Raw genomic sequence first — 138,483 nt, 5'->3', positions numbered from 1 at the left:
AACTAAACTGATATTGGATTAGATAACAATAGTAAAAAAAAAAAAAAGAATTAGAGAAAAAATTTTCCGCACCGTTTTTGTTATTTTGAGCGTGCGCGCGCGAGAAAAAAATTGGTCAAATCCGGCCCGCCAAGCAAAATGAGTTTGACACCCCTGGTCTAGACTTACAGCAAAGATTTTGAAACCAGTTCCATGCATTGAGCTGCTGTGGATTTCTTTGTGATGTATAGATCATGTGAAATCAGTCCTAATGTGTAAACATCACTTCTTCACACCTTATACCTCTGGTGTTTTCTTACGGTTCATCATTTTCTTCAGTGATCAGAGTGATTTAAATCAGAGAATGTTGTTTCAGTGCATCGGCTGACAGGACACTGAACATCACATCTAACGAGCAAATAACTGCACAGAAGTCTCAGTCTGGAAGCAGAAGTCCTAAAAAAGCTAAATTCCTATGCTGACATTTAGTAATTATTGTAAATGGTCTTCATTATTATATTCAGGCCCATATTTGCAGACGTTTTGGTGAAAGTTTAGGTTGTTAAATTTGAACATCCTGGCTTTCCTCTCTGCCTTCACCGACCGCTACACAGCCTTGTCTGTGCTCAAATATGTACATTAGTAGGGAGGAACATTGTTCCCGTTATAAGATGAGAAACGGTAACACAAAGTGTATCTGGAGGCAGAGAGAGCGGAAAACAAGAGTGGTCATTACGCTTTATAGCTTATTTGATGCAAAATTCATTAAAAATGGAAATGAGTGCTGGAAATAGTGTACTGTCAATATTTTAGAGCATCCAAACATCCACAAAATGTGTTTTCAGGGAGCGTATATCTTATTTAGAGGAAGAGCATCCTCGTGAGTGTACATGGTAATGTCACGGTGGAAGGATGGTCTGTTGTGCTCACTTTGAGCGCACAATCACATCATGCAGGTAACTTGTACGCTGTGTGCTCTCTGTCTAATAAAACACGCCCCCATGTGAGGTCATATATGACCTCTATGCACACTGGTACTTTAATAATTTCTGTAACGGTTCTGGTCTGGACCTTCACCGTAACCGGTGGAGTGAGGAGCCTTCGGTGTCTTGAACATCCACGTTGGAAGAAAAACTGGTTGTAAAAAAAGAAGTCCTTGTTCCAGACGAGTCAGCAAGTAAAGAGCATTTCCTTATGCACAGTGTGGAACAGAACTTAAGGTGCTAAACTGTACTAAACAGTTGTGTACATGAATCAATGAGGCTAAATGGGGGGGAAAAAAGGCTTAAGGTATCTAAAGCTCAAACTGGTAGCGATGGAAAAAGGTCATGTGGTTCAATGAGCCCAGTTTTATCCTGTTCCACAGTGATGAGTGATGAAGAGTTATGGAAGAAGTGATTCACTTATGCCTAGTCCCTGCAAGCCTGTGGGGGCTGTGTTATGATCTGGAGCAGCTTCAATGAAGACCCAAAAAAGAAGTGTGGAGGTGAAAGAAGCATGGGACATCATTTTCATACAAAGTTTTGGGATGTACAGGAGAAAACTCAAGAAAAGCAGTCCACTATCCCATCATCATCACAAAATCTTGCAGATTTGGCTGGATTTTAACATGAAATTGCGTAAAAAATTCCACAGAGGACAGTTTCTGTATTCAAAGCTAAAGGTGGTCGTTTCGTTTGACTTTGGCCATTCAATTTACATTTTCAAAAAACGACACATGCTCTTAAACGGGCAGTGCAACTAATTTATTGTCCCCTTTTGTGTTACTGAAAAATGAGCACACCAAGACTTTATCTATAAATGATCATCTCTACTTTCGCCACCTCTCTGCTCTACATGTGCAGACTGGCAGAGCCGTGACTGCATTACATAACGTCCTTAACAGGGAAAATGTCACTGGTCTTTGCACAGGATTGGAAGTTGCGAGCCTTTGTGCTATAAACAAAGGTAAGCAATCACACACAACCTTAATTCTGCTGTCAGGAAAATGATGCAGTGTCCCCCAAATGGATTACTATATAGGACATGAAGCCCTGCCGCTATAAATCTAAAGGAATGTTAGTGGGCAGCCGCCCCATCCATCAGTAATCTCATCTTAAAGCCCCTCTGCACTGCAGGAGCCGTCAGCGCAGGGTGTCAGCAGGGGCCGGCTTGCATTCAACCAACCTTGTGTTTTGTTCCACACTTACATTACAACGCTGTGTCTCTTAACTCCTCAATGACTGGAATATGCTCAAAAACCCCACCAGGGTGAACACACAACACATACAGGACTGTCTCAGAAAATTAGAATATTGTGATAAAGTTCTTTATTTTCTGTAATGCAATTTAAAAAAGAAAAAAAAATGTCATACATTCTGGATTCATTACAAATCAACTGAAATATTGCAAGCCTTTTAATATTTTAATATTGATGATTATGGCTTACAGTTTAAGATTGAGATTCGCAGAATATTCTAATTTTTTGAGATAGGATATTTGAGTTTTCTTAAACTGTAAGCCATGATCAGCAATATTAAAATAATAAAAGGCTTGGAATATTTCAGTTGATTTGTAATGAATCCAGAATGTATGACATTTTTGTTTTTGTAATTGCATTAAATCACAATATTCTAATTTTCTGAGACAGTCCTGTATGCATCATGGGTTTGTGGGGCAGGTAAGGGGGGTGTGTACCGTGTTGTATCCTTGCACATCAGGAACAGCAGACTGAGCAGAGCTTCAATCAATAATTATGTAAAAATAATACATGTACACATCCTCTAATCAATACTTTAATCAATAATGGATGACATGACAACGTGTATATGATTAAAAAAAAGAAAAGAATACTGACAATTATCACTGAGCACTGCAGTTATTTCTTATCTCTACGGAATAATTTAGTGCAATTTCTTTCTGCTTATTTTTGGCAAATATGATATTTTTTAATTGAATCTTGTCCACGATCCTCATCCTTGTTCCCAGCAGCAGGCAACTGCTGAGAGAAAATGCTCCCATCAAAGCTTTCACATTACCTCTCCAGTACCAGCCTCTTCAGGCCAAGACATAATTGGGAATATGTTGAACTCCAGTTTTTAAAGTGCAGACACAATTTTAATTTGAGGGTATTCATATCCAAATGATTTCTCTTTAGGAACTCTTTAATTTACAAACCAATACCCTTTTTTTCTTACAAACTTAATAAATCAAGTATAACATTTACTGAAAAAACTGGAACTGGAAAAGCAGGAAACAAAACTAACGTAGGTACAAAATAACCCCCCCCAAAATATTGCAAAATTACACAAGCAGCATATATGCAAGACTCAAAACCATGACAGCATTTGTTTGCTGAAGATAAGATTAAAAAACAGAGACTCACAAGCAAGCAGCAGCTGAAGACAGCTGCAGTAACTGCCTGACAGAGCATTACAAAGGAGGAGACACAATCTTTGATGAAGCTCACGCATTAATGACTTCAGGTAGTCGCTGCCTGCAAGGCATTCTTCACAAGATGATAGAAAATAAACATTTTAGTTGAGAGTGACTTCTTTCCACTTATATTGGGCACATATAAAGACATTTTTGCATTTTAAAGGGTTGTTTCCCAGCACCGTCCACTGATGTGAATGCGAATACCCTCAAATTCAAAATGAGACTGCGACCGTATGCAGCATATGGCTGTAAGTTGAAAAGGATTGGGATAAAAGCTAAGATTGTCTCAGTGACCAAATACTGCCAAGTGTAACCAGTACTCGAGTTGTAAAAAAAAAAATCAGGGGGGATAGTGGATTTTATCATATTGGGACAGATAATTTGTGCTGATTACAAATAATATAATATATTACAAATAATAGCAGTGACCAAAACACCTGCAGAAATACTGCAGGAATGACATAGCAGCAGTTAAATGCAGCCTTCTGTAAGCTTTAAATATCCACTGGGCTTACATCAAATACATCAAAACACAACAATAAAAAACAGTTTTCTGAACTTATCAATATGACTCTGTCCTTCACAGGATAAGTAAAATGGATCACTGCAAAAACTCAAAATCTTAACAAGAATATTTGTCTTATTTCTAGTTAAAATGTCTCATTTTAGTAAAAAAAACAAGACTCATCACTGGAAAAAACAACAATTTTCACCTGTTTCAAGTAGATTTTCACTTGAAATAAGTAGAAAAATCTGCCAGTGGAACAAGATTTTTTTGCTTGTAATAAGAAGATAAATCTTGTCCCACTGGCAGATTTTCCTACTTATTTCAAGTGAAAATGTACTTGAAACGGGTGAAAATTGTCAAATAAGTTATTTTTCTGGTGTTATTTTTCTGGTGATGACTCTAAATGTTGAAATAGCAGTAAAACCATATTCATTGATGAAATGACAAGGGATGGAAAGGAGGGATGGCAGTTTTACTGGGGGGATGATTTGGACCGTTTTTATTTCAGGGGGGATGCCATCCCCCCTCATCCCCCCTCAACTCGAGTACTGGGTGTAACTATATTTTAGATGTTGTGCTTACATCCCTCGGGCCATGGTAAGAAATGCCAAGATTTATATTTTGGCCATATTCATTGACCCTATTAATTAACTTACAAGTGATGTAGAAGATTAGCTGTGTCAGTTAAGGATATAGCCAAATTATTAATGGCTGTTCAAATTACTCCCGAAATGTTACTATAAAAAAAGGAAAATGCATGCTTTAAATGACACTTATTTGTTTTCCCTTCTTTGGCTTACAGACCAGCGGATGGTCCTTTTGTGAGTGTTTGGCAGCGAACCCTTGCAGCAACAGCTTGAACCTGCAGTAATGAAGCATACAAAGTGACTCTCGTGATGACAAATCATTCTCCTCGAACCCTGACAGCAGGGGTGAGAATGAGAGCAGTTGTGTCCTCTCCCCCTGACAGTGAACTGACACAATTCATTGCTGTGAGCTGAGATACGGAACGCAGAAGCAATCAGCTAATGCAGCTCAGCGGAATAATCACAGCAAGTCACAAAGTCTGTGGCAGAGCCTTATCAATATGAGAAAGATGCAACAATTGCTGGCAAGACTCATCCCTCCACCCTGAGTAATCTTTTCATCTTCATGCTCTACAGTACACACTGAATGTATCCAATTTTTTGATGCAGTAGAATGAAAAGTGTTAATCACTGTGATTTTTTCTTTAGCCATGCTGCTCTTTTATAGTGCTCCTCCTTTGAAGTCTGATATTTCTCAGCATGCATGCTGGCAGGTTTCAGGCGGAATATTGATTTAAATTAGGCATACTATGAAGAAAGAAAAAAAATGTTTGTTGCTCTATAGTTTCCAATTCCAGATTGAGATCCAAGTCCATATAAAAAGAAAAGAGAAAAGCAATAAGTCAGTAAGTTCGGTGGAAGCAGCTAATGACTTTGCCCCGCAGTGCTACCAGGGAAAGTAGCTTATACAAGAGTATTAATTTTGCAATCATTTTGCAGAAATGTTTTTTCTTCTTTTCTCTTTTTCAAATGTCAGCAGAAGTGATGGAGAAGGATGGGTGGGGCCTGGCACTCACCAGCGAGCTCACGTCCCATGCAAAGATAATCTCCAACATTGACATAAAAAAAGACCCTGCGGGATAAGGACACCCTGAAAAGTGGCCTCATTAATTCTAAATTAGGCTATAGACAATAATTAGGGTATTCCCAAAGCAATTTAAATTAAAACGGTCCCTTTCTCTGTATTTTTTCTCTAAGACGACATTGTTTGTGCTTCAAAAGATAAAAGGATGTAATTTACAACTGTACTGATCTCAAATGTATCTTACTTCCTAGTCACTTCTGCCTTCATCCATTCCTAGCAATGGATTCCTATTCATTTTTCATCACCATCGAGTACCAGTCATTGACCTCCATTTATTCATAGCAACTGACCTTCATTCATTCTCGGTCACTATTCACTCCTAACCATATTCTCCATCTCTGTTCACCCCCATTCATTCCTAATGATTAACATCCGTCACTGCCTTGCCACTGAGCTTTATTCATTCCTGTTGTTAACTACTGACCATTGACCTCCATCAGCTTTCCGTCATTGACCTTCATCTATTACAAAACATTGACCTTTACTCAGTCGGACGCTCTCATCTACAGCGATTCCTGGCCACTGATGTATGACAACAATTCATTCTTAACCTTGACCTCCATTCATTTGCAGGAATTTACATCCATCTATTCCAATCTACTAACATCTGCCCCCCCCACCCCATTTTCTTGGCACTGACACATATCGGTTCTTAACATTGTACATTCCTCTTGTTCATTCTGAGCCATGAGCTTTTGTTCATCCCTGACAAGTAGAAACCATTGTCAACTAGTATGACCAACTTACCTCAGTCCTTTATGCACTGAGCTCATACCATTAATTCAAATCTAACAGCTATTCAGCTATTCATTCAGTCCTCGCTGGATGCCATCCATCTCTTGTCTCTCACTGACAAAAAGACAGCTTTTAATTTTTCATCTCCTGGCAAGAGATACTTCCCAATGTAGAATAAATAAATGAGGACTCCACCTTTCACAGAGAGAAGAGTCTCAAGCAAATCAGATGAAGAGCTGTTCATTCTATGGCAGGTCAAATTGTAATTATTGTTGAGCTTGATAATTAAGTGATGCACCTGATATAAACTGCATCAATGCCATTTTACAAGATTAAAGAACATTTATCGTGTCATTAATTGTTTTCTCGTGAACAAAACATATGTAATCCTCCCAATTCTAATATTTATGTTGATCTGGAGGACAAAGTATGTTTAAATGTAGAATGAATTAGCCATCATTCCTTGACTTTCTTCCAGTTTCCCTGCAGGGAAAAAGGATTTAATTTTGTTGCACTTATGCCAGTGAGATAAAATAGATAGGCAGCATGTCGGTGCTTCTTCCAGGGCTGGCTTTTTGCCAAAGATTGCTTCATATTTTTTGGCCCGTTTTTGTTGAGGACAATTAGGAACACAGTGTCCTGGCACTTCTCCAACATACTGACAGATGCAGACTTGCTTCCTCTGACCCACCGATAGGACATGATGTGGCTTCATTACAGGGAGATGTTGAGTTTGGGAAAGGGACATCTGACCTTCATGCCAGTAAATCACTCGAGGGGCCTGAACAGGTGACTTTGCTTGGAATACAGTGGCCTGATTTTGTATTCTGCAGACATAGTTTCCACCACATGTGAGTGGTTTGAGGCTCCTGCGTGAGTATCCTTGAGAAGATCATTTTCACTCTGAAAGAGGGTTGGCAGACGTCACAACTAGCTCTTCTGGCATCTGCATATTATCAAATATCACCCATTTAGTACTGTATTGGCTTAGCGCTGAATGTTTCTACTTCTGCCAATTCAATAAGTCAATTTACTTGAGCTGCAGCAAGGATGTTGACACAAACAAATGGTTAACAAAGCAATTAGGTAATATGCATTTATTTATAAACTTCAAATATTACATATTTCCTTTGATAAGGCAGGTTATATGAACTCCAGAAAGATGATGTTACTGCAAAACATTCCAGCTCGCATAATGGCATACATTTACAATGAATTTATATAATAAATGAGACATAATTTCTATTAGGCCCACTATACAATATGTAAGGGTCAAAAAGATTGGCCTCTGTTGGAAGAATTCTCAGTTTATTACATGTCAGAGAATACATTATAAATATACTCAAAAAGGAAAATACTGTATAAGCACTAAAACTTACTATCTGACACTTTAAGGAAAGGAGGTTTGTGTGCATAACTACAGCAAAAAGGTTTTGCATCCTGTCAAGCTATCTAGGGCTACCTACAGATGTCTAACGAGACATTGGAGGACAGTACTTTATGCAGATATGCTAAGTCACTTAATTGAAGGAAAAATACTACGCAAACGAATAAGCTGTTTTCTATAGCGTATATGCAGCTTTGCGCTGCCTAACAGCACCACAACATCCATTATAGTTTAACTACATATTGGTAGTGTGTCAGAGGACATGCCAAGGAAGATCAGCGAGCCATTAAGATCTGAGTTGTGTCGCCAGCTCTTAATAATTGAACACAAGCATGTGCCACATCCCGAGGAGGATTTAAAGTTTAAACATCGTTGAGGTTTAAACACGGCGGGGGGGAAGAGGAAAAGGAAGAGGTCCAAAGCAGGCAAATACTTTACACAGTCCCATAAGGAATAACCAGTGTTGTGCCAAAAAGTGATTGCCTGCCAAAATCTGATTTGTGGCCGCGGGAGCGCGCACAGCAGCCCGTTGAGCGATAGGGCTAAAACGTCAGATTTTCAGATTATGAAGCTCAAGAATGAGATCAAGTCATATTTAGGCAGAAACGACTTTTCATTGACTGTATTTGGCCTTCAATCAATTTTTGGCAGGTGAAAATGCCTATTTTGTGTTGTAATGGTCCTTTAAAAGAGTTAAAAGCAATCCTGTGAGCTCTAGTGTTTATATTAGGAAGCTCAAGAATGAGATCAAGTCATATTTAGGCAGAAACAACTTTTCATTAACTGTATTTGGCCTTCAATCAATTTTTGGCGGGTGAAAATGCCTATTTTGTGTTGTAATGGTCCTTTAAAAGAGTTAAAAGCAATCCTGTGAGCTCTAGTGTTTATATTATGAAGCTCAAGAATGAGATCCAGTTTTTTAGTCAGAAACAACTTTTCCTTAACTGTATTTGGCCTTCAATCAATTTTTGACAGGTTAAAAGACCCATTTTGGGAGAAATCAGATTCTGGCAGGCAATCACTTTTTGGCACGACACCGGCAGGCTAAATACTAATTTTAAGGTGTGTGGGCACACAGCTAACCTGCGTACTTCTAGTGTTACCTCTAGGCCTAATGTTCTGCTCAGTATTCTGCTTTTTTTTGTTTCTAAGTCATCTACAAGCAGGGGGGGATGGGTGTGGGAGATCTTTGTGCCTAAAGGCCCTGACACACCAAGCCGACTGTCGGCCGTCGGGCCGTCGATGAGCGTCGGTGCGCGTCTGTCGAGCTAGTTTCCCCGGTGTCGCCACAGGTCGGCCGCCCGTCGGCAGCTTTTCAGCCGAATCGACATGTCGAATGTGATTAGCGAATGTGATCTGTGATTGGCTGTTCAGGTAGCGTGGAACTGAACAGGGAAAAGCCGAGCGAAATTTTTGAAATCGTTGGTTTCATTCATCTCCAGCTCTCGACACAGGTTTGGGTAAGCTCTTTGAGCCCGTCGCTGTTGTATCCATGATTTCACCCATGTAGTGCGGTTTCTTCTTATTTTTCGCCTCCGCCTCCTCTTTTCTTCTTCCACAAGCTGAAGGCCGAGGGCTGACAACGCCAGTGCCAATTCTTTATTCTTACGCATTGTGGTGGCGAGAGTGGTGTGGAAATGTGGTGTGAATATGAAGCCTATTTGTTTTGTTTACGGCTTCCCAGAGCTTCCGGTTTTCCCTTGTTTTTGAGGGAATACAGAGTACCGTTGGGTGTCGTCTTTGCGGTGTGTCCAAGTGCTTCTTTTTGAGCCCGACCCAGCCCGACACAGGCGACGCGAGGCGACACAGCAGTCGGCCGACAGCGGGCGAGTTGGTGTGTCCTCGGCTTTACCTCTAGGCCTACTGTTTTACTCAATATTCTGCTTTTTTTTTCCTACGCTTTCTAAGTCATCTACAAGCAGGAGGGGAGATGGGTGTGGGAGATCTTTGTGCCTTAAGCTTGAGTTATGGTTCTGCGTCAAAACGACGCCGTGCCTACGACGTGTGGTTTGCGTCGACGCAGACCACACGCCGTCACTGACGCGCACCTCCCGAAAATTGTAACTACGCGTCGAGGCGACGCAGACCACACGCAAACGGAGAGGGCTGTGATTGGTTCGCTTGGTAGCAACGCATTTCCGGTTTCCGGTTTGAAGCAGTCGTGAACTTTCAGCGCTCTTTTCCAGTTGTCCTTATCTCTTTGATTCACTGTGACCGGAAAATGTCGGATAAACCATTCAGGAAAAGATCACAAATTAGCGGTCACGGGGAGTACTGCACCGCGACGAAATGGAGTGATGGAGAAGTCCGAAGGGTTCACGACAGCGTCACAGTGACGGCGTGTGCTCTGCGTTGGTTTGACGCAAAACCATAATTCAGGCTTAACCTGCGTACTTCTAGTGTTACCTCTAGGCCTAATGTTCTGCTCAGTATTCTGCTTTTTTTTGTTTCTAAAAGCTGAAATATGGTTCTGCGTCAAAACGACGCCGTGCCTACGGCGTGTGGTTTGCGTCGACGCAGACCACACGCCGTCACTGACGCCGTCACTGACGCCGTCACTGACGCCGTCACTGACGTGCACCTACCGAAAATTGTAACTACGCGTCGAGGCGACGCAGACCACACGCAGGCCGAGAGGGCTGTGATTGGTTCGCTTGGTAGCAACGCATTTCCGGTTTCCGGTTTGAAGCAGTCGTGAACTTTCAGCGCTCTTTTCTTCGTGTATGTGTGATTTTTTTTTGCACAATAGTTGTCCTTATCTCTTTGATTCAATGTGACCGGAAAAAGTCGGATAAACCATTCAGGAAAAGATCACGCGTTAGCGGTCACAGGGAGTACTGCACCGCGACGAAATGGAGTGACGGAGAAGTCCAAAGGGCTCACGGCGGCGGCGTCACGGTGGCGGAGTCACGGTGGCGGCATGTGCTCTGCGTTGGGTTGACGCAGAACCATAATTCAGGCTTAACCTGCGTACTTCTAGTGTTACCTCTAGGCCTAATGTTCTGCTCAGTATTCTGCTTTTTTTTTTGTTTCTAATTCATCTACAAGCAGGGGGGGGGATGGGTGTGGGAGATCTTTGTGCCTTATTGCTTTTCCTGTTTTATTCCACAGTCTCATTCCCTGAAGTTGACACTCAAGTTAACAGTCCAGAGGAGCCGTCTGCGCCTGCGCGTCCTCCGCCTCCACGTCTCCGCTCTCCGCGCTGGGGCTCGGCCGCTCCGCACGCTCCTCACGCCGCACGGGCCGCGCGATGACGCTCGGCCTCGCCGGCCCCGCGCTCCTGGCCGCGGCGCGTCCGTCGCGACTGTCGCGCTCGTACTCCTCCTGCGCGCGCAGGATCTTCCTGTTCCGGAGCTTCCTCTTGTGGAAGTGGAAGGTTGCCAGGGAGACGAGGACGACCCCGGCCAGCACCGCCACCAGCACCAGCAGCGCCAGCGCGGAGGAGAAGGGCGGCAGGAGGCGCAGCTGCTCCGCGCAGGTGCCGTTGTTGCCGCCGTGCATGCAGCGGAGCGGCGGCTCCGGCGGCTCCTGCAGCTCCGGCAGCCCCGGCGCCTCGGCGCTCCTGGTCGTCATCCCGTCCGCCGTCCCCCCGGTCTCTTGTCTCTCTGACCCCGTTACCCTTCCTGTCCTCCGGGCTCAGCGCGGTGACACCGGCCCGCGCATGTGGTTACCTGCACCGGAGAGAATAAGAGACATGACACCAGCTCAGAAACCCTCTCTCCAACTCCTAATAACCAGTACTGGAGTTGAGGGGGGATGAGGGGGGATGTCATCCCCCCCTGAAATAAAAACGGTCAAAACCATCCCCCCTGTAAAACTGCCATCCCCCCTTTCCATCCCTTATGTCATTTCATCAATGGATGTGGTTTTACTGCTATTTCAACATTTAGAGTCATCACCAGAAAAATAACACCAGAAAAATAACTTATTTGACAATTTTCACCTGTTTCAAGTACATTTTCACTTGAAATAAGTAGAAAAATCTGCCAGAGGGACAAGATTTATCTTCTTATTACAAGCAAAATAATCTTGTTCCACTGGCAGATTTTTCTACTTATTTCAAGTGAAAATCTACTTGAAACATGTGAAAATTGTTGTTTTTTCCAGTGATGAGTCTTGTTTTCAGTGTAATGAGATTTTTTTTTTACTAAAATGAGACATTTTAACTAGAAATAAGACAAATATTCTTGTTAAGATTAGAGTTTAAGAGTTTTTGCAGTGATCCATTTTACTTATCCTGTGAAGGACAGAGTCATATTGATAAGTTCAGAAAACTGTTTTTTATTGTTGTGTTTTGATGTATTGGATGTAAGCCCAGTGGATATTTAAAGCTTACAGAAGGCTGCATTTAACTGCTGCTATGTCATTCCTGCAGTATTTCTGCAGGTGTTTTGGTCAGTGCTATTATTTGTAATATATTATTTTATTTGTAATCAGCACAAATTATCTGTCCCCATATGATAAAATCCACCATCCCCCCTGATTTTTTTTTACAACTCGAATACTGCTAATAACACCAATAAGGGGGGGGATTAAATAATAAATGTATATACTGTATTGGAAAATACATACTGGAAAATAATGTGCAATATCATTCACTACAACGTGCAATTATGTAAATATCTGTCTGTTATCTTATTTGTATACCAGTATTTTTTATTATTATTATCATTATTATTGTATATATCAGTACTGTTTATAGCAGGGGTATTCAACTAGATTCGGCCGGGGGGCACATCTGCAAAAGGACTGTATGGAGAGGATTTTATTAATAGATCCATGGGAGAGGGCCGCACAATTTGAAAATGTGGGGGTTTTCAAAATGTATTTTGCACTCAAAGACGAAGACTTATGTAAATATAATACATTTGTATTATACATTTGAATATATCTAGTTTACATATGATTTATGTATTAATAGTCTCCAGATTTAGTAATTGTGAATGTTAAATATAATATTCAGATAAAGAAATATTATTTTGAATGCAAGTTCATTTTGAAACCATTGTGCAAACTTAATGAAATTGATATTGACCTACTTTTAATAAAACACGCCATAATGACAAAGCACCACTTTCCACCAAGATTTCCTTATTTGAATATTATATTAAGCATTGAGCACAACCATTTTAGTCCATAGTAGCCAGTTATAAAAATATTATAAAAAAAAAAAAAATAATAATTTTATTTTTTTCACCAAACACCCCCTTTTTTTAAATATGGGGCCAGGGGCCACATAAAAGCTCCTGGCGGGCCGCATGTGGCCCGCGGGCCGCCAATTGAATATCCCTGGTTTATAGTGTGTCATACTCTGTTATTATTATTGTATTATTATTATTATTTCTATTTCTATTGATGACTCTTGTTTTGCACTATCCCCTTTGCTGCTGTACACTGCGAATTTCCCCGCTGTGGGACTAATAAAGGAATATCTTATTTTATCTTATCTTATTAAAGGCTGATTTATGGTTCCGCGTTACACCAACGCAGAGCTTACGGCGTAGGGTACGCCGTCGATTTAACGCGGAACCATAAATCAGGCTTAAACCTGAATTATGGTCTGCGTTAACGCCGTGTAACGCAGACCATAAATCAGTTTTTTTAGGCTGAGATTAAAAACCAAAGCTTTGATACATTCACTTTATAATTTAACATATGTATTTAATACAAAGTGATACATTCAGCTATTGGATTAAGTATTTTGTTTCTTAATATTGATTTGTCTAATAGTCCCGATCCCTTGAAGTGTTTTTAAACAGACGTTTAAAGACGTGATTTCATATCTGTGTGCGGCTCTGAGCCCTGGACTAGTCGTGCGCTTTAATGAATTAAGTCTTAATTGTGGTTCTGCTTTAAATCGACGCAGAGCCTACGCCGTAGGGTACGGTGTAAGCTCTGCGTTGGTGTAACGCGGGACCATAAATCAGCCTTTATTGTAGGCGGTGCGCGCCAATTGACTCCACTGTCATCCCCATAATAAAAGCGTGGCATCCCGCAGTAGAGAAAACCTATAAGCGCACTCGTGTGGATGCAGAGCTGAAGTCAAACACAATACAGCATCTATTGTAATGAGCCAGGCCTGCTCAATTCTGACTAACACAAGCAAATCTTTGCTGCACGCAGCAGTGTCTCGGGAGGAGAAAAGCCAAGCTTTACGCATAGGATGCTCTGTCTGTGGGTTAATGCTTCCACCTCACCTCAGAATCGATACACGACAAGAAAATGAGAGGAAAACGGCAGATTCTTACCTGATGAAACAGTCGGTAAAGGAAACAGTCCGTGAGTGGAGAGCTGATATGTGTAAACTGGATCTCGGTGACGCATTTCATACAATGAGATGCTGCTGCTGAGCTCCGATCATTCAGGATGCTTCTCTTGCCGCAATCCACTCAGTCTGGATCCAGGACGGCGCTTTCCCACTTAAACGTGAAATAACGACAGAGGGGGAAATCCCTCACCATGCATTCAAGTGTTTTTTGTCAAAGAAGTAAATTAAATAAATAGATGAAACGAGATGTGCATGGGCTGTGTCTGGTTTTCCCTGAAAAGCCTTCCCTCGTCTGGTCATCTGCTGCTCCACTCAGCATCTGAATGAAGAGCTGCAGATGCATTAAAGGTCCCGTATCGCCTACCAGTCAGCTGGCAGGGCTTTTTTCATCCTCTCTGCTAGATGTAGTCTGTGTAAAACCCTCAGGGGCTTTTGCTATGCATATTACAGGTCACACTCAAATCAGATAACCACATGGGTATATAGTGCCTTCATTTATAGACCTTAAATCTATAAGGCTGGCATTTCTGAGGGTGTGGCCAGTAAAATGCTGCAAACCTGCACGATTTGAAGGTTTAAGTCTCATTATAAGGGATTCAAGATAGTAAGTAGACTATCACTTTATAAGAAAGGTTGAGGCAGCCCTACATAGAAGACAGTTGTTTAATTTAAGATGCATGATTATGGTGTTATTATGTGGGCAACCATCCATCAGTTTAGGTTTAACAAAGATCTGCTAAAAATGTTGAAACATGTAATAAAACTAGCTTGTTAATTTGGCTTCCCCTTAACTAAACACCCTTGTGTTAATCTATCTCAAGGGACCCTGTTTTCATATAAAGTTAAGTTCGTTAAAGTCAGACAAAAGCTGCCATAAATGTTAATTTCTTAATATTTTTGCAATGGATTTTTTCCACTCAGATTTTTTTGCAGGACAGAAATGAGATTTCCTGGCCCGAAGACTGATAAACTCTGCTGCACTACCTCTAATTCTTAACATAAACCTTTACCCTTACTTGAATAACTATTAATCTTCATTGATCTGAAGTCAAAGAGGTTTCATGGAGTCAAAGAAATAATTCAAGGACAAAGAGTGAGGACGCAGAGCCGTCTTATTGGAACATTCAGTCAACTTGTATACATTAATTACAACTACTGTGATGTAAATAAATAAATAAATTAAAACAAAAAGCAGTAAATACTTCTCTCGGATATTGTTTGCCTTTTATGACACATTTGTAAGCAATAAACTTAAAACCTTAGTCCTCAGATAACAAGGTGACCTTAAGCAAAACATGCCTTTTTCATTAATTTTGAACTAAATACCATGAGGTAATACAGACTTCTCCTTCACTTTCTGTTTATTTTCTGTTGCAAAAATGCTTCAAAATTCTACTCCTTACTTCAAATCCCTCCACATTCAAATTTAGATGCTGACATTATCAACCCTCCGATTCCTCTTCACACTGCTCACTGGTGGATTATCTTTTTATAAGCTCCAAATCCAATCAAATGAAGCTTTCAGACAGATTGCTCTTCAAGCCCTCTCTGTTATACTTCAAAATGACAGCAAGGGAGTCGGTCTCTGAGACATGAAGCAGTCCCAAACCATAACGTTTCCACCACCGTGCTTCACAGCTGGTAGGCTCCTCTAAAAAGATGTTTATGTTGAGAAACAGTTTACTGTGTTTGTGAACCTTTCATTTATTATGGCCTTAGTCGCTCTTGTTTATTAGACACCAGTAGTGGCTGGGTTGGCTAGTAAAGACTAATTTCCCATTGCATTCCCCCAACATGAAACACTTTTAATTAAATAGTTTCATTAGATAGTTCATCGGTATTCAAGTATTCAAATTCAATTCAGTTAAAAAATACTTTATTGCTTTATTAATACTTTTTATTTAATCCCCAAAGGGAAATACATTATTGCAGCAGTTTTCATAATTTCAGCCTCTTCAAAGATTTATTGTTGAAATTCATTGGTGTGGGCAATGTGTGTAATCCAAGGGCGTAGGTTTACATAGGGACGGTAGGGACATAACACTACCAACTTTTCAGGAGGCTCAAATTGTCCCCACCAACTTTTAAGCAACCTTATTTGCATTATATAATGAGTTCAGATATATAGGTCATTTAGATTGTCTTCCCAAATGTTGTAAGGATAGAATTAACCCTACCATTATTAAGTGAATTATTTTCATTATGTTCAGACTTACATTTACCCCTTTTCACTTGCTGAATTTGCAGGCCCATTTTTTTCCTCAAACGCACGTTTGATTGGCTGACGACTTGAATCAAACCGTGTATCAGGTGAACCAATACACATGAAAGTTAGTATAAGTCAATACAGATTTATTTTGCATTGATCATCTAGCCTATCAATTAATTAGGTTCATATTCGTGACAAATGTAGCCCTGACCCCGTTCATCCAATCTGTTTGGTCTTATTAATGTCCCGTCCCCAGCAAAAAGTGTACATGCAGGTTATGCTGGGGCGGCAGTAGCTCAGGTGGTAGAGCGGGTCGTCCAATGATCAGAAGGTCGGCGGTTCGAATCCCGCTCTGTCCCAGTTTGCTGTCGTAGTGTCCTTGGGCAAGACACCTTACCCACCTTGCCCCGTGTGAATGTGTATGAATGTTGGTGGTGGTCAGAGGGGCCGTTTGGCGCGATATGGCAGCCACGTCAGTCCGTCCCAGGGCAGCTGTGGCTACAAAATGTAGCTTAGTGAGAATGTGTATGAATGAATAATGATCTCTGTAAAGCACTCTGGGTGCCTTGAAGGGCGCTATATAAATCTAAGTCATTATTATTATGCTGTTATATCGTCCCTACCAATGTTGAGACCAACGTACGCCCTTGGTGTAATCTGTGTTGAAACATCTGGAGCAACAACAGAGCTATGCCAGGATGCTCTTTGTTATGCTCTTAAAGTTTGGCATTGAACACCATAATCCCTGACATCTTAATTACCAAACTGGGCGCCCTGGGCCTCACCTGGATCAACAATATTTTGACCAACCGATCCCAGACTGTGAGACTTGGCCCCACCTTTCCTCCACCCACACGCCGAGCACCGGGTCAACACAGAGCTGCATGCTGAGCCCCCTCCTGTACTGTCGCTACACCCATGACTGCAGCCCAGGCTACAAAAAGAAGATCTTCATCAAATTTGCTGATGACACCACTGTGGTTGGACTGATTTCCAAGGGAGATGAGTCAGCCTGTAGAGACGAGGTGCAGAAGCTCTTAACCTGGTGACACTGAACACAGCAAAAACAAAGGAGATCATCATAAAATTCAGGAACAGAACCGTCCCACTCCCCCTCTTCATCAACGACCAGAGGTGTCAAAAGTATTCACATTCATTACTCAGGTAGAAGTATAGATACTAGAGTTTAAAAATACTCCTGTAGAAGTTGAAGTATCAACTCAAGTTTTTTACTCAAGTAAAAGTATAAAAGTACTGGTTTCAAAACTACTTAAAGTATAAAAGTAAAAGTAATGTAAGGGGGAAAAAGCCATTAAGGACAAAAGCCATTGAAAATGAATGCATCTTAGTATAATGCAAATATATTAAAGAACCATATATGTGTACTATTGAGCATTAACATGTGTTTCAGAGAGCAGGAGATATAATGACTAGTTGCCTATAAGTATTGTAATGGTGCAAAAAGTCAAACTTCAGAGACATGTTATCATTTATCCTAACCTTTATTGGAATGTACATCCAAGTTTAGTTGCAGGAATCTGAGGGAACGGATGTAAGAACAAAACTGGACAAGAACATCTGAAACAACCACAACCAAATTCACTCTATCCGGATGGAGCAATTTAACTGGATAGTTTTTTTTTAAAGGCCGAAATGAAATAGAGTAACAAGGCTGTTTTTAAAATGTAAGGAGTAAAAAGTACAGATAATTGTGTGAAAATGTAAGGAGTAAAAGTAAAAAGTCGTCTGAAAAATAATTACTCCAGTGAAGTATAGATAACCACAATTTCTACTTAAGTAAGGTAACGAAGTATTTGTACTTTGTTACGTGTGACGAGAGTCCACAGGTTCAGGTTCCTGGGAGTCCAGATCTCTGATTCCTCTCCTGGACACACAACACCACATCTGTCATAAAGAAGGCTCAGCAGTGTCTACACTTCCTGAGACTCCTCAAGAAGAACAATCTGGACAATAAGCTGCTGCTGGCCTTCTACCGCTGGTCCATTGAGGGCCTGCACAAGTACCGTTTCTCCACCTGGTACGAGAGCGAGCTGCACTGAGGCAGACAGAGTTAGGGTTCAGAGGACAGTCAAAACAGCACAGAGGATCATTGGCTGTGTTCTCCCCTCCCTGATGGGCATCTACTCCACCCTGCTTCAGCTGAGCTCGGAACATCACCAAGGATAGGTCACATCCAGAGCTGGGTAGAGTAGCCAAAAATTGTACTCAAGTAAAAGTACTGTTACTTCAGAATAATATGACTCAAGTAGAAGTAAAAAGTAGTCGTCCAAATAATTACTTGAGTAAAAGTAAAAAAGTACTTGGTGAAAAAACTACTCAAGTACTGAGTAACTGTTGAGTAACGTCTGATTTATTTTTTTAACACAACCATTCAAACAGAAAAAAGTACAAAATAATCATCTTCAGGCAAATTAAATCAATAAAATAATAAAATAAATTAAAATTAATAAAAAATAGAAAATAGCTAAATTAAAACAATCTTAAAGTAAATTGAAGTACTTTAATAAATACTAAAATAAATTAATTAATAACAGAATCAAAAAATAAATTAAGCACAAGTAGCACAAAATTTCAAGCCTTTGTACTTTTCTTTTTTAACCAGGCAGAACTAGAACAAGCCCATGAACTCATAGAAACTCTGTGTATTTGAGTCTGTGTATATGTGACAAAACATGCAAAAACAAACATTTTTCCCAAAGAATCACTCAGTGATGTCATGAGATTGACGCGTACGCGGATAAAAGGGATAAAAGAAAAGTAACAGCTCAACGTAGCCTAATGTAGCGGAGTAAGAGGAACAGTTTCTCCTTCACAAATCTACTCAAGTAAAAGTAAAGAGTACAGTGATTCAAAACTACTCCTAAAAGTACAAAATTTCCCAAAACTTACTCAAGTAAATGTAACGGAGTAAATGTAACTCGTTACTACCCAACTCTGGTCACATCCCAGTTCTCAGGTGTTTGAGCTGTTGCCGTCTGGCAGGCACTACAGAAACTTAAAAGCAAGGACAAACAGACTGAAGAAAAGTTTCTTTCCAAATGCCACCAACATCATATCTTCTCTTTAATTGTTGTCTTTTACATGTACAAAATAAAAATCAAATCAAACATCCTGAACAAATACAAGATACAAGATGTACCATACGTACTGTATGTATAAGGGTGTCCTGTCTCCTGTAGCTGTGTGCTCAGCAGATCTGAAGAAGCTTCTGATTGAAGACACTGTTGCTGAATCCCTGTGTTGTGAAGATAATGCTCAAGGTTGTCAATAATGTTCCTGTCATGTGATGCACGCTCCAGTTTTTTGTGGATATTTGAAATGTTAAAAAAAAAACTCAGTAGGCATTACAGTTCCTTGATGACAAAGACCCGTGCTGTTCTTTCTTAAGTCCACACCTTTTCAGGAAGTAGGCTGACAGGATCTTTTATTGTCTTCCAAGAGTTGGAGAATTCAGTTAAAAAAGAATTCACCATTATGATGAACCAAATTGTACCTATGTGAAACTGCAGCTGCTTTAAAAAAGTTTTATTTGTGCCACTCCCCAAGTGACCAGACTTTAGGACAAGATGTTCTTCGATACGTGGCATCGACATTTCCCTATTTTACCACACACATCTTTGCTGGGCGTTCCACCAGTAGATTCATACGTTGCCACTATAAAGGGGCAGCAGACCTGGCTACTCTAGCTGGCAAAAGAGTTGCTGTTCAAAACTAGAAATCAATAACCATTCCTCCATCTGGAAAGCAGACAAGGGATCTTCTTTGTCTTCAAGGCTTGGAGTAATTCTTTTTTTAGGGGTTGTTTTAACCTTTTTGCTTAGACATGGGACCCTCATGAAAGTTACTGAGAATGGTAGAATAGAAAAATGAGGTGGTACAAGATGGAGAGAGAGAGAGAGAGAGAGAGAGAGAGAGAGAGAGAGAGAGAGAGAGAGAGAGAGAGAGAGAGAGAGAGAGAGAGATTACTGCTAGAAGTTTGACAGAGGCTTTAAAGCATTCTAAAGACAGGCTGGGAGGAATAAGTTTATTGTTTAATTTTGAATGTGCTGCTGATGGAGACGTTTCAATGATGCTATGCTAAAAGGAAGTGGAGGCCACAGGCAGTAAAAATAAATAAATAAATTAATTAAAAATTAAATCGTGACTATTTGTGGAGCTTTGTAAATGCTATGCCCCCACTTTCATCAGTCCTTCCAGTTTAGTCAGTCATCTACCTTTGGCATTACATCTGTTCCTGATTGTCTGTTTCTGTTATTGTAAACCTGTAATTTTGTTTGCTTATTTGTTTATGTATTTGAGCCAATTGAGTCCATGATCATCATGTGAAATGTGCTTTATAAATAAATTTGCCTTGCTTTGCTTTGCCTTGATGGGAGATTATTTACCTATATATATATATATATATTTTTATTTTTTTATTTTATTTTATTTATTTTATTTTTGTACATGTAAAAAAAAAAAAAGAAACAATTCTTCATGAGAAGTTTAAGAAAACAAAACAACAAAACAAAGAATTTCATCCTTTAAAACTTGCTATCTTGATTTACGTACATGTGCCAAAAAAGGAGTAGGAAGAAGTGTAAACTTTAATTTTAATTTAATTAATTGTAATTGTATTGATCTATTTTTTCTTTTCTCAAGTTTTTCTATACATTAACATTACGTTTTTTAATGAAGCCCATGAAGAGTCATATTTTTGATCTTGTGAACACATAATTTCTTTATGCATGTTAAAATATTTTGCATCAAGTACTTACTACTTGGGACGTACAATAATAGCTTTCTTGCAGAGTTCACTTGCCTGTCTCCATCTCACATGTTCATCTCTTTTCAGTGATTTTGTACTTGAGGAGTTTACACCTCTGTGACATCTCCATCAGAGGTGTGTACACCTCCAACCCCCCGGACACAGGAAACCTCCCTGATGTTGATTCCTGTTGATCCTGTTGGTGTCAGCTGCTCTCAGTCTGCTGCCACAGCACATCACGGTGTAAAACAACACACTGGCCATGAGCAAATGATCAATCAAATGATCAATATTGACATTCAAGAGGAATGTCAATATTTAACGATTCTGTAAAAAAAAAAAAAAAAAAAATTACCGTCAATTTGTTTTTAAATCTAGCATTAACATTTTAATAATCCTCACATTGTTCAATACTTGCATGAGTCAACTGTGGCATGGTTAAAGCTGGGGAATAATAGCGTAGAGTATTATTGAAGACAGTGGAAACAAGTTGTGAACGGTTTTATTATAACTTTTTATGTTAAAATGGCTCCCATAGTTGTAAAAGTTATCTGTTAACACACCTAACAAATACAAGATACCATGATTTGTTTTCAGTCAAGTCTCTGACCTTTGGTGTCATATTCATTTCAGAAGCCAAACACATGTAAGATAGAAGAGGGGAAAAAACAACTGAACATGTCAGTGTTTTTGAAGGCGAGCAATAACATATGAAATCAAAGAGAAACCTTTCATTAGATAAATGTCACTGCACTTTTTAGTATTCAAACCATAAAACATTGGGGCTTTCACAGTAATTTCCTGGTTCTACTTGTGGACATGCTCCATCAACAGCGGGGCTCCATGAAAAATGAATGGCTATAGAGGGAGTGAGGCTCCCTGGATGATGAACTCGCTGTGGATGAGTGCATACTGAAAGATTTATGCAGCTATTCATGCACAGTTTAAAGCATGGCATATGTTTGAGGACTGTTAAATGGAGAGCGATTATAGCACTTATTCTAATATTCATACAGGTTCGCTCAGCTGTCTAGGTCAAAATGACCCAAACTAATAAAGAAACCCTGAAGGAGAAATAGAGAAAAGAGTCTGGCTCTCAAGGTCTTTTCAGATAAATTAAGACCTCCAATCACATCCAAGGCAAAAGTATTTTTAGCGGCTCACTTTGAGGTGCCACTTTTGGCTTCTTCTTAAAAGTGCATCCTGCTTCCTCCCCAATCCCTGCTGAAGACTTCAGTGTCTTCTCTGGATCTTTGTATTCTTGATGTGATGACTCATGTGGAGATAAGGGTGCATGTATTCACACAGTATCTCTTTGAAGACTTTCACAGTGTTTCTGACAAAAAAGTTGTTGTGTGGAGAATGAAAAGAGAGCAGGAGAGACAAGTTTAAAACCCTGTCCAATTTCACACCTCTGCACCCTGTATGCTGTCTGCCCAGCACCGAACAGCAGCCACTTTAACAATGTTTTTTTTTTTCTCTCTTTTTTTTCAGACTGCCTACTGAGGCTAGAAATGAGGTTGATGGAGAACTGCGTTAAAAAAGTGAGGTTGTGGTTTGTCACACCATGAGCATGAGCTGAAGAAAGTTGAGACATTTGGTAGCTGAGGTACTGCCAAGAGGAGAAGCTGTTTCAACCTCCTCTTTTAAATCTGATTTTTCTTTTGGCACCAGGCACACGACTGCTTCCAGAACCATATGGTCAAACGTTTAGATACCGAACACACTAAATTGGGATATTTAGTCAGATTTGGAGAGTGCCACTGAATTTTAAAGAACCCCATGACAACTGTGTTCGTATAGGAATATATGGACACATTAATGAAAACTTGTGACATCTTATCAAAATTACCGCATTTTCTGGACTATAAGCCGCACATGCATATAAGCCGCAGCCGCTCTATTTTTTAAAAAATAATTTAAAAAAGATATACAAGCCGCATCCGCTCTATTAAAAAAAAAAAAGATATGGAAGCCGCAGATATTTATGTTATATATGATTAGATATTTACTACATGTACAGAACGATTTTGAACTGTAAATGATGTACATGTTTGTACCTAAATAGATCCTTTCCTAACAGTGTCTTTTAACACGGCAGCAACTTTGCTGATTAAAACGGGACAGAACCAAGAGAAAATAACCAGTATTTATTTATCTATTTATCTGTTTGAAATCTGCTTCTACCTACTTCTATCTGCTAAAGAAGAAGTAGCGTATTCTTCTTTGCTTTTATTTTGTCTTATTTTTGATTTTAATTCCGGTTAGAGCGCCCCGAGCGGTGGAAGAAAAATCCACAGAATAGCCGCACCTTTGTATAAGCCACATGGTTCAAAATATGAAAAAGAAGCGGCTTATAGTCCAGAAAATAAGGTAGAATGAAAACAAAACCAAGGTCATGCTTTTTCGACCCAGCTGATGCCACGCAAACAGAGCTGGACCCCCCTGCCGTTATATTTCCTGCCTCTGTTGACTAACTGGAAACCCACTTGATGTAGTCTTGTAACTTTTACACAACTGGATAGCAAATATCCACATCAAGAAATCCTGTTCCAGTTCCATGCACTAAAAGTGCATCCTGCTTTCTCCCCGGTCCCTGCAGAAGAATTCAGTTTCTTCTGTGGATCTTTGTATTCTTGATGTGATGGTGCATGGATTTAACAAAGCTAAAAAAAATCTGAGTGCCTATGTAACCTTCCTGGTAGAACTTGTGCACAATGAGCCATGTCCTTACCTGAGGTCGTTCAAAAAGAAAAAGGAAAAGAAATGCACAATTTGACCACAAGGACTGATGTCAAAACCCCATTTTTACATTTCACTTCTTTACACACCAGGCTTAAACACGATTGAATAGGTTGCCATGGTAATTGTGCCGTGCTGAAGTGCTTGTCACCCTCCCTGCTGTTCATATCTAGATTGCTCTGTGGGTTCAACACTGTGAGTGACACCTTTTATTTGATTTTTTCTTATAATCAGGTAAAGAAAACTTGAAAACACATGTTTCCTTGGCTTCACCCAGGATAAAAAAATGTTGACTTTAATTTTCATTTTTATAAATCTTATAAATCTCCTCTTTTTTTTTTTAAAGACCTCACTGCTGTTGAGAATAAATGAAATATATGAATCAAAACAGTGGAATTAAAAGAAAAACCTAGCAACAAACTGGCATGCAGGGTGATGTGAGCAGAGAAAGTAAAAGAAAAACGATGAAAGTTAAGGATTGTGAAAGAACGAGAACCAATACCCTGTGAAAAGGAGCACCACGCTTCTGTGATTCTCTGTTCGGGCTCACAGGACCACGTGCAATTTTCAAATGACATATTAGACCAGTTGTTACTTTGGCATTGTGAAATGTGACAGTTCTTCATGGAAAACATCGCTACAAGTACAAAAGGCCTGGCTGAAACCCTGAAAAAGACCCCTGCTTGCTTTACTGTAAAAAAAAACAATGTATATATTGTAACATGAATCTCTCCATTTGTTGATTCAATCTACTGAACCTTTAAAAAAAAAAAGTTGTAAATCTCAATTTATTATTATCATAGTTCTTCTATTTTCTTTAACGTGACTGAACGAACTTCACTGTGTTTATGTAGTACCTCGTGGAATAATGTATTTTTAATCCTCCAAAACATTGCAATTGTCTGAAACTACTTAATTTTTACCTTCCTTATTAACACTGTACCTCATTTTCCAGCCTATTACTAAACCTTATTATTCCCATTCTATGCAGCAGGTGTTAATCACGACTGCTAACCGTAATGAGAAAGGTTTGTGGGCCCTAAATGCTAAGCTGATATTGATGTTCCCACTGCTGTCCAGTTAGTGCCTTTACGTGTGTGTGTGTGTGTGTGTGTGTGTGTGTGTGTGTGTGTGTGTGTGTGTGTGTGTGTGTGTGTGTGTGTGTGTGTGTGTGTGTGTGTGTGTGTGTGTGTGTGTGTGTGTGTGTGTTTAGGTGTGTGTGTGTGAAGTTATGCATCTTCATGTGAATGAGCTGATTCCTTTAAAGCTGCAGGCCATCTACAAGCAGTCTTCTTGATATTCCTGCCACGCAGCCACAACTGCTTTCCCTGCAAGTCTCTGTCAGCAGAATTTGTAATGAACTGCACAAAAGCCGGTTTACCATGCATTCACTCATGTTTGCACACATACCCAAACAGACACAAACCAACTTTACCTCTGTGCACAACCGAAATGGCTTTGGGAAAGAATGAATGGGTCTCTCTCGCATGCAGAGGAAATGTCGTCCGTGAACTGATTTTTCTACGTTCTAAATGATGACACTGTAAACAAGCATTACTGTGTGACAAACTGGGCATATTGTATATGATGATTTTGCAATTTTGCATTCCACAGCAGGACTTTTCCTGAAGACTCGTAGATCAGTTAGATTTGTCTTTTGCACTTTTCTTTCTTTTTGTCGGTAACATTCTGCTCGGACATTAGCAATAAACATGGAGATGGCAAAATCATTAGAAAGTGATTAAATGAAAAGATTCCAATAAGTAAAAGTTCACTTTAAATGGAATAGTTTAGGTCAATTTGAAACTTTAGTTGCTAAAGCAATTTAATAGTTTCTTTAAATCTCATGAACACCTGAAAAAGCTTCTTTTTTTTTTTTAAATAAGCCATTATTGATCGGGATTTATGATCATCACACTACAAGATTTGTAACCTGTGCACAACCTTTAATTATAGTGTATTGTCTTAAATCAATGCAAGATAGAAAAAAATCTATACATATGCAGGATCAAAGTGTCATGTGATTTTACATTACGATTTGTATAGATTGGTTTTGCACGGTTAGTTTTGGTATCATGATTGACTGCAGCTCTTTTCTATGCCAGGATAGAAAGAAAAAAGTGGTTGAATAAAAAGAAGGTTATTCCAACAAATATATTATATCATCAACCATTTCAGCTTCATCCCTCTGAGCAGAGGGGTTGCTCCAGCAGATCATAGTCCGCACATCGATTTGGCCCAATTTTACGCCGATTGCCCTTGCTGACGCAAACCCACAAGCACGGGGAGAAAACATTTATCTTATATATTTCTGTTCAAGTGGGCAGTCAATGCAATAAGTACTTCTTCGACAGTATTCATTGGATTCATCAGCACAGAGTTAAAGGAGCAATGTGTAATGTGTGAAGCCAAAGATTAAATTCATACGCCACACTTCAATTGAAATGGGAGCCGTATCGCTGTGCAAAGTGAGTTTATCTACTCTTGCCTAAGAAATGAGAAACCAGAAAATCCTCCATGTCAGTTTTATGGTGTTAGTTCAATGCCAAATGTATTGCAAATCAAAACCCAACATGCAGCAGATGAGGCCAAAGCTGCTGTTGGGGAGACTTGTCCTTGTGGAAAGGAAGAGTCCGTTCCCTCATCAGTTGATAAATGGTTCTACTGTGAGAGGAAGTGATCCAGGAGCTGACCAGACTGGAGCAGAAGGAAAGGCTCACCTGTGACATGAATACTTGAAGAAGACATTAAACTAAAAATCACTGCTTAGATTGAGCACTTGTGTGGAGGTCAGTTGTTGTCTTGTAGATGAAAAAGTAGTGGGTAAATACTTTGGAAACAGAGAACAGTCAAAGTGCAACAATGTGACAACTAGGAATGGGTGATATTTTACCGTTCACGATATACCGTCAAAAAAATTCCCCACGGTAAGAATTTGTCATCTTGCGGTAAAAACAATAAATTCCCCTTGATGACGTTTTTGTGTAAAGCTGATTTATGCTTCTGCGTTAAATCATGCACAACGTACGTGAAGGAAGGAAGGAATGAAGGAAGTAAGGAAGGAAGGAAGGAAGGAAGGAAGGAAGGAAGGAAGGAAGGAAGGAAGGAAGGAAGGAAGGAAGGAAGGAAGGAAGGAAGGAAGGAAGGAAGGAAGGAAGGAAGGAAGGAAGGAAGGAAAGAAAGAGGAAGGGGGAAAAGAGGAAGGGGAAATGGAGGAAAGAAGGAAGGGAGGAAAGAAGGAAGGAAGGGAGAAAAGAAAGATGGAAGGAATGAAGGAAGGAAGGGAGAAAAGAAAGAAGGGAGGAAGGAAGGAAGGAAGGAAGGAAGGAAGGAAGGAAATAAGGAAGAAAAGAAGGAAGGAAGGAAGGAAGGAAGGAAGGAAGGAAGGAAGGAAATAAGGAAGAAAAGAAGGAAGGAAGGAAGGAAGGAAGGAAGGAAGGAAGGAAGGAAGGAAGGAAGGAAGGAAGGAAGGAAGGAAGGAAGGAAGGAAGGAAGGAAGGAAGGAAGGAAGGAAGGAAGGAAGGAAAGAAAGAGGAAGGGGGAATGGAGGAAAGAAGGAAGGGAGGAAAGATGGAAGGAAGGAATGAAGGAAGGAAATAAGGGAGAAAAGAAGGAAGGGAGGAAGGAAGGAAAGAAGGAAGGAAGGAAGGAAGGAAGGAAATAAGGAAGAAAAGAAGGATGGAAGGAAGGAAGGAAGGAAGGAAGGAAGGAAGGAAGGAAGGAAGGAAGGAAGGAAGGAAGGAAGGAAGGAAGGAAGGAAGGAAGGAAGGAAGGAAGGAGGGAAGGAAGGAAGGATGGGAGAAAATAAGGAAGGGAGGAAGGAAGGAAGGAAGGAAATGAGCCAGAATGAAAGAAAGAAAGAAAGAAAGAAAGAAAGAAAGAAAGAAAGAAAGAAAGAAAGAAAGAAAGAAAGAAAGAAAGAAAGAAAGAAAGATAAATTCCTGTTGATAATTGATAATTCCTGTTTGTGTAACAAACATGGCGGATCTGAGTCAAAGCAGTGTTTTGGGGGCTCCAAAGACTGAATGTGGTGATAGATTTATAGTTACAAAGGTGGAGTTGAATTGGTATTTTTTTTTTCCTCATTTTTATCATTATCGGGATAAATGCCAGAAATTATCGTGATACATTTTTTAGTCCATACCGCCCATCCCTAGTGACAACTAGTAATGCATCATTTATTTAACAGATTTCTTGGTAGCTGTACTGACATAAACAAAGTACATGTGCTGTGCCTTGAAGATAAATGTACATTGTATGGTGCTGAATTGGTTTAATAAAGGTTCTCTGGCTAGATTAAAAAAAAAACATCTGAGAAATCAAAATACAGAATCTATAACCAAGAAATCAAAATCTGAGTTTTTTTCTCAGTTACACCTACTGTATCTTTTCTGACCTTCACTTTCACTTCCCACCTTTCTCAGTTGCACTATTTAGGGCCCGAGCACTTGCAGTGCGAAGGCCCTATTGTATCTGTAGGAATTATTATGGGCATGCCAAGTAGTGGCATGACCATATTGCAATCGTCCAGAATGGCCCAAAGGGCAATGCTGCTAGCATGCTAAAGTCGCAAAAGTCCCACTGCGCACCAGCGGGTGTACAGCATGACCCCGCACTGATGTGGAAAAAAAAAATCCCCAAAAAGTAAAACACGGCCGAAAAAATGAGGAAAAACATGAAAATGAAGGCGTAAATTAGTACCCAGAAAAGGTTTCCCTTTTCTTATTTTTATTAGTGCCACGGCTGCGCCACGTGGCACTCCTCCTCCATTGAGATGCGCAAGCTCAATGGAGGAGGAGTGCCTCGTGCGCAGCACGAGGCACTCATACTATTGCTCAGGCTTATTATTATTATTATATATTCTTCCGTAAAAACTTTGTCCGGTAACTAGTCCCACAGCTTTGAGAAAACGCGAAAAGTAAAAACGTAGAAACGTGCGCCTTAATCGGGAATCGATGGGTATGACTTTTATTAGCGATTGGCGTGCACGTTTTTGCGCAACGTGCACAAACGTGCGCTTTTCGCCCCATCCGGAACGCATTGCGTGAACTTTGGGGCCTCACCACTCGCACACCGTTACTCGAAAAATTATGAACCGATTTAGAAAGTTGTAGGCCCTGAATTTAACTACAGTCCCGTGGATTTTCAGAACGATGGCACGAATAGTTTTTGCACGAAGTGCAAAAACATTTCCAAATTTCCAAACTAATGGGGAAGATTTTCCCATGTATTTGTATGGGGCAGCATTTCACACTGTGGGTGTGAAATGTCCGGTGAAGGTTAAAAAAAAAAAAAAAAATCACCTTTTTTCTGAGTCACCTATCTTTCTCATACTTGCACGTAGAAACGTCATTCAAACTTCAAAACGGAGGAAAACTTCTCTTCTCTCTCTAAACCCCGGACTGTTTTTTCCTAAAATGTACACTTTTCAAGATATGAGCCTTCAAGCGAGGACTAAAAAACCCCCTTTTTCAAATCTAGAGTGGAGGTTTTAATTGATCAGAGTGAGCAGAACCCTGAAAAAATGACCATAATTTTTATTTGTAACTCGACCTCACGGCCGAACCGTAAAAGCTGGACAGATAATTTTTGGTCAGAATGTAGACATACATTTTGGTATTCTTAAAATGTGACTTTGACAGGCGTGGTGTGCACAAAATTTAAACGGGGAGACTAAGAGCCATGCCAATTCCTGTCTCTCTCTCCATTCACTGCAATGTTAAAAAAAAATTTCTTCAAAAAATCTCATTTTTGTTTTCGAATTGCCGTTACTAACACATTTTAAGGAATATCTGAATAAAATTAAGATTGTCAGAATCTTCCGGGTTCTGTCTCTCTCACGATGTCTTTGTTTTTCTGCTAGGAGCTACAGTTTGATTACAAGGTGAAGTTATTTGAGGCTTGTCAAATCCGAAGAACTAGCTGAGTCATTCCAATACAATATACACTACCATACTTCCGGGTCATGTGACCCAGAACTAGTCACATGACCCACTCAATGCAGACTTCATAATACTTTACCTTGGATAATGGAGGAATCTGAACCCTGACCTTTTGACCTTACATGATCCCCAGTCCTGCTGGGGACAGGTTCATGGGATATATATGTATATTATTATTATTATACATATAAATATTTACATTTGTATATTATATATACATATTAGCCCCGCCCCTTCTTCTGATTGGCCGATACGTTATAGTCCAATATCTTTTGAATGGTTTGACATAGAGACTCACGGGTGGTATCAAATGACTAAGTATCGAGCCCCTGACCCTCATTGGTGCAAATTAGCCCCGCCCCTTCTTCTGATTGGCTGATACGTTAAAGTCCAATATCTTTTGAATGGTTTGACATACAGAGACATGGGTGGTGTCAAATGACTAAGTATCGAGTCCCTGACCCTCATTGGTGCAAATTAGCCCCGCCCCTTCTTCTGATTGGCTGATACGTTAAAGTCCAATATCTTTTGAATGGTTTGACATACAGAGACATGGGTGGTGTCAAATGACTAAGTATCGAGTCCCTGACCCTCATTGGTGCAAATTAGCCCCGCCCCTTCTTCTGATTGGCTGATACGTTAAAGTCCAATATCTTTTGAATGGTTTGACATACAGAGACATGGGTGGTGTCAAATGACTAAGTATGGAGTCCCTGACCCTCATTGGTGCAAATTAGCCACGCCCCTTCTTCTGATTGGCTGATACGTTAAAGTCCAATATCTTTTGAATGGTTTGACATACAGAGACATGGGTGGTGTCAAATGACTAAGTATGGAGTCCCTGACCCTCATTGGTGCAAATTAGCCCCGCCCCTTCTTCTGATTGGCTGATACGTTAAAGTCCAATATCTTTTGAATGGTTTGACATACAGAGACATGGGTGATGTCAAATGACTAAGTATGGAGTCCCTGACCCTCATTGGTGCAAATTAGCCACGCCCCTTCTTCTGATTGGCTGATACGTTAAAGTCCAATATCTTTTGAATGGTTTGACATACAGAGACATGGGTGGTGTCAAATGACTAAGTATGGAGTCCCTGACCCTCATTGGTGCAAATTAGCCCCGCCCCTTCTTCTGATTGGCTGATACGTTAAAGTCCAATATCTTTTGAATGATTTGACATACAGAGACATGGGTGGTGTCAAATGACTAAGTATCGAGTCCCTGACCTTCATGGGTGCATCCCGCGATCATCCGGCAGTAGTCCGTGGCACTTCAAAATTTCCCGGGAATTTTGGTCTAGTTATTATTATTATTATTATTATTATTCCGCACTTTTTTTCGTCCGTTAATACGGCCCGAACCGCAACGTGCACCGATGCATGGCATACATCGTTGGATGCGTCTCCATCGTGATTCGATGGGCATTACTTTTCTCCGTAATAGGGGTTACCGTGGCAACGCTAGTTGCCAAAAAGCAAAAAAAAAGGCGAAAATTCCCACGCTTATTGCTCGGCCGAACTTTATCGTAGAGACATCGTTCAAACTTTCAAACACTCGGCCCGATAGTCACTAAAGGGCCATAAAACTTCATCATGCTACTTATTACGGTTTTTGCGATATTTAACTTTCAATTTAAAAAAAAAATCTATTTTATTTTGGACGCTTGTTGCTAGGCAACGGTTTATCGTACAGACATCATTACAACATTGACAAACCCGGGACGCTTTGTACTGCAACATATTTTAGTCTCGTCATGCTTGCTATTACGGTTTTTGAGATATTCCACATTGTTCATTTTGATGCTAACGGAACTTCGGATGCTTGTTGCGCGGCAACGCGGTATCGCAGAGACTTTGTTCCAACGTTAAAAGACTCAGGTTGATGTGGACTACAACATACTGAGGTCTCATTACGCTGTCGTTTACAGCTTTTGAGATATTAAAGCCAAATTGTCCCATTCTATCCTATGGGGCTTGTTACCATGGCAACAAAAACCTATGCATTTGTATGGGAGAGCATGTGAATAAACAATCTGTTAATACTGCTCGGACCGCAATGTGCACCCATGCATGGCATATATCGTTGGATGCGTCTCCATCGTGCCTCGATGGGCATTACTTTTTTCAGTCAAAAGTGCTACCCTGGCAACGCTAGATGCCAAAAAGCCAAAAAAAAGGCGAAAATTCAGACGCTTATTGCTCGGCCGGACTTTATCGTAGAGACATAGTTCAAACTTTCAAACACTCGGCCCGATTGGCACTAACGGAGCCTAGAACCTCATTATGCCATTTTTTTAAGTTTTTGTGATATTGACCTTTCATTTTTTTTTTAATTTCCGTTTGACTTTGGACGCTTGTTGCTAGGCAACAGATTATCGTAGAGACATCATACAAATGTTCCCTGACTCGGCACGCTGTGACCTTCAACGTATTAAAATTTCATGAAGCTGTGATTTAAGGAAAGTTTAATGTAAAATCCATGCCAAATGGCCCCATTCATTCGGATGGGTTTTTTAAAACCATGGTGGAAAAAAAAACTATCCGTTAACGTAGCCTGAACCGGAACGTGCACCCATGCATGGCATACATCGTTGGATGCGTCTCCATCGTGCCTCGATGGCCATTGCTTTTCTCAGTCAAAAGCGTTACCGTGGGGACGCTAGACGGCAAAAAGCGCGCCCCATTAATAGCTATTGGGAGCACAGGAATGAATGAAATACAACCGTAAACACCTCAAACTGACATAAAACCGCCCCGAACACAAACACTGCAGCCCCAAACCAAAGCAGCGAGAGGGCTCGAATGGGCGGTAGGGCATGCCCATATCAAAATTTCCAGAAATTTTCTAGTTAGGGCCCGAGCACCTTCAGAGCGAAGGCCCTATTGTATTTGCAGGAATTTTTATTAGGGCCCGAGCACTTGCAGTGCGAAGGCCCTATTGTATTTGCAGGAATTTTTATTATTATTATTATTATTTTTCTTCTGACAAAGTGATGGCCTTTTTGCCCCCCTTAACATGCCCAAAAAGTCACCAAATTTTGCACCTAAGTCAGGCCTGGCGAAAAATTTGATATTTAATGGTTTGCATTAATGGGCGTGGCAAAATGGCTCAACAGCGCCCCCTTGAAAACTTTGTGCCTCAAGCCCCACGATACGGTTTGACGTACATGCACGAAAATCGGTACACACCTGTATCATGGGACAACTTAAACAAAAGTCTCTTGGGGTCATGCCCGAAACCGAACAGGATGTCGGCCATTTTGAATTAGTCGTGTCATTTTGGCGAAATTTATGCCATTCCTTCGAAAGTTAATTCAGCCCGAACCGTAACGTGCCCCCAAGTGTGTTATACATCAAAATGTGCGTCTCCCTCCTGCGACCACACGCATTACTTTTCTCTTTCAGAAGCGTTACCGTGGCGACGCTAGACGCCAAAAAGCGCGCCCACCCTTCATCTCGTTGCTTCAGACAGAAAAAACTTTGCGCCTCAAGCCCCATAATACGGTTTGACGTACATGAACGAAAATCGGTACACTCCTGTATCATGTCGCAACTAAAAGAAAAGTCTCTTGGCGCCATGGCCGAAACCGAACAGGAAGTCGGCCATTTTGAACATTCTGAATTAATTGCGTAATTTTGGAGCAATATATGCCATTCTTCGAGAGTTAATTCAGCCCGAACCGTATCGTGAACCCAGATGTGTTATACATCAAAATGTGCGTCTCCATCCTGCGACTACACGCATTACTTTTCTCTTTCGAAAGTGTTACCGTGGCGACGCTAGACGCCAACAAGCGCACCCCCCCTTCATCTGATTGGTCCATATTTGATAGTTCCCCAAAAGGCACCAAATTTGGCATGCAAGCCAGGCCTGGTGATAAATTTGATATTTCATGGTTTGCATTAATGGGCGTGGCACAATGGCTCAACAGCGCCCCCCGGAAAACTTTGTGCCTCAAGCCCCACAATACGGTTTGATGTACATGCACGAAAATCGCTACACACCTGTATCATGGCACAACTTAAAGAAAAGTCTCTTGGAGCCATGGCCAAAACCGAACAGGATGTCGGCCATTTTGAATAAATTGTGTCATTTTGGCGAAATTTATGCCATTCCTTCGGCAGTTAATTCAGCCCGAACCGTAACATGCACCCAGGTGTGTTATACATCAACATGTGCGTCTACATCCTGCGACACCACGCATTACTTTTCTCTTTCAAAAGTATTACCGTGGCGACGCTAGACGCCAAAAGGCGCGCCCCCCCCTTGCAATGAGTCCTTGAGCTTCTTTGGCCTGAATTAGCCCCGCCCCTTCTTCTGATTGGTTGTCCCTTTTTTATAATAAAATCGCCACGAGCCGCCAGTCGCTCTCGCGCTGACTCCCGCTTCCTGATTCAAACGTCTGCCGGCCCCGCCCCCCGACCAATCGGTGGCGAGTAGGGTGATGACGGCCCCGCCTCCCGACCAATCAGTGGCGCGGAGGGTGATGACGGCCCTGCCCCCCGACCAATCAGTGGCGAGTAGGGTGATGACGGCCCCGCCCCCCGACCAATCAGCTCCCTGTAATGTGGTGACGTCAGAAATATTCCCAGCTCAGCCCGGTTACAACCTTGGCAGAATGGTTACAGAAAAAGTAATAATTAAAATAGTAGGGTTTTACTAATATTTATAACTTACAAATATTTAAAAAAATTAGAAAAAACAGCTCCAGACTTACATTACTAAATATCGATATGTTGGTCTCTCCTAAGTCCGTAGGTCAATTAGAAATGAGAAGCTGAGTCTTAGCTCAGCCAGAGCGTTCCCGTCTTTGGAGTCAGAGATCAGAGTTCGATTCCTGCAGTATCCAGACTTTTTTGTCAGCAACTTTTTTTTTTTTCTATATCAATATGTGCGTCCCTGTCCTGCAACGACGCACATTACTTTTCTCATTTAAAAGCGTTACCGCGGCAACGCTAGACACCAAAAAGTGCGCCCACCCTTCATCTGATTGGTTCAGAGGGAAAAAACTTTGAGCCTCAAGCCCCATAATACGGTTTGACGTACATGAACGAAAATCGGTACACACCTGTATCATGTCGCAACTTAAAGAAAAGTCTCTTGGCGCCATGGCCGAAATTGAACAGGAAGTCGGCCATTTTGAACATTCTGAATTAATTGCGTAATTTTGGAGCAATATATGCCATTCCTTCGAGAGTTAATTCAGCCCGAACCGTATCGTGAACCCAGATGTGTTATACATCAAAAAGTGCGTAAACATCCTGCGACTACACGCATTACTTTTCTCTTTCAAAAGTGTTACCGTGGCGACGCTAGACGCCAACAAGCGCACCCCCCTTCATCTGATTGGTCCATATTTGATAGTTCCCCAAAAGGCACCAAATTTGGCATGCAAGCCAGGCCTGGCGATAAATTTGATATTTCATGGTTTGCATTAATGGGCGTGGCAAAATGGCTCAACAGCGCCCCCTAGAAAACTTTGTGCCTCAAGCCCCACAATACGGTTTGATGTACATGCACGAAAATCGCTACACACCTGTATCATGGCACAACTTAAAGAAAAGTCTCTTGGAGCCATGGCCGAAACCGAACAGGATGTCGGCCATTTTGAATACATTGTGTCATTTTGGCGAAATTTATGCCATTCCTTCGGCAGTTAATTCAGCCCGAACCGTAACGTGCCCCCAGGTGTGTTATACATCAAAATGTGCGTCTACATCCTGCGACACCACGCATTACTTTTCTCTTTCAAAAGTGTTACCGTGGCGACGCTAGACGCCAAAAGGCGCGCCCCCCCCCCCCTTCATGTGATTGGTCCATTTTTGATAGTTCTCCAAAAGTCACCAAATTTTGCATGCAAGCCAGACTTGGCGATACATTTGATATTTCATGGTTTGCATTAATGGGCGTGGCCTAACGGCTCAACAGCGCCCCCTAGAATACTTTTCTCTGCCATAACTTTTGAATGGTTTGACATAGAGTTGTGGGTGGTGTCATGGGACTCTGTAATGAGTCCTTAAGCTTCGTTGGCCTTAATTAGCCCCGCCCCTTCTTCTGATTGGTTGTCCCTTTTTTCTGTTATAACTTTTGAATGGTTTGACATAGGAAGTTGTGGGTGGTATCATGGGACTCTGTAATGAGTTCTTAAGCTTCGTTGGCCTTAATTAGCCCCGCCCCTTCTTCTGATTGGTTGTCCCGATTTTCTGCTATAACTTTGGAATGGTTTGACATAGAGAGTCCTGGGTGGTGTCATAAGATTCTGTATGGAGTCCTTGACCTTCATTGGCCTGAATTAGCCCCGCCCCTTCTTGTCATTGGTTGTCCCTTTTTTCTGCTATAACATTTTAATTGTTTAACATAGAGAGTCGTGGGTGGTGTCATGGGACTCTGTAATGAGTCCTCAAGCTTCGTTGGCCTTAATTAGCCCCGCCCCTTCTTCTGATTGGTTGTCCCTTTTTTCTGCTATAACTTTTGAATGGTTTGACATAGGAAGTCGTGGGTGGTGTCATGCGACTTTGTAATGAGTCCTTAAGCTTAGTTGGCCTTAATTAGCCCCGCCCCTTCTTCTGATTGGTTGTCCCGATTTTCTGCTATAACTTTGGAATGGTTTGACATAGAGAGTCGTGGGTGGTGTCATCAGATTCTTTATGGAGCCCTTGACCTTCATTGGCTTAAATTAGCCCCGCCCCTTCTTCTGATTGGTTGTCCCTTTTTTCTGCTATAACTTTTGAATGGTTTGACATAGGAAGTCGTGGGTGGTGTCATGGGACTCTGTAATGACTCCTTAAGCTTCGTTGGCCTTAATTAGCCCCGCCCCTTCTTCTGATTGGTTGTCCCGATTTTCTGGTATAACTTTGGAATGGTTTGACATAGAGAGTCGTGGGTGGTGTCATCAGATTCTGTATGGAGTCCTTGACTTTCATTGGCTTGAATTAGCCCCGCCCCTTCTTCTGATTGGTTGTCCCTTTTTTCTGCTATAACTTTTCAATGGTTTGACATAGGAAGTCGTGGGTGGTGTCATTTCTGATACTTATGGGGGGCGGTGGCCGTGAGTGCGAGGGCCCGTTCATTGCTGCTTGCAGCTTTAATTATGGGCATGCCAAGTAGTGGCATGACCATATTGCAATCGTCCAGAATGGCCCAAAAAGCAATGTTGCTAGCGTTTCGCTAACATGCTAAAGTCGCAAAGGTCCCACTGCGCACCAGCGGGTGTAAAGCATGACCCCGCTCTGTTGTGGAAAGAAAAAATCCCCAAAAAATGAAACACGGCCGAGAAAACCTGAAAAATGAAGGCGTTAAATTAGTATCTAGAAAGGTTTCCCTTTTCTTATTATTATGGGCATGCCAAGTAGTGGCATGACCATATTGCAATCGTCCAGAATGGCCCAAAGGGCAATGCTGCTAGCATGCTAAAGTCGCAAAAGTCCCACTGCGCACCAGCGGGTGTACAGCATGACCCCGCACTGATGTGGAAAAAAAAAATCCCCAAAAAGTAAAACACGGCCGAAAAAATGAGGAAAAACATGAAAATGAAGGCGTAAATTAGTACCCAGAAAAGGTTTCCCTTTTCTTATTTTTATTATTATTATTATTATTATTCTTATTCCGCACTTTTTTTCGTCCGTTAATACGGCCCGAACCGCAACGTGCACCCATGCATGGCATACATCGTTGGATGCGTCTCCATCGTGATTCGATGGGCATTACTTTTCTCCGTAATAGGGGTTACCGTGGCAACGCTAGTTGCCAAAAAGCAAAAAAAAAGGCGAAAATTCCCACGCTTATTGCTCGGCCGAACTTTATCGTAGAGACATCGTTCAAACTTTCAAACACTCGGCCCGATAGTCACTAAACGACCATAAAACTTCATCATGCTACTTATTACGGTTTTTGCGATATTTAACTTTCAATTTAAAAAAAAAATCTATTTTATTTTGGACGCTTGTTGCTAGGCAACGGTTTATCGTACAGACATCATTACAACATTGACAAACCCGGGACGCTTTTTACTGCAACATATTTTAGTCTCGTCATGCTTGCTATTACGGTTTTTGAGATATTCCACATTGTTCATTTTGATGCTAACGGAACTTCGGATGCTTGTTGCGCGGCAACGCGGTATCGCAGAGACTTTGTTCCAACGTTAAAAGACTCAGGTTGATGTGGACTACACCATACTGAGGTCTCATTACGCTCTCGTTTACAGCTTTTGAGATATTAAAGCCAAATTGTCCCATTCTATCCTATGGGGCTTGTTACCATGGCAACAAAAACCTATGCATTTGTATGGGAGAGCATGTGAATAAACAATCTGTTAATACAGCTCGGACCGCAATGTGCACCCATGCATGGCATATATCGTTGGATGCGTCTCCATCGTGCCTCTATGGGCATTACTTTTTTCAGTCAAAAGTGCTACCATGGCAACGCTAGATGCCAAAAAGCCAAAAAAAAGGCGAAAATTCAGACGCTTATTGCTCGGCCGGACTTTATCGTAGAGACATAGTTCAAACTTTCAAACACTCGGCCCGATTGGCACTAACGGAGCCTAGAACCTCATTATGCCATTTTTTAAAGTTTTTGTGATATTGACCTTTCATTTTTTTTTTAATTTCCGTTTGACTTTGGACGCTTGTTGCTAGGCAACAGATTATCGTAGAGACATCATACAAATGTTCCCTGACTCGGCACGCTGTGACCTTCAACGTATTAAAATTTCATGAAGCTGTGATTTAAGGAAAGTTTAATGTAAAATCCATGCCAAATGGCCCCATTCATTCGGATGGGTTTTTTTAAACCATGGTGGAAAAAAAACCTATCCGTTAACGTAGCCTGAACCGGAACGTGCACCCATGCATGGCATACATCGTTGGATGCGTCTCTATCGTGCCTCGATGGGCATTGCTTTTCTCAGTCAAAAGCGTTACCGTGGGGACGCTAGACGGCAAAAAGCGCGCCCCATTAATAGCTATTGGGAGCACAGGAATGAATGAAATACAACCGTAAACACCTCAAACTGACATAAAACCGCCCCGAACACAAACACTGCAGCCCCAAACCAGAGCAGCAAGAGGGCTCGAATGGGCGGTAGGGCATGCCCATATCAAAATTTCATGAAATTTTCTAGTTATGGGCATGCCAAGTAATGGCATGACCATATTGCAATCGTCCAGAATGGCCCAAAGGGCAATGTTGCTAGCATTTTGCTAACAAGCTAAAGTCGCAAAAGTCCCACTGCGCACCAGCGGGTGTACAGCATGACCCCGCTCTGATGTGGAAAAAAAAAATCCCCAAAAACTAAAACACGGCCGGAAAAACGAGGAAAAACATGAAAATGAAGGCGATATATTAGTATCTAGAAAAGGTTTCCCTTTTCTTTTTATTATTATTCTTATTCCGCACTTTTTTTCGTCCGTTAATGCGGCCCGAACCGGAATGTGCACCCATGCATGGCATACATCGTTGGATGCGTCTCCATCATGCCTCGATGGGCATTACTTTTCTCCGTAATAGGGGTTACCGGGGCAACGCTAGTTGCCAAAAAGCAAAAAAAAAGGCGAAAATTCCCACGCTTATTGCTCGGCCGAACTTTGTCGTAGAGACATCGTTCAAACTTTCAAACACTCGGCCTGATTGTCCCTAAAGGTACGTACAAGCTCATTATGCCAAGTATTACAGTTTTTGTGATATTGACCTTTCTTTTTTTTTTTTTTTTCCATTTGACTTTGGACGCTTGTTGCTAGGCAACAAGTTATCGTAGAGACATGGTACAAATGTTTCCCGACTCGGCACGCTGTGGACTTCAACATACTCAAATTTCATGAAGCTGGGATTTAAGGAAATTTTATGTCAAAATCCAGGCCACATGGCCCCATTCATTCGGATGGAGTTTTTTACCATGGTGAAAAATAAACCTATCCGTTAACATAGCCTGAACCGGAACATGCACCCATACATGGCATACATCGTTGGATGCGTCTCCATGGTTCCTCGATGGGCATTACTTTTCTCAGTAAAAAGTGTTACCGTGGCAACGCTAGATGCCAAAAAGCAAAAAAAAAGGCGAAAATTCGGACGCTTATTGCTCGGCCGAACTTTATCGTAGAGACATGGTTGAAACTTTCAAACACTCGGCCCGATTGGCAGTAACGGCCCCTACAACCTCATTATGCTAATTACTACAGTTTTCGCGATATTGACCTTTCATTTTTTTTTTTATTTCTGTTTGAATTTGGACGCTTGTTGCTAGGCAACAGGTTATCGTAGAGACATTGTACAAATGTCCCCTGACTCGGCACGCTGTGGAATTCAACATACTCAAATTTCATGAAGCTGGGAATTAAGGAAATTTTATGTCAAAATCCAGGCCAAATGGCCCCATTCATTCGGATGGGGTTTTGTACCATGGTGAAAAAAAAAACCTATCCGTTAACGTAGCCTGAACCGGAACGTGCACCCATGCACGGCATACATCGTTAGATGCGTCTCCATCTTGCCTCGATGGGCATTACTTTTCTCAGTCAAAAGCGTTACCGTGGCAACGCTAGATGCCAAAAAGCGCGCCCCATTAATAACTATTGGGAGCACAGGAATGAATGAAATACAAGCGTAAAAACACCTCAAACTGACATAGAACCACCCCGAACACAACCACTACAGCCCCAAACCAAAGCAGCAAGAGGGGACGAATGGGCAGTAGGGCATGCCCATATCAAAATTTCCAGAAATTTTCTAGTTATTTTTATTATTATTATTCTTATTCCGCACTTTTTTTCGTCCGTTAATGCGGCCCGAACCGCAACGTGCACCCATGCATGGCATACATCGTTGGATGCGTCTCCATCTTGCCTCGATGGGCATTACTTTTCTCCGTAATAGGGGTTACCGTGGCAACGCTAGTTGCCAAAAAGCAAAAAAAAAGGCGAAAATTCCCACGCTTATTGCTCGGCCGAACTTTATCGTAGAGACATCGTTCAAACTTTGAAACACTCGGCCCGATAGTCTTTAAAGGACCATACAACTTCATCATGCTAGTTATTACGGTTTTTGCGATATTTAACTTTCAATTTAAAAAAAAAATCACTTTTATTTTGGACGCTTGTTGCTAGGCAACGGTTTATCGTACAGACATCATTACAACATTGACCAACCCGGGACGCTTTGTACTGCAACATATTTTAGTCTCGTCATGCTTGCTATTACGGTTTTTGAGATATTCCACATTGTTCATTTTGATGCTAACGGAACTTCGGATGCTTGTTGCGCGGCAACGCGGTATCGCAGAGACTTGGTTCCAACGTTAAAAGACTCAGCTTCATGTGGACTACAACATACTGAGGTCACATTACGCTGTCGTTTACAGCTTTTGAGATATTAAAGCCAAATTGTCCCATTCTATCCTATGGGGCTTGTTACCATGGCAACAAAAACCAATGCATTTGTATGGGGGACCATGTGAATAAACAATCTGTTAATGCTGCCCGAACCGGAACGTGCACCCATGCATGGCATACATTGTCTGATGCGTCTCCATCGTGCCTCGATGGGCATTACTTTTCTCAGTCAAAAGTGTTACCGTGGCAACGCTAGATGCCAAAAAGCAAAAAAAAAGGCAAAAATTCAGACGCTTATTGCTCGGTCGAACTTTATCGTAGAGACATCGTTCAAACTTTCAAACACTCGGCCCGATTGTCCCTAACACTACGTACAACCTCATTATGCTAATTATTACAGTTTTTGCGATATTGGCCTTTCATTTTTTTTTTAATTTCTGTTTGAATTTGGACGCTTGTTGCTAGGCAACAGGTTATCGTAGAGACATCGTACAAATGTCCCCTGACTCGGCACGCTGTGGACTTCAACATACTCAAATTTCATGAAGCTGGCATTTAAGGAAATGTTATGTCAAAATCCAGGCCAAATGGCCCCATTCATTCGGATGGGGTTTTGTACCATGGTGAAAAAAAAAACCTATCCGTTAACGTAGCCTGAACCGGAACATGCACCCATGCAAGGCATACATCGTTAGATGCGTCTCCATCTTGCCTCGAAGGGCATTACTATTCTCAGTCAAAAGCGTTACCGTGGCAACGCTAGATGCCAAAAAGCGCGCCCCATTAATAACTATTGGGAGCACAGGAATGAATGAAATACAAGTGTAAAAACACCTCAAACTGACATAGAACCACCCTAAACACAACCACTACAGCCCAAAACCAAAGCAGCGAGAGGGGACGAATGGGCGGTAGGGCATGCCCATATCAAAATTTCCAGAAATTTTCTAGTTCTTCTTCTTCTTCTTCTTCTTCTTCTTCTTCTTATTGTTCTGACAAAAGGAAGGCCTTTTTGCCCCCCTAAACGTGCCCAAAAAGTCACCAAATTTCGCACGCAAACCAGGCCTGGCGAAAAATTTGATATTTTATGGTTTGCATTAATGGGCGTGGCAAAATGGCTCAACAGCGCCCCCCGGAAAACTTTGTGCCTCAAGCCCCACAATACGGTTTGACGTACATGCACGAAAATCAGTACACACCTGTATCATGGCACAACTTAAAGAAAAGTCTCTTGGAGTCATGCCCGAAACCGAACAGGATGTCGGCCATTTTGAATTAATCGTGTCATTTTGGCGAAATTCATGCCATTCCTTCGGCAGTTAATACGGCCCGAACCGTAATGAGCACCCAGGTGTGTTATACATCAAAATGTGCGTCTCCATCCTCCGACACCACGCATTACTTTTCTCTTTCAAAAGCGTTACCGTGGCGACGCTAGACGCCAAAACGCGCGCCCACCCTTCATCTGATTGGTTCAGGCAGAAAAAACTTTGCGCCTCAAGCCCCATAATACGCTTTGACGTACATGAACGAAAATCGGTACACACCTGTATCATGTCGCAACTTAAAGAAAAGTCTCTTGGTGCCATGGCCGAAACCGAACAGGAAGTCGGCCATTTTGAACATTCTGAATTAATCACGTAATTTTGGAGCAATATATGCCATTCCTTCGAGAATTAATACGGCCCGAACCGTAACGTGCACCCAGGTGTGTTATACATCAAAATATGCGTCTCCATCCTGCGACTACGCGCATTACTTTTCTCTTTCAAAAGTGTTACCGTGGCGACGCTAGACGCCAACAAACGCACCCCCCCTTCATCTGATTTGTCCATATTTGATAGTTCCCCAAAAGGCACCAAATTTTGCATGCAAGCCAGGCCTGGCGATAAATTTGATATTTCATGGTTTGCATTAATGGGCGTGGCCTAATGGCTCAACAGCGCCCCCTAGAATACTTTTCTCTGCCATAACTTTTGAATGGTTTGACATAAAGAGTCGTGGGTGGTGTCATGGGACTCGGTATTGAGTCCTTGACCATAATTGGTGAAAATTAGCCCCGCCCCTTCTTCGGATTGGTTGTCCCGATTTTCTGCTATAACTTTTGAATGGTTTGACATAGAGAGTCGTGGGTGGTGTCATCAGATTCTGTATGGAGTCCTTGACCTTCATTGGCCTGAATTAGCCCCGCCCCTTCTTCTGATTGGTTGTCCCTTTTTTCTGCTATATCTTTTGAATGGTTTGACATAGGAAGTCGTGGGTGGTGTCATTTCTGATATGCTTATGGGGGCGGTGGCCATGAGTGCGAGGGCCCGTTCATCGCTGCTTGCAGCTTTAATTATTTTTGTGTTTGCAGTTCTGAAATGAGTTAAATCAGATGGGACATATTTTAGGACAACTAGCGTTAAATTAACACCACAGTAACTTGACTAACTCTGCCGTCAAAGATGTTCGGTTGTGGTGGTGGCGGCAAGGTTTCAGTTATCGTTGCTGTTTCTGTTAACACATCCTAAAATGGTAACTTGGGGACGGTACCTATGACTGGCAACCATAGACTGTATAGACAAGTTCATGAGCCGTTTCCGCTCTACTTCCTGAAGTCCTCCCGTCGATGCAATCCTCTTCCGTTCTGGCGGACTAGTGTTGTGCCGAGTGCCAACATTGCACTGACAAAGAGGAACTAAATGGATATTTCAAAGAAGAAAAGTGGTTCAGGAACGACGTGTGCGGTGGTTGGTTGTAAGAACTGGAGAAAGCACCTGAACGAGTGGTTAGATAGAGAGTGCTGCGACCACAAACCAGCTATGAAGAGGCAACGTCCATGCGCTCTATGCGTCCATGCAGAGCCGCCTGGGAGATTTGCGAGGCCCTGAGCGAAATGGCTGGGGGGGCCCGTGAAATTTTGGGGGTTTTTCGGGTCGGATCGGGTGTCTATATGCGCAATTTTAACTCTCCAATTAGCAAAATACTGGATACCTTCCCCTGCCTCATCATCATCTGGGCTTGCCTCGATGCGGGGCCCCACGGCTGCTTGAGACCCGGTTGGATCTGTGATTTTTGTAACAAATCTATCAAACGAGCCTTTCAGAGAGGCATTAAACTCTTCCATTTTCTTTAGTTTTTTTTTCTTTTTTCATCCCCTGATGGAAATTTCCTGAACCTGTCTCGTTCTCTCGACATTGTGTGACAGTTTGTTCCAACTCCACCCGTCTGGATCAGAGCAGCTTGTGTCTGCGCTTGGTCTGATCAGTTGTGTTGAACAACAGACACGCGCATCATTGCACATATATTTATTGATATGCACAGACTAGTACACATTTAGGTTTGTAATGGAACGTTACTGTTGATATTTATAAGGGAAAAAACGAAAAAAAATTGAAAAAAAAATTGAAAAAAAAAAAAAAAAAAAAACGGCCCATAGCGCGAGGCCCATTGGGGCGCGAGGCCCTGTGCGGTCGCACGGTTCGCACACCCCTTGCGGCGGCCCTGCGTCCATGCCTGATACCGACTCAGAATCAAGGACCTGGCTGAAGGCATTGAATCTAAAAAAAAACACCCCGCAACATTTTTGTCTGTTCGCATCCCTTTGTTGACAAACAACCAACAAAGGATAATCCTTTCCCTGAGTTGTGGTTGGGTTATAATCTCCCCAGCCAAAGAGGCGTAAAGAGTTTGGCTCACTTATTTATTCACTGTCGTAAATTACAAGCCTTCTGGAGTGGCATTTTTGATTTCATGTCTAAAGCATTTCGGAGAGATTTCCCCCCTGAACCGCTGACGGCGCTGTTTGGCGTTGTGGAACGGGGCTGGGCACGGAACAAGTTTGAACGCCAGGCAGTTAACCTTGCTACTCTAGTGGCCAGGAAGTTAATACTCCAATTCTGGAAATCGGAGAGCCCTCCCACTGTTGAAATGTGGATAAAGGAGCTAGGGAATGTTATTCATCTAGAAAGTATCAGATTTGTTCTCTCCGACAGGGTGCCACAGTTTGAGAAAATATGGGCCCCTTTACTTTCTATGATCGCAGGGTTGAAATAGTGTATCTCTCTACTCTTCTCCGCTGGCTCGGCTGTTATATGATTTGACTTGTACAATTGTGGGCTGCGTCCGCTCCTGGTGCCGTCCGTCTGACCTAGGTGGGTACATGCTCCCTCCAGCCAGTTGTCTATGTTTTTGTCTCTGTCTTCGGCTTTGTCCTTGTCTTCGTCTTTGTCAATATCTTCGTCTTTGTCTCTGTCTTTGTCTTAGTGAGCGTGTCTTTGTCTCTGTCCTGGTCTGATTGTGGTCTAACGTGTATGTATGTTAGGTGTGTTTCTTTCTTTTATTTTAATCTGTTTGAATACCACTACTGTAACCACTCCTGAACGTTTCTCTTTTATTGTTGACATATGACTTGTATTTTCCACTTTTTCAATTGCAAAAATTTTTGAAAAATTTAATAAAGACTTAAAAAAAAAAAAAGAGGCGTAAAGAGGCGTCAACTCCCCCCAGAGAAACAAACACTTGAATCTGAGGTAAGTTCAGCAACTTTAGCTATGAAGCTGACAATACTGTTAATTATGAAGAAGTTGTCATACACTAACATTGCTACTGATATTTTGCTAAGGCAGTTGATGGTTTCGGAGATGGGACAAACAATGCCCACCATAGCTACATTAATTGTGTGTGTGTGTGTGTGTGCCTGTGTGTGTTAGTCTACATTTATGGGTGAGTTTTCTTCATTGTGAATACGAATCTGAAAGCGCCACACAACGCGGTTTCAGATTGTTCCATTGTTTCCATATTTAACTTTTTAATACCCGTTAGGATTAAGCATGTGAATTTTCTTGTTGAAGCCATTTGTTTAGTTTCCTCAAAACAATTAATTCATCCATTATTAATGTGCAGTATGAGCTTACTATGAATGATAAACTGTGTTAAAAGAAATTGTAGCACTCTAAGGAAGATAAGGCCTATCATTCATGATCGTAGTTCAGTGCAATAATGAAATTAAATTAAATGAAGTTTCATCAAACTTTATTTTCACAGTACAAACGTCTGTTGGCTCCTAAATAAGGCTGTTCATTTTGATTTTAAAATGCTGAGATATTTACTGCAGAACTGTAACCTTCTGTGAGGAACCAGAGCGGCCTCCCCACGTACAAGGGGACAAGGCAAAAACTGGACCTGGGTGATGAGGTGTAAAAAAACCTCGCAGAGCGTTGAATGCCAAAAAATACGCTTTTTATTTTGTGTAAAAAACAGACATACAGGCGGAAGGCAAAATCTGTATTCTGGAAAAAGACACAATGGGGCATAGCCTTGCAACAAGCTTCCTCCATTCAGCAGCCCCCTTTCTGGTATACAGCTGCAGTTTATAAACCCAGGCAGGGTGGAGAGGTTGATTGGACACAGGTGTACCACAATCAGTAGAACCAGGCACACCTGTGTGCTGCTCCCCCGCAGACCACGCCCAATCCTCCACTCTGCCACACACATTAAAAAAATGTCCGGTGATGGTGAGAAGGGGAGGGGTTGCTCACTTTCTCACACCTTCCCTCAACAAAATCATCATAAATTTTTAGGAGCATGTGTGAAAAGTTGGTTCGGGGATGGTGGAGGCATCACCATTAAAGCAGAGCTGCAGGAGGGCACATGAAAAGTTCTGCTATTGTTGAGGCAAGTGCGTTGTTCCTCCACTCTTCATGAGTCCTAAAGAGTTTCACCTCCTGTGCCGGTTCTGGAGTGGTAGAAGATGGCTGTGAAGTTGGCGGCGGCTGGTAAAGATCCTTCCTGTTGTGCCTTTTTGAAGCGCACATATTTTCATCTTCCTCTGACCAGCATTTCTTTTAGACACAGCATTCCACTGGTTCTGTCAGTGCAGGCAAGCCCGGTTTTCCCGTCTCACAGCATTTTCTACCTAGAGAGATATAGTAGAAAAAAAAAAAAAAAGTGCATAGATATTATAATTATAATGGGTTCACCGCAAACATGTTATGGGGTAAGGGAACTGTCAATTGAATTTGTGCACATAAATCAAATGTGTGCATATTATTCTACAGTTGTGCATAAATAAATAAAAATGTAAACATTTGTTTAAGTCAAATCATACATATAATATGTAGTGTGTATTTTCTATGTGCGAATACCACTGAAAGTTACAACTTTACAAGATTATGAATACAGATAGCAGTTTTATGGGTGAGTTTTCTTCATTGTGAATGAGATAATATGATATGATATAATACATTGTACACATAGCCTACAATAAATATATAGAACATATAATATATATAATATAATATATTTAAGCGTCTTTGAGTGCCCTGAAAAGCGCTATATAAATAAAATGTATTATTATTATTATTATTATTATTATTAAAAGAGAAAATAAAAATAACATTGGGCTTGCAGAAATCCACTTTATGAAGAAAATGCGTTATTATTATTATTATTATCATCATTGCACACACACACTTTGCACTCTAGCCAAGTAGACTATGATGTAGTTCGGATACCAAAAATAAAGACATATAGGTCAAATAATCCTGTTACCTTCCATAGGATCGTAGCTGAATGGGAACACGAACTCCAGGTCCAGCAACACATGAACTCCAGCTTCAGTTAGCAGCACCCAAGCTTTATGCCACGCATTGTTCAAACATTGGCTAGGCTCGACATTTGCTTTCAGATAAACAAAACAATCATGTTTGTATGACATGACACAACCGACTTTGTCTCTGTGCAGATATTGATAAGCCTCAGAGGCTTTCAGATTGTCCATTGCGGATTGCACGAAGTAGGAGCAAATCTTACTGTCCGTTCTGCTGTTCCTCCCAGTTCTGCACTGAATTCGGGTGGGGAGAGTAACGCCATCTCTAGTCAAAGCAGTAGAACCGTGTTCCCATTGCAAAGATATAGTTGTTGACATTAAAAGCTCATGAGCAGCGAGTCTTTGCTTTAGGTTAGTATCCACGCCGCTGTGTTTACAGCGGTAGAGGCTGCGCAAATCACCTTCTGCGGAAATGAAATGCATTTGTGTAGGGTAATGGCAGCGCCCAGGGTTTGGCGCGTAAAACTGTCTATAAAACAACCGACGAAGCATTAGGTCACGTGACCCATTGGTTTCTGGAGACCGGTTTTGAAGCCCGTTTTTCTTTGTGCGGGGATGCAGCCATGTTGCTCGGGAAGCCAATGAAAACACGCCCACCGTATGCCAATCAAAGTTAGCTTTGCTTGTAGCTACTTCAGCTGAACCCCACCAAAATATCTGCAGAGCTGCACTCAGACATATACAGCAGATTATAATATATTATGATCTAATGTTGCTTTTAACTGAAGGCTAGGTAAATACATGGGTGGTTGCTTCACTGAGCAAGGTAGCATGACGATTATGGATGAGGAAGTGATACTATAGCAGCTAGCCATAGGCTGAGCTGACTGTCAATCAATCAATCCCATTAGGAATGAAATTAATTCTTTATATAAACTCTCCTGGTGCAGTACGAAAATATTTACCACCCTCAAAGTTGTCATGGGTGTGAAATCAAATGATTGAGACCAAAATGTATTTTTTATCCAGACTGTAAATATGTTTATTTCTGCTCTAAAATTGGACCTTTTAACATGGGAGTCAGTGGAGATTGACTGGCTTTTGGAGCCGGCCTCCAGCACTCAGTCTTGGAACTGCAACGAATCCCATATGAGCCTCAACGCAGAAGTAAGTTGGTTAGCAGTTGGTTGGCACGTTGTACTGAGGCCACTATGCTGCTCGCTACTGCCACACATGGAAGAAACTGGTATTAAAAGAGTGTGCAGACCCAAGCTATTTATTTAGCACACCAACTTGGTAGGCATGTACGGAAGAGTATTAGGGCCAGGCAGGAGAAAAGATATTTGAGAGGGGAAGATTTTTTTTTATTGTGCTCTTCGAGAGAAATGTCGAAATGTCGAGAAAAAAAGTCGAAATTCGAGATTAATGTTGAACAACAATTTAGAGAAAAAAGTCGATATGTCGAGAATAATGTTGAAATACAATTTCAAGAATAAAGTCAAAATTTCGCCTTTTTTCTCAACATTATTCACAAAATTTTGACTTTTTTCTCAACATTTCGACTTTTTTCTCTAAATTGTACTTCAACATTATTCTCAACATTTTGATTTTTTTCTCGAAATTGTGCTTCAACATTAATCTCGACATTTCGACTTTTTTCTCATCATTTCGACTTTTTTCTCAACATTTCGACTTTTTTCTCGAAATTGTATTTCAACATTAATCTCGACATTTCGACTTTTTTCTCGAAGTGCACAATAAAAAAAAATCTTCCCCTCTCCTCTTTTTTCTCCTGCATGGCCCTAATATTCTTCCGTAGACATGTCAGCAGCCAATAGTTGTCATTTTTGTTACAAGACTGCATTTATTTCCTTTCATTCTCTGTCTGTTTCTGGGTTTTTTGGGGGATATTTTAACCTGCAATCTTATACATTGCTCCTATAAGGAAGGTGTAGCCTCCTCATTCAGAAGATTCATACTGTCCTCCTGTTGTGAAAGAACTTGGATGGTCATAAACCACCAAAAGACTTCATTGGAACACCAGTGTCACTTTCTACATTCAATCAAACATCTCATTAAATAGGAAAGCCCATAATTCAGAACCGACCCCTTCAAGGTCAACTAAACTTTATAGCTTTGCATGGTGAAAGACAAAATAACCCTCTTGAGGAGGGTTTTGTGGGCAGTGAAACAACATTTTATCAATACAATTAATCACTTTCTGGTTGACTTTAGAAAACAGTATTTGTTTAAGGTTACCAAACAGTCATATTTCTTAAAATGCCACCTTCTCATGAATGCATGCAGTTTTACTGGGTTTTGTGTTACGTGTAAATGCTTTTGTCGTTGTGTTTAGGACATTAAACTACATGGTTAAGCCTGGTAACAACGCCACGCTCAGGGCAACATTCTTTCAAGTATCCCGCTATCATTTTAATGGATACCATTTTCACACTTCATATGCTGTTGTTCTCACATTTACTACGGGGCATATTTTTTAATTATAGGTCATTATTCTTACATTGGGGAGGACAGTCTCTCTAGCCCTGTACAGTATATGATTGTTAAGCACAACACAATGAGTTATTCCTGAGGCATTCATATTTCTTTCTTAATAGCCGCTGTAAAAGATGGGTTGGAATCATCTTTTTCCTGGGGAAAATTGCATACATTTTCCAAGTATGTTTGTTTGTGATTGAGTGCTCCCGTCTTTGGGTTTTGAGGCGTACTGTTTCATTTTGAATTGAGTCAGTGTCACAATTCAATGCCTCTGATTTCCAATAACGGTTTTCTCTCCTAAATTGTGTTCAGGTGTTCAATCAGCAATCACTCACCTGGTTGGTGGCTTTTTCACCCCAGTTTTTGACTTTTGTGCAGTTAAGATCTGTGCCCTCTTGCTGTCTACCCTGCATCCTGTGTGATTCCTTATTCATGACCTCAGCTTTGTGCCTTAAACTGTAGCTTGGGGAGTTTTGAGCTCTTCTCACATCCGCTGCTTGTTTTCTTTCCTTCAGTGATCCATCATTGTTTCATGTGCCTCATTACCACCATTGTCTTCTATTGAATATTGTTTGTCTCCATTCCCGCTTGATTTCCTGTGTACCACAGTCCTCTAGCTCAAGAATTATGTTTTGTTTTTATGTCTTTTCTAAGTTGTCCGTTCAAGTTGACCGCCAGACAGTTAAGCAAGTTAGAAGAAAAATAATGCTGTTTCCCCACACATGGTAAAATTGTTGAGACTTGAGAGGAATTCAGTTGCTGCTTGACATCAATTTGTCATGTTGTTATTTTCATAATTGCAGGAGAAAATTGTCTGCAATTCTGGATCTCTCATCTCTTCTTGAAGGCTTATTATGGTGTTACATAAGCACTGTAAGTGATGGCCTGATATGAGGTTAGTTCAAATACTTTCTTTTTTACCATTCTAACTCTGTGTGAAGTGATTTTAAGTTGATGCGTGCCACAGAGCCGTAATTATCGTCATTGATTAACACAGATTTGCTTCTTGCAATCTACAGCAATTTCTCCATTAATTTATTTGAATTATGTAGTGAAATAGTGGGGTAAGTAAAGCTTATTAAAAATATAAACTTCAAGAAAGGATTAATCACTAAAAAAATGTGCCCATACTGTATGTCTCAAAGATCAAAAATATTGATTATAATCCACTAACAAATCCATGATGAATGTAGTTCTCAATGCAAAATGTCTGAATGAGAAATCTAACAGTCTTTAGTATACATGTTAGATCATTTAATCCATATGCCCGTTAACCAGTAACCACAATAACAAGCATATACAGGACTGTCTCAGAAAATTAGAATATTGTGATAAAGTCCTTTATTTTCTGTAATGCAAAAATGTCATACATTCTGGATTCATTACAAATCAACTGAAATATTGCAAGCCTTTTATTATTTTAATATTGCTGATCATGGCTTACAGCTTAAGAAAACTCAAATATCCTATCTCAAAAAAATAGAATATTCTGGGAATCTTAATCTTAAACTGTAAGCCATAATCAGTAATATTAAAATAATAAAAGGCTTGCAATATTTCAGTTTATTTGTAATGAATACAGAATGTATGGCATTTTTGTTTTTTTAATTGCATTACAGAAAATAAAGAACTTTATCACAATATTCTAATTTTCTGAGACAGTCCTGTATTTTTCTCTAATTGCTTTTACTAGGAGCACCACTCAGATTTTACGTGAGTTGTAAAGATGCTAAATCAGTGGCGTTTGTTGGAGATGGTTGGAAAATGAAATGAAACAAAACTCCCAACACAACAGTCCTTCGTTTGTGACTCCCAGTTTCTTACTCCCCTTTTTTCGTTTACAGCAGCTTTAAAATCTTAATGTCATTACATAACGCACTTAACGCAGTGCGTTGAAAGTGCTTCGGTCAAGTCAAGAGTAACTCATTATTGAGCATGTCATTATATTAAAGGTTCATTTTCCAAGTGGAACACATTAAATTCAGTAAACAGGTGGGTTTTGTATACATTTTTATGTTTAACAAAACCCTTCGGTTCATAGCAGGGTCTTCAGTTTTTTTTCCCCAGCTTTGTAGCAAACCTTTCCTCAGTTTGTGCAGGGTACATCTTTAAAGGTTCACCTTTTCCACCCACCCCCAGGCACCGTGAACATTACCAGAGCCCTGTCTCTTATGCATTCATATGAATAAAACCCACACCTTGCTCCGATGTGATCACACCCACAGTTGATGAACAATGCTGTTCCTAAGCAACTGTTTCCCTCTGTGTGGGGTTTGCATGTTCTCTGCGTGTCTGCGTGGGATTTCTCCAGGCACTTTCCACCTACAATCCACAGACAGGCGGCTCAGTTGGAGTGAAAAATTTAAATGACTCCTTCATGTGAATAAGTATTTGGAGGTGGGCTGATGGAAGGGGTGTTTGAGGTTTCCCTGCGTGGGTATAAATGTGCGCTATAGCATCCTAACCACTTGTGACAACGATCAATATACAGAGTCAGAGGTCTTGTAATATTGTTTCAGCAAAACCTTCAGTTTTCACTCCGCGTATGTATATCAGGGACCAGAGTTTATGAATTCAGTAGTCTGAAGCCATATTAGTGGGTCCTGAAAATGATATTCTCTATTTTACTTGTAAATACAAATATTTTTATCTCAGCTTTTAAATCCGTTGGTTGTTCAAACTTATTTAGCCTCATTGTGTATTATTTTTGTGTTTATAGCTGATTGATATCAGTTGTGATGCTTGGTGTCAGTGGTGATGGCAAAAGTCCACTTTTGAACCAGTTATGTTAATTGCCTGACATCCAACTAAATATGCAGCCATTCATGATGTTTCTGCTAAAAAATTAATTCAGTTCCCTTTTTGCATTAAAAGAAATAATAAAATAAAATAAATAGATTTTTTTTTTAAATAAAGAATAAGAGTAGATAAACCAGTACACCAATGTTGTACTGTTCTGTGACTCTTAATTTAGTTGTTTAACACATGTAAATACCTGGTGTCACTTTTGTAGCTTCTTCTATATTATCTTGGATTGTTTCATAAGGCAACAACAGTTCACTATTGACATGATGATGATTTTTGACTGATCTGTAGACATGACACCTTAATGTTTTGTTTTGTTACCAGAAAAACAGTCTGATCATATGAAACCATAAACTATCTGATATGCTAGAATCATAAGATGTTTTAAGGCTAATTAATACTGAGAAAAAAAGATGAAAAGACAAAAAAGAAGGAATGAAAAAACTAATAAATTTCATATATATATATATATATATATATATAATACATTATTTTGTCTTGTTTTATTTTGAAAGTGTGTTAGTAGATTTCTTCCTATGCTGATATACTCTCTCAATAGTCTCCACCTGTGTCTTGACAGTTTGCACATGTGCTTGTGTGTGTGTGTAGTCTTGTGTTTCCTGCTTCTCTTGTCTGTTTGTTGTGTTTCATCCTCTGTTCCTGAGTTAAATGATCCTTTTATGCAGCATTTCTGTTTTTTTAATAGAGAGCTCTGTCTGCTATTTCTGCCTCTTTCTTGATTTGTTGCACTTTGGCTCCAACACCCTACTACCCTGTCCATCCGAAAACATCATGAGTGAGCAATGGTGATTGAAATCAATCAATCAAACCTTATTTATAAAGCACTTTTCATACATTATATGTATCACTAGGTGCTTTACATGTTAATACATTTTACAATTTAAAAAGTTAAAACAAGGCCCATACACCCCCATCTCTCACACAAACTCCCCTCCCCCACATACACACAACATCATAATAAAAAAAAAGGAGTAGCACGGAGGGACCAGAGAGGAAACTCCACCTTACGGAGCCAACTGCATCGGGAAGGGGACGCCCGATGCAGAGGGCTCCCACTAAGGAAATAACACCGATTAAGACAAATCTTAACCAGAAGACACTGATTTTACAAATGTAATAAAAGTCTGGAAAAAAAACACCAGCTTTGATCTCTGTGTTTTGATTGTGGTTCCACTTAAAGCAGCTCAAAGGGACTTCTTGCTTTTCTGCTTTGATATGCTTTTTGCTTTCTTTTATGATGCTGTCAAAAATTACTCCTGTTTGATCTCTTACTCAGGCTCTTTTTAATTTTCTCTTCACTTCCTTGTCTTCATCACCTCGGTCATGATGCTCACTGTAGCTCTGTGAGATGGTGTCATGATGTCAGGTGATGGTTGGCAAGTGGAGTTATGCACTTATTTTCACAGATGACCAGAACAGAAAGACAAAATTATCTTTGCTGTTTTTTACAAAATAAATCAAAGGGGGAAAAAAAGTTAAAAAAAAACATTTAATTTAATTAGTGATTCGATTAGATTTTTTAAGGATGAAGGTAACATTCAGACTGCACCTTTATTTTTAATTTTTTTTTTTATTTCTTGAGGAAATGTTGTTATCCCCATGGAGGCAATTTGTTTTCCTGTCAGTCTTTTCTCTTACTTCTTGCTTTCATTTCATTACTTTAATTAATCTTTTTGAGGGTAGGCAAATAATAAGCTTTGCTTCAGCCTACACCTTTTTCGGTCTAGATAGAAGATGGTATTTGTATATTGGAAATTTTTTGTAATGTTTTCTTTGGACAGTGTATTAGTTTTCTTGTTGTCATTTTTATTCTTTTTTTTTTAGTGATGTCATGACCGAAATAAACAAAACTAAACTAAAAAACTAAACTAAACTAAAAAAAAAAACATGCAAAGGAAGCTGTAAGTCAGTAACAGTGAGAAGTTGTGAGCAAGTCTGCGCCTCACCTTGTTCCCTGACAAATACGCTGGAAAATGAGAGGGCCGGCTCTCTCTGAGCGAGCACAAATTGGTAATGATATGGTTTAACATGGGAAACTTTCTCTATGACTCCTGCTATGACTTGTTATAGGCAATCATTGGGAAGAGACTCCCATACTTTATTGACCATTAATGACGCATGTCCATGCTGTCGCTCTTCATTTGAATGTAGGAGTGACGGCTGATTAAAGTTAGGACTTTGGTTCATTATGTGAGATACTTCACGGAGGATGTAGTTGGTGACTGAGAAAAGGACTGTGTATAGACTTGAACCTATTCACACAAGCACAAGTATTATTTGCAAAAATCCCTCTGAAACCAGACAGCTTTCTAAAAAAAATGACAGTTGTCAAATCTGTATCAAGAAATTATAAATATAAAATAAAGACTTTGAGAGCTTGCATCAGGAATGGTACCAGCAGACAGTCTTCAGGTTCCAAGAGGAAGACAGTTGTTGCTGTGTGATCTTTGAAGGTTTTCTTTCAGATTTGTAAATCAATTGCAAAAAATTCCTATGTTTCCATGCTACAAGGGGGGGAGAAACCAAAATGTATCTTTAAAATACGACTTGGTGTGAATAATATGCTTAATTCTCTTGCTTTTGTGTGACTGGGAAATTTGGTTATGTAACCCCAGATTCAATGATTATCAGCATCTGTCATCTAATATCACTCTGCTTCCTCAAAAGACAAAGGACCAAAACCTTGAACGTCTTCACTGTTTTGTCTATGCTCTTGTTGTTGTTGCTGATATATTTTCATAAATAACACTTTGAAATTAACGTACTTTTGTGCCTCAATTAATTGCGATAACACCCAGGATGTGTCTGTTGATGTTAACCACATGAGACGAGACCCTGCTCATTAAAATATCTGTACACGGCGCTGCTGTCTGGTCAGCGGGAGGGGATTTGGTGCTCTTGACCCTAATGGAAAAAAGAAAAAGGGACCATCGACATCCTCATCTTTGTTTCTACTGGGACAGAGAGAAGGCGGACAAACGCATTGTGGATGTTTTTATCCTCTGACCGTCTGCCCTGATTCCTCGTTTTAATGGACATTGGAGTGGGGACAGTCCTGTTTGTTCTGTCCTGACATTCCTCTCTCTTTGTCTTGAGCCCTGGAGGCTTTGGAGTCTGTTAAGCTGCAGAGCATCCCTCCCACTCTCCTTCTCTCCACTATCAATTATATTAACAGCAGCCTGAAGCTTCCTCCAAAGCATGTTGCTCCATTTTGTGACAGGAAACCTTTCCTCTGTTGCTTTATGGCTTCATGATGCATTATTGCACCACAGTGGTAATAGAGCTTACTCTCTATTCTGCTCCAAGCTTTGCCCTGCAATCCGGTTTGTCTTTTCTGAGAGAAGACATTTTCTGGTGGCATTAATCGCCATGCTGATATTATCACATTTCTGTTTTCCTCCTCGGGTCCCAGGGCACCATTTACAGGAAAATGAATTATGTAACATGATAGAAGGGGCGCATGCATCGGAGTCAGATTGAGTTAAAGTTGCCCACCTGACTTGGTTTATATCTCCAACTAACCATGCTAAAAAATGATCAGCAGCATCCTTTTGCTTTTATTGTTTCTTTTTCCCCTCTCACTCATGTTAATTATAAATTACCACAAAGTAGCTGGTGGAGTTACACAGCATGTCAAGTACATGGCTGGCTGGAAAAAGGGCCAAAAATAGCTCATCAGGCATCTCTGCTCTAATTGCTTGTCATATTCAAGCCAACATGCTTTGTATAACTGTACATATTAACTGGGAAGTCATAGCCTGAAATCCCTCAGTAATTTCAGTGAACAGTTCAGGCATAAATACAGCAAACATTCAGACAGCCCTAAGCGTTCAGTTTCCCCAAATTATTTTTAGGAGTGATGTGTTGCACTCTTCTCTAGGCAGGGAATTTAGGACATTTCTGTGGATGAATCAGTAAAATTAGTTTTGGAGTATATTTCAATCAATCACCAAGCAGTAGCTGCATATCCATATGTATATCAACCTAAATGGTTATTGATTCCTGTAGTTATCTTTTCTGTAAGGCTGCATCATTGATGAGACTCCAGTGTAAGCAATGAGATGAATCCAGCACCCATTTGAGTAAAACCACATCAATAAAGTTCCGCAGAAGGAAACTGGATGTGTCCGATTTCCAGGTCAAATTGATTTGGTACCTTTACAAGTTGCAAACATGGTATGAAATTCATTACATTTCCTTGTGACATGTGCTTGTTGAGCCGGTTATTGGATAAGAAATGTAACAACAAGTTTATAATTGCTGTCTTTAAGTCGAGATCATTTAACGACTATCACAGAGGTTTATATTCTGACACTTCACAGTCCTTAAGTTTGTCTACATTAGAAAAAGCCCACTCAAATTATATCAAATGGCCCATTCCCCCCAAAGTCAAGGAAACTCATTTTAAATTGATTAATAAAATGTATCCAACCGCTGAATTCTTGAGACATAGATTTAAATTTGAAGTTGACTCCTGTGTTTTTTGCAATGAATCGAAAGAATCATTTGATCACATGTTTTTATTGTGTCCTGTCTCAAAAATTTTTTGGCATGAAATTAGAAATGGGCTATCTTTAAAAATGAATGACATTCCAAATTTAGAAATCGTTAACATTATTTTTTATATAGATACTATTGACATATCAGTGTCCTTCTTGGTTAATGTCATTCTCTTACTGGCTAAATACCACATACATTGTTGTAAGTGGAGAAAAATGAAGCCTTCTTTCCATTTTTTTATAAATGATTTCAAAAGTTTTTTTGTTTCTTTAAAAAATTTTAAGTCAAATAACTCTGCAAAAAAATGATTAACCGATATATCGAAGTATCTTTTATTTTAAGTCTCTTTCTGAAATGTCGCTGCTATTTGCTTTAAAATGCCTTACTGTTCCTTTGTATAAACTTTACTTGTCTACCTTATTTTTGTTTATATGTCTCTTGTTCATAAAACCTCCAAGATGTTCTTTTTTCTTATTATATTTCCTCTACTAGCAAAAAAAGTACAGCCACATTTTAGGAATTAACATAAGCACAAAATCCTTGTCTCAATATATATATTATTAGACAGACCAGTGAGAAAAAATGATTACCCTTCATGGTTATAAATGTTTAAAAAGATGTCAGAAAACATTTAGTACATATCTTATTCTGAAGAACTGATGAGCTTAATTTAAGCTTTTATTTTGAAGAGACGCCTCTACCGGCGGAAGTGACGTCTTGTTGCTCGCAGGTGTAAATCAGTGACAGTAGTTTCAGTTTGTCCTAAAACATTGCATTAATGGCGACGTTTTTTGGAGAGGTGTTGTCGGTATATTCTCGGGCTGTGGAGGAAGACGAGGAGGAACTTCAGGAAAACGAGGAAGATGAAGAAATCCGCAGAGAAGTGGAGGAAAAGAGGTAAATTACGTTAGCCATGTAGCACGGGGCAGCCCGGAAGTTAAGACAAGTCATAAGTGTTAGATTAATGTTAGTAAAGTTAATGAATCGGGAGAAACGCTGTAGAAAAGTTAAATAAATACGTGGATCAAAATCTCAGATTGTTTCCCTACTTGATGGGTATTTTGTGGCGGCTTCAGCTAAGTGAGCTACATGACACATGTGGTTTTGCTTTAACAACTCTCAGCTAATAAACATCTTTAAACCTTCAAACACGTCCATTATTCAGTAGTGGAGGGCGTGATTGGTATAAAAACCCGTATAAACTTTAATAGCATTTTAAAAGTGGGCGTTGTCATGTATTCAAGAAGTTGAAACAAAAAACTGTTTTGATCTGTGACTATGTAATTATCAATGGATTAGGCAAGGCAAGTTTACTTGTATAGCACAATTCAACACAAGGTGATTCAAAGTGGTTTACATCAACATTAAAAGCAGCAAGACATAATTGTAAATAGCAAATAAAATGAAATAAAATTATGAGAAAAGGTAAAATAATAATGATAAAAGCACAGGTTGCTAATTTAAGAGTACGCTTAAATAACGAATAAATGAAATAAAATGATAAGAAAAGAAGTAAAATAATAAAAAGCACAAGCTGTTAAAAATAGGGGCAGTAGAGTACAGCAGGTAAGTATTTAATTTAAGAGTACGCTTGAGTAAACAGTAATGTTTTTAGCCCTGATTTAAAGGATCTACAGTTGGAGCAGACCTCAGGTCTACAGGAAGTTTGTTCCACCGGTGAGGAGCAGAATAACTGAACGCTGCCTCACCTTGCTTGGTTCTGGTTCTTGGGAACCACAACAAACCAGATCCAGATGAACCTCGGGGGTCTGGGAGCTTCATAGGAACTAACAGATCAACCATGTATTCTGGTCAAAGACCATTCAGGTCTTTGTAGACCAGCAGTAAGATTTTAAACTCTATCCTTTAACTCACTGGAAGCCAGTGTAGTGATTTCATGACCGGTGTAATATGGTCCAGAAAAAGGGAAATCCAAACCATTTCTCTCTTTTTGTCAGCTTTTATTTATTGATTTTATTTTCTAGGCATATTTTAATTTTGTTGTTTTATTTAGATCAATTGTATTAGGCAGCTGCAACTATTAAAGTAAGACAGTGTGAGTTCTGCTGGGGGACAGTGTTTACAGGACTGTCTCAGAAAATTAGAATATTTTCTGAGACTAATATAATTAGAACTCTTGACTTGACCGAGGCACTTTCAACGCACTGCGTTAAGTGCGTTATGTAATGACATTAAGATTTTAAAGCTGCTGTAAACGAAAAGGGGAGTAAGAACCTGGGAGTCACAAAGAAGGACTGTTGTGTTGGGAGTTTTGTTTCATTTCATTTTCCAACCATCTCTCAACAAACGCCACTGATTTAGCATCTTTACAACTCACGTAAGATCTGAGTGGTGCTCCTAGTAAAAGCAATTAGAGAAAAATACAGGACTGTCTCAGAAAATTAGAATATTGTCATAAAGTTCTTTATTTTCTGTAATGCAATTCAAAAAAAAAAAAAAAAAATAATAATAATAATAATGTCATACATTCTGGATTCATTACAAATCAACTGAAATATTGCAAGCCTTTTATTATTTTAATATTGCTGATCATGGCTTACAGTTTAAGATTAAGATTCCCAGAATATTCAAATTTTTTGAGATAGGATATTTGAGTTTTCTTAAGCTGTAAGCCATGATCAGCAATATTAAAATAATAAAAGGCTTGCAATATTTCAGTTGATTTGTAATGAATCCAGAATGTATGACGTTTTTGTAATTGCATTAAAGAAAATCACAATATTCTAATTTTCTGAGAACGTCCTGTATATGGATATTGGCAGTCTTACCTGCAGAGGTGTGACTGGAGATATCAGGTCTGTACCTTTTGTGTTGTTCAACCTCTTTGCAAGCCAAAATGTGTCCATAACTAACATCACATTAAAACATATGGATGTCCTGCATAATTGTATTGCACCAGGACATCCTAAGCTGCAGTTTGATTGACATAATCAAACTAGTTAGTTGGGAATTCCTGACGGAGACACCAGCTAGAAAGATCTGTAACTCCTACCTCTGACGGAGCTTCATCTGGATCTGTTTTTGTAATTGCATTACAGAAAATCACAATATTCTAATTTTCGGAGACAATCCTGTACTTATTGGATGGTCTAAATCCCACCAGCATATCTACCACAGAGGAAGCTGTGTTTGTGGACTCTGGGATGCGTTTTCCCATCTACCAGCAGGCAGGTTATTAACCACCACACTGGCAAGGCTCTATGGGTGGATGATGAGGTCTACTCCGAGTTATTTGATGTCATGGATGTTGTATGGGCTGTCTTGATTGGCACACCTCTGCAACATCACATGGAAATCTTTCTGGATTGGTTGACAGGGTGGTTGTATTCCCTTCTTTTGGGGGGGAGGAGGGGGTTCTGGAGAAGGTCTTCCAGTCCTAAAGGAATCATACTCCTAAGCATCCCTGGCAGTACAGTAGTTTGCCCAAATGATCAGAGATGATTTTACATAATGCTTGCTATTGTTGTTCTTCGCCTTTTTAAAAACCAACCAGCCAACCAACCAAAAAAAATAAAAATTAAAAGCAAAACAAACTTTTAGCATTTAATAAAGCAGGCAGACAGTTGATTGACTTTCAGTGATGTTCATGGACACAATCTTTTAGTTATTGCAGCCTTAAATTTAAATACACTAATCATATTAATGGAGAAAGAGATAGTTATTTGTTATTTATGAGCAAGACTTGATGATAGGTTGAAAATGTGGTTACTTTGATTAATACGGTACTGAATGCTTGTTATCTTTTCCTCATCTTAATTGAATAAATAAACTCTATGTTTCTTTATCCTCCATTATTCATCAGGGAAGTGAAGTTGCACTGGTGCCCAGAAGTCTCAGAGTCTCTGATGTCTGGAAACAAGTTGCAGTGTTCAGATTTCATCGTCGCTGTGGGACAAAATGCTGCCAGTAAGTAACAGCCAACCGCAGGTAGTAGCAGGTAGCTGTATCTGTGGCACCTCCGTCTTACCTCACACTCATTATTACAGTTTAGATTAATCCTTAGTGATTGCTCTCTAGATTTTTAAATCCAGTAGCAATCTCTCTGCTCAAAAGCAGCAGCAGATTTCCAAGATTCCCTTGGGCCAGACTTCCCTTGGAAAAGAGGTAATTGTGTCTCAACGGGATCGACCTGGTTTAATAAAGGCAATAATAAAAAATGATAAAGATGGTTTGTACTTTTAAAGATAATGAGCTACACAGGAAATATAATTTGTAGGGTTATAAAAAAAAAAATAATAATAATTTAAGGTGTTGCTGCAGTGCAGACAGTTTATAAATACTGCAGATCTCCCAATAATTATTTCCATTATTATTGAATAATAAGTACATTATTAATTTTTTTGAAGCAACAAAATCACTATCTATTAATAATAACACACATTAGTTGATAATCACATTGCACAAAGCAGAGGTAAAAATCACAATATTGCCAGCGTAACAAACAATTAATCATCTATTAAAAATAATTTCATGTAATGCAACATTCAGCTGTAAATTGCAATCTGTGTTTATTCTGAGAAATGTTCTGTATTTGAGTCTTTCCCTGGTATCATATTTATTGTTCTGTATTTGAGTCTTTCCCTGGTATCATATTTATTGCATGTTCTCCTTGGATCGCCACCTTGTCGTGGTGGAGAACCTTGCGTGTTCCAATGAACCTGAGAGCGATGCCGTCTGGAGCTCAGGCTTCTGGTAGGTCCAACCATGGCGGTAAGGTTGAAGGGGAGGTTCCAGACCAAGGGCGATCCAACCACTGTGCTCGGGGGCACACATAGGCAGACTCTGGGTAACAGAGACACTGGCAGCCCCCTGCAACCTCACTCACCTGAAGGTCGTCTCGAGTCCTTACTCTTGCCACTGGAACCGGGTGGGTGTGGCCAAGCTTGTGGGGGAAGGGACCGCGCGCCCCATCTGTCACACTAAATCAATTAGCAGCGCAGGCTTCGGCTTCCACCATAGAAGTCCTCGATAGGCGATAGGATAGAGTGACGGGGGCAGGTCAAGGATGTGACTGGAAGCTTCTAGCTTGAATCCTGCACAGAGGCGGCACGGGCCTGATGGTCGTCACGAGGATGGGACTGGAACAACATCTTCCTTCGGCAGCATCCCGTGCGTCTGAGCAGCCCTATTTAGGGTCCACACTGCTCACCCCTTAAAGGGGAAGGGTCTAGAAAAGGTGACTCAAAAATTGTTTGTTCCGTTTATACCTGGGTGGCCTACCGCAGCCACCAAGGCATCCCTTTTCTGCGGTCGAAAGAACCACAATAAACCAAAGTCTATGACTATGAAGCTGGCTACCTGGAATGTCCGCACCCTCCTTGATGCTCAAGACGTGACGGAGAGACCTCGAAGACGGACTGCTCTCATTGCACATGAACTCAGGAGGTATAACATAGACATTGCGGCACTGAGTGAGACTCGGTTTTCTGGTGAAGACTCACTCACAGAAGTCGGTGAAGGCTACACCTTCTTTTGGAAGGGTCTCCCAGAGGGCGAACGTAGACTCCGCGGAGTTGGCTTTGCCGTAAAAAGCAAGCTACTCAGTAACATCCCTGAGTCCCCTCAAGGCATCAGCGAACGGCTTATGACCTGGCGTATCCCCCTAGTGAAAGGTCGCTTTGCTTCCTTAATCAGTGCCTATGCCCCCACATTGGATGCTGACGAAAACACCAAAGATGCCTTCTATGAGTCGCTTGATGCCACACTGTCTAAAATCCCTGGCTCCGACAAACTTGTCCTAATGGGCGATTTCAATGCCCGTGTAGGCACTGACGACAAATTGTGGAAACAAGTTATCGGAAGACATGGGACGGGGAAAATAAATAGCAATGGTCTCCGACTCCTTTCTCTGTGCTCTGAGCATCAGCTGATCCTAACCAACACCATATTTCAGCTGAAACAGAAGTACATCACATCATGGATGCACCCCCGGTCAAAACATTGGCACTTACTGGATTACATCATCACTCGGCAACAGGACCAGAATGATGTCTGTATAACTCGGGCCATGCGTGGGGCTGAATGCTGGACTGATCACCGGCTGATTAGATCCAGTCTAAAGCTGAAAATTCGACCACCACACAAAAAACAGCAGCCCCGAAAGCGTCTCGACTGCGGGGCTCTCGACTCTCCACAGTGCGTTGATCGCTACCGCAGTAAGCTGGCAGAGAGGCTCGCCACCCTGGAGGAGGATGACAGTGTCCTTGATATTGAAAGCGAGTGGGCAAAACTGAAGTCAGCAATACATCAAGCTGCCTCAGAGACCATCGGTTTCACGCAAAAACCACATCAAGACTGGTTCGACAATAGCTCCACTGATATACAGGAGCTTCTTGGAGCCAAGCGTAAAGCCCATGCCGCACTGCTCTCCAACCCCCACTCTCCATTTCTCCTCTCTCACTATAAAGCCATCCGCAGTGAGACTCAGAAACAACTTCGAAGCATGGAGAATGAATGGTGGCTCAGAAAAGCCCAAGAAATCCAAAGGCATGCAGACAATAACAACTCATTCGCTTTTTATGATGCTGTTAAGTCCCTGTATGGTCCACAAAGGCAAAACATCGCGCCAGTAAGATCCGCAGACGGTTCTGTTCTGCTCAAGGAGAAACAGCAGATCCTTGAACGATGGGCCGAACATTTCAACTCCCTGCTGAATAAAATAAATCCCTCGGATCCCTCTGTCCTCAATGCTCTCCCAGAACTTCCATCAGTTCCCTCTCTCGATGAACCACCCAAGTTCACTGAGGTTCTCTCCGCAGTCAGGAGTCTCAAAAACAAGAAAAGCCCTGGCCCTGATGGACTTCCCGGCGAGGTCTTCAAGAAAGGAGGTTACCTCTTACTGCGACAGCTCTACCATCTTATCTGCAAGATCTGGCAAAGTGAGACACTTCCCCAGGAATGGAAAGACAGCAACATCGTCACCATTTACAAGAAGAAGGGAGACAGGTCATCCTGTGGTAACAGTCGTGGCATCTCTTTGCTCTCTATTGCTGGCAAGATCCTTACAAAACTAATGCTGCTTCGCCTAACAACACACATCACAGAGGACATCCTCCCGGAGACCCAGTGTGGCTTCCGAAAGAACCGAAGCACACTGGATATGATTTTCACTGCACGTCAAGTCCAGGAGAAATGTAGGGAGCAGAACAAGGACCTCTACATAACCTTCATAGACCTCACTAAGGCCTTTGATACAGTTGACCGGGAGATCCTCTGGACTATACTGCAGAAGTTTGGTGTTCCTCCCAAATTCCTCAGCATCCTGAAGCAGTTCCACAGTGGCATGCAGGCATCTGTGCTTGTTGGCGGCCAGCAATCTCTCTCCTTCCCTGTAAAGGTTGGAGTAAAGCAGGGCTGTGTGCTGGCCCCAGTGATTTTCAATCTCTTCCTGACGGCAGCCACACTCCTCTTCCACAAATCCATCCAGGAAGAGGGTGGTGTGAAAATTCAGTTCCGCCTTGATGGTAGCCTGTTTAACATAAGACGCCTACAGGCCAAGACCAAGACCCTGGTTAGCAACATCTACGAGCTTCACGCAGACGATTGTGCTCTCCTGGCCCACAGCCCGGCTGCTATGCAACAAGCCCTGGACACCATGTCCTCTGTTTACGGCTCGCTCGGCCTTGTGATTAACATCCACAAAACGGAGATCATGACACAAGAGCGACCTCCCCCCCCCGTATTTAACATCTGCGGCACACCCCTCAAGACTGTCCAGCAGTTCTGCTACCTCGGAAGCATGCTGACCCCTTCCTGCCAAATAGATGACATCCAAGCACGCATCAACCAAGCCTCCAACTCCTTTGGCAGACTGCGCTCTCGCGTCTTTGAAAATAACCATCTACGGACTAGGGTTGCACGGTATACCGGTACCAGTATAGTACCACGGTACTAGAGTTTTGAAAACGGTACTATACCAGCATTTAAAAACAAACGGTACTTTTATATATTTTTTCTATGCAAACGAATTGGTAAATTGGAGCCTGTCTCTTTAAGCACGGCGAGGTCCGCGAGTGTGACGTAGTTGCAGAAGCAGAGCCGCCTCCCCCTCCCACTCGCATGCGGAGGAGAGAGAAACGAGTCGCGTGTTAGACAGACAGAGCGGGTTGAAATTAAGTAAATAGAGAGAGATGGCAGCTGCAGAAAAGCCCGTACTTTTGGACAAAATGGGGGCCCGAAGTACGGTGTGGAAATATTTCGGGTTCAAACCGAGCAATAAGGGCGAGCCACTAAACCCAGAAGCACCGCAGTGCAAGCGCTGCTACAAAGTGTGTCTCGCAAAAGGAGCAAACACTTCAAACTTGTCGAAACATTTAAAGGACAACCACGCAGACTTGTTCCACGACTTCAGTCAAGAACGACAGCTGATAACTTTGTTCATCAGTTCACTGCACTGTCATGTCAATGAAAGAAGTACAAAGCCTCTCCCAGCCCATAGTAAACCTACAGTAGCCTATACAGAGAGTTAAAACATGTCCATGGTTAATAAATGCAATTTTTAAAATATAAAAAAAAAAAAAATTGCATTCTTAAAATATTTAAATAGATTCCACAGACTAGAATATAACTTTAATATATTTGTATATATTTTAATATTATTTAATGTTTCATATATATTATAAACCATTAAGGCAATGAATTATATGAATGAATTATTATTATTATATTGAAACACACTTTTGTAAAACATTCCATTAGCCTACAATATCTACTCCTATCCTACAGGACTGTCTCAGAAATTAGAATATTGTGATAAAGTTCTTTATTTTCTGTAATGCAATTTAAAAAAAAAAACAAAAATGTCATACATTCTGGATTTATTACAAATCAACTGAAATATTGCAAGCCTATTATTATTTTAAAATTGCTGATTATGGTTTACAGTTTAAGATTAAGATTCCCAGAATATTCACATTTTTTGATATAGGATATTTGAGTTTTCTTAAGCTGTAAACCATGATCAGCAATATTAAAATAATAAAAGGCTTGCAATATTTCAGTTGATTTGTAATGAATCCAGAATGTATGACATTTTTGTTTTTGTAATTGCATTACAGATAATCACAATATTCAAATTTTCTGAGACAGTCCTATAAATGATAGAATGAGCCTCAATTTATTTTTCTAGTTATGCCCATTTAATGTTTCATGTGGCCTATAGTTTCAAAACACAAACCTTTTGAACAATGAGAACAAGTAAAATAAAGCAATGGCATTCAAATTAAAATGACCATGTTAATTAAAATACTGTACCCCTTCCCTCCCCTAATTACAGAAGTCTAGTGCTCCTGGCAGTATCTGTGTATTCCAGCATCAAGCTGTGCATCTGAACGTGTCTTCAGCACATCTGGGAATATCTGCAGTCCAAGGCGTTCTAGACTGACCGAGGAAAATTGTTTTCTTGGCTAGGAACCTGAAAAATGAAAAACAGTGATAGCCCGCCAGCCACCCTAGGAGGAGTTTTTGCTGCTACAGTATTTTATTTAACATGGTGACTTTAATTTGAGTGGCATTTCTTTATTTTACTTGTTCTCACTGTTCTAAAGGTTTGAAAATGTTAATATCCCATGCCAATTATTTATTTTATTCATTGTTGTTATTGTTCGCAAAGTCTGCTTTAAAATAAAGGAAAATATTGACATTTGAGAGTGTTCCACCTTTTTACAAAAAGTATTGAAAAGTATCGAAATACATATTGGTATCGGTATCGAAACAGAAATTTGGTATCGTGACAACCCTACTACGGACACAGACGAAAGTTGCTGTCTACAGGGCAGTGTGCGTGTCTACACTGCTATATGGGTCAGAAGCTTGGACTGTTTACCGACGCCACGTCAGGCGCCTTGATGCATTCAACATCAGATGCTTACAGCGCATCCTTGGCATCACTTGGCAGGACCGTGTCCCGCACACTGACATCCTCCACCGCACGGAGTCCATCAGTATAGAGGCAGCACTAGCCCTGAGGCAACTTTGATGGGTTGGCCATGTCATCCGGATGCCTGGATGCCGCTTGCCTCGTCAGGTGCTTTATGGACAGATTTTATCAGCAAACAGGAAGCCCGGTGGCCCAAAGCTGCGGTACAAAGACCAGCTGAAACAGACCCTGAAGAGATGCAACATCAAACCCAGTGATCTGGAGTCAGCTGCAGCTGATCGGCCATTTTGGCGTTCTTTATGCCACGAAGGGATCTCACAGCTTGTGGAGAGACGCACTCAGCAGCGGACGGTGCGGCGCCAACGACGACACCAACATACTGTCCCAGTACCACTTCAGCCTCCTGACCCAGGCCTCACATGTCCTGACTGTGGCAGGATCTGTGGCTCCAGAATTGGGCTTCATAGTCACCTACAGTGGCATCGTCGCCAGCACCGATAGCCACTGCCCAACACACCAAAGCAGAAGGAAGCTACGTCATCTTCGACTACGATGGACCGCCGAGGAGGAGGAGGAGGATTTATTGCATGATACCCTTTTGGAAAAAGCATATTAATTTAAAGAAGGAAAAAAAGATGATTTTTTTTTTTTAACTTTACATTTACTTTAACGTAACATTTAATTGCGGACAGCACAAATCAAACCACTGCCATTAAGTTCTGCTTTGTGTAATCACAATGTCTCCTTTCACTCCTTTGCCGATGAGTTTCAAATCAATCTCCTTTTAAGAGTAGATTGTGAGGAGTCTATACAGCCTCTGTTCTCCTGTCTGAAGCACTTCAAGACTTGGATGGATCTAAACTTTCTCCATTTAAACAATACAAAGACAGAGGTCATTGTGTTCGGGCCTTCTAATGACTTTGCTCTGTCTCCTGATTTTTATTTTTTATTTTTTTGGGGGGTCCCTTACTTCGAAATGTCGCTCTACTGTTAAAAGCCTCGGGATTTCTTTGATACTTTTAAGTTCGACAGACAGATTAGCTCTGTAGTGAAAAGTGCTTTTTATCAACTGACGCTGTTGGCTAAACTCAAGCCCTATCTGTCCACTAAAGATCTCAAAAGTATTATCCATGCCTTTTATTACTACAAGGCTGGACTATTGTAATTCCCTACACGTCGGGTTAGGCCAGTCTTCAATGGCTACAACTGGTAGAGGAACGATGCAGTGACTGCTGACCAGCAAATAGAAGAGAGACCACATCACTCCCATTCTCTCTTCTTTTGTACTGGTTTCCAATTCCCTTTTTTAGGATTGATTTTAAAAATGTTATTGCTTGTCTTTAAAGTCTTGGGTGGTGTTGCTCATCCTCACCTCCCAGACCTGTTAAAAGTCTACTCAGCACGGAGGGTTCTGGGTCTGTTGATCAGCTGCTCCTTGTTGTCCTGAGATGCAGACTGAAAACCAAAGGAGAGAGTGCTTTTGCAATAACTACTCCAAAGCTGTGCAACAACTTACTGGCCCACATTAGACTGTCCACAAGCCTGGGGGCTGTTTAAAGCTGCACTGAAACTCATCTTTTCTCACTGGCTTTTGTTTACAGTCTGGATCCATCTGCTTATATATGCTTTCAGTGTCGCTCATGACGTTCCTTTGGGAATCATTGTGTATGTTTTTTATTTTTCATTTTCCACGTTCAACTTTTTCTGATTTTGGTTTATAAAAGCAGGATTTATTCCTACTTTAAAAAGTAAAGTGTAGTGAAAAAGACTTGTGATTTCATGTGGGCTATTGTTGAATGCTGAAGCGCTCTGTGTTTGCAGGCTTTCTGTCAGTGTACATTCTCACCTCTTCAAACTGGGACACAGTTGGACATGCGTCCATGTGGAACGAGAGGAGCCGGGCTGGAACTGGGCAAACCAGTGAGGAGTCGGCGTGTGTTTTCTACAGACACAAGGAAAACCCATCAGTGAGTGTTACACAGAGAAAAAAGGAGCTCATCGAAATGTGTCTGCTTCTGATTAACGCCACAGAAATCACAAGACTGTTAAGAACTCAAATTGATGAGTTTGCTCCTCATTCTCTTGTGGATTTTTCTCAATTTCTGTTTGACATTTTTATTAATTTCTATAAAGAGCACATTATTATGGCTGTGGCATGTTCATCATCAAGCTACGAAAAGATGACATTAAAGATAATTTTATCGTCGTTGATCTGATGCAGAAGCGCTATAAGCACAGTGGACGAATAAAGAATAATAATTCAGTTTTAAAAGTTGGATGGCAGCTCATTACACACAGAATAAATTAACCCTGGTAATCTGGTGTCTGTTGTATTAACTGTCAGTATTCAGACTTATAACCGACTAGCCGATCCTGCGTAGAGGTATGAAGTTATTTTCTATTAGCCTGCCTTTATTTGCGCGTGATTTAATCAAGATAAAACGAGCTTGTGTGAAAGCACGTTGCAGCTGTGCAAATGTCAGATTTATGACTTTCAGATGGCTGCATGGATTACAAACACTGAAGGACGGCGGGAGCAGCTGTGGACAAAACGAAAAATAATATATATACATACCGTGACGATAAATTACAAATAATGAATATGCTCAAAAAATGTGATCACCAGAGAGACAATGAAAGCAACTGGTTTGAATTACATTTGTCACTGTTGCTCATTTATGCATCGTCTGTAGCATTAATCTAATGATAATTTACAAATGCCTGATTTCTTTATTAGTTAGGGGTTACAGAAACCCAAGAGTTATTACTGTTTGAAATTGTGTAAGTGTTTTTATAAGGCTGGTGGAAATGATTGATTATTAAAAAATATTAATCACCTCTAATAATTGATTAATATCTGTGACAGGTCTAGTTGAAACCATTCTTTATATTGATTTAAATGTATTTAAAGATTGTAAAATGTTCTTTTTGCCTTTTGAGATGTGATCAAAAGTGTTGCACAGCAAAGGTTGGTTCCCACTGGGTCAGGTTGGAAGGATGTCAAAACATGTATGTTTTGTTATTGTCGACAAAGATTGGTTAATCCATCAACACAAAGGAGAAATTATCATATTTTTATGCTAAGATCACTCAGTTCTGTTAAGAGCACATTATCGTGGCTGTGGTATTTCAACCGAAGCAAAATTATTTCAACTTTCTAGGTTTTTAAACTGATTAACTTGTGGTTTTTCTATTTTCTTTTTTTAATAAGAAAGAGTTCATTGATTAAACACAACAGATACATTTTTTTCTTTTTTTTTTTTAACTGAATGCAACATCTGCCTGAAATTCCACCTGTCTGTGTCTTTCACGGCTTTGTTCTTTGCATGAAAATGACAAACAGTTGTAACTGTCTTGAAAAAAGAGCTCCATATGTCGTTTTATTACTTCCATTTCTCATACATTAATGTATCAGTCATTCTCATCTTTCACTTAAATTGAGTGTTGAAATGTGCCTCCAGTCTACAAATTTACATAATGTTTATCTTTCCCTCAAGGTTTTGATATGCCAAGTGACTTGCTACGTTGCAGAAGACCAACAATTTCAGTGGGCAGAAAAGGTACCTTTCTTTTTTTTTTAATACTGTGTCATCAGCATGATGGCACTGGTATGTTGTGTTTTCCAAGGGCAGCTGTCCCCTTGACCAGATCTGACCAGATTTCAGATTTACAACAGTGCAGTTTATTTTTTTTTACACTAGGGAATCACAAATATGTGACGGCAGGAGGAAACTATTAGGATTTCTCAACTCAGAGTGTGCTGTTTAAGTTGGAACATGTTACGTAGCCTATGCATTGTGCTCGTATGACATAAAGATACGACAAATATCTAATTAGGCAGTTATGTAGCAGCGTAAAACATTCAGAAATAATGAAAAGACTAGCAATATCAGACCAAAACAGCAGAAGGGAGATCATGGTAATTATGCCTGTGGAATAATTACTGGGGCCAGATGTGCTGGTTTGAGAATCAAAATTATGTTCAGCAGCAGAAGACCATGACAAGTTCTGCTCCTGTCAGCGGAAAACATGAAATTTTAAGTGGCAGCTGGAGAGTCGCACATTCATAACTGTTGGCTGGTTTCATAAATCCTGATGTTTCTTGCCATGTAAAAGTCCACGGTAGGAATTTGGTGTAAACCGTCCATCTTAATTTGTGTCAAAGGTTTATGTTTGCCCATTGGGTATGATGGTGTTGAGGGTCATTGTGACACTTTAGTTCCATTAATATTGGAAATGGCTAACCGGATATTGACTGCTGTGTGTGTGATGAACGTGTAGTATTGGTCTTACTGTGTTTTCCTTTGTATCCTGCAGGTTTTTGACTGCCTGCAGCTCCGAGAGTTGAATGTGACTGTGCTGTCAGATAGCTCTGTGACTGATTACAAGACAGCAGACTATCTGTCCGGCGGCTCTGCTCCCTTCCTGCGGTCTCTCCACACCAGTGCTTTCAGTGATCATCCTGTCTGCCAGTCACTGGAGCAGCCCAACATAGTTACAGGACTTCCAGCTGCAGGTACGCTTGAAGTTTCCGTATCTCCGGTGTGTCACAATGGTTATCCATCCTTCGTCTCACATTTGCAAACGCAAAACCTTTTATGACAAGGCACAAAAATTGCACAACACGCCATTCCCTCCTTTGCCATTCTGCTGTTCATGTTTGTCAGAGGAATGTTGATGGATATAAGTTAGGATACATCTTTCTTTTTTTTTCAGATACAGGTAAACATTTCATTTAACCCATATTCATGTTCTTTAATTTAGGTTTTTCAAAATGCATTTTGCTGTCGGGTGCACAATTCTGAAGTTTTCCTGGAACAAAAGATAAAATCATGTGACTACTTGTTGTTTTCAGGGTTCATTTCACTTTGACATGACATGTGACCTCACTCAGGAATATTCAAGTTGTCATGAACTAACAAGTGGCCGCTACAGTCACTCATAACAGCTACACACAGGAAAAAGAAAAGGGGAAAACAAAGTTTTCAAAGGAGTATTTCTGCTTTGATCACTGATAAAATGTGTTCTGATCTTCATTAAAGTGGCAATGATAGAGATGCATAATATCAATAGAGTATTAACATACACACTTTGCATTCCTTAATCAAACAGTTTTTCAAAATGTTATTATGAAAAAGCTCACTTATATACAGTAAATATATTTACAGAGAGGTTTAAGACAGTATTAAATTTAAAATGCAACAAACGATTAAATATCCAATTTCTTTTTGTTTGCCTGAACTTTTATGATTCATAAGTTGAAACACATGACTCAATCCAAAATTTGATGCCAGCAACACTATTTTAAAAGTTGTGAATAAGGTATATTTAACAGTGTTACATCACTTTTACTTTTAATGATCCTTCTTGCTTTTAACTGAAGATAATAACTTCAGGAGTTGTGCAAGAGGAATCTGTGGCCATTTTTCGTTGATACGAGATCCACAAAGTCTCAAGATGCTCAACAGCTGTTGGTGGTGGTTGTGTGATTCTCTTCGTCATGATTCACAATGTGTCGTACATTTTCAGCAGGGGGATGGATCTGGACTGCAAGCAGCCCATCTGGTACTCTATGAAGCCGTGCTGTTGTATGTAGTATTAGAAGAGGTCTGGGTCTGTCCTGCTGAAATAACAAAAGACATCCTGCGAAAATATGTCGTATTGCTTGTAGCTCATGTTACTGCAAAAGTCTAATAAAGTCTCTGCAGCAATGGTACCTTCATGCATATGCAAGTCCCCATCAGCCTGGATGGGTTTTCTCAGCTGTGGTGAATAGAACCAAATGCCTTTTTTTTTTTTTTTTTTTTTTTTTTTTTTTTCCCCTCTCCAAAAGCAAGCTGAAAAGTAGACTCATCTGAGCAGAAAACACATGTTCACTGTCTTTCTGACTGTGGACCTTGTGAGATGTACTTGTTTTCAAAGAACTGTTGTGTGCAGGTGATGTATGGGTTCCCCCTAATAACGTTTCTTGTTACGTTTCTGGATGCAGGAGCAGACTTTGCTGAATGAAAATGGTTTTTCCAAGGTACAAGGCCAGGTGGCTGTATTTATTATCGGTGCATGATAGCTTCTCATGCAGTGTGAACTGAGGGCTCTAATATAACACATTTCCAGCAGTCATTTTCAGCCATGATCTTTATGCAGTGTTTTTTTTTTTTTTTTCCTTCCTGTTTTCAAATCTTCTATTTTCAGTCCAATTGGAAATAAACTTGAAAGTTGATTATTGGTGACTGTCTGAAGATAGAATAGAAAGCTTTATTGTCATCACACAGAAGTACAATGAAATTAATTTCTCAGACTCCCTGAATCTTTTTACGTTGTTATGCACTACAGATGTTTTAAAATCAAAGTTCTTTGTAATTTTGTACTGAGAAGTTATTAAAAAAGAAGATAAAAGTAACTGTGAGCACATGCCTTGTATATTCTGTGTTTTTCTGTTTTTCTCTGAGTCTCTCCCAGATGCATTTGTTGCATACTTAACCTGGTTTCAGTCTTTCCTTAACAACAATTGCACCCACAGTAACCATTAGAACAGAATATGTGATACCTCTGATAACTTTGAACACAGCTTCGGACAGGTTTGTTTCTCTATCCGTCTTGTTGAGCCGTCCTTGAACAATATAATGAACTACATGCTCATCCTGATGTGGATACGTGGAGAAAACGGTCACTTTGGACAAATGTTTCTGCCAACTAAATGAAATGTAGTGTCATTAGAGTTCACTCTAATATGAGCGCACGCAGTTCTGCATCCTGATTTGGTCATTTTGTTTTGTGTGCGCTTAAAGGTACTTAATCCAAACAAACAGTTCTATTGTCGGGATGAAGAACCTGAATCTTCATCATTGAAGGGTTACAAACACACAATCAAACTGTCCACTCTTCACTGTTAAGTTCACTGATGACTGTTTAATCGTATCGTCTTCAGGTAATCTTACTTTGTTCTTCTTTGTGCTGTTTTATCAGTACTGAATCATTGCCAGGTCCACCGCATCGCTGCTGCTGTTTACCAGTGTTACAGTGATGTCATCGGGCTTGACTCCGTCACCATGGAGACCTATAAGCCTGCACTAACCAAGCTTGGCAAGTCCATACAGGTGAGCCGCTTTCTTTTTGTTTTTATAACTGAGGCTTTTTAAAAGGTCACAAAAGACGGCTGCACACAAAAGTCCAGCGTCAGTGACTTCTGGCTGAACCCCAGTCAGTGACGTAACCGTGGGTTATGACGACTGAGTTTCATAGTTTGAGAAGAGGCTAATGCCAAAAGAGATTTCATAGTTCGGTGTCACCGCTTAACTTCATTTTGAATAAAATCCACTGCCTCCAATTTCCATGACAACTCAGTAGGTTTAGAATACCTCCATGCAGTATATTTGTGTCTCCTTTTGAATGTTTGTATGAGAATGGGCCCTGGTGTGTGTTTACATATTTATCAGTGAATATATGAATGTATTGGTTTGTCTGACTTTCATTTTTAAAAATGAAATCCTGCTTTTTTTTCGTTTTTATTTACCAATTAAATATTTTAAGTTCCTGCTTTTGCTTCCCTCCTCAGCTGGACCTCTCCACTCCAACCACAGACGTCCGCCGTAAATTTGTTAGAAACACTGAACTTCAGAGTAATCTTTATATCTGAAAGTGTCAATGTTGCACACTGGAGTGAAATTGAATCCCATTTTCCCATGTTAGAATGCCGTTTTTTAATAAACATATCAAACAAAGGAAGCCTTCAGTGGATCTTATTATTCACCTTACTACAGTCTTTCCAAAGATATCTGGTTGCTTAAGTAAGATAACTTCTTATCAGCATGCAGTTTTACGATTTAATAATTTATATTCTGCAAATGTATATGTGAATGAATAAATGCATGCATTCTGAAAGGGAATTACAAAGTCAGATATACCTCATTAAGTATTCCCTAGTATTATGTTAATGTTTTCATACAAAATTTGATTTTTAAGCAGGACAGGTAGGGAGATTTTTAACAGATTGTCATGCTAGTTAAAAAGGATTCAATCAACAATGTTTATTAGAATAAATACTGTAATGGCTTGAAATTCACATAATATTTTTGTCTATTTCTAGAATAAAAGTACAGTATTTTTATTTTATTTCTATATTTTCTCCAGGGAGTCGGTGTGGTGCAGGGTAAATTGTGAAATATTAGATGATTGCTTTAAAATTCAGCCTAAATACACTTGGAAAATCCTATTTAAATATCTCAATCATTCAGTGCCACCTGTTGGTCAAACGATTGAACTTTTAGGCCATTTACCATTTAGAAATTCCCATGTTATAATAGATTCAGGCTCAGGTGCTCTGCACTATTGTACTGTCTAAAAATGCTAAGTAAGTGTATCAAAAATGTTCATATGCATGGGTTCATCCGTTTACATACTTACATTGCAGAAGAGTTCATGTACCTCCAATTTCTGTTGAATTATGTAGTCTTTAAAAATATATTGTGAGTCTTTATTACTAGATGTTGCATAGCCGGAGATTAGGCTGCTAAAATAAAGAGATGAGTAAAAACCTCTGGAGGTGGAGTGTAATTAATGTTTATTTATAGAGCACTTTTCACAGAACGCTGTCACAAAGTGGTTTACAATTAAATAAAAACACTTTAACCAATTAAAGTGATTAAAAACAAAGAAAATGAATAAACAACATAAAATATCACATTAAAGCTTGGGTGAATTCAAAATAAGTAGGAATTCATAGTGTAGTAGACAAACAATTGTGAGATTCTTTGCTCATAAAACAGCCTGGTTGTCCTTTGTGTTTATAATTGTCAAAATCCCCTACACTTGTCTGTGTTTTTAATTATTTATTTCATTATTTGTGTTGTAAATATTATTTTTTTTTTTTTTACAGTTTATTAGCCGAATGTTAAGTTGGTTTCCCTTTCTTTTTCTGGTGTAAAGGTTTAGTAAAGTTGTAGTGACCCGCCCGTTCCAGATGGGGGCGCTGGAGAGCTGTCTGACAATCATCCGAAAAGCTCAAAGAAGATTAAGTGAGCGAAACTCAAAACAAACCCCTCTCCGTTTACGTGTTGGTGTTTTTCGGGTGCATTTGTTTTTTCTTTTTGTTCAAGAAAGCCGTGGTTATCTGCCATAATTAAGCAGACTCCACTCCCGCGTCATTTTATTACAACCTTCAGTCGCTACTTACTATCCTTGTAGCATTAGCAGCTCGTTCTGTTGGTGTGGTTGCTGAGAAGGCTACAAATGAGTGTGGACCGGGTTAAAACCTCGACAGACCGCAAGAAAAACGTCTCATCATTGAGCCAGACCAAGGAACACAGACCCTTCCGAGCCAGCAAGGTGCTGGCGGAGAGGAGCCCGGCGGTGGTGGCGGTGGGAGCCTGGGTGGAGGCAGGAGAGGAGCTGCCGGAGCACCCGGCGGTGAGTACGATGCTGCAGGTTGCTAGGTTACCCCATCAACCGTTGCTAGGTTACCCCATCAACCGTTGCTAGGTTACCCCATCAACCGTTGCTAGGTTACCCCATCAACCGTTGCTAGGTTACCCCATCAACTGTTCACCTTTCAGAAATAAGAATAAAGGGACACCCCGATTTCAGCAGCGCAGGCGCCAAAAAAAGGGACATCCACAAAACTTCTAAACTGAATAGAAATGTATTTATTTTATATCAAAAAACAAAACGCTTTGATTTAAAGTTTAAAGTGCTTTAATAGCATTGAACTTGCATGACTGTACAGACAGCCAACCATACTAGCAACTGTAATAGCCTCTTACGCTATGTACAGGACTGCATTACAGAAAATCACAATATTCAAATTTTCTGAGACAATCACAAAAATGTCATACATTCTGGATTCATTACAAATCAACTGAAATATTGCAAGCCTTTTATTATTTTAATATTGCTGATCATGGCTTACAGTTTAAGAAAACTCAAATATCCTATCTCAAAAAATTAGAATATTCTGGGAATCTTAATCTTAAACTGTAAACCATAATCAGCAATATTAAAATAATAAACGGCTTGCAATATTTTAGTTGATTTGTAATGAATCCAGAATGTATGACATTTTTGTTTTTTAAATTGCATTACAGAAAATAAAGAACTTTATCACAATATTCTAATTTTCTGAGACAGTCCCGTATTTTATATGAAAAAACAAAACGCTTTGATTTAAAGTTTAAAGCGCTTTAATAGCATTGAACTTGCATGACTGTACAGACAGCCAACCATACTAGCAACTGAAATATACTCCTATGCTGTGTATGTCCACATCAGCCCAGATGTAGAATATAGCCTACAGGTGAAGAATATGGTGTAAAAGTTAGTTTATTTCAATAATTCAACTTAAAAGGTGAAACATACACATTTGTATTTATGTTACGTGAATACTTTTCCCTATTTGTATGGTGTAACATTATAATTGTGTGTGTGTCTGTGTGTGTCTGTGTGTGTGTGTGTGTGTGTGTGTGTGTGTGTGTGTGTGTGTGTGTGTATGTCTGCGTATAAAGTTGGGAAAATGCCTAGTAATATCCAAAATCTTAATCTGTACACTGGGCTCTTTAAGTATTTTTACATATGAGTTGAGTGCAAGTGTAATATCAACCAGTCAAGTAAAGAGTCTACCTTGCAACAAAAAAAATTAGTTTAGCCGTGAATTGGAATGAGCAGGTAAAGATAATAGATGGATGGATCTTAATTTAGACATTTCAGACATCGCACATCAACACATGCTAAATTCTGCTGCAGTGTATCAGCAGTTCAGCTCTGAAACTCCAGCTTGTATGGGCTGACGTGGTAAACTTGACCTATGTCTGTTTCGGTTTAGACTCTGGCTTTGTTAACCGAGGAGCTGCTGGCCAGAAGGAGAAGGGAGGAAGAAGAGCGCCTCAGACGTTTTCAAGATGAAGTACGTCACCGTGTGGCACAGCGAACTCAAGTCTACAAGAAAAGACAGCATGCTCAGACACCTCCAGCGGTAAAGTATTTTGGCTCACCATGTACTAAAAGTGATAAACTGAGTGTAGTAAAAGCGTTACACTTCAGTAAAAACAGTGCTGTTGTGAAATAACAGTTAATTTTTTATCTATTTGGGCAGTACGTTGGCTTGGGGGGTAGCTTTGTTTCCTCACAGAAAGAAGATTCCTGGTTCGACTCCCGGCTCGGCAGGATTCTTTCTGTGTTGAGTTTACACGTTCTCTTCTTTACACGTTTTACGCTTGTGGTAATCCGGCTTTCTTCCACAGTCCCTAAAAAAACATGTATGTTACTATTACTACTACTGTCATTTAGCACAGTGGTTCCCAACCTATTTCCTTGTTCCCCCCCTACTTGTGTCTAAGACCAGCCAGGCCCCCCGACCCGTACGTACTAGCACCAAAATAGTCTTTAATTGAAAAAATTAACATTGTTTTTTTGATACATTTCTCTTTGGTTTACTCTGTATACATATGACTTTGTTTTTCTCCAATGTCACCAATGTATAAAATACGCACAAAAGGACATAAAAATATTTCTGAAAAATGTCTTTTAATATGAGACCAACATTTTTTAACATTTTTCCTTTAACAACCTGTCGGAGTAGATTAAATGTTGAGTAATGATATAATAATAAGGAATGAAATCATTTCCTGTGTTTGTCACCAGTGTATAAAAAACACAAAAAATATTCAAGACATTCATAAATTATTCCTAACAATGTCTTATGAATGACTAATTCGCAAATATAATTTTTACAACTGCATAATTTCAAAGCAGACAAAGTTTCGCGCCCCCCCAGGGGGGGCCCGGACCCCAGGTTGGGAGACACTGATTTAGCAGACGCTTTTATCCAAAGCGACTTACATCTGAGACACACACACCATGGAGCAATTAGGGTTAAGGCCTTGCTCAGGGGCCCAAGGTGGTTCAGCTTGGTCTCCATTCTGGGGCTTTAACCTGGGTCCTCCAAACCCAAGCTCACCTCTGTAGCCACTAGACTACCACCCCCCATGTTAGGTTGATTAAATTGCCCGTAGGTGTGTGTGTGAGCATGTATGGTTATTTGTCTATAAATGTGGCCCTTTGATGGACTAGTGTCCTGTCCAGGGTGTAACCCCTGCCTTTTGCTTGTAATGAGCTGGGATTGGCTCCAGCAGACTCCAGAGAACCTGTACAGTATTAACAAGAAAAGAAATGTGAACTTTTTCCACCTATACTAATATAATATTGGTGACTGTCTGTTGGATAGGACAAAAACATGAAAATATTAGGTTATATGTTTTTTTAAATAGACAGAAGCAATAACTCCTAATTTTTGAGAAACTGTGTGAAGCCATTTCAAAGCAAGCTCATCCTTTTCAGTTACAGTTGCATTCAACAGAGAGCAGATGAAGTGATGTTGAGCCATCTGATTGATCTTGTCATTGCAGAACTGTGAGTCTTTTGTGTAAGATGTGCAAGGTAACACTTGACAGAAGGATTTTACATTTCCAGGTCAAAACTCACCACAAATCACCCGGTAAAATACAGATATCTGAAAGAAGTACTCCACAACAGAAGAGGAGCTCTGTTGAGGTAAGTTGGTCCTATGTATTATCCTCAATCATTAAGGATTAAAGGTAAAAGGGTAAGCTGAACGTTGAAATAATTATGAATCAACAGCTGATATAACCACAAGGGGCAGAAAATGATCTCGGCAAACAGTTTTATTCACTGCTATGCAAAAATGTCACTTAAAGCTAAATAATACAAAAAAGATGTATGTGGACTCTTTGATGGTATGGGCTTGTATCAGTGTCTACAGCAAACATCATTTACATTTATTTGAGATTCACCTACAAAAAAAAGGGCAGAACATTGGCTGATACAATTTTGTAGTGGCATTGTGAAGCAGGACATCTCCCGGCGTTCCAACGCCCCACACCTGGAGGGCTCCCTGGAATTCTGATTACCTGCTGCACACTGTGTCAAAATAACAACCCTTCAGCTTCACACTGACATGAGGGGAAACGTCCAAACAAGCACTGAAACTTCAAGGATTCAAGGAAAATGTTTTGTCATTTGCCACACATTTGCATGAGGTGGAAGGAAATTGCGTACATATGGTCCCGGACAAGTAAAAGTTTTAACAAGTAATAAAATAATATTAAAAAAAAGGAAAATTATAAGCAAAAGTATAAGTAATAAAAGGTAAAAGAGTGCTACAACATGAGTATCAATATGAAGTGTAGATATAATAAATTATAATTTTAGCAACAAAATGAAGGCTTGATGAGCAGCATTATATTGTAACACATTTTCACTAAGTATTTGCAAGTTTGATGACATTTAGACAAATATGTAACACATGTAACCTCAGGCGCCTCATGGTGTTTCAATAAGGCTCAGTGTTGACAGCCTAAGTAAACATTGAAGTAAATGACAAGGATAGTCCTCGTGTAGTTTACCTGATACATTTTCTGCTGTTTTGGAGATTGTTATATGGTGTCTTGTTCAAAGTCACAAACCCAGCTATTTTCACCAGTGAAAAATAGTTTACATAAAGGCTGGGTTTCTTTGACACAGAATTTGATTTTGTTCTTTGTGCAAATGTGAATGCCAGGGTGAAATCACTGAATGCACAGCAGCAAGTCGTGAGAGCAGCGTGTTCAGGGAGTGATCCAAGCGTGGTAGTACTAGTGACTTTGTGTTACAACACAAGCTGATGACTTAAATAAGATAGTTTCAGTTTGCAAACATTTTGATTGCACTTGTCAATATTTGAAGTTTCAGCAGTGCAGTCCAATCCTTTTTTTTTCTGTCTTTCTTTTCGGCTGGATTGACAACTGTGGTCGTCAGTTTTAACTTTAGCAGATATCTGCTTTCTTTTTCTCTGGTTTTAATCACATCATATTCGTGTTCATTACTTATGTTCAATATAAAATTGTCTGAAATCTGTTTTGTATAATGCACTAAATGACCAGGCGCTTTTTCTTTGTCTAAATGTATGTTACATTTCATTCTTTAATCGACGTTCTGTAGTTAAAATAAACCAAAAAAGTTCCGTTTGTGGTAAACCAGGACAAATATTCAGTTCATAAATCTAGGCTAATGAAGAAAAGTGTTTCCCAGTTTGGTATGAAAGAATACAACTTGGCTGTCGAGAGTCCTTAGGGCTCGATAAACTTCACTACCCTGCGTTATTACCTGTCTTTACTTCTGCTTTTGTGGCTTAATGGGAGCGTATCTCTGCAACCAAGTAGTGGAGCACCACCGGCTGTTATACCCACACATTCTTGCTCAATATTTTATGACATTATTATGGTTGTGTATGTAATGAGATGGTTTTTCCACAAGGTAGCACTAATGAGTTTATATTAAAGCAGCAACATATCTTTTACAGTACACAACTTCTTCACGGTAATCAAAATTGTTTATATCAGCCTTAATAGTTCAGCTTTATAACATTTCTACTCATTCTCATGACCTATGAAAGCCTGTGGATAGACTCATCCTGTTCTGTTGATGACTACATTGCTGTTTCAAAAATATTATTTTATCTTCTTTGGTCTTCTCATTATGAACATTATCATGTATTATGAGGCAATGTGATGTTTGTAGCATTCAGAATTGTTGTATTGTTTCTCTATGTGACTTATAGAATAATGTGACTGTGATTAATGGGCCCTGTTATTTATTTCCACCATTTTCCAGCCGAGGGAAGGTGTGAGGCATGCCAGACTCAGACTGGCTGCATGTCAGATGGTCCAGGATGAGGAAATGGCCTCAGATCTTCCTGGAGGCAGATGGAATATCTCTCCAGTCAGACATGTGAGTGTTGGTGTCTAAGACTTGGTTCTTCTTTTAAACAGCATCTTATGACAGTGTGTGTACTTGCATATGTGTGTGTACGTGCACACTTTCCTGCAAATCCAGCTTCTGACGAAAAACGTTTAATTCTCTGCACAACAGAGGGCTGAATCACGTGTGCTGAGAGCAGAGGAGGATGTTCTGGGAGAGAAAGATCAGGAAAAGGAAGATGAAGATCATCTCTTCACCGATCACCATTTATGCCCCTTTGTTCAGCAGAAGGTGATTTTTTTTTTTCTTTTTTTTTTTTTTTTTTTTGCACAGTGATAACACAATAATTTGTGCAGGAGAGGAAAAGAAGCCTGAAGGGCTTATAAAAAAATCCTCCCCTCAATACAAAATCACCAAAACAAATCAGTCAATAGCAAAAGAATAGAAAGGAAAAAAGAAAAGGTAAAAGAAACAAAGAAAAATACAATAAGTACACAAACAAAAATATCCATGAAATGGCAATTTCATTTCAGTAAGAATAGCCTGATTAATTTTGTCTAAATAAAAGATACCCCACCAAGCTGGTCCTAAACATTTTTAAGGATGACACTAACTTAAGAGATCTATCTAAACAGTTCCAGAGTTGAGGGCCATGGAATCTGATAAAGGATTGGTGACTGCAGGTACGACAAAGAGGTAAAGAAAGTTCTTCCCACCTCTAACTGAATAAGAATGAATATCTGATGATAACAGAAAAAAATTATGAAAAGTGCCTGGAATGTCTTGTTTGAAATGAATGAACTTAAACATAAACAGGCATGTTTGAAACTTGTTAATAGAAAAAATTGATAATAATTTAAATTTGCTAAATAAGGGTGCAGAAGGTGCTTGATGAGAAGAATATGAGATCATTCTCAAGAATCTTTTCTGAATTAAAAATAATTGTGTAAGGTACGATTTAATACCCAGACTACAGCAGTGCCACCATTCAAATTGCATGTCATGTTAATTAGTTTCCGCTTTTATTTTTTTGTTTCATAAAAAACTATAAGCATCTATAATATCCGGACAGTCACCGATATCACCATGCTAGTTAGTTCTCACACAGTACAATTAATTTTCATGTACACATGCAGAGAATTTATTTGAACAGTAATAAACATCTTGCACTGGAAATCAGTCTCAAAAACACATCTTCCTCTCAGAGGAACTGCAGTCAACCTGAAATGTTAAATTTTATTTCTGTAGGCATACTGAAAAACTTGTGACAATGTTGTTGATGTTAGTGGAGATTAAACATTCATAGATTCATTTTGAAGCAGTCAGAAGACTTTAACACAATATTTTTCTCACGACTAACACTCAGACTCCTTCTGTACTGTAACCTAAAGTATACAGCAGGTCTTTGATGATTTAATGCAACGTGAGCAGATTTACTATAATAAAAGTTTGGGCTAAAAACAGTGAGAGGCAGATATAAGATTATTGCTGAGGATAAAAAGATAAAAACTGACAGGTCTCCACATCTCTCATCAATTCTTAAATCCACACAGTTTCTGAGTTCATAAACTTGTCATTACCCTACAATTAGAAGTGTGAAATTGGGGCAAGTTCCAGTTATACTGCACTTTACAACAACAAACTGTGATGTTTCCACTGTGTCACATGATCATGATGACTTTTATGTGTGTGTAGGAGGTTGATAATAAAAACATCCATATAAGTTCAGTTTCCATTTAACGTGTTTTGAATCACCGTACGTTGTGATTCACCGTATGTTGTGAATGGTACCAGGAACAGGAACAGCTGCAACAACAGCGGGAGCAGTTTATGTCAGAGTTCCTTTGTCTTTGTGCCAACCTCACTGCAGATCACTTGTGTGATCGTGTGTGTATAAGTGTAAGTGTAAAGTTGACTTCACTTCTTGGTGCTATACCAGCAAGGAAGAGTTTAACCTTCTTCACTCGTCTAGGCTGATTAAAGTTAAACTCAGCTGTGCTGAAATGAAGTTTTGTTTTTTAATTGTACTTTGCACTTTGGTAATTATTAAGGTGTATCCGAGCACTGACTTCTTTGCACAGACCGACCTTTTATTGCTGAATCTGCTGTCGCTTTACTTTTAGTAGATTCTGCTCTCTTTGTAAGCTGTATCAAAACCACTCCTAATCTTTGTTGTCCATGAACTCCAGAGGTGGAAGTATTCACATTCATTACTCAGGTAGAAGTATAGATACTAGAGTTTAAAAATACTCCTGTAGAAGTTGAAGTATCAACTCAAGTTTTTTACTCAAGTAAAAGTATAAAAGTACTGGTTTCAAAACTACTTAAAGTATAAAAGTAAAAGTAATGTAAGGGTGAAAAAAGCCATTAAGGACAAAAGCCATTGAAAATGAATGCATCTTAGTATAATGCGAATATATTAAAGAAGCATATATGTGTACTATTGAGCATTAACATGTGTTTCAGAGAGCAGAAGATATGATGACTAGTTGCCTATAAGTATTGTAATGGTGCAAAAAGTCAAACTTCAGAGGCATGTTATCATTTATCCTAACCTTTATTGGAATGTACATCCAAGTTTAGTTGCAGGAATCTGAGGGAACGGATGTAAGAACAAAACTGGACAAGAACATCTGAAACAACCGCAACCAAATTCACTCTATCCGGATGGAGCAATTTAACTGGATAATTTTTTTTTTAAAGGCCGAAATGAAATAGAGTAACGAGGCTGTTTTTTAAATGTAAGGAGTAAAATGTACAGATAATTGCGTGAAAATGTAAGGAGTAAAAGTAAAAAGTCGTCTGAAAAATAATTACTCCAGTGAAGTATAGATAACCAAAATTTCTACTTAAGTAAGGTAACGAAGTATTTGTACTTCGTTACTTGACACCTCTGATGAACTCCCACTGAAGGTTGTGGGTGAGTTAACACATGCAAATGGGTTATCCTTTGTTTTCTCCTAGTCAAAAATAGACAAAAAAATGACAAGATTTGTCTGTAAGCCTGACCATTACTGATCAACAAAGGCCGTGCGTGGTAATTGAATGTTGAGTTATTAATTAGTGCTTTAGCATACAGACTTTTCTCAACTGTGGTCTGTCTGTATTTATTTTTCAGGTGGGAGGACATGCTCAATGGGATCCTGATGAATTGAATCTGCGTCCTGGTTCCAGCTTGAGCATCCCACCAGTTCTCTGGCCTCTGACAGAGGAAGACGAGCTGAGGAAACAGGTAGACGTTAGGCACGCGTGAAACTTTGACTACTTCTTCGGCTCCTGTCAGGCTATATATTACAAATGGCCCGTTTTGCTTTTGTAGCGTCAATCTCAATTTCTGATGCACCGCCGTCTGTTCATGAATATGGAAAGACAGCAAGTGAAGGAAAACAAACAGCACAGGAAGCACCTGAAGAGGACAGCAAGGTAACGAAACTGCAGCTTCTGTATCACTTCCTCTTATTGGTGCGATTGTTCAACTAAGATTCATTTTATTTACCGATCAGCATATTTTTCAGTTTGCGTCTTTACAGGACTGTCTCAGAAAATTAGAATACTGTGATAAAGTCCTTTATTTTCTGTAATGCAAAAATGTCATACATTCTGTATTCATTACAAATCAACTGAAATATTGCAAGGCTTTTATTATTTTAATATTGCTGATTATGGTTTACAGTTTAAGATTAAGATTCCCAGAATATTCAAATTTTTTTAGATAGAATATTTGAGTTTTCTTAAGCTGTAAGCCATGATCAGCAATATTAAAATAATAAAAGCCTTGCAATATTTCAGTTGATTTGTAATGAATCCAGAATGTATGACATTTTTGCATTACAGAAAATAAAGGACTTTATCACAGTATTCTAATTTTCTGAGACAGTCCTGTATAGTGACATAATTATTTACTTAATTTGAAGAACATAATTTCAGATGCAGTTTGGTATTTAGTTTTATTATACACAGCAATGTTGACAAATGAAATCAAAAGAGAGGTCATGGTTTTCTCTCATCAGAATATGGATGTACGTGCAGTTTTGTGTGGTACTTCACCGCCCCTCCACTGTTTACCCACACTGTAGCTTAATGTTTACAATATAATGGACATATAGAGTAGCTAAAATACTTGCATGTGAATAACGGCCTTGTCATGATCGCTGCTGTCACTTAAGGATCAAAGCAGAGAAAGAACAACTCCGTATGAAGGAAGAGAGGCGGTTGGAGAGAGCTCAGCAGATTGACGAGGCCAGAAAGAAGCTGGAGAAGCGAGAGCTGCTGATTTTAGAGCGATTGAAGCTTGAGGAGGAGGAGACGGCAGCACAGCTGCAGAGAAGTAAACAAGAGGAAAAAGGAAAAAAAGCGGGAAGGTAATCTTTAGAGTGCTACTATGCAAAACAAGTTGCAAAGCATTGTGGTTCCCAGTGTATTTATCTGATTGCTGATGCATTTGGTGAACTGACAGAGAACTGAGTTCATCATGTAAGATAAATTGGGGGGAAAAAAATGTTTTAACACCAATAGTCCTTTGTGTGTATGACCATCAATAGGTTTATAGAGAAATATCTGTCTAAATCTGGGCTTTTAAAATACTAAGCTAACATGTTAGTTTGACTGAAATCAAATCAAATTTCTCTAAAAGTTGGAGGAAAACATCGAGATAATCAGATGGGACCTAAATGACTCCTGCGTGTATGTGATCAGCCAGACATGAGCAGTCCTTGTTACTGCACGCGTGCTCCATGCTTCCCTTATCAGTTTGACCTGGAAATAACAGAAATGACAGCGAGTGCCTGGAATAACATTTCTCATTTGTAAATGCTGAAGGGTACAACATGTACAAAATGTGCAGAGCCGTCGGAGCTGCCATGTCACCTGCTTGTGATAGCTCCATTTTAGCACCAACTAAATTATATGTCAGCTACTTTACTTCACAAAATAAATGCATTCAAATTTAGTCAAGTTTTAGTTAAGACCTACACGCTTAAATGGTGTAAGTCACCCTCTGTTGTAGAGGAGTTGGAAATGCTTTGGTCAATAAATTGATTCCTTTCGTGTGTTTAGTTACTAAACAAGGACAGTAGTCCAGTTACATTTTTTTTGAGCTCTAACTGTAGTTTGACTTGACGACACATGTAAATGTACTGATTTTAGGGTTTCTTTACGTGTACAGCTGCCACCATTGCCATTCATACATTTTTTCCAACACTGCTGCACATAAATACTTTGTATATTCTCTTGGAAGATTATGAGGTGCTCTCAGGTAGGGCTGGGCGATATATCGAGATTTTAATATATATCGATATATTTTCAAACGTGATATGGTACGAGACAAAATCGTTTATCGATTTAAATTTTTTTTTTTTTTTTTATGATTTTGATATAGCTTATTTTGTGACAAATTGACTTGAATGTTTTATTTGAGATTTGCACAAATGTTTTGTTATTTGAACAACTGTCAACCTCAGTGGAACAGTCTGCCTGTTACTGTCTACATTGCATTAATTGCACAGTGTATTTTAATTTAATTGTTATGCAGGAAAGGTATATTTGTTTTATTTTATTCAAGAAGCATTTTTATTCTATATATGCAAGCAGTTTATTTTTATTTCATTTGTTTTCTACATCTTGATATTGTGCAGACCTCTGTTAATAAAGGAACCTGTGTGACATTTGGCACGGGGCTTTGTATTAAAACTGACTGTTTTTTTTAAGGGTTTGCCTCAGAAAAAAATGAAGCTAACAGAGATGCTATGCTATAATGCTTTGGGGGAAACCCCAATTATGGCACAGAAAAAATATCGATATATATCGAGTATCGCCATTTAGTTAGAAAATATCGAGATATGACTTTTGGTCCATATCGCCCAGTCCTACTCTCAGGCCTTATTAGATATATTATTTAGCTCATCCACCGTGTTCTAGTTCTTCCCCTTAAAAGCATTGTGTACCAGATAGGCACCGATCAGATGCCCGAGCTCCTTCAACTTGGCTTGACTTGTTTGAAATTGTGTGAATCTTTTATTCCAACTGGGACTTTAAGACAGAATATCCAAGCACGTGGAATTATGTATGGTCCAGTTTGAGTAGTGGGTTTACTCTACAATTTCCATCTGTTTTATTGCATAAACGAGCTAGATTACACGCGTACTGTACTGATGTTTGAGTAGCTGTGTGTTGCTCAGGCTGTCCTGATAACATGCCGTCTGTCACTCTGCAGGTCCGTTGAGGCTCTGAGAGCTCAGATGAAGGAGCGGCTGTCTCATGCCAAGCTGGAGCTTCCTCCTCTCTGCTACTGCGCATCCTCTTTCTGGGACTCGCACCCTAACACCTGCGCTAACAACTGTGTGTTCCACAACAATCCCAAAGGTAGCATTTCCACACCTGTCACCTGCCTACCACCACTCAGATTAGTGGAAACACGTGATACAGTTTTTGTTTCTTTTACAGCTTATGCCCGGGCCCTTCATTCAACAATGGCGAATTTGACGTTACAGTAGAAGAAGCTGATGAGCTGCGACGGACAGTGTGTTATAGAGCTGTTTGGTTTAGGTTTAAGGGAGCAGTCTGATATGTTTTTAATGCAGTGTACATTTAGACAATATCAATTTTATTACTGTCTGTACACTGAATCCAACGCATCCAAGTTTGTCTATCTTCTGATACATGTCGGTTTGCATACTGATATTGATGTTTCCTAGTGTTTTCTTTTAGCATCAGCCCAATAGGATAATAAATTTAACTTTTAATACTTTTAGTTTACAATTACTTGACCCAGTGGCTTTTATTATATACTTGAACAAACGGCAATTCCATCATCATTAGGTGAACTTCGTCTTTGATGCTGACTGCAGTAGATTGAAAATATTTTTATTATGGATGCCGTGTCACAGTTGGTATGTGTAGGACCCAGATGCAGGAGACGAAAGTAACAAAGTACATGATTTATTTAAAATAAAAGCGCTGCTGAGCAGGATTCAAAACAAAACAAGAGTCTAAACTTGACAAATACCAAAAAAACATGATTGAAAACATGGCGGTGAGAAGAGTACGGATCAGCAGGGAGCAAAGGAAAGACAAGATATACACATAGGACTTTACTAAACACGGGTGCTGACGATCAGGGCAGGTGGGAATAAGGAAAGTCGAGACTAAAATAAAACATACCGGTAATGACGAGGGTTTTCACAATAAAACAGAAACCTAAATACCAAAACTGAGAGAACTCAAAAACCAAAATGCTGTTAGCAATGTAGGGACACAAAGCCGTGAGCCTGACTGTGAAGAATCTGAATCTTCTAAAGGTATGTATTTTATTCACAATAATTTTTTTTTTTTTTAATTTTTCGCAGCAGTTGATTCTATTTATTGGTGATTAAGGAATCTGTGTGGTGATGTGATTACTGACGTTAGAAAACTCATTATACTAATAGAGGATTCAGTACTTGTGTATATTTGAGGATTGGTGCTATTTTAATGGGATTTATTAGAAAGTTCTGTTAGTCATGTTGACCTGGTTCAATTATTTGATTGTTATTATCAATGATAATAAAAATAAATTATGACATCTGTTTGATTATACTATAACAAGTATGATCTAATATACACAATGTTGGTGTTCTTCCAGGGTACCATATTAGATTTAGGTTGTCATGAAAAATGTTTTTAGAGATAAAGCATTTAAATCTTTGTTTAAATGCTGTATGGGGTTCTACATATTATAACTGCAGGGACTCTATCCATTTTTAAAAAATATAGAGGGTTTCAAATATTTTATCTGATTTAATATCTAAGGAGATGTTGGATTTAGTCAGGTCACAGTGAACATCAAATTTAATTTCATTTTGGTAATTTACTGCTTTATAATTATGTAATTCTCACAAATATAACTAACATGGACAAATAAAACCCAAAGCCCAGATATTCAATGGGATTAAAACTTAAAGTTTATTGGATAAAGAGGAAATAAGATTACATAATGTTTTGGAAAAAAGTAAAAATTACATTAAAGGGCTCAGTATTTTTTTCTTGATACATTGTATTGTTTATTGTGACCCTTAAAATGAATACATGCCCACCCACTGCTTTTTATAAGCTTTTCCTAGTTCTGACTTACAAATACCTTAAACAATATTTTTCCCCCTTTAACTGCAGATCTGTGATAATTCTTTGTGGCATGTACCCATCATGTCATAGGTTAGTTATGACTATCAATTTAATTCAATTTTATTTATATAGCGTCTATTACAACAGAATCACTAGTTGATAACTGAGATTTTCTTGTCATGTTAAATCTGCACATGTAACTAGAAGTCTTTTTTTTCACAGTTTTGGGGAATATTATACTTGAATATTAGCATATTATGTTGCTTTGAGCTTTCAGCCACAAATATTGTGCTTTGTCCTACCTATATTTAAGTTGCAGTGATGGAGGTTAACAGTATTTAAACTTGCGCATACAAGATCTATATAATTAATAATGGCGACAATGAAGTTCGACTTCATGAAAATTTACAGTCGGCCACTTTCAACATATTGAAATAAGATACTTTTGCTCTTTTACATTTACCTGTAATGATCTTCTCTGGATTAAAAGGATACTAACTGCACTTCTCGGTGCTCCCCATAAAAGGTGATATTATGCAGCAATACTTTTCCTCTGGAGTACTCTTGTGAATTAAGTTAGTGAGTCTAGAAAATACGTTTTTTTACAAAACTCATTAATTTCATTATTCTGACTACAATTGTATGAGAAGTTTACATGTCATGGTACTAAATGAATTTTGAATGACTATAGAGGCCACCATACTTATGACTTAGACTTAATAACATATTGTCATCAAACCTGCTTTGAAGAAACAGTTTTTAATTAAATCTGGAATAAATTTCTTGCTACAAATATGAAATCTTTTTTTTTTTTTGTAGAAGTTGAAGGTCTCATTTGCAGCATTAAGGCTGATTTATGGTTTCGCGTTACACCAATGCAGAGCCTACGGCATAGGGTACGCGTTGATTTAACGCAGAACCATAATTCAGGCTTTAGTTAAAGCTTTGAGAGGTTCTTTATCAGTACTCGAGATGAGGGGGGATGACATCCCCCCTGAAATAAAAACGGTCAAAATCAGTAAAACTGCTACCCCCCCTTTCCATCCCTTATGTCATTTCATCAATGAATGTGGTTTTACTGCTATTTCAACATTTAGTCATCACCAGAAAAATAACTTATTTGACAATTTTCACCTGTTTCAAGTAAATTTTCACTTGAAATAAGTAGGAAAATCTGCCAGTGGGACAAGATTTATCTTCTTATTACAAGCAAAAAAATCTTGTTCCACTGGCAGATTTTTCTACTTATTTTAAGTGAAAATCTACTTGAAACAGGTGAAAATTGTTGTTTTTTTCAGTGATGAGTCTTGTTTTAAGTGTAATGAGATTTTTTTTTTTACTAAAATTAAAACAAATATTCTTGTTAAGATTTTGAGTTTTTGCAGTGATCCATTTTACTTATCCTGTGAAGGACAGAGGCATATTGATAAGTTCAGAAAACTGTTTTTTATTGTTGTGTTTTGATGTATTTGATGTAAGCCCAGTGGATATTTAAAGCTTACAGAAGGCTGCATTTAACTGCTGCTATGTCATTCCTGCAGTATTTCTGCAGGTGTTTTGGTCAGTGCTATTATTTGTAATATATTATATTATTTGTAATCAGCACAAATTATCTGTCCCCATATGATAAAATCCACCATCCCCCCTGATTTTCTGTACTGGTCTTTACACTGTAAACCTAAGCCCCGCCCCCCGGCCGCGTCACACCGTGACGTCACCGCCGCCGTACGTCGCGCCGTCGCCGGCTCCCTCCTGGAAAACCTTATGGAAACGAGTATTAATAACAACACGCGTCTATTCATAACCGGCGCCCTGTGTGAGCTGTGTGTGTTTTAACACCGTGTCGTAGAGGTAGGCTGGCACTTTCTGGTAAGCTATATAACCTTAAGGGCGCACTATGGGGCTGTGTTGGATGCTGACGGGATTTCCTTCCCCTGGAGACGCCGCGCCGCCGCTCCCGTCCCGCAGATAGTCTCTCCCCCCCGGCTGCATTCACCCGCAGGACCCGCCGCTGCTGGAGCCCCTGGTACCCCGAGATAGCCTCGAACACACCGACCCCAGGACCCCGACATGTCTGGGAGCAGCTGCTGACTATTCTCCTGTTCCACTAAAGCTTTAATCGAAAATGAAGTCTCCTCTGGCTCCCGGGATCAGACTGATCACTTCCTTTTCTCGGGATAGTTGGTGAGTTTAGCTCCTTTTTCCTGTATTGTTCTCCACAACAGCTGCTGCTGCTGCTTTACATGTGTGTGTTAACGTATCTGCCTGCTGTAAATGATTGACTTAATCACATCAATATATAAACATTTGCGTTTTGTAAGTTAAGGTCGGTCAAACTACAGTGTTTTATCATTACCACATTTATTACACTGCATTACACTTCTAGAAACGTGTAATTACTGATTGTTTTAGGTGGGTTATCTGTATCTGTATCCCCTTTTAAAGTATGTTTCTTCTTTTATCGACGCACGGATTGATCTTTAAGGTGTCGATACAGGCAAATCTCACATTTATAGGGTTCACCCAGACAAGGTTTCTTCGTTATATAAATATCGGTGTTTTTTACGGGTTTTGTGTGCAGATGTTAAGTAGTAGTAATGGGTTTCTTTTGTATTTCTATCTCTTTTGTTTGGCTGAGTTTCTGCGAACATTCAGCACCCGGATGTTCCTCCCTTTATAAACAACAGCACCGAAACCGCCTGCAAAATATCAACCATAAAACGAAACAAAAGAACATTTGCACAAGCAATCTTCAAATTAGTTTTTGTACTTAAGGATTCGTCATTTGATTTGTATAATATAGCACTTAAAAGGGGCTTGCATAAGCTGATATGCCATTTATTTATCTTTTTAGTAAATACTGGGTTGCCCATGAGGTTGGAATAAAACCTTTTTTCACCTCTTATGACATGATTATAATGAAAAGTGGAAATAAAGATTGTTTCTGAAAACAAAATGATTACAATTTATGAGCAATAGGGTATTTTTCCCAACATATCTTCAGATGATCATTATTGATGTATGGTTTTCATTATTTAATTGAATATTTTCAACAACTCCCCCAGAAAAATCATCTTTATTACCTAATCCTTTAAATAAGTAAAAACTAACAATTCTCCAATTGAACATGATGCATCAAGTAGAGCTTTTTCAACTGCAGTAGCTTCAAGATTTGAATTTGACTGCAATTTTTAAGATTGGTGTTATCAATCCAATATTGGTTCAATTAATTTTGTTTTGGCCCCCGATGTGATATTTGATCAGTTCGGTTCCATCTCAAATATAATCAAAATTACAAAACCCTACAAGGTTAATATCACAGGGCATGAGTGTCAATTTTGCGTTGCAAAGCAAGAAAACAAGATAAGAGAGGGAGAGAGAACCATGAAGTAGATATTAAAGGTGTATGCGTCTTGGAAATTGTACTAACTAAATATTTTATTCAGGCCAAACTCTTATCCATTTATACACTTTCTTAACCCTACAATAATACTTAAAGCAATATGTGCAACAATCTTCTTTGAAACATCAGAGTAATGAATTGGTGATGATAATAATTGTAAGTCTCTCACAATGGAGTGCCATGTTTCGAGTCTACGTGATAATAATATACAGTATGGATGAAGTAAAGAAGGCCCTCTCCCTGGCATCATTTCATTTGGGTGTGTGATAAACAAAGTGCTTATTATGATCTTTTATACATATCTGTGCAATTCTTATGAAAATCAGCACCGTTGTGTCTTTGTGGGTTCGATATTTAGATTTTGCGGACATATCGGATAGTTCTGAAGACGTACTTAAATCTTCAACTTTAGCAACAGTTACAATGTACCAACATAAAAACTGTCTGTACAATGAATGTACTTTTTTTCAGAAAAGTACATGATGTGAAATGAGTTTTGGCTGATATATGCTATATTATATTATGTAATCATACTATTTATTACCAGTTATGTCAGGTCAAAGTGTAGCTCTTTTAATGGTTTTGTGTTTCTTTCAAACACTCACAGATAAATCTGTAAAGTCATGAGATTATTATTTTGTGAATTAAAAACTGAAGTGGAAGAAGCTTAAAACCATCACCTTTGTCCTGCAAATGTCATGCTTGTAATTCATGGTTACACACTTTATCAGTATTTATTTAGCGGTTACTTGACTTCTAGCTGCAAATAAGTCTTGTTCAAACACAGATGAAGTTAATAACGTAAACAGTTGATCCAGGACAGTCTGTAATGGCAGTCATGTCATCAAAACACACAAAGCTCTCCAATTGTTTAATACAGTTTCTTATGTAATTTGTGATAATTAATGGACTTCTTTTATTGTTTTTATGATTTTCATGTCCTTCTCATAATTTTGTCTTTTTACAATTTGGAAGTAAAGATTGAAATATTAATTGATTTTTAATGTTTCTTTGCAGGTATCGTGGTTTTATTCTTTTCCTCACATTCATCTTCTACACAGCCTACCATCTGTCACGGAAACCTATCAGCATCGTTAAGGTGACTGGAAAAACTCATATTTGATTTTATTTATTTTTTTGAAATTAATAGGAAAAGCCGGTGACTTATTCTGTGTAATCTTATTCTGTTCCTATGCCTTTATTTGAACCAAATCCACTTGAGGCATCTCAACCAAAGATTCAAGCATTTTAATGAAACATGGAATTTAGATAAAAGAGAGCCAAATACCTTCAACATCATTTAAGTTTCTGTGTATTTTCTCAATATATTTGAAAGGACATGCACAATAAAAATATCTTATGTCAAATCTGTGCTTTGCTATGCAGATAACTCAATTATAACTCAGAAAGATTTATTATTTTTTGCTAAATTAGCTGAACATATCAAAATAAAATTTCAGATAAGATTGTTACATCTATTTTGGACTTTTCTGAATTTGTTAAATATACCGTAGTTAAGTCAATATCACCTGGACTATTTTATACATAGTAATAAGGCATCTTTAAATGATAAACTAAACTTTTTCATGGATAATTTTTAATCTGCACAGAAGATGCAATATATTATACGCTTTTGATGCTAAATGCGTCTCACTGGCTGCCAGAATTCTGGTAATTGCTGAAAAACACCATTATTTGCACTATACAGTGGGAGTAAATATTAAAAGTAATTAAAAATTCACATTATGAAATTATGACTGATTAATTGAACCTGTTCTCTTTTTTGTCATTCTGTCTGATCAGAGTGAGCTGCACAGAAACTGTTCCACAGCCGTTCGACCAGCAGACCTCAACATTACCAATAATGCTACCTGGTGTGACTGGGTGCCCTTTGGTAAGTTCTTTTCTTGCTGTCATTGCTGTCGCTATGGATACTTGGGTGATGGTAGATAATGAGAGGCAGAATATGTTAACATTTGTAACAACGCTTGAATAATGGCAAAACAGGCAAATCTTTGAAGCATGAAATCCATATTCACCATTCACTCATATATCAGAGACATTTAGATTTTTCTCTTCACAAACTGGAATAGTAAAAAATGTTAATTTTATCCACAGAAAACTCACAACCTGTTGTATTAGAATGGCATCTATAGTTAGAACGATCTCTTCAGGTGGCCGTTTCCGTCTCAAAGTAAATCTGATTGAATGTATGGCATAAGGGACAGAGAGAAGGTCAAATGAAAGTAAAAGTTCATCAATTATTTGTTGTACAAGGCGACGAAGACTGGAAACTGACGGCGGATTGAACAGAATCGGATTTTCTTTTTCCTTGTTTTATCATTTCATAGCTGTTCCCGCCCACTTCTCTATATGTTGTCTTTAGTTAGAAGAGATAATGCTTTTCCTGGGATTGCTTATTGATCGTCAGTGTAAAGAAGTACAAATAAACATCTTGCAAATGTTACTTTTTTCCAGGTAATCAGAGTTTGAGAATAAGGGAGATTTATTAAGAAATGTGCAGCTTGCATGGCTTTCTCTCGCTGTGTCTGTCATGCGCAGGCTGTGAACATGTGTGATGGTTCCTCGTTTGCACCAGGGTTTGGGGATTTGGTTCTGATCTCGGCCGCGCTTCAGCAACTGATTGATTTACTCAGTTAAACTCAACACAATTTTTGCCAGCAAATATAGTCATCAATTAGTAGCTTATATCATTAAACATACTAGCACCAACTACATATGTGTGCAATGTTACACTACTTGAAACATGCTGCTGTTATGTTTAAGCTGCTTGAGGTCTCTCTAGGTTTTAAAAAGTAAAGTATGCAGTATATTTTATTACAATAAGATGCAGTTAGTGTCTCTGGCCTAACATGTACCTGTTAGCATTTAAACTTTAATTCCTTTCATCATCTAATATGTCATTACAATTTACGCCCATTACCTGAAATGTCTTTTAACATCACCCCTTCAGTAGAAATGTTATTATATTACTCCAAAGGCATGGCCTAGTAATCAAAAAAATAGCAGCAAGAAGAAGGTATCCTCAAGAAATCATTGAAGCGGTGGTGATGTGAATCACCACCTCTGGTTAAAATAAGATCAGGGTGAAAGTGAGATGAAAAGATTTGTGCTTTAGCTCCGTAGCCTTGAGCTGAAGTGTGACTCTTTGTATCCAGGCAGCAACACAAACACACAGGATCAGCAGTGTATGTTGGATTTAGCTTGTTTTTTTGGTTCTTGTTCCAGAAAATCATTATACAATCTTTTTGTACAAATCACCACTACCACACACACCACTGGATAAGACCACACACACCACTTCAGATTGTCTGAAACACTCCTAGCTTTGCATGCATCAGTTGCCTTATTCGTGAGTGGGACCCCACTGAGGAATTGATGATGTACAACAATAGTTGATAATGAAAAAAAGCGTTCATAATTTGATAAGCACTCAAAAAGCACGTTCCCCACAGAGACCATCACCCTATTTTTAATTGAAACTGAATATGCTGTTTAGTTGTTGCTCAGATCGTAGTTTGTTAAAGGAAGCAGTCCAGATCCAGGTGTCTCATAAAATTCAGCTTGGTGTTTTTTTTTTTTTTTTCCCAATATCTTTTTATTTCACAAAAGAAAGGCAATCAGAAACATCCTTAATGACAGTAGGTCTTACAATTTTCTTTTGTGCACACATGCCAAATCTCGCCTACAACCCCCTAATGGTAGAAATGCTGTGATTTGGTCTATGAAAGTCTTATAAGATGGAGGGGAATCGTTCTTCCAAAATAAAAGTTAACATTTTTTTGCGAAGTAAGTGATCAAAATGAATAGCTTGATGGTTTTTAATCTAATCTGCGTTTATCTGTGTGTTCTCTCCAGACCAGGACAACTATCAGACCCTGTTTGGGGTCTTGGATAACTCCTTCCTCATTGCCTATGCCATCGGCATGTTTTTCAGGTTCGTATGTGCTGTCGTTGACTGACTGTGTTTTAGTTCCATCTTGCAGTATTTTGCTTTATACTGACCAGAAAACCATTTCCTGTGTTCACAGTGGGATTTTTGGAGAGCGACTTCCTTTGAGGTATTACCTGAGTTTCGGGATGGTGATGAGCGGATTGTTTACGTGTCTTTTTGGACTCGGGTTTTACTGGAAAATACACTCATTAGGGTACTACGCCTTTGTCCAGGTACACACACGCAAATCATTGTGTTGTCTGGGTTCTAGTAGTGTGACAGTGTCTTGTTTTAATGTCAACTTTCAGCTATTGTAAACTACTAACATGAAAACACGTGGCTGTATGTTAACTTCTAAACACAATCAACAGGAAGTACAATATAACAGAATTAGACTACCAGTGGGGAAGCTGTAGCAGGAATAGTGAAATTAAAAAAAATCTACTAGATGTAGACATTTTTAGGGGGAAGAAAATATGTTCAATGCTTGATTTTGTGAACCAACTATGTTTAAAACAACAAGTTTTGTATTCATTTCAAACAATGCATAAATGCTGTCCGTCAGCACAGTAAAGTTCATATATTTATTCATATTTGAGCACAAATCAATTGGAAACCATCCATTTATCCTTATTTGGGGTCATTGGGACTGCTGGAGCCTTTCCCAGTTTACTACAGACAGGTCACCAGTTCACCAGAAAACCATTTTCTAAATGTTTTTAAAATGTAGTTTTTTACTCAGTATTGTAATTTAGTGTAGTTGTTAAAAAGTTAAATCATTTCCTTAATAATGTACTGTAAGTTTCAACAGTGAGAGATTGGTCATTTATCCATCTACAAAATCAAAGAAAGTTTGAATTGCTACAAGTAATATCTCACCCATCAGAGCAGGCAGAAAATGTGCTTTCAGCTCTGTTGGAATGAAAAAAGGGAAACGGGGTGATCAAATGAGCTGTTTTGTGCTGACCAAAGCCACACAAGTACACGCCAGTCAGGTTTCATTAGTGGCTCATCGCAGTGGGAATGTTGCTTTAACTGTGGACATAAATGCGTCTTTGTGAGAGTTTTCTTTCACTTCTTTTTTTTTTTTTTTTTTTTTTTCTTTATAACTCCACTAACCACACCTACTTGCATGTGAGAGGGAAAAAAATGCTTGCTCAGAAACAAGTGAAGCAACCAGTTGCAGACAGATTTTTTTCCTTTCCAAATGGTTATTTTGCTTTTTGCTTTTTTTCAGGAGCACAAATTGAAGTCTTGTAGTCACCCAAGGCTTGGTTTGGAAATAAAATTTTTATTATAAAATGGAAACGTTGCAAAATTTCAAACAAAAGCATGACATGCTGAATTTTCCTTTTGACAAGTTACAAATACAGTCAGCTCGGTCTTTTAATTGTTTGCTGGTTGACTAACTTGTCACCCCACTTACTTTTTAAATATATATAACAAAACTTGATATAATATTGTGAGAAATATTTAACTCTATCAGTAACTTAGTGATGCATCTCACAAGAGTTATCGGTACAATCTCACACAAATGACAAATATCACATGCTCATCTCCGTCACGTTCACATCTTTATCTGAACGATACTTTATCTGAAGAGTAATGTTAAAGTAGTTGTGTTTCCATTACCCTGAGATATCCGCAAAAACAAATATCGAAAACGGAATCCTGTAATGGAAACAACACTAAGTAAAAAAAAAAAAACAAAAAAAAACTCCCAAATACTGAATAAACCTTTTTTTGCTTCCAGGAGGGAGTTTTTCAGGCGATTCGATAATCTACTTATTATTCAGTGTAATGGAAACGCGTTTTGCAAATTTCCACATCTCTGGCAGCGCTGGATGTGATGTAACTGGTCAATGTAAAGTCATCAAAATCTAGTTTCTAGCTGTTTTTGGCTTCATTAATACAATGTAGTTGGCCTGTAACACCACTTAGTCATTATACATTACTTCAAGGCTTTAGCTCTGAATAATCATCTGAACGATCATCTGACTATTCTATTCTGACAACAATAGTGGCAATCGCAATACTTTGTCAAAGACTTAAGATATTTTGAAGAGAACTCTTGCAGGACAAGAACAACAAGACTAATGCTTATTTGAAAAACACTGTTCAATGGAAACACCGACCCCCTGCAGCGCTACCTTTTATCAAACAGTCTGAGATCCAATTTTCTTTTGCACAAAAGTGTAACAGAAACACGACTAGTGACCAATGTCTGAGTGAGTCCATGTTACACTTTAACAGACTGATGAAGCTATTAGTGTTACCTCAATGCCTGAAGGTGACTCAACACATGACTCCCTGAGGAAATACCATGCATGCTATACATACCAATCTAAACCTTTGAACAGGCGTTCTGCAGAGTTTGGTGAAATAATAGCTGAGAAATGAAAACACTGAAGATTTAGCGTTTAGACTTTTTAAAGACTCAAGAACCTGCTAGTCACCTTCACGAATGTGCTCATTTATTGTATGGACGAACAGTCCTTTTAAACCTTGTGGGTCAGAACAGAAATCTGATTCTCTGGAAAAAACAACATAGAAATGTCATGTTCTTTACTGAGCTTTTACTCACACATGCTCATATGATGGAGCCCTGAGTCATATGATGTGTCTGGGCTTATTTGCAGTATGTTTGATTTTCTTACTGATCTAACATTCCTCTTTTAATGTGCTTGGGTTGGTATGGTTGCAGCAGTGTTATGATTTGTTAAAATAAGATGTACCGGTTTCTCTCTCTGCAGGTCATGAATGGCCTCATGCAGACCACCGGCTGGCCATCTGTGGTGTCTTGTATCGGCAACTGGTTTGGAAAGGGGAAGTGAGTACATGGGCCTGTCATGCTGACTATGCAGCATTAGTTTGTTTTTTTTTTTAGTCTGCTGAAACACACATTTGCTACTTTTGGACATCCCATGGTTTTCCATCAGAGATGGACTACATCTTAAAGTGTGTTAAAGTGTAGAGCCCTGACAAAACTGGTTGAACTGGTTCTTTCTGAAGTAGAACTGCAATCACAGTAGACAGATAAACGACAGATAAAGAGAGAATACTTCATTTTGTTAGTGATAATACGTTGATGTGTCTCAGCTTTTCAGTAGCTGGTTTATAGTTGTAGATTATGTTTAATGTTTGAATAAACAAACAAAATGTTCCATCTTAAAAAGTCAGGTTACAATTATCAGGTATCATGGTAGCTGAGTATACATTTTATTTTCTGAGATACTTTCAAAAACTCCAAACTCCAATTGCAGAGAATATAGGAAGAAGGAAACAAGCAGGGTTGCAAAAGCATAATGTTTTTTTGTTATTAAGTAATCCTTTAATATTTTTTTTGTTGTAAGATATAATTTTACTCTAACTCAGAATTTTAAAAACTAATCAGAAAACCCACAAATTATTTATGCTTCCTTTAAACTCAGCTGGCTGTGTCAAAATGTATATAATCTCTCAACACCGTGTTTTCCCTCAAGCATGGAAGTGCTGCATTCTGGCTGCTCCTCACCAGCTTATGTGAATTGCAACTACTGTAGACAATGAGTTATCCCACCAGACGCACCGCAGAGCATCCCAGAAGCGATGCGATGCTCTGCTTTGTTTTAGACATGTGCCAAGCCTATTTTAGCGTTCAGCTGAGGCTGGGCTGCATACGCTTACAAATTACAAATCAAGCTGGCAGGGTACCGGACTTAAGAATGGCTTAAAGAATCCAGCTAATTTTTCTAAATAAAGCATCACAAGCTGACTTCTCCCACACAGTGTGTGCAGTACTCGAGTTGTAAAAAAAAAATCAGGGGGGATGGTGGATTTTATCATATGGGGACAGATAATTTGTGCTGATTACAAATAATATAATATATTACAAATAATAGCACTGACCAAAACACCTGCAGAAATACTGCAGGAATGACATAGCAGCAGTTAAATGCAGCCTTCTGTAAGCTTTAAATATCCACTGGGCTTAAATCAAATACATCAAAACACAACAATAAAAAACAGTTTTCTGAACTTATCAATATGACTCTGTCCTTCACAGGATAAGTAAAATGGATCACTGCAAAAACTAAAAATCTTAACAAGAATATTTGTCTTATTTCTAGTTAAAATGTCTCATTTTAGTAAAAAAAATCTCATTACACTTAAAACAAGACTCATCACTGGAAAAAACAAAAATGTTCACCTGTTTCAAGTAGATTTTCACTTGAAATAAGTAGAAAAATCTGCCAGTGGAACAAGATTTTTTTGCTTGTAATAAGAAGATAAATCTTGTCCCACTGGCAGATTTTCCTACTTATTTCAAGTGAAAATTTACTTGAAACAGGTGAAAATTGTCAAATAAGTTATTTTTCTGGTGTTATTTTTCTGGTGATGACTCTAAATGTTGAAATAGCAGTAAAACCACATTCATTGATGAAATAACATAAGGGATGGAAAGGGGGGGTGGCAGTTTTACAGGGGGGATAATTTTGACCGTTTTTATTTCAGGGGGGGATGTCATCCCCCCTCAACTCGAGTACTGAGTGTGTGTAATTAGCAGCATTTAGTTCAGACCAAGCTTCTGATGGTCCAATATACCATGTTTTCTTTAAATGAACACATTACTACATGATCTTATGATTCTCGGCAAAAGCTTGAAGGTGTTGAATTATGTTATAATCTCTCAAATCTAACGAAACAGGAAACACTCAAAAGCCTTCCACCTATAAAATGTGGTGGGTTTGAGCAGGACTCGAGGCTGTGCTGAGGGGAGAGGAAAAGTGCAGCGTTTCCATGTCTGGGGGGGCCGAGGAATTCAATTGTTTCTCAGAAATAACATGACGCAAACACACGCTGATAAGTAAACTGTTACTATTTCAGCACAACCTCCACCCAATACGAGTTGGTATGGTTTTTACATTTCAGTCAGTGTACAAATTAAATAGAAGGACTTGTTTTGTTTTTGTTTAATTAAACTCTGGAGATTATTTTGGTCACATTATTGATCTTTGGATGGAACCAGACACATCTTGACTAGAGCTCCAATCTTTACACAAACTTTTGCACCAGTCTTAAATGTTACTGGAGAAAAAGCCAATTACTCCCTGGCTGATGACTGATTAAGTCTCTTATGTAATGTGTTACTTGCAAACATAATTAAACAGGTAATGAAATGTCTTTAAAAAAAAAACTTTTCAGGAGCTGTTAGAATCCAAACTCATCACTTTTTAATCAATGGCTTTTATTTCTTATCCTCCCACGACAGAAGCTGCAGGATGAAGATTAAACGCTTATTGCTTTTTGTGTTATCAGGCGTGGATTCATCATGGGCGTGTGGAACTCCCACACTTCAGTGGGAAACATACTGGGGTCTCTCATTGCGGGAGTCTTCGTCTCCTCGGAGTGGGGGATGTCTTTCATCGTCCCTGGCATCGTCATCGCCTGCACCGGGGTCCTGTGCTTCTTCTTTCTCGTTGAAAGTCAGTTCCTGCTCGTCGTACGAACAAACACACACAGATTTGTAACCATTGGCATGGACTGAGATAAATAAAACAACTCAAAATCATATTAACGTGTTGTGTTTTTCCCATATTTAGGTTTAAGTGTCTCATCTTCTCCCCCTCTGTTTCAGAACCAGAAGACGTGAACTGCTCTCCTCCTCAGCATCACGTGAGTTTAACTGGAATATTCATCCCATTGTTTTTCACAATAGCTTGACAACTTCAGCTCACAGCCGCGTTTGTGTTTGCCAGAGCGATCAGGAGCACGGCGAGACGGAGCCGCTCCTGCAGAACTCATCCAACCGACCCATCAACAACGGCGCTGTCTCCACAGAAGCTCATGAGATTGTAGAGGAACATGCTGAGGCCATAAGTTTCTGCGGGGCCCTCAGTATACCTGTAAGTGGAGACGGCTGTTTTTAAGAACAGGAATTTCAGGCTACCTTGATTCGGTTTCAAATCAGTTGTGTCGAGCAAACATTTCTGTGGCTCTGTTCACTTTGAATGTACAAATATCTTTGTCTAAAGATCTATAATACTAAAGATAACTACAAAAATGTTCACTTCAGCTTCATCTGGTGGTCTTTTGAAGGATGACAACCAAAGTGTTCGCAATGGTCTTATTTATTTTGACGAAATTGAAATTAATTGAGTTGTGTTTTTATCTTAACATTGTTTCTCAGAATCAAATCCCCTGCAGCTTTATTTTTAGTGTCATGGTACTACACACATCCCACCTTAATACTGTAGGTTGCTTGAACAGAAAGGGGCCATTTGTAAATGTTATTTTAACACATGTGCTTCGTTAAGTGTCTCTTGTGAAAAAAGACACATTCATGATACCATGAGAAGTTGTGGTTGGATTATGTTCGGTCATCTTATTACAATATACAGTATGTTTGTATTAATGACAGTTTCCAATTCAGTTTTCACTTTGTTTAACCCGTTGGATAAAACTCTATCTTAAGTCGGTTAAAGAGTAAATTAGTTCCTACTTTAATTTGAATAATCAGTAGTTGGAAGCAGGATTGTATTATGGCATATTGGATCTAAGAGCTAGTACTGCATGCTTCGTCAGGCTCTGTCTTTATTGAACATATTCATTGGGTTTTACAAGGATGGATGAGCTGGTCCTAGAGTTGGTATTTTGTACTTCTTTCAGACATGCAGCAAAAACAGTGGTCTATCTGAGTGTGTCCAAAATGCTAAGCGGTCCAGGTCATGATCAAAAAGCCATCCCAGTTTAACAAAAGGTTATTCTTTTAAGCAAGTTGAGCCTGAAACAAAGCAATATGTGTAGTGTGTTGAGGCTGGATTGTGTAATAATGTAAATAATGACATAGCTGCATGCAGCTTATGAGTGACACGACCCCTGTCCATCAGGAGATTTGTTCTGGGAAATAGAATAAATACAACATCAAGGAACTGCTGGCTGCTCATGTCAATCCCTGCAGATTAGGGAGACTGTACAGGATTTAGTCATCCACAATGAAACCGAAATAGTCCATGAACAAGATGCCTTTTCAAGCGATTGTCAAAAGAGTTTATTATAATGATCATTATTGCAGAAGTATCAGTGGGTTTTGACCTTTTTGTAATACACTGTCCATATAGAGAAGCTAGTTAGTAAATCAGCTGTACTATTGAGCAGTACAGATATGAAATTAGGAGTCAGAGACAGCTAAGAATGAGGAGGCGGCTAGTAGAAATGAGTCCGAACAGTGGCTAGTCTTTTACATGATATTTAAAGGCCTGAACAGTCATATCTCTCACAGTGCTGCTGCTGCTGCTGACGAGTCAAACCGTACAGTCTGTGTCCATTTGCATGTTTGTGCCATATTACTAGGACAGTCCTCATCTGTGCAGTGGTTTCCATGACATTTTGTGTCTCATGCAGGGAGTGGTGGAATTCTCTCTCTGTCTGCTGTTTGCCAAGCTGGTCAGCTACACGTTCCTGTACTGGCTCCCTCTCTACATCTCCAATGTCGGTCAGTAATTAATACACACTCTTTAAAGTATCCAATGAGGGAAAATACACAAGCATCAAGCAAATAATGTAACTAAGGATCGGGAAATTGGGTAAAGAAGTGTTGAACATACCGGAGAACCCTCACACACAAATCAGAAACGCCATTAGGTAAAAAAAACTCTCTTAAACTTTGAAATTGAATTGAAGAAATTCAACAATACAACTGTTTAATAGTGAAATTCAGAGCATTTCCACGTGGACAATGGGAAAAGAAGTCAAAGTATTGGTGATAGCTGGTTATGTAGCTACCAGAAAAGCACTTTATCACTAAGGCTAATCAATACAAAGTTGGCTTAAGCTTGCTAGAGAGTTTAAGGATCGGACTCTGGATCAATGGAAAAAAGGTCATGTTGTCTGATCAGTCCAGATCTCCCTCTTCCAGAGTGGTAGGTGCATCAGATTTAGAAGAGCGGCGGATTAAGTGATGCACCTATAACAAACCTGTGGGGGTGGTATTATGGTCTGGGGTTATTCAGTCGGTCAGGTCTTAGCTGAGGGATGTTATGTGCCCAGAAGATATTATTAGATGACTAACTGATTACACTGAAAGTAGGGCTGTGCGATTAATCGATTTTAAATCTAAATCGGATTTATTAATCAAGACGTTGTTAAAAAAAGTAAAATCGGAAAATCGATTTTCCTTTTTTGCAGCTGGCTACATTACAGACAGAGCTCGTCTAGTCATCTTTGTTTGGTCAAGAAAATTATAAATGTTGTCACTTTACTAAACTCAAGGAGGATTAAGTATCTTTCAATTGCACTTCATTCCCAATAAGGAAATTTGTTTGCTATTTTTCTTTAAAAATAAAGATAAAATATTTGAAACAATTTATTCCATTGTCTTTTGTAGTTTTACCAAAGAAATCGAAATCAAAAATCGGGTTTTCAGAGAAAAATATCAGGATTTAATTTTGTCCAAAATCGCCCAGCCCTAACTGAAAGATCATCAAGTAACACGTTTTTCTATCAATTGCTATTTTTTCCTTCTTATTCTGTACTGGTGGAACGAGTCAATTGAAAGGTGACAGCGCCAGGATTCATTGGCCTTAAATAGAAGTGGTTCAGAGAACATGAGCATGTTTTGTCTCCCTCAACATAAACACAATACCTCTGTGATTAATGAATGCAGCTCTGCACTGAAATTAATGTACGACATTACATAAACTCATTAAAGTAGGTGATTTGTGTGCTGTAATCAAAGCTGAAGGTGGTGCAAGAAAATATTAGTGACTGTGTAAGACAAACTTCATAGCTTTAATCACATGATTTATGGCTAATACTTGTATCCCCTATTTTTTCCTCAGCACATTTTGATGCAAAACAAGCAGGAGACATGTCAACGTTATTCGATGTCGGAGGAATCTTGGGTAAGCTTCCACAGTCTCGATAGGTTGCCTTTCCTTCAATCTGATTTAGTCTTTCTTTTCAACGTTCAAAATCCAAAATAAATACTTCTTAATTATACATCTTCATTTTAGTTCTCTGCACACATAATTCATACTGATTTTCAGTTAATGAGTAAGTAATTATCTTATTAAGTGAAGTTTACTTTGAAATAGAGATTAGAAAAAACTTAATAAAAAATACAGTCTGAAGTTCTCTTTTCTGTTCCTTTCTTGAAATTCCTGAAGTATAGTTTCCTTTCTCAAAACTCTGAAGGATTGTTGTATCCTCTGATGTAAACCTTTATTCTCTTTTCATCCTGAATTTAGGATATAAAAATAAATCAAATTTATTGCTCCAAACTGCTTACTTTTTTCTTTTTCAAATTCTAGATCTTTTTTTTTTTTTTTTTGGAATTTAACTCCAAAATATCAATGTTGTAAAATCTCAATTTTACTTTCAATTAAGTGTTTTTAGTTGTTATTATGTAATACACTCAGTCAAAACTATATATCTTGATAACATTTATTGGATTCTGCAGCCTTGAGAGGACATCTTATCACCTGCAGCCAGGGAACAGGGGGGCTCGTCACAATGTCATGAATCTAAATGAAAGCTGTGTCTGCCAGCTTTGACTTCACACTTTTATAACTGCTATAAAGAATGATCTAATCAGCCTCACACCAATTTCTAATGCTTGTCCCGTATGGATTATTCTCCTGAAGTTGTTATTCACCAGTTTCGCTAAAGCTGCCGTGAACATCTCACTCGAATTGAATGACCTTTGTGTCCACAGGAGGCATCATGGCGGGTCTCGTGTCCGACTACACCGGTGGGAGAGCAACAACCTGCGGCGTCATGTTGATTATGGCTGCCCCCATGGTACGTGTTGTTAACACATCGCTAAATATGGGAGTTACTGTTAAGACAGAGATTAGCCAGTTGAATAATTCCAGTTGACATGTTTTGAAATATGGTGAGTTGGTTGTTTCTTACACTTTACATATCAATTAATGTTGTCATTACGTTCGTCTCAACCAAAACCAAAACTTCTTTGGCTAATAGAATATTTAATATTAATTTGAAACTCGGATGTTTTCTTTTTTTTTTTTTTTTTTTTTTAATTATTGTTCTTCTCATCAGAACTTTTTTTTTTTTTATTCTTTATTTCATAAAAAAAAAATAAAACAATTCAATGCAAATGTCCTTAAATTGTGAATGAAAAGGGAGCAGAAAGAAGAAGAATCTTATCTGATCTGCCCCTTTTTCCAAGAAATAACTTCACAAATAACATAAATTAAAAATAAAAAAAAACAACAAAAACGAAGTGAAATAAAAAAACTAAAAAAATAAATAAAATTACCGCCGTCTATGGGTATGTCAATCAAACTTAAACTAACATATTTCATTATATTTACTTAACATACAGGCTTTAATTGTTCTTTTGAATGTAATGTTTGATTTGGATTCTTTGTTTTCTTTATTCAGATTATTCCATAAAGTGATTCCTTTCACAGAAACACAACGTTCCATCACTTTTGTACTGCATCTTGGTTTTTAAAAAATCTCTGTTCCTTTTAAGTTATACTTGCTTTCTCTTTTTTCAAATCTTTTCTGAATGTTGATTGGTAAAGTTTTTTTTATGAGCTTTAAACATAATTTGCAGAATACTATAGTCTACTAGTTCATGAAATTTCAACAATTTTAACTGAACTTAACTAATTGAAGAGCATTTGTCAGTGTTTGAATACTTTGCCATATAGTCCATAGTTAAAAGCTTCAGTTTATTCAAACAAGTGTGGCATGTGCATACGTTTGGGACAATTTGAAGATAATGTTAAATATATTTTCATTATTTGTTTGTGTGCTCCTGGCTTGACAATGATTTGCTCTTGTTCCAGCTTTACCTCTATAATTACATTGGACAAAGGAGCCTGGGCACTACAGTTGGTAAGACTTCCTTGTTATCTTGATTTTTATTTCAGTTTCATAGTTAGTTTTTTTTTTTTTTTTTAATATCATACCTTGTCATAGAGGTTACGTTTTGCTCAGATCTCATGTTTTGTCAGAGATTGCTGATCAAAACTCTGAGTTGGAAATTGGTAACATAGAGACATTGCTCCAAGTTTATGATATCAAGAGGGAATCTAAACACAGATGGCGGCTTATAGTCGACACATGCCACGTTTTTATCCAATATTTTGTGTAAACTGAAAGACAAGGGACTTTTTCACTGTCAGGACTTCTTGCATAATAATGCAGCAATGTTCCATGTTCAGGGACTTTAGCCGCAGAAATAAGTAAAGAGGGATATCAAACAACAAGAACATCTTTGATAAGACTGTGCCTTAATTTTGACATCTGGAAATTGATCATGTGATAGTGAGAAGCTCAGCGAGTGACTTCTTGATTGATTGATTCATCACATGTCTGCTTCATGGTAATAATTTAGAGCAGCATGCTGGATTGTCAGAAAAAGCCCCCTCCCCCAAAAATAAAAAAATAAAAAAAAGAGTAAACCCCCATTTAATCACACATATATTTACTGTCAAGACTTGAACCCAGTTTGAACTGAAAATATCAATCATTACGGTAGACTGAGTCATGCAGTTATATTAGGTTTCATTAAAGTAGGTCTATTTTTAAACAGTTGAAACAATTTTTTTCTAATATTCATATTTCTTTTTTACCTTGATATGTAGGTATGCTGCTGTTGTGTGGAGGCCTGGTGAACGGACCGTATGCCCTCATCACAACTGCGGTGTCTGCCGACCTCGTAAGACCTGAAGCGTCATGGGAAATCTCATGCTTAATGTCTTTAGCATTTATAGGGGCTAAAAAAAATCTGCTCTCACTGACACAACGGTGTCTTTGTTTAAACAGGGAACACATGAGAGTCTCAGAGGGAACTCCAGAGCATTATCAACTGTGACTGCAATTATTGACGGGACTGGATCAATAGGTATGTAAAGAGTGTCTGAACTGCAACATTTTTTATGGTTAGGTTCCTGTTTTCATTAAATATAATTGATGGAAGCATTCATAATTTTGTCTCATAATTCTGCTCATCAAGCCCAGTCTCAATCCACAATGTGTAGCAGCTGCCGTTTTTAATAAAGAATAATGTAGAAACATCTCAATAAAAAAATGTATGTTGCAAAACATTTTGCATGGACCAGTCTTCACGTGACATTATGGCTCATTTAACCCATGTTTTTTTGGTTTCTAAACTTTAGTATGTAATTTGTATACATAACCCCAACTATATGCTTTTTTGATTTCCTAAACCTTGCCATTGACACATGACAGTAAAGTAGACAAGCCAAAACAATGACATGTGCTTCAACTGTTGCACGATTATTTGCAACTTAATAATTAGAAGAAGATAAAAAAAGTCAGCCCTCTCCTGCATCTTTATGGGGTTCTGTGGAGGTGGCAAACATGATGCATTTGACAGTTTCACATGCAAAGTATAGACATAATTTTTAAGGGGTGAATGGAGGAATTTAGATGCAAGTTTTGGAGCACTGAAATGATAAGAAAAGCTACACATCATTGTGGTTAAAAAGAAAAAAATGAATTAAATTCTGCTAAAAATGGAAAGTCCTGAAATGGAAGATGGAAACAATTGGATGGAATTGTGTTTAGGAGAAAGGAAAAACTAGAGTATAAAGATTTAACCGAGGAAAGCTGGTTGACCAGTTGAACAAATAGTTTTCCGTGTGATGTTTAGGTGCCGCATTGGGTCCCCTGTTTGCCGGTTTGATCTCTCCCACCGGCTGGAACAACGTCTTCTACATGCTCATCTCTGCAGACATCTTGGCCTGCCTGGTCAGAGCAACACTTTATCTAATCAATCACATTTTTAGCATCTCTTGAAGTTTTCATCTAAAGCTTACATTTTCTTTGCATTAAGTTGTCTTCAAAACTGAACATGTCGTTTTGAAAAAGCACTTGAGTTGACGAATGGTTTGTTTTTCAGTTTTTGACCAGGCTGGTGTACAAGGAAATTCAGGGCTGGTGTGGACGTGCCCCCCGAGTCAGGGGGTGAGTGTCATCATGACAACACTGGTTTTATGCTGAAAATAATGTAAAATTTATCTTTTAAAAATAACACTAACGAATTTAGTCATTGCAGAAGGTTGTGGCTCCAATCAGAAATAATATTCTCTGTTAATGAGCATATCCAGGCTTGGACATGTTTTTTAATCCTTAAAAAAACAAAATGGTTCACAAAATATAGACTTTCTAACACCAGTTGATATTAAAGTAAAAAACGCAGTTGTTGACATTTAATCATATTTTTGCTGGACAGCACCAACACCACTGACTTTTTATTGCAGGTTCAAAGACATCTGAAAGTTTCATCCAATCCAACCGGAAACCAAACACGCAGAAAGGAATCCATGTGCAAACCACCCGCCGACAGCCGTACAGTGGACAACTACTTCTCATTTTGGAAATGAAAATGTATGTTCAAGGGACTAGGCACTAACCTGACGATTGAAGCCTTTTTATTGTAAAACAGAGATAAATGTGTCTTTATAAAGATCAAAATGCTTTTTTATGACTAATCTGCCCATTTTAAATTGTTTGTTTTAATATTCTTTTATCATTAAACTGTATATATGCCCTATGAGTTTTCTGAATCTGATGTTTTTTCTCTGTTTCCTTATGAGCATTTATCGGTCTAAACAATACCATGAGATTCTGTTCAGATCAGCCCAAACAAATTATACACTAATTTCAGTTTTGCTAACCTTGTGGATTTGAGGAAAAATACAGCTGCTGACGGAGAGACACCGCAACGTCTAATTTCAAAGAATGTGTGTGGGGGCTTTTAAGACAATTGGACTCACTTTTTATCGGGTGGCTAGACTATTTTGGCGGTTTAAAGAATTCTAGTCAATAAAATTTGTCTTGCCCCATTAGCAGAGATGATTTAGCTTCATATAAGCCAATTTGACCGGATTTAGAGAATTTTAGGCTTAATCTAAGAAGTGCTGTTTTTGTGCAGCCTATGTTGTTTTGACCTTCCAAGGGAAATATTTGCCTCCCTTAATCAACATTTATCTGTATTATATAAATATTTAACACTAAAATGTGGTTAGGAGCATCTTTAATTCCTCCTGCAACTTGTAAAAAAGATTTAATTAAAAATAAGAAGTTTGAGGCCAGTATGATTATGCGTCATGCACGTCAACTGTCAAAAATAGTCCATTAAAAAAAAAAATGTTGCAATGGGGTTTTAAATCTACTTTTTCATCATACAAATTCTGGAAAACAACTGTAAACGGTCTGATTTCCAGACTGACTCCCTGAGACTCATCCGAGATCATAACTGCGAGATCAGACATTGCCGATGTAGCTGCAGTCACAACCCTTTATAAACTACGTTAGAAATAATCTACTGCAATTTAATATAATGTGTTTAAAGTGGTTGATTTTATTTGATTAAGTCAAGAGTTTCATACCACTGCAAAACATTTTAATAAAATAAAACATACAATGTAAAAAGTATAGAAAAAAAAAGATTATTACACGGCCAAACAATAAATGTGGTCTGACTTTGACTCGAGAGGTTAACACTTCCTCACATTTACACATCCAGATTAAACGGAACATATTACACAGGGGAAAAACTAAAATTAAAACATCTATTTCTGGGCTTAAGAATGTTAGAAGTGGGAAAAAAATGGTATCAACATTCATCTTCACATTCTTCCTTTGTTGGAAAAAGTTATTCGGTGAACTGTTAGATTTGCGGGTTTGTACACCAATCCCAGATTAGAGAGGAGGATCCAAAGTCCCCACCTTCATCTCCATAAGTGGAGGTAAATGTCTGACTCCCCCCTAGACTAGCTGGTATGAACAGTAGTGTAATGTGCTGTTTTACCCAAAGAACATCACAGTCGTGTCATTAATACCTCAAGAAGTGGTCAGTATTATAAAAAGCGGTGCATATTTCAAGGAAAAGTCTGGTGTTATTCTGTATTTTACTTTTTTTAATTTATTTATTAATTTAAGAAGGCACAGTACTTTTAAAAAATACTAAAATGTGCACTAAATGTGCAGCTAAAAATAGTGTCTCCTAAGTAATCTTAAAAACTGCACATTTATAAAAGAGTTACAAGAAGTTGCGTGGAAGGGAATTGCTGAGATCTGACTGAAAGAAATGTGACTATAGACGAATCCGGCGACCGGTTTGTGTGCGCTGCCATCTTGCGGCGGCGCCATTGCTGCGGTGGCAGGTGTCAATCTGCCACCGCAGCGCTGTTATTGTAACCTGACGCTCTACAGCATCATTATAGCTGGATTGATGATGTTAGACAGTGGCCTTCCATAAATAATGAAGGTATCTATCATAAATATTTATTTATCAGTATTATTATTAGTATTATCATAAATAATGATTTGTTTGAGCGATAAGCAGGAAAGAATAGAGGAATAGGGAGATAAGGGAGTGTATGATTAAACACTGTAATATAGCTCTCTCCACCTCCTCTCCTTACGAGGCATGTCTGCACAATTAAATATTACCTGTGTATGTTTTGTTTAATTTTAGGTATCCAATAATATTTTATTGATCGCCTGGCGTCCGATGACGAAAAAAAACGCAATTACAGGTCTCTAATTGAAGGGCAGAACTATCTCAGCTCCGGATGATACAGAATACATACATACATAACCCCAATCTGCAGATAAAACTAGTTTGTTGAGGAAAAAATATTAACTCTATTTGTAGCTGCAGAAGAAAAAAATAATCTCACGAGGAAAACAAAAATATTGCTCATGTCTCGGAGCCTCTTCAGCATAAAAAAAAAAGAAAAGAGAAGTAAGAGTAATAAAAAAGATGTACTGTATGTTGTACTATTATACTAATTTATTGAAACACATGGCGAGTCAAACATCTACCAAAGCAGCTGTCAAACACTAAACAAGGTAGTAAGACGTGGGTTGTGCAGAACTGCGGCAGTAAATCCTCATCGGAGCTCCACTAGTAGTGATTTCATATGGATCAAACCGTTAATAATCATTATTTTCTCCATATACCGCTCCCTGGCTTCCTTGTTTAAGGTATCCAGGTAAATTCCAGTTCCTTTCCAGCAGTTTAACATCTTTTTTTTGCGTTCCGTCTGTTCACTTGGTGAAACAGAAAAGTGGTTTTGACAGTCCGTCCCGTCTTCATTCACTATCAAAACAAATGCACGTGACGGGACAGGAGTTTTCCGATGATACAAATACATTAAGAGAGCCTGGCAGGGAGCGGAGTAATAGATCCATACGTATATATGTCTATGGGCTGGAGCGGAGGAGCGGAGCCGCCACCGCAGTAATGGCGGCCCGCTCGACTTCCGGGTTTCGCCGGATTCGTCTATAGAACCTGATAGGTGGTAAACAAAAACTTTATCTGAGTTTAGAGCTGCTTTAGTGCTGCGTAAATATCTTGGGATCTCAGCAATTAAGTGAGGGGGAAAAAAAAGATTTTATTCAGTTTAGTTTGTTTTGCTTTCCTTTGACGTATTTACAAAATGAATCTCGGCTTCCACAGTGGTGCAGATGAAGTCGGAGAAAAACCCTTTCACCTTTTTAAACAGCAGAGACCTCCAGCAGAACCTGAATGAGGACGATGACCGTCAGTCTCACAAACCCATCTAATATGACCTTTTTAAATGAACTAGTGCTACGTTACTGAAACTGAAATGGGAAATGAAAAGCAAATGATGACTGGAGTTATTTAGGTATTTGAAGCCCAGTTTACAGATGAACAAAGGAGCACTTTTACAGTCTTAGTGAATATGCACCCAAACACTTCAAAATGTCCACTTTAAAGGCCACACAAGCTCAATTTAAGCTTTTATATCTTAAGACATTTGTTAAGGTTTTTTACAAGTCATATAATTACTTAAAGACAACCTCAGATGAGTAATAGGGCATAACATATTACATCATGTTATTCTTATTCTTCTTTTTCAGCTGTTATGCTTTAGATTTGTTTATGTGATGAGGGTCATTGTCCTGTTGAAGATTCATCCAACCTCTAGTTGTCAGACAGTTGACCTCACATTTGGCTATAAATAGACAGAGGTACTGTGGTGTGAAAACAAGCCCACATAATCGCCCTTCCACTGCGTATTATGGTCAAACATCTCCCAATTGAAATTACTCCTGGCATTGCAGAGTTTCGCCCCAAGGAAAATGGACATATTGAGTGTTTTCTAATGGTGAATAATCTCCCTTACTGTAGAATGATGGGCTCCAAATTGTTTGTGAATGACCTGCGATTTGAATAGATAAGTAAAAAGCCTGAACCTTCTCTTTTTACGTGGCTATAAGTTAATCCTCTTGAGTGCCAAATATGGAGACAAAAAATCTTCAAGATGTCTCACCAGTTTATCTGATTAAAAAAAAAAAGTGTGTGATTTCATGTGTGTATCCTTCATCTTCAAAAAAAAAAAGTCACACGTGTTCAAATCAATCAACAGGCTGATGGGATTTCCATGAATGATGAATTGAGTTTTGTGAAAGGTGGTGAGTTTCACTCTTCTGCTTGTTTTCCAGGGTTTACCACGTCCAGCTTTGTGTCCCCCTGGGGTTTAGCCCCTAGTTGCAACCCTGTTTGGATCAGGGACATTGTTATTCTGTCTTCATTGCTCGTATACCAATATTCAAAAACTTCATATGATACAGTTCATGCTTCTCAGTGAGGGTATGCAGCAGTATTCCAGCGGTACCAGGACCTGAAAGACCAAAGGCAGAGTCACCAGATTATCATCTCAGACACAAGAAAGTGACAATTATACTGCCGTTGAGTACAGTTACAATAGGACGTTTGCATACAGTATTTTCCTCCACATCTGAGTACAGTGGAGGAAACGTCTCCCCGTTGTAGCTTAGTTATGATTCCCAGTTTTCTTTTTATTTTATAAACGTCAGAAGAATTTTCATAATTTAATTCAACCAGTACTTGAGTTTAAAAAAAAAATCAGGGGGATGGTGGATTTTATCATATGGGAACAGATAATTTGTGCTGATTACAAATAATATAATATATTACAAATAATAGCACTGACCAAAACACCTGCAGAAATACTGCAGGAATGACATAGCAGCAGTTAAATGCAGCCTTCTGTAAGCTTTAAATATCACCTGGGCTTACATCAAATACATCAAAACACAACAATAAAAAACAGTTTTCTGAACTTATCAATATGACTCTGTCCTTCACATGATAAGTAAAATGGATCACTACAAAAACTCTAAATCTTAACAAGAATATGTGTCTTATTTCTAGTTAAAATGTCTCATTTTAGTAAAAAAAAATCTCATTACACTTAAAACAAGACTCATCACTGGAAAAAACAACAATTTTCACCTGTTTCAAGTAGATTTTCACTTGAAATAGGTAGAAAAATCTGCCAGTGGAACAAGATTTTTTTGCTTGTAATGAGAAGATAAATCTTGTCCCACTGGCAGATTTTCCTACTTATTTCAAGTGAAAATTTACTTGAAACAGGTCAAAATTGTCAAATAAGTTATTTTTCTGGTGATGACTCTAAATGTTGAAATAGCAGTAAAACCACATTCATTGATGAAATGACATAAGGGATGGAAAGGGGGGGTGATTTTGAGCGTTTTTATTTCAGGGGGGATCTCATCCCCCCTCAACTCGAGTACTGAATTCAACTGAAAGCACAACTTCAAACAGAAGGGTATTGTTGCGTGACTTAATGTGGAAAATCAAAAGAAATCAACCAAGACATCAGGAAAAGAAGTGTGGACCTTCACAAGTCTGGTTCATTCATGGGTACAACATCCAAACGCCTGAACATCCCATGTTCTTCTCTTCAGTCAAGCATGTGCAACACCATGGGAGCACACAACCAATGTTAAGTTATGGTTGCAACTGATTGTTAGGAAATTATGTTTATATCTTCCTTGACCATGAAATGTTTCCAGCACCTGAATAAGATGTTTATCTAAATGGATGAACCTGGCTTTTCACAGCTAGGAGGCTTCATGTTTTGCTGTTAACATGTGTGAGAGCAGATCTTGTACTTGTCAGGGATGTTTCTTACCCTGGTGCGCTGTAAGCTGGGTTGACCTGAGAGGTCAGAGAGGCCGAGGCTGCAGATAGACTGTTGGGAGAAGGTTCACGACTCGTGCTGTTTGGAGAGGAATTTGTTGAAACTGGAAGAAAAAGGGTTAAAACAATGCTAAATATGCAGAATCTCACATAGAATCATTAAAAAAAATACTTATGTTTGATTAATGTAACATTTTGGTATGCAAATATGTAAATGATACCCTATAATTACACACTAACAACCAGAAAAACATGAATCAACCTTCATTAGGTTATCAATAAAAGGAATATAATCAATGAGTAGGAAGAACTTGGCTGTACCTGAGGCCAGAGGGCTGTAGGGCCTGGATGCTGATGCCTGGAACAGATTCACACGGGATTTTAGTGCCATATAATACATTTGCTTCATAAAACAAACATTTAAAGAGGAAATACTTTTCCAGAGATTAATCGTATTTGTTTATTTCTAGAAACCTTTCACCTGGATTTGGGTATCTTACGTCACTCCCATGGACTTAGTGACTTTTGCTCCAACACGACTCAGGTGTACTCTAGTCAGCATGAATCTGTTTGCATGCACATCACTGAATTACTCTCATTTATTATATACCTTAAGTGTTTATGTTATTCATCCTATTTTCTGTAACTTTGTTTGCAACATATAAAGGATGTTGGGCTTGCAGGGATTTCTGTGGTGCACATATTGGAAAGAGTTTGGGAGGGGCTTCTTGATGGTATTCTGCATAACCCTTTTTTACTTGCTAGAGTGCCTTTGTGAATTTGTAACGTGATAATGACTGATGATCAATCTACTGCTATTCATGTACTGCAATATTCGTGGCTCTCTTTACCTTATTATTCATGTTAAACTACAGTGATGGTCCTTGACTGCCATCTAGTGGCTACTTATAGTAGATTTGTATATAAAACAGCATTTTGCTTGTATGAATCTCTGAATGTATCCATATTCACATATCCCTTCATTATACAGAATGTAAAAGCACACTGGAGCACAGATTCAGTTAGAAACATCTGTCTATGTCTGTACATGATATTTCAATTTTCTTTCTTGGCACAGATCAGCTGTTCCACACATGTGTTTTTACATCAGATGCCCTTCCAGTACAATTCATCCCAGCTCTGGACCAGTACTGGGAGTGGCTGGGACAAAGTGGGGTTCTGTGAGCACACAGTAGAGCCCTAGAAATTACCTGTTAACACACTTCAGGTTCTGTACTTAAACTATATGCAGGATTGTAAAACAATAACCTTGCGCAAGTAGCTGGATCCCAAAAACTTTGATTAAGGAGGAGCTTTGTGAAGGAAAGATTGTGTTTGTTAGCTGGTTAGGTGCAAAGTCACAACCAATGGGAAAATCTGTAGCCTAATAGGTAAATTAGCAGCTATTTATTATTAATATTTATGTTTAATTTATAATAGAGGTAACAAAGGGGCAGGATTAAATAAGTTTTACTTCTACCTGCTCCTTTTCGGACACCGTTTTTTTTTTTTTCCTGTTTGTATTACGTTTTTGTTGTTGCTTTTTTTCTGTATGTTTTGAATTTGTTTTAAAATTTTATATTTTTTTCCTATGTGTTCGAAATAAACAATTCAATCAATCAATCAATCAAAATATATTTAATCATTTAAAATGTTGAGATGGTAATGGGCATAATAGAGATATGCAGGAATGTTTAGACTTTTTTCTTGAGTTGAATGACCATCATAAATATGGTTTGAAAATGACTATTATATGACAGTTAAATTACTTTTATGGAAGAAATAGTTGCATCTTAGTCTGGCATTTCTCTTGAAAATATCACTACTGTCCAGGGTGTTTCTGCGTTAAATAAAGTAATACATTAGACAGCTAACCATTCTGGAGTTGTAGCTGTGAGATTTGATGGGTAAAGTAGCCACGGGACAGTAAATCCTCTTCTCTTTCTGACGCCGATTGCAGAACCAGACTCGGACCACCTCCTTCTCCATGGCCAGCTGCTCTGAGATGAGGGTTATCTCCTCTGAGTTGGGCTTGGGGTTCTAAAATCCAAAAATATGACATTTAATTTCTCTCCTGAGGGTAGTATGCATTAAGCAAGGTAGGCTGTCAAATGGTCTTATTATGCCAACACTTAAACAAAAACCACATGTTGTAATATTGCAGGTAGGATCTTAATTCTCTTCAAAGAACACTCAGATTATTTGTTGCTAATTGACGCTATGCAGATATGTTCGATTGGATTTAAATATCTAAAGCCACTGTATACAGTTATACCAATGCTGACCACATCCACTGATAATACCGTAGTTATTAGTGGGGATGAGACGGCACATCTTATAATACCACTTTATACCACTAGAGGCGCACTTTATTGCGTCTCATGCACTTACACAATTTTTCTTTTTGAAATACTGCCCCTGGTAATACTGGGGTTACTAGTTGCTACATAGAGGGTTTGTAATGGATTAAAATCATGGACAAGCAAATGACTTTAAAATATCCAAACAAATTACACAAAATAAAATGTAAAAGCAGCAGTGTAATAATTATTGTTCTTTCTGGGAAATACATAATTCTCTAGATGTATTTAATAGCAGCAGATAGTTTAACTACCATTAAGTTGTAAACATAACAAATGTATTCAATTTAAATATTTTTTTGCGCTTTATCAGTGACACAATTGACACAAAATAATTTGCCATTAATATTATATTCATTACAAGTTTTTAGTATGCTTATAATGAAGATATTATCCATTTTGATTATTATGTGTATTTTTTATTTTTATATTCAAGATTTGTGTACTTCAAACATCAGCTAGTAACACAGAAGACATTTCTGCAACTAACAACTGTTCACACACAACTAATTGTGCAGCATGCCATCAGTTAAAAGTGGTTTTAAAAAAAGAATCCATCTTGAACTTACATCCATGAAACGTTTCTCCAAAGTCAGCTTAATGTTTGTTTCAATGCTTGTTCTCTTTTTTCGTTTGCGTCCGTAGCCCTCCATCAGGGGTGGCAGAGAGGTGGAAGTGCTCATCGTGTCAGAGGGCGAGTTCTCTGATGTAAAGAAGTACAACATGATTACTGGCAATGATCCAGATAGATAGATAGGTAGATAGGTACAGGACTGTCTCAGAAAATTAGAATATTGTGATAAAGTCCTTTATTTTCTGTAATGCAATTAAAAAAACAAAAATGTCATACATTCTGGATTCATTACAAATCAACTGAAATATTGCAAGCCTTTTATTATTTTAATATTGCTGATTATGGCTTACAGTTTAAGATTAAGATTCCCAGAATATTCAAATTTTTTTATATCGGATTTGAGTTTTCTTAAGCTGTAAGCCATGATCAGCAATATTAAAATAATAAAAGGCTTGCAATATTTCAGTTGATTTGTAATGAATCCAGAATGTATGACATTTTTGCATTACAGAAAAAAAAGGACTTCATCACAATATTCTAATTTTCTGAGACAGTCCTGTATGTGGACAGATGTCAGAGGGCGAGTTCTCTGATGTAAAGACAAGTACAACATCATTACTGGCAATGATCCAGATAGATAGATAGGTAGATAGGTACAGGACTGTCTCAGAAAATTAGAATATTGTGATAAAGTCCTTTATTTTCTGTAATGCTAAAATGTCATACATTCTAGATTCATTACAAATCAACTGAAATATTGCAAGCCTTTTTTTTATTATTTTAATATTGCTGATCATGGCTTACAGCTTAAGAAAACTCAAATATCCTATCTCAAAAAATTAGAATATTCCGGGAATCTTAATCCTAAACTGTGAGCCATAATCAGCAATATTAAAATAATAAAAGGCTTGCAATATTTCAGCTGATTTGTAATGAATCCAGAATGTATGACATTTTTGTTTTTATAATTGCATTACAGAAAATAAAAAACTTGATCACAATATTCTCATTTTCTGAGACAGTCCTGTATGTAGGTAGGTAGGTAGGTAGGTAGGTAGGTAGGTAACAATAACAATACTGATCACTGAGCTGTACCTGCATCACTCAACCATTTCTCCAGCAGAGGTTTGAGCTTGCACATGTTTTTGAAGCTCAGGTTTAGAGCCTCAAACCGAGAGATTGTGGTCTGACTGAAATCATTCCCATACAGTTTTCCCATCGCGAGGCCCACATCTCCCTGTGATGGAACATCAACACAGAACATACTGCATGTAAACAATCACACACTGATGCACCAGTCAGAATAGAAGCAACATCCTAGCGTATTCAGATGGTAAATTCTTATAACATTTCTACTACTCTACTCCTGATCATCACATCTTTTTATATTTAAGTACACTGATGACATCATACATCACTGGAATTTCCACACTTGCTGCCTTGATACTTGATTTTTTATTTTTTTTGTGTTGGACATCTTATGGCCTCAGAGCCTAGACATTGTAAATACGTCTCTCTTTTCAGTGCCGTTATGAAGGGATGGATTATTGACTCAAAATGCTGCCTTGAAAGAATGGGTTTGACTTTTACCAACTATGAGAAAAATGAAAAAAAAAAAAAATCCAAAAACTAGACCTCGAAACAGTAGGAATTTGATGGCACAGTTTTAAATTACTGTCCATCTCTTGGCCTCTGATTTGTGACCTTGGCCTTACATGCAGCACCAATGGGGCCAGGTCAGTGGGGAGAGACTCATAGTAGCCGCTGGGATCAAATCAAATAAAGCATCACTTGAGTGTTTTTGTCATTCAAATTTTAAAAGTTAAAGCCCATCGAGGCTTTAATATCATTGATGCATACAATAAGTGGTGCAACTGCTTTAATGATACATACATTTGAGAATAATCAGCAAAGCAATATGTATGTGATATTTGTACAAGATAAAATTAGCAATATTGAAAGGATGATTCATATTTATTGGAACTGATCAGATATTGTTATACAGGGCTCACTTAAAAAATGATTGAGATGTAGGAGCATGGTGACCTTACATGTATGTAAACAACCTCATTGAGAAGAAAAGCTGATGGTGATCACGCACAATGATCCCAGAGTGAACAGAACAACTGCACGATGAGTACAGAGAATGCAATAAAGTATCACGTTAATCATTCCCATTATTAATTTTTTCCTTTCTCTCTCTTACTATAACATTTGGCAAATGTGGGACAGTTGGTTCACCAAAAAACATATGTAGATTTTCTTTTGCTTTGGTTTAAGGAACAATAACACACTCATGCACATTTCATACATTAGAAATATTGCAACTTGCCACCGGTCTGCTTTCATCTGATTTCCCGTTTCTAAAACCTGACTTATGTACAGTAATCCTTCAACAGCTGTTCCAGTTTAATCCAATTTAAGCAATGACACCCCCCCATGATAAACTGTGAAAAGGCCATGTGAAATGTGTGGGATTAAAACACTGTTAAAATCATCATCAAATAGGTTGTCAGGCTCTTTAAGGGGAAACATTAAGTGTTTTTCTTCTCAGTTACCTGAGTGAAGCCCAGTTTGATGCGTCTCTGTTTGAAGGCTTTGGCAAACTGTTCCAGCTCCTCCAGGTCACTCGGTTCTTCCTGTGTTTGTACGGACAGGTGTTTGGGCATTTGCAGATGGGACATGTCCATGTGGTTTTCTAAAGATGGTCCTGCCAGACCGGAACGACTCATGGCCTGGATCAGAGGGGCATAAGAGGGGGGAGATGGAGAGAAATCTTTAGCTTCAGGTATCGTAGAATAGATTTAAAAAGTTTCCAAGTCAAACGTGATGTATTTGCAGGGCTCGTGGGAACTCGTTGCTAAGATTTCCAGTTTAATTTGAATTTTTGCCTCAATCTTTCTGTTTCCTGCTACAGTGACAGCTGTGCTGTACCATTGCAGCCTGCTCTTCGAGGACTCATTTGTTTATGTATGAGTAAAACTGTGCTCATACATAAACTGTACTGTAGTATGTATGAACAGCACAAACGTATTCAAAATAAGAGGACATTAAAAAAAAGGACTTGACTTGTCAAACACCATGACAGATCTGTCAACTCACTAGAAGCTTTCTTATTCTCTAAACCAGTGTCTCCCAACCTGGGGTCCAGAGATCTCTGGGGAGGCGTGAAACTTTGTCTGCTTTGAGGATATGCAGTTGTAAAAATTATATTTACACATGTTAAATAAATAAAACATCATAATAACACACCTAATGGAATACAGTAATCCAAGTCTGTATAAACCCACTTGAAAATATATTTTGGTCATTTTAAAATACTAAGTTATTTATTAGGATAAAAACTTAAAAACGTTTTATTATATAATTATTCAACATTTAATCATACTACTACTCTGACAGGTTGTTAAAGGAAAAATGTTTAAAAAAATGTTGCTCTCATATTAAAAGAGACATTTTCAGAAATATTTTTATGTCCTTGCAATTATTTTTTGTGTGTATTTTATACTTTGGTGACACAAAAGGAAGGTGAGAAAAACAAAGTACAGGGTAAACAAAAGAGAAATGTATCAAAAAAACATAATTAATGTTCATTTTTTCAATTAAAGATTTGTAACGAATCACTTTACTCTTTTGGTGCCAGTACGTACGGGTCGGGGGGCCCGGCTGGTCTTAGACACAAGTAAGGGGGGGCTCCATTGAAAAAAGGTTGGGAACCACTGCTCTAAACCATTGGTTCTCAAAGTGTAAATGAAAATGAATGAATGAATGAATGAATGAATGAATGAATGAATGAATGAATGAATGAATGAATGAATGAATGAATGAAAAATGAATGCTTGGAAACTGCTAGTATAATCAGAGGGTGCTTGCCAACATAACCAGGAAAACGCAGGGGGACCAGAAGGGGGCACCCCAGAGCCGACCCACCTTGAACCGTAACAGAGCAGTGACAGTGGTCGGCCTGTGGAGAACTAGAGGGGCCCCGCCTAACTCTCACTCTTGCTGCTTCTTACTTTAAAAACAAACAATTTCTATCAAAATGAACAAAAGCTCTCCATCTGGCAGTGAGAAACGAAAGAAAAAAACCAGGAGGAGCCAAAAAGGCATCGAGAAAGTGGTAAGTAGTGCAGATATTAACACATATCTAATTTATCTCAGCTGGTCAGTCTGCCTGCTAATGTTGAGTGTCACAGTAAAGACAGCTGGAAGCAACTTGTCTACTCAGCTACCTGGCTGGAAATAAAAAAATAAAAAAGCTATCTTGGACAAAAGTTGTTCTTCAGTTATCAAGTCAAAGCTGTGACGAGTAAAACTGTCAAGCTATACGACTAATTGGCAAGAAACTTACAAAATGTGCTACTAAGCTGCCTGGATGGAAATAATTGTGTGCCAGGTGTGTTTATGTTCTATTTTTAAACAATACAAATGTGCACTATTTAAAAAAAAAAAAAAGTTTTTCTTCCACATTTTGCATTAGTGTCAGATTAAATACTATATAAAATAGATTAATTGGTTGTAGGGACCCCTTTGAATTTTTGCCATATATGAGCTTAAAATGTTATCGTTTAATGTTTACATTATTTCCCACATTATAATCAGCTTTGTTGGAACTTAGTATTTAGAAAAATGATTACTCCATATAAACCCCTCAACAGGTTTTGTATAATTTTTCCTTTACAGATAAGTTAGTTGTAAGTAAGTAGTAATAAAACACTATTACAGATTGTACAGTAGCAGAGTTTATGTATCTATACATCTTTTTTATGCTCACAAGGGGTTATCATTTTCCAGTGGTCACATGACCTACAGTTAAAATAAAGATCTTAACCGCCTTTTCAATACACTAATATACAAGAATGGACACTCCACTTGAGTATATTTATATACCGTTTTGTGTAGCTTTGGTGGAATTGTTCTGAACCCATCATGATAAAAATAAAAAATAATGTTGTTGTAGTATAACGGTGCAAGTGAAATATAGGATGCAAGGAATTCTACTATAAAATTGATCCTGCCATTGCATAGTAAAAGTTATGAGATTTATGGATTCCCTAAGGTTACCATGAATACAATTATTCACCTTTTCTTCACAGGGATGATTATGCACATTTGAAATTACATTACTTATATTACTATTCTGGTGTGTACTGTGCGTGAATGGACCTTTTTCTCGTTATGTTTTTCATTCACAGTTGGACTGTAAGGTGGGGTAGTGTGTGGTCCATTCCATATTAATGATAAATAAAGTTGCATCCCAACAGATGCTCAGTTTATAAATCTATACCTTTTTGCCCAATGTCTCCAAAACCATCACCAACCACTTTTGAAACAATATAAGAATAGAAATAAATGTAAGAATGATATACAGTCTATATGAAAGAATACATATGGAAGAGAATATGCAATAAAATAAGGCTCTGTATTATTATGAAACACACATGGGCTGTTTAGAGCATATGTGTGTTTCATAAAGAAACAGTCTTATTTCATATTTCTTTTATATATAATTCTTCCATATATTTTATATTCTTTCATAAAACCTAAAGTAAACCTAATTTAAGCTTTCTATATTTGGACTTCAAATTCATGAAGCGTGAATGCAGGAGAATACTTTTTTAACCTCTCAGTCTCCTGCTTTGAGTCACTCATACTTTGCCCTGATGTGCTAATAGCAGAGGTGGGTAGAGTAGCCAAAAATTGTACTGAAGTAAAAGTACTGTTACTTCAGAATAATATGACTCAAGTAGAAGTAAAAAGTAGTCATCCAAATAACTGCTTGAGTAAAAGTAAAAAGGTACTTGGTGAAAAAACTACTCAAGTACTGAGTAACTGTTGAGTAACGTCTGATTTATTTTTTTAACTCAACCATTCAAACAGACAAAAGTACAAAATAATCATCTTCAGGCAAATTAAATCAATAAAATAATAAAATAAATAAAAAATAAAAAATAGCTGAAATTAAAATAATCTTAAAGTAAATTTAAGTAAATAAAAAAATAAATAAATAAATTAAGCACAAGTTGCACAAAATTTCAAGCCTTTGTACTTTTCTTTTTTAACCAGGCAGAACTAGAACAAGCCCATGAACTCATAGAAACTCTGTGTGTGTTTGAGTCTGTGTAAATGTGACAAAACATGCAAAAACAAACATTTTTCCCAAAGAATCACTCAGTGATGTCATGAGATTGACGCGTACGCGGATAATAGGGATAAAAGAAAAGTAACAGCTCAACGTAGCCTAATGTAGCAGAGTAAGAGTAACAGTTTCTTCTTCACAAATCTACTCAAGTAAAAGTAAAAAGTATAGTGATTCAAAACTACTCCTAAAAGTACAAAATTTCCCAAAACGTACTCAAGTAAATGTAACGGAGTAAATGTAACTCGTTACTACCCACCTCTGGGTAATAGGGTAAAAAGTGTAAACTTACCTGTGGAGCAAGAGCGAGTCCAGCTTGATGCTGAAGAAGACTAGTCTGACTCTGGCTAGGAAGAGACAGCAGGTTCTGCTGCAGAAGAGCTGCCAAGTAAAACAGAAGGATTTTAATAACTAGATAAAGATAAAGATAAATGCTGCACAGAGCCAGAAATTACGGCATTTCGATTGAGCTGTTGCTCAAAAATAAATAGATGCGGTGTGTAAAAATTCCCGTTCTTGGTTTCAGAGAAAAGCAAACAAGGTAGAACAGCTCTCTTTAAAGACATCCTGAAATATCTGGTTAAATCATGGTGGACTTCACTCCTCGTCCTCCAACTATTCACTAGAGGTTTCAGTTTGCATCTGTGCTGATTTGCCTGGAAGTTTCCTGAGACTGCACCTTGGTGGCTGGAGGGAGTCTGGGAGAGCAGGAAGGGGGAGGGAGACGACAGGTGAGCAGGCGGCATCAGAACCAGCTGCTGCATGGGGTGGAGGGACGTGAGCTCCTGGGGGCAACACAAGAAACACGACAACAAAATAAGTACACACTCACCTGTATGGGGAGACTTCACGTCATTTTCTTAAATTATTCAAAATATAAATGCAAGTGATCAGATTTGATATTGTTTTATGGTTTTAATAAGCCATGTTTTCTCAAACAGCGTAAGAGCAGGTCAAAATCATGCTGTAACACAAAGTGTATTGTCATGCCATGCCAACAAATAAATCAATATCAACATGCAATGTATATGTTTGTGTGTGTGTGTGTATATATATATATATATATACACACAGGACTGTCTCAGAAAATTTGAATATTGTGATAAAGTTCTATATTTTCTGTAATGCAATTAAAAAAACAAAAATGTCTTACATTCTGGATTCATTACAAATCAACTGAAATATTACAAGCCTTTTATTATTTTAATATTGCTGATTATGGCTTACAGTTTGAGATTAAGATTCCCAGAATATTCAAATTTTTTGAGATAGGATATTTGAGTTTTCTTAAGCTGTAAGCCATGATCAGCCATATTAAAATAATAAAAGGCTTGCAATATTTCAGTTGATTTGTAATGAATCCAGAATGTATGATTTTTTTGCATTACAGAAAATAAAGGACTTTATCACAATATTCTAATTTTCTGAGACAGTCCTGTGTTTGTGTGTATGTGTGTGTATATATATATATATATATATATATATATATATATATATATATATATATATATATATATATATATATATGTATATGTGCTATTTTTTTATCACTCTTAGATAATAACATGGTATAATATGTTCAACTAAGGTTGTATTTACCTAATGTTAAAACTTAGTTAGGATCAGATTTATTTTTTTGTGATGTCCTAATGTGTAAAACCTTTGCATAGAAAGAGGTTGTTCTTTTTATTTTTGACGTGACTGACATGCCTCAATTAACCCCAGCTGTTTCTCGTTTCCCTTGATGACACCCTGATGACCGCTGCTTAAAGGGGATTGGCCCAAATTAAAAACGTAAACCGTTAATAACTCAAAAATATGTAATTGTACAATGTAAGAAGCGTATATCCACAGCTGCTAGTTAATAACATAGGTTTTATATAATAACATAAAAGCTAATAAAGAGAGACTCAATTTCAAAGAAAGATGTAGCCCAGAGATGTTAAAGTAAAGTAAATCTTATTTGGTAAATAGCAGGAAACGACTGCTCCGTTTGGAAAAAGTCAGCCTGAAATCAATTCGATGACAATAAAAAAACACTACTTATCACCTGATTTTTCTTTTTTTTTTCTACACTTTGGTAAACATTTATGGTTTCAGGTTTATAGTTTCAAATCTGTTTTAATACGGAAGTTCAATAACAAATTAAGGTAGCAAAATGTGCTCCCATTTGGAGTAAATCGCACATCACTCAGGCCGTGCTTCAGGCTAGAAAGAGACAGCAAGTTCAGGGCTACCTTTATTGCAGTTTTACAAGCTTTTCTTATTTCTTCTTACATATTAATCCAGCTCCAATAAAAACTCAACATTATTATTCTAGGAGGCCTTTTGAGAACAAACGTCTTCTTACTTAGTGAATCAGCCAGGTTGGTTGAGTTATTGATTCATTTTCAATTTATTACTCAGAAAACTATTCAAGTAATTGAATCCTTTATTTTATTATAGTGGAGGAATTATGAGAATAACTATAATAACAAGTATGATGAATATCAGATCAGCCGATGACATTAATGGGTGAAACTCTGACAAATGCTGGAGTGTTACTGAATGAGTCCGACTACGTCTTACCCCACTCAGCTGGCCTCCGTGGATTGGAGAGCTCTGTGTCATGTGACATGTCTTCAGCGCAGATGCTGAATGAGGTGAATCGTTGATGTCCTCTGTCTTTATCTGAGATGTAGAAACAGTGAAGCTTTAAAGTGGGAGCATAATTCTATGGGACTGTTGTGCTGCTTCCTGGACAGGGAACGTTGGTCAGGATTATGAAAAAATGGGGTTTATGTTGATATTTGGAATTATACTGTAAAAAAAAATAATAAAAAATCTAATGCCGGTCTTCTTTCAGGTCACGGCTGAGTCTTCTCTTCCATGACCTTAAACATACACCTACTGTAAATGTGTCTAAAACCTATTGAAGGAGACTCTAACTAAGGTTCTGGACTGGCTCTGTCCCAGACTGGATCTCAGTCTTATTGAGCATCTGTGGAGGGGGGGTCAAGGTTGATGTCTATGCTTGGAAACAACTACCCAACTTGCTGGAACAATTTGCCATGGAAGAATGGGGTAAGATCCCTCAAGAAACGTGATATTTTAGCTAGAAAGTCCCACAAGAGGTTGTTGACAGCTCTAAGTCTAAACTTGTGCCTATTAATTGGCAAAGGGCTAATAATTGGGACTTTTTTAAAAATTGTGTAAATAAATATAATTGAAATGTAATTTACCTTATTGGAAATGTATTCTTTTGGATCACACTCTTGGTTAGGGTCTTTTCTGTAGAAAATCTTTCATATAAGGAGCCATTAATTTAGAACTTTTGCCGTTGGTTACAGTATGTTAAATGTTTAACGCAGAAATGATGGGAAACATGTGTGAGTAGATATGCGTGTGTGTGCTGGATATAGAGATAGAGCACACACACTAATTATCGCTGGCTCCTGGACTAGTTTGGTCACTAAACAAAGAGTGATACAGACTCTCCCTACCCTTGAGCAAGCCAGTATGCAAATATTCTTCCCCCTCACTCCCCCACTTACTAACCCCTGAAAGCCATGCCACTTCCTGAAAACACAACTAATGAAAAAAAAAAACAAAAAAAAAACGTTAACCTCAGGCAAAAATTATATTTGCCAAAATATCCAGGGAGAGATCTTTTATTTTTTCCAAAGAAACAGTGGTCACAATGTCAAATTGCTTTAGAAAACTTGGCACACGTTGAAGCACATTCACATTCCTATGGCCTTACGATATTTATGTTTGTTTTTTTGTCATATTTAATACACCAAAAACATAATCCTATTGTTCCTAGCAACATGTGCTAACTCACAACGAATTTCTCTGTTGTCCAAAACTGCAGAAGTGCCTGAAGCGTTGCTCTGATACTTCATCATCATCATCATCATAAAACTGGAATTTTTTCACTCTTAACTCATACATGACCCACCCAGCTCATCTAAATACTGACTGTGACACCAAGTGTAGATACACTCACATGTGAAATTACCGACCATCAAATACATTACACGACCATATAAGGAAGCTACAGAGAGTTTCCCCTCTTATTTCTGCAGAATTTTATCAGAATTTTAAAACAGAAACATGTTCCCATTGTATAAATCCGTTTGTGGGGGAATCCAAAGAGTTCCTTGGAAAAGATAGCAGGTACATTTCCAAGGAACTTAAGTGATTAAAAGTACTTATTAGGATTATTATCGTCTGCCAGCTACAGTATAAACCTTGTGAAGGCAAATTTGTCAGTGAGCAGATGAAACAACAGTAGAGTCTGGATTAATTCTTCTTTTGTACAATTGCATACAATTCTTTTTTTATATCATTCATAAATTAGTAAACTAGAGTTGAAAGAAAAGTCCCTGTATGAATGTAATGTATGTATATATGTATGCATGTGTATATATGTATACATATAATACACATATACACACATACATGTGTAGGTTCAGGTTCTGTGAGGTTAAAAGACTTATATATATATATATAGGAATCTCAGGAAATATATATGTATAACAGGAGGCTTTGAAGAAGATGCAGATGCAACAGTTCCACACCAGAAAAAGCTATCTGACGAAGCAATTACAATTTTCTAAATGAAATACTTTTTAAACTGCGTTTTACTTTTTCAGTTTGACCTTTCTTAAGTGACTACTACTGCCACATACTGTACATATGTTTTGCTGCTAATCCTTGTCACATAAATGCATTGCTTGTTAGTTTTTTTTTTTAGGTGTCTCCAAACTGGAGGTTTTCAGGCTTTAATCTCCTGTGGGTGACTGACTTTAGATAAAACTCATAAACAACCAGATGTCCAGGTGACTGAACTATCCCCTCTAACATCCAAACAGTGACCTAGTTGTTACAATGTCCTAGTGGCTCAATAGTGTCTTTGCTGTCTCTTTATGCTCCACACAGTGGTCCTCTCTGTCAAGGTTTAGTGAAGGTTAGTGAAATGCAAAATACTGTTTAACAGAATAGATCTGAGTTAGCTGTGAATGTGTGTCACAAGCAGAACTGGAAACAAATATCACACTGCATGCGAGTTAAACAGGAAAAACTGTCTATGTGTCAAAACAACCCAAGTTATCCTCATGAAAACAGAGGGCAAATTCATGACAAATTCAGCGGCGGAAATTATATCAGGTACCTACCTGTCGACTGAAGTCAACGCCGTTTCGCTCTGAATGTTCAAAAGGAGAAAGAAATTCCCATTTTAGGATGGGGTTTTGTTTTTGAACAAATGAAAAACAACATTATATATTCATTACACTCAAATATTTCATCTCAAGTGTCACGGATCAATGTTACATGGTTATATTTAATGTTTCTGCCACTTCTTCTTTACTTATTGAATATTAAAATGGGTTCAGTTGACTCTCACAAACATTTATTGCTAATTAAATTCAGCTTTCTTCCCCCGTTTGTCGCAGTTTGACATGGTTTTAATCATGGAACCTCAAACCAAACCATTCAAACATTGAAATTGTTCATTTCTAATCAACTTTTGGGTAAAAGCTTCAAAAGATGACTCTAAAAGATATTTAACCAAAACCGTAGTAGAACTTTTCAAATCTAAATCATTAAGTGAAGAAGTACAAACATTAAAATACAAGTACCACATTACTATAATGGCATCTTTTTATTTAACATCACAGACGTTAGGACTGTGTAGTTTTACAGATATAGTTACTGTTTAGTTTTTATCTTGATAGCGTATCAGGGCTGTGTTTGTGATGCTTTTTGTCATATTCAGAAAAAACCTCCTAAACAAAATAATGATGATAAACATGTAACTAAGTGCTTAATTGTGTTCTTTTTTTATGTTTTTTGCCCAATATTATCCTAACATGTTTTGATCGCATGCAAATCTCTAAATGTAGTCATTTTTGTAGCACTTTATTTATTGCATTATATTACACTTGAATAATTGGTTTAAATGTTTTGGCTTTTCAAAAGTGAGGATTAGCTTCCTTTTCTTGTCTTAAGATGCAGTAAAGTAAATGACTTTTAGGTTTGGCTAAAAGACCAAGCAATCAACTGGATCACAGAGGAATTTGGCTAACTATGCTGTCGGTTGATGAATCATGAAACTGGTTATTAAATTCTGGGGATACATTTCTTTTCCAGTCTTTTCAAGAAGACATGGAGCTGAGTATATGTGGAGCCACAGATGAGAGAGGACGACAGTACAAAGGTTTTTCTCGATAAGCTCGCTTCATTTGAATGTCAAATTGGGCCATTTGGACTGTGAGCGAGGGAGGCAGTGAGCCGCTGGAAACACATAATGCAAATAGACTTATACCCCCCCACTACCTCACCCCACTCCACGGGACCAAAACCCTCTCCTCCCTCAGCTCTCCACCCCCTCACTCATTCTCCTCCGCACAGCGCAGACAGCCCGACAGCCAAGGTTCCAGTATGGAAATGATCAAAACATGCAAATCAGCCCCGAGTGCAGGAAGCCTGTGTTTACACACACGCACACGCACCAAAAACGATGGTTGCAACCGTTGCAGAGTCACAAAAGCTCTGAAATCGATTGGTCCTAAAATTGTGCTTTTTAGAGTGGAGAAAGGGCCCAACGCACATTAAACTGTGGGAATCTGGACTGATACCACCTTTGTGACTCAGTAATCTGCCTTCAGTTCATCTCGGGGCTTTGAAAATGACACTCAACGCAAACCGCTTCATAATAACGCTGCATACACAAAGTATGCTCTATGACATTACCATGGACTACTCTGGGAATAATCATTATGCATTAACAGAAATAATACTCTGATCTACATTTGTCATAAAAGTCCACCAACGTACCATGTAATCAATATATCCACATATAAATACTTTCCTCTTCTCTCTGCCACAGTCGTAATAGTTCATTCATTTCAACGTTACAGGCTCACAATATTTTATTTATTTATTTATTTCGATCATGTGCTCAATATGGTACACTCATTCATAACATGTCGTGTAATCATTTGGATTGAATAAGAAATAGGCTGAAGCTCTGAGCTTATAAATGCCTACCCTTTAACCTTCACATTATTATTATTTACACTTTCTATAACAAATGCTTTCTAGCATTTCCACCCAAAAAAGAAGCAAACACAAAACACAAAAAAAAAAAATATATGTAACAACAAAGAACCAGTAAGAAAAGAAAAAAGGAAAAATAAAGAATAAATAGTCCCGATTAAAACAAGGACAAAAAGATCAGTAATTATTACCTGCATAATTCCATAATTCTCTCTCTTGCATCTTATCCTTCAATCTTGTTGGTATTTACTAATCACGGTCTGTTTTAAACTATTTTTAAACTGTATGATGTTTGAATGAAAACACATTTTTAAAAACAAGTCAGAAAGAGTTCTCCTTTTGAAATTGGGTGGGAATTTCCATTAAACCATGACTTACTGGGTTTTAGTAAATGTTACTCAGACACACAGTTTCTTTTCATGTTGCTTGGGTTTGTATTTACTATGACAAGACAGGGCATGTGGGGCTGACTTAGATGAACAAGAATGCTGGTTTTTGACTGTTGTTCAATAACCCTTAGAGATAGGTCTCTTTCAACAGGTAGATTACTGTATATGATGATTTTCACTGATCTGCTTTTAACTGTCTTCTCTGGACATTCAAAACATGATGATGGTAGTTTGCAGTATAGAGCAGAGTATCGGCCAACTCTGGCCCTATTTGTTTGAAATTTGACTTCATATGTTTGGTCTGTAATAATCTATCACACTGATTTATTGCTCATCTTGTTCTGTTAACAATCAGGACACCACCCTGCCTTTTCTTTTTTTTCCCCGATTTTTTTCCCTCCATTTTCATCACCCAGTGCTCTACATAAGTGGCAGTCCAGGGAGGGCCCTGCACTGAGCTCAGGTCTCTTTCTTAACCTGAGGAGTGAGCAGGCCGCATCTTTTCACCGACCGGGGTGGGGCTTCTCTGGCCGGACGTAGCACGTGGAAGGATCACGTTATTCCAGCCAATTTCCAGGTAATTAGGCCAGGCTAGCGTGAACCCTAAAGCATTCAGATCCAGCGGGATGTCTTGGAACAATAGTGTTTGCCAAAAAGGAGGACATCTCAGTTTCTTGAAAGACATTGTTATTATGCCTTAAAGAATGTATTCCTTTGAACTGACTGAAGGATATAACAAGGAATTAATCGTATATATATATATATATATATATATATATATTATATGGAGTTATATTTATTAAATATTATTATGTGAGCCCACGCTGGTTTTCAGGTAACAAAGTTGTACAGCAACAACAAAGGAACAGCAACCCAGAACAACATGTAACTATGGACAGAAACATGGATTGTAAACCATGTTTAAGGACTGGCCCCCTGCCTGTTTTATTTATTATTATTATTATTATTATTATTATTATTATTATTATCATTATCATTATCATTATCATTATTATTATTATTATTATTATTATTATTATTATTATTATTATTATTATTATTATTATTATTTTAGCCTTTAGTATACATTTGGTGATATTTAAGCCCTTACAGCCAAACAAAAAAAATTTGCAAAAGTCCTAGGCAAGTATGAAGAAATGCTTTGAATTAAAAATGCTTTCAGAGCAGGTGCCTCGTGTACAGAGACTGTAGTCGTCGTGCAGCCGGCGCAGGTTCAAGTCCCGGCCTGTGGCAGCACACTGCCTATGTACAGGTATGCTGCTTCAAATCCTCCTGTCTCCTTAGTCAGACTTGATGGCATTGAGACCAGGGCTCTGTAGGGGTTATACGCTTCAAGGAGTCCTTGTTCTTTTTTTAAATCTTATTCTAAAGTTAGCTCCTAATGACGTCGGGTGTGTGCTTTTGGTCACTGTCCTGCAGAATAAATTTGCACACACCTCCCTGGTGGTATTGCATACTGGGTACGTATCTGCTTGTATTTCTCAGCATTGAAGACAACATTTATCCTGACCCAACACACAACCCTGTTTGGATACAGGCATCGGCAAACCTCCACCATCAATATCGCATTGCTCTCCAACCGTTCAGTTAACAAACTGCTTTCCGCTACAGCCAAATTTAGATTTATCAGTCCAGAGCACCTGCTCTCCCCAGTCCCAGTGTTTTTGTGAACAGTTGGGCGCCTTGGCCTTGCTTCCATGTTGGAGGTAGAGCTTTTTGAACCTAGTTACATCTGGCTACACAGATCTGCACCCTACATTTGCACGGAAATCTCCCAGTACACAACCACCTTGTGCCTTATTGCTGTGGTTTATGCTAGGCCATTTGATGATGTAAAAGTCCATCTAGAAGACTTGATGGTTTTTATAAAGGTGTGGGCTGGTCACACCAACTATGGATTTGATTTAGATTTTTTTTCTTCTGTTTTCCCACTTTTCAATTTGTAAATACATCTAAATAACAGTTAAATTGTATTTTTTTTAAAGCATTCTTCCTTTTTTAGCATCACTTCACACCTGCATAGCAATTTAGCACAGTACAATACTCCATGAAATGGGCCTGAAGTGGCATGCTGTTTATACACAATACCATGAGGTAGCTTTATCCAGGCAGAGGTTTAGGCTTCCTCCAACATGTATGTAAACACAACTTCTAGGAGGCGGTTTTTCACAAAGTGAGCAGGTGCAGGTGGAGATTTTACTGAGATAAGTACAAACATGTCAGCGTTCACTGCTTTCTAGTTAGGTTTGCTCATCCAAATGACATGTCCCCATGTAGATACATTTGCTTTTGTTTGTATAAGGTTGTTTCTGGTTTCACAGGAGCAAAATGAAGATGAGCAATGTGTTGAATGTGGCTTTGTAAATGATATTTAAGCACTATTCATCCATTTCATCCACTATCTTTTCCCGCTTCTTCCTATTCCTTTCCCAGCTCTTTACAGGCACAACCCTGGACAGGTCATCAGTAAATCGCAGGGTATCAAAGCATTTAACATTTAGCATTTAACGTCATTTTATCATTTATTCATCTTATTTTTTAATGTACTTTTTACAGTAATACACCAAAAAAAGGATGCAACCTGGTGACCAGTCCATACAAGACTAACACTAAGACACACAAGCTTTCATACAAACACCTAAGGGCATGTGGAATCCCCAATCAACCGAAGATGTATGTTTTTGGACTCCACACAAAAGCGGCATGTGATGCAGTCACCTGTTGTGAGACAACAGTTCTAACAAACAAACTAAAAAAAACACGTAATTTTGTACTTCCAATAATAATAGTGTTGTTCAGTTCCTTCACTAAACCATTGTCTAAAAAAAAAAAAGGTTCCACATTTTTCTGCTGCTGCTTCCTGATTTTACTTTTGTGGGCCGATGTCATCTTCACCCCCGTGTCAGTGTGTATTTCTGTGAAAACAGCCTCAGGTGCATCCTCATAGAGAAACTAACTGCCACAAAGACCATTGTGCCACAGTAGCTTTGCACGCTCACATATGGCTCTTTATGAAAAAAAAACTCTGCTTATTTTAATTTTTATTTGCATCATATCATAAATTATGATTTATTACTTAAATCTTAAGTACAGCAGCAAAATGTACACATTTTTCTGCTTTAAATTTCACTGATCTGTGACAGAAATTTGTATCTTAAAGTTGCGAGGTCCATTAAAATTTAGACCACAAATTGTCATATTAAAAAACACTCATTCTGTATCACTTAAGATATTCAGATCGCTTCTGATAATCCTGACTTAAGTTTAATTATCAAGTATAATATTTTTGTATTTTTCTTTTTTTTTGAGTATATTTAAAACAAAAACAAAACAATAAAATTGTAAAAAAAGAAAAAACTTAAACTTGTATAACTTATTCCCAAAGATGAGACTCACACCTATGTTTATGTACCTATTTAAGTTCTTAGAGAAATGGAGGTTAATAAAACATACAAGTTTTAAATTTTAAGTTAGGGATGGAACTTTTTCCTGCAGAAACACGGTGTTACAATAAACAAAGCATCTTCCCTGAGTCACACCTGTGGAACTCTTTTGCGTGTTGTAGTTCTGATTCAGCCGTGATGAAGGTGAAATATCCTTACCTGCCTGTTCAGCTGGAGCTTCTGACTGCTCCACCGTGTCTGCGCTCATCTTAATATCTGTAATGATAAATACAGCTGATTTTCCTACAGGATTGCAACTTTTCCAGGACAATGAAGCACTCAGGTCACCCAGGAAAATGATCTTGAGTGTATTCTAATGCGCCCTCCCCACCACACCACCACATTAACTCTGGACTCCCGTGTGATTCCTACTTGTAATATTCATAGGCAAGACACCTGTTCCCATCTGGAGTAAATCCACAGGATGGGAACTCTTATCTTAGATTGCAATAATTATGATTTTAGTAGCTGGAAGGCAGAGACTTACCTGAGGTTAACAGTTAGTGCTGCTCCAGCTTCTCTCTATGTATCTGAGTTTTCACGGAGGAAGCAAGTTTTGGGATAAAAAGTTTTGGGAATCCACAGCTTGCCATCAGCATTTTCCTAAGTGGAGAAGCGTTCACCTCAGCAGTAAACCCTGCCCTGCTGCTTTGCATATGTCTCTGTGTGTCCTATCCAGCTGCAGACTCTTTGCATAAAACAACAATGGGCTTACTGCAAATGTACAGCACTACAGTGTGTGTGTGTGTGTGTGTGTGTGTGTGTGTGTGTGTGTGTGTGTGTGTGTGTGTGTGTGTGTGTGCGCGCCCATACAAGAAGGTTGAGTAAAGTCATCTTCAGAGAGCTGTGGCTAACAAGAGGATGTTTGTAATATTCCTGCTGGCAGAGATGTTAATAAGATAATAATGCTGGCTGGCTGGATGATAGAAACCCCGGTTCCTAAAAAATAAATAAACAAGTTTGAAAAATAAAACAATCCAAAATAATTTATCAATCATTTGAATCCTGTTTAATCAAAATCCAATAAACACAATGTATCAAATGTCAAAGGAGAGAAGGTTTGAGGAAGACCTGTTGGTACAATTGTTTTCATGAACAGTACCTGTTAAAGAATTTACAGTTTTCTTTTTTATTTTTTGTTTCATTATGCAACAAATGTTTTCAGAGATTGGCAAGTTTAGACTTTAGAGGAGGGCAGTTTAATGACTTGACTCTATACTGCTGCAATACATGTTCAATGTGATATAGCTGAAAATGAGCGGGGCCTTTAATGAAAAAGATTATTTGAATGCTCTAAATCCTCTGCATTACATCCAGTATTTTATCAATGCCACATGTACCAATGCACCCTTTCATGAACACAGATGCTGTCTTTTGTGTAAATGTTAGGCTGGTTGCTGTGTCATTTTTTCTTGTTGTTTGCTCAGAGAATGCACGTTTTTAATGTTTAAAGTTTCTCATTTTCATTAGTCAAACCATAATACAGTTTTTTTCGTTTTTTTACTTCACTTTAGTCTATGTTAAATGTCTTGTGAAGTATTTCCTGTTCTCTGATACATTACCATGTTTTCTTTTTAGTGTTGTGTTTTACCTTTTATTTTGGGGTTTTATCGAATGCTGCCAATTTGTAACATATAAATAAATCTACAAATAATCATAGTGTTTGATAAACTTATCAATGGCTGAAATGCAAAAGCTCCTATCAACAAAATGACCCAAAAGAGTGGGAAAATCTTCTAAACTCCTCTTTGCAACTCTAATACTTAGTCGGTATTGTTAACACACAATATAGTAATCCTGTTCAAAAACAGTGCATCATTTAGTGGGCAGCCATAAAATATATAATTGTTAGAGAAAAAAAAGTTTTAAATTTGTTCTCTCAGGAGAATGCATTTTTCCGATAGGGGGTTGCACGTTTCGGCCATTGATATGAACTTTTTCTTCAGAGGCAAAGAAGAAAGCCTCAGTAAGAAATGGGAAACTTATAAACGTGCAGCAGAATAACTGGTAAAACAAATGTGATAAAAGGCAATACATTTAAAAGTCTTATGTATACAATTACTTTCTAACAAGCTCTCCAAACTCTTGTGAATCAATTTAAGGTACTGTG

The 138,483-nt window shown here is 38.6% G+C and overlaps 5 protein-coding genes across 7 annotated transcripts; 3 read left to right on the top strand and 2 right to left on the bottom strand.

Moving 5' to 3' along the window:
* Positions 1-10,605: 10,605 nt before the first annotated feature.
* Positions 10,606-14,448, bottom strand: LOC133459300 (uncharacterized protein C11orf87 homolog). The gene is made up of 2 exons (XM_061739179.1): positions 13,946-14,448; positions 10,606-11,368 (listed from the first exon to the last, which is right to left on the bottom strand). Exon 2 carries the CDS (start codon positions 11,268-11,270, stop codon positions 10,836-10,838), a length of 435 nt encoding a protein of 144 aa, XP_061595163.1. The 5' UTR covers positions 11,271-11,368; positions 13,946-14,448; the 3' UTR covers positions 10,606-10,835.
* A 43,572-nt stretch (positions 14,449-58,020) lies between these two features.
* Positions 58,021-74,939, top strand: psmg1 (proteasome (prosome, macropain) assembly chaperone 1). Its single transcript, XM_061740577.1, has 7 exons — positions 58,021-58,217; positions 61,144-61,247; positions 69,040-69,185; positions 70,716-70,778; positions 71,536-71,734; positions 74,185-74,315; positions 74,774-74,939. Exons 1-7 carry the CDS (start codon positions 58,099-58,101, stop codon positions 74,852-74,854), a joined length of 843 nt encoding a protein of 280 aa, XP_061596561.1. The 5' UTR covers positions 58,021-58,098; the 3' UTR covers positions 74,855-74,939.
* Positions 74,940-76,232: 1,293 nt separating this feature from the next.
* Positions 76,233-89,294, top strand: ccdc15 (coiled-coil domain containing 15). Its single transcript, XM_061740576.1, has 10 exons — positions 76,233-76,623; positions 78,032-78,181; positions 79,678-79,758; positions 81,877-81,993; positions 82,135-82,254; positions 85,082-85,195; positions 85,283-85,386; positions 86,130-86,324; positions 88,175-88,323; positions 88,405-89,294. Exons 1-10 carry the CDS (start codon positions 76,447-76,449, stop codon positions 88,452-88,454), a joined length of 1,257 nt encoding a protein of 418 aa, XP_061596560.1. The 5' UTR covers positions 76,233-76,446; the 3' UTR covers positions 88,455-89,294.
* A 2,484-nt stretch (positions 89,295-91,778) lies between these two features.
* slc37a2 (solute carrier family 37 member 2) lies at positions 91,779-110,955 on the top strand. The gene is made up of 18 exons (XM_061740575.1): positions 91,779-92,244; positions 94,481-94,562; positions 95,267-95,357; positions 97,343-97,421; positions 97,516-97,651; positions 100,172-100,248; positions 102,717-102,883; positions 103,036-103,073; positions 103,157-103,303; positions 104,802-104,892; positions 106,238-106,300; positions 107,113-107,198; positions 108,218-108,266; positions 109,019-109,092; positions 109,200-109,278; positions 110,050-110,147; positions 110,299-110,363; positions 110,660-110,955. The coding sequence occupies exons 1-18, from the start codon at positions 92,186-92,188 to the stop codon at positions 110,673-110,675; spliced, it is 1,497 nt and encodes a 498-aa protein (XP_061596559.1). The 5' UTR covers positions 91,779-92,185; the 3' UTR covers positions 110,676-110,955.
* A 3,769-nt stretch (positions 110,956-114,724) lies between these two features.
* On the bottom strand, positions 114,725-136,990 carry pou2f3 (POU class 2 homeobox 3). Of its 3 annotated transcripts, XM_061739176.1 has the most exons (14): positions 136,861-136,990; positions 136,533-136,589; positions 130,636-130,664; positions 128,698-128,757; positions 128,045-128,146; positions 126,156-126,261; positions 125,769-125,857; positions 121,896-122,072; positions 120,433-120,574; positions 119,333-119,466; positions 118,279-118,443; positions 116,725-116,761; positions 116,396-116,507; positions 114,725-115,057 (listed from the first exon to the last, which is right to left on the bottom strand). In XM_061739176.1, the coding sequence occupies exons 2-14, from the start codon at positions 136,579-136,581 to the stop codon at positions 115,018-115,020; spliced, it is 1,242 nt and encodes a 413-aa protein (XP_061595160.1). In that variant the 5' UTR covers positions 136,582-136,589; positions 136,861-136,990; the 3' UTR covers positions 114,725-115,017. The 3 variants fall into 3 exon arrangements, with proteins under 3 accessions (XP_061595160.1, XP_061595161.1, XP_061595162.1); XM_061739177.1 differs by lacking the exon at positions 128,698-128,757; XM_061739178.1 differs by lacking the exons at positions 128,045-128,146; positions 128,698-128,757.
* Positions 136,991-138,483: the final 1,493 nt, after the last annotated feature.

The sequence above is a fragment of the Cololabis saira genome, chromosome 14 (assembly GCF_033807715.1).
Source record: "Cololabis saira isolate AMF1-May2022 chromosome 14, fColSai1.1, whole genome shotgun sequence".
Taxonomy (NCBI): Eukaryota; Metazoa; Chordata; class Actinopteri; order Beloniformes; family Belonidae; genus Cololabis; species Cololabis saira.
Note: the sequence above shows the minus strand (reverse complement) of the source record. Positions and strands in the feature narration are given on the sequence as shown.

What these genes read in the sequence shown, in the direction of transcription:
- psmg1 (XM_061740577.1), top strand. Translation starts at nt 58,099, where the DNA reads ATGGCGACGTTTTTTGGAGAGGTGTTGTCGGTATATTCTCGGGCTGTG. An exon ending in AGAGAAGTGGAGGAAAAGAG is followed by an intron (nt 58,218 to 61,143) that starts GTAAATTACGTT and finishes ATTATTCATCAG; the next exon opens with GGAAGTGAAGTTGCACTGGT. An exon ending in TGTGGGACAAAATGCTGCCA is followed by an intron (nt 61,248 to 69,039) that starts GTAAGTAACAGC and finishes CTGTGTTTGCAG; the next exon opens with GCTTTCTGTCAGTGTACATT.
- ccdc15 (XM_061740576.1), top strand. Translation starts at nt 76,447, where the DNA reads ATGAGTGTGGACCGGGTTAAAACCTCGACAGACCGCAAGAAAAACGTC. An exon ending in ATGCTCAGACACCTCCAGCG is followed by an intron (nt 78,182 to 79,677) that starts GTAAAGTATTTT and finishes TTACATTTCCAG; the next exon opens with GTCAAAACTCACCACAAATC. An exon ending in GTTCCACAACAATCCCAAAG is followed by an intron (nt 88,324 to 88,404) that starts GTAGCATTTCCA and finishes TTTCTTTTACAG; the next exon opens with CTTATGCCCGGGCCCTTCAT.
- LOC133459300 (XM_061739179.1), bottom strand. Translation starts at nt 11,270, where the DNA reads ATGACGACCAGGAGCGCCGAGGCGCCGGGGCTGCCGGAGCTGCAGGAG.
- pou2f3 (XM_061739176.1), bottom strand. Translation starts at nt 136,581, where the DNA reads ATGAGCGCAGACACGGTGGAGCAGTCAGAAGCTCCAGCTGAACAGGCA. An exon ending in TCAAACTGGGCTTCACTCAG is followed by an intron (nt 120,575 to 121,895) that starts GTAACTGAGAAG and finishes GTTCCATCACAG; the next exon opens with GGAGATGTGGGCCTCGCGAT. An exon ending in CTACAGCCCTCTGGCCTCAG is followed by an intron (nt 116,508 to 116,724) that starts GTACAGCCAAGT and finishes TTTTTCTTCCAG; the next exon opens with TTTCAACAAATTCCTCTCCA.
- slc37a2 (XM_061740575.1), top strand. Translation starts at nt 92,186, where the DNA reads ATGAAGTCTCCTCTGGCTCCCGGGATCAGACTGATCACTTCCTTTTCT. An exon ending in GTGTGACTGGGTGCCCTTTG is followed by an intron (nt 95,358 to 97,342) that starts GTAAGTTCTTTT and finishes TGTTCTCTCCAG; the next exon opens with ACCAGGACAACTATCAGACC. An exon ending in CAGACATCTTGGCCTGCCTG is followed by an intron (nt 110,148 to 110,298) that starts GTCAGAGCAACA and finishes TTTGTTTTTCAG; the next exon opens with TTTTTGACCAGGCTGGTGTA.